Below are 144,179 nucleotides of genomic sequence, written 5' to 3' on the forward strand. Positions count from 1 at the left end.
GAGATCTCAGGACATACTCGTCATCACCCACTTCATTTTGAAAGTTAGACTGGTAATCCAAATGTTCTTATACAAACATATGGCTGTAAGACTCTAAAATGGTTTGTCTGTCTACCAACCTGCAAAAAGCATGGTTTCTGAGAGTGCATGTATGAAGGGGCACAGGAATACCCACACATACACACTCACACTCACACACACACACACACACACACACACACACACACACCCCCCTACCTGAAACACAGGGCTTTACTACTTAGTTGCTCTTGAGAATTGATGGACCTAGTTCTGTTCCTATTAAGTCATGAAAAAGGTAAGCAAGTAACTCAGTCTTTAGTGGTGCCACCTTATGTGTATTTAAGACCATTTTACTTTAGTGGAAACAGGTATTTAGAATTTGGGGATCAGTCTTTCTAAGGCCCACATTTGCTTCTGTGGTAGGCCATGCTCTCTGATTTGGTCCAGCCTGTAATTACAGAGACATCTAGTGGTTGGATCCAGGAGTATGAAACCTGGAAGAAAAATGCAAAAATGGACTCTTTTCCCCAAAGGGGTCATTGATTCTGTGCCAGAAAGGGTGGTAACCAGTGGGGAAAGTTAGGCTAAGCTGGTACATTATGCATAAATGTGTATAACTTGCTATATTTGGGGTCTGGAAAATTTTGAGATGAAAATAAAGGAGATAGTAAATAATAATTCCAAAATCAAAACCAAAACCAAAGTGAATTAACTAAATCACAATCTACAGTAAGATTTCAGGATTCCTGCTTTATTCAAAAAGGGACCACCTACTTCGCCAATTTTATCACATCAGAAATGCCTTATTAGGCAGTGAAAACATGATTATAAAGTTTTATTTCTATATCAAAATCCAAGTTTCCCCGAGTGAGGAGATATAATGGTCTGTATCAGTCATTTACACTTTAGTGTGAATCAGTTGGTCAACGTCTAGGAATGAGTGAGAAGAGAAGTTGACAAGTCTAATGAGAGAAGAATTAAACTAATGTTTTCCTGAAGGCATAGGGACACTGTTGTCATCAGACTACAACAACACCAGAAATGACCTGATTTTAATAACTGAAAGAATGTTGTAGGTATCAGCCTTTTAGAAAACCAAGTGATTTAGAGTTTATTTTATAATTTTGAAAGTGGGAGAATTAGAGAAAAAGTAAATAAACATTATGTAAAGAGGTAGTGTGAAAATGAATTAAAAGCAATTTAACATGCTCACACACACATGAAGCTTCCCTATAGTACCATCCTCATGATCCATGCTCTCTGGAAGAGTTCTAAAATTCAACCCTTTCACTTCATCAGAATCTAAACCCACTGTAATGACATAAAAATCAAGCCTGGCATTATTTTATTTCAATGGCAAAAGAGAGGGAAACATTATGATCAAGTCAGACTAATTTTATAAGCATTACCCAAACTATGTTCTAACCCATGGAAAGTTGTCCATCTCTACCTGAAACTCCTTGAGACTGCAAATCAGTAACAATGGCGGAATAACATGTATATACTTCAATTGCTCTAAGAGATGCATAGAGAGGATGGGCAGTGTATAAGGATGAAGAGGGATTTCACAGGACATTACATGATGTCCTCTCAAAGTCCCCATAAAACATTCCTACGTCCCCAGCCAACAGCCCAACATCTCAGAAGGGGAAAATAATGTAAACTTCCAGAAAATACTAGAACTTGAAAGTTCATGAAATTCTTATTGTGAAACCTATAGTCTTGTTTTTCCTGCTCATCCACAGTATGCATTTTGTTTTTGTTTTAAAAAAACAACCACATCAATTCCACTGCATCTAGCATTTCATTTCTCTTTCCCTTGATAATTCTAGTCATGCCTGCCACTCATGATTTCTATGTAATCTTTATGACAGTTTAAACCAAACCCAGCAATCTTGAGAGAAGAAAACTAATGTATGTTCTAAATCAGGTTTCCTTCTAAGTAGCTATTATTTTCTTTTCTGAATGTTGCCTCTAATTACTGATAATTCTACATTTCTAATATCCTTCCTGGCCTAAAAAGCATGCCAGATTCAAGTGTTGGTTCAATGACTGAACTTACTAAATAATTGGGAGGTAGAGAAATCTTTGACATAATTTTTATGCACGTATGGATCCAGGTCCATTCCCACCAGAAACAGCTGGTGCCAAGTTACTGGAATAATAAATAGTCCATAGCTCTGCAGGATTGGCCACCATCTCCTAGGATCTTCCTATATATGCACACTCTCAGGCCAATCCTAAAGGAAATCAGTCCTGAATATTCATTGGAAGGACTGATGCTGAAGCTCCAATATTTTGGCCACCTGATGAGAAGAACTGACTCACTTTAAAAGACCCTGATGTTGGGAAAAATTGTAGACAAGAAGAGAAAGGGACAACAGAGGATGAGATGGTTGGATGGCATCACTGATTCAATGAACATGAGTTTGAGCAAGCTCCGGGAGACAGTGAAGGATAAGGAAGTCTGGCATGCTACAGTCCATGGGGTCACAAAGAGTTGGACACAACTGAGCAACTGAACTGAACTGAACTGAGGCCCCTCTCTAGATCCTTCAGTTATTTGTAAACATATTAAAATTTTAAAAGCATTGACATAAGATACTTTATAAGCTTCCATATTATTTGATAACACCCTATGCCCAAAACTGCAGAATCTCCATTTTTAGTAAGGATGGGGGTGAGGGAATATAGGCCTAGAAATCTGTTGAATAGATTGCCCAAATGTTTTGTAAAGGATATAGTTTGAAAGACTTTCATTGCCTTTCATTTGTTTATCTGGGACTTTGAGTTTGACGATGCATGGTCAACACTTTGGTCAAGTCACTTGGTTTCCCTGAGCCTGACTTTCGTATCTGCAAAATCATCTTCATCCGGTAGTCTCAGCCCCAGATGATACAATGCACAGGGAAGTGGTTGCTGCAAACAGAAGAATACATTACTATTCTGATGTGCCTAAGGATACTCCTACCATCTGCGTCCTAGGAGCTTCCACTCTTTGGAGATTAGAAAGGAGAGCATCCTCGTCTTGGACACAGCTTGGGGAAGTCAGACTTCCTGCTTAGAAAGTATGCAGGGATTTTCTCCCATCAGTATTAAGAGGAGGATGTGGGTCAGCTTGAAGTCTGCAGATCCGCTCAGCTGCGGCTTCGTGAGCAGCTGGTAATACCGCATTCATAGCATGCTGGCTCGGCTAAGAATACACTTTCTATTCTTGACTGCTTTTTGTTTTATTTTGTTTTCAGGCTGAGGTGTTGGGGAAAGAAACAGTATCTGGATGCAGTTCCAAGTTATCCTGCATTTAAGATGCCAGTGGATCCTCTTTGTCTTCTGCCACAGAGAGCTGACCCCTTCTTCTAGGGAGGCAGCCAACATCCAAGAGACTGGGTGGAAATAAAAGAGTCCACAAGGTCTCTGCTACTGGATTGCCACTTAGATAGGATAATGATCAAGCCCATTGTTGCATTCAAAATCACCAAAAGTATTACCTATTTTGAAGGACTGAAGATAATGCTATAATTCTTTGTGGCTATTATTGTATACAGTATGTTGTGCATGCAAGAAACATTAATATTAGAATGTATTAGAATGCGATTCCAGTAATATTTTACAAAGATACTACTATTTCTATGGATAAGTTTAGTAATATATTAAAGAGAATTGATAGATACAGATTCAGGATCACTGCCCTCTCAGACTTTGACACCAATTATTACACTCTAGCAGACTTTATATTTCATTGCAAAAGAGAATTGGTTCATCTATACTAGTATAATTAGATATCCATTTCTCAATATGAATTTTCTGATTTAATAGTGATTAACTTTTACTAAGTACTACTAAGAATCAAGCTTCAACCAGTTGCTCTACATGTATTGTTTAAAATGACTGGTATTATGACAGCCAAGACATGGAAGGAACCTAAATGTCCATCAACAGAGGAATGGATAAAGAAGATATGGTACACATATACAATGGAATAGTACTCGGCAATTAAAAGGAAGGACACAATGCCATTTGCAGCACCAAGGATGGACCTAGAGATTATTATACTGAGTGACGTAGGTAACACAGAGAAAGAGAAATATCATAAGGTACTAATTATATACAGAATTTAAAAATAAATGATACAAATGAACTTATTTATAAAACAGAAACAGAGAACAAACTTATGACTACCAAGGGGGAAGGGTCCAGGGAAGGGATATTTAGGGAATGTGGGGTTGACATGTATATACTGCTATATTTAAGATGGATAACCAACCAACAGGATCTAATGTATGAAACAGGGAACTCTGTTCAATATTAGGTAACAACATAAATAGGAAGCTAATTTGAAAAAAAAAAAAGATGCTTGTATAACTGAATCACTTTGCTGTATACCTGAAACTATCACAATATTGTTAATCAACTGTACTCCAATATAAAATAAAAATTAAAAAATATAAACAAATTAAATGACTAGGTATCTATACCTTATGCTCCTCAGAAATTTATGCTGTAAGATGTTTTATCTTCACATGTTCACCTGAGAGTCACATGGGTATTTGCCAATAAATACATTTTCATTCATAAGACAATTATTATGTAGGCATCATTTCCCAAATGGCTTTCATAGAGCACTAATAATTTGCTAAATGTTAACAGATGTTTCATAAAAATAGTGTTCTATAGTCAAATAGATTTTTAAAACACTGAATTAAATAAAATTAAACATGGTTGTTTAATACAAGCCTTTTTAACTTCTTCAAATGTTAATTTCATATCTCTTTGTAAAAGAAAAATAGCTTGAAGTGTTTCCCAACGATAGAAGACCTAAGAACACTTCTTTCTCTAAATATGCAGTAATATCTTGCTTTTTGAAAATAGACACATCTCATGGCAACTGTATAAATTGGTCATGCACATGTGTGTGTACATGCTTAGTCATGTCCAACTCGTTGTGACCCCATGAATTGTAGCCCTCAAGCTTCTCTGTCCATGGAATTTTCTAGGCTAGAATACTGGAGTCGGTTTCCTTGCCCTCCTCCCAGGGATCTCCCCAATCCAGGGATCCAACCCACATTCTCCTGCATCACCTGCTTTGGCAGGCAGATTCTTTACCACTGTGCCCCCGGGAAGCTGTGAAGTGGACATGTCCACACTAAAAGAATCCCAAAGCAGCAGAACTGTGTTATTTGTCACAGTATTTGTCAGAATTAATTTATTCTCCTTGGTTTTTCTGTTATTTTGATAGGCATTCAGGACAAAACTGGGATTTCCAGCAAGATGAAGGACAACCAGTGAAGAAAATTAATGCTTAAGAGGTTGCTGCTGCTGCTGCTAAGTCGCTTTAGTCGTGTCCGACTCTGTGTGACCCCATGGACGGCAGCCCACGAGGCTCCCCCGTCCCTGGGATTCTCCAGGCAAGAACACTGGAGTGGGTTGTCATTTCCTTCTCCAATGCATGAAAGGGAAAAGTGAAAGTGAAGTCGCTGAGTCTTGGCCGACTCAGCAACCCCATGGACTGCAGCCCACCAGGCTCCTCCGTCCATGGGATTTTCCAGGCAAGAGTGCTGGAGTGGGGTGCCATTGCCTTCTCTGGCTTAAGAGGCAGAAGTCCAAAAATATCCTTGGAAATCCCTGCCTCCCTAAGACACCCTGGCATTTGCCCCTGAAGGTAAGGCTATAACACAGAAGAAAGTTACACTACCCATTTTTTGAGCAGTCACTCCCACCCCCAGACTAAGAATACACATATTCTCACTAATTTTTGATTTCTTATACAACCAATTCAATACCGTATGGTCAGTTTCATTTATAGAGAGGTAGATCCACCCCTGGAGAAACTGTTTGAAGCAACAAATCCTTGTTTGTCCAAGTCCCAAAGTGGTTGTAATTTCTATGAACTTGACCAGAAAAAGCAGAGAATCTCTTACAGAAATAAGTCCATTGCCTGATATTGTACAGAAATCTTCTAAGTGATCATAATCACCATAGAGAATATATTGTACAACCCTAACCCCTACTTGTAAAAGCAAAGCTAACAACATTCAGGTTCTAAATTCCACTTCTCCATACCATCTCTCCTTGCAGACCATAGACCATTTCCAAATGACCTATGCCAGTGTTTCCCATAAGCTGAATAGACAACTACTCATCCTTCAGGAGTCCCTAAAACTACTTTTAACCTTCAAATTAAAGTTTCAATATCTGGCATTTAAAAAGGGAGAAGAAACATGGCCAATTGTTCTATAACAGGTTTTAGTTTTATAATCCAATAAATCTCAAAATCTGATACATGACTAAATGAAAGGCACCATGCCATATGTAAAGTTAGCCTGTCTATACTGACCTAAGATACTCAATTCTTTCCAATTTTTAATAGAAAAAATACTATTCCAAAATGCAAGAGGACAAGCTGTAAGCACTAGCTGAGCTTCCAGAAATGGACATTATTAGAGATTGGATCTTATGAGACTTGACACAAATTTTTGCCCCCAACACTACTCCAGCATCCTGAGTTAACTCATCTCTGCCAGTATAATAAAAATGTTCAAAGGCCACCCACTGCTGACAAGATAAGTCTCAAACTAATCAGTTGTTCAGTCTAGGCCCTTTGAACTATAATTTACCTTTTCCACATAATCTCCAAACTTTCACTGTCTTTCTTTCCAACCACACACTCAGCTTCTTTCCATGTTTGTCTCTCTCTCTCATATACACACACATGTTCCAGGAACTGCCCTTTGTACCAGGGATTCAATAGGAATTCAAGGGGAGAAAAGTGAAAAGTGAAGTTGCGCAGTCGTGTCCGACTCTTTGCGACCCCATGGACTAGGTAGCCTGCCAGGCTCCATGGTCCATGGCATTTTCCAGGCAAGAATACTGGAGTGGGCTGCCATTTCCTTCTCCAGGGGATCTTCCCAACCCAGGGATCGAACCTGGGTCTCCTGCATTGCAGACAGATGCTGTACCGTCTGAGCCACTAGGGAAGCCCCTAAGGGGAGCAAAGGTGGATACAATTCATATCCTCATAGATCCTGCAAGCCTTCTGTGAACTCATCTCTAGAACTTTGTTGACAATTCTAACCCTTATTCCTGTAAAATGTCTTTTGTCCTTGTCAAATGTCTATTTATTTGTTTATAAGAGTCTCTTCATTCATTCCATCATTTAGTCTTCTTCCTTTTTTAAAACAAAATCCCCTGACTTCTTTGTGCCAGAGAATATATAAGACATGGGGATGAAAGATCAGCATAATATGATACCTGCCTTAGAGGAGTTCACAGCCTTATGAAACAAAGTAGGGGAACCATATAAAAAAAGAAAGAGAGCAACAATTTTCAAGCAAATAACATTAGCAGGCACTGTACCTGCTGCTTGCTACTGCTGCTGCTGCTGCTGCTCAGTCACTTCAGTCGTGTCCGACTCTGTGCAACCCCATAGATGGCAGCCCACCAGGCTCCCCCGTCCCTGGGATTCTCTAGGCAAGAACACTGGAGTGGGTTGCCATTTCCTTCTCCAATGCATGAAAGTGAGAAGTGAAAGGGAAGTTGCTCAGTCGTGTCCGACTCTTCGCGACCCCATGGACTGCAGCCTACCAGGCTCCTCCGTCCATGGGATTTTCCAGGCAAGAGTACTGGAGTGGGGTGCCATTGCTTTCTCCGACCTGCTGCTTAGATTCATTTTATTATTTGGTGTCTAGACCACAATAATTCACTTAAATGATTAAATGGATATTTATAGTAAATCAATTGTATTTCAACCTGACAAGACACATAGTGAAGAAGGTTCCTGATCTCACAGATCTTGCATCCTAACGGTACAGACAGAGCAAACGCAGGACAACTGAGGGATACATAAAGTAATACGATTTCTCAAAAATAACAGAGCTGAGATGGAAGATCAGTCAGAAGGCTGTATGGAGAGTTCTAGCTTAATTAACTAGATGGGGAAAGCTTCTCCCAGAAGGTGCTAAATTGAGATCTAACATTGGCAAAGAAACAATGAAAAGAGTACCAAGGTAAAAGCCTGTAGGGGCTCTCAGAATACTAGCAACGCTAGAGCTCTGTGAAGAAAGAAAGAATGGCAAGAGATGAAGTGGAGAAAAACAAGTAGATTTCAAGTCAATTAACATACCACTCAAGGCTTTTTAATTTCTGGCTCTGACTCAATTTTTCCAGCCTTCTGTGTATGTACAAGTTGCTTCAGTCATGTCCAACTCTCCGTGACTCTATGGACTAGAGCCTGCCAGGCTCCTCTGTCCATGGGGGTTCTCCAAGCAAGAATATTGGAATGGACTGCCATGCCCTCCTCCAGACTCAATTTTTCCAGCCTTAGCACTAACCTTTTACACTCTTCCTAGCCACCAGAACTACTTTTACCCATTATTTAATCATTCCTTAATTTGATAAACACTTGACATTTGAACTACAGGGTTTGAACTGGGTAGATCACTTTATAGGAGAATTTTTTCACTATGTACTACACAGTGACACAATCCATAATTGGTTGAAACAGTGGATACAGAGGGCCAACTATAAAATTATATGTGGGTTCTCAACTCTGCAAGGGTTGGTGCCTCTAACCACCATGTTGTTCGAGAGTCAACTGTATACCATCAGTCTCCCTATCCAGGGATTCCACATCTGTAAATTCATCCTACCATGGAACAATAATACTTTTTACAAATTCAAAAGTACATGACTTCCCTGGTGGCTCAGACGGTAAAAGCGTCTGCCTACATAGCGGAAGACCCAGGTTCGATCCCTGGGTCGAAGGAAACTGCACCCAACTCCAGTTCTCTGCCTGGAAAATCCCATGGATGGAGGAGCCTGGTAGGCAACAGTCCATGGGGTCACAAAGAGTTGGACACGACTGAGTGACTTCACTTTCACTTTCAGCAACTATTCTCATAGCCTTGATATAATATTTACAAATTGGGAAAGGAGTTTGTCAAGGCTGTATATTGTCACCCCGCTTATTTAACTTATATGCAGAGTATATTATGTGAAATGCTAGGCTGGATGAAGCACAAGCTGAAATCAAGATTGCCGGGAGAAATATCAATAATCTCACATATGCAGATAACACCACTCTTAAGGCAGAAAGCAAAGAGAAACTAAAGAGCCTCTTAATTAAAGTGAAAGAGAAGAGTGAAAAGTTGGTTTAAAACTCAACATTGAAAAAACTAAGAACCTGGCATCTGGTCCCATTACTTCATAGTAAATACATGAGGAATCAATGGAAACAGTGAGAAACTTTATTTTGGGGGGCTCCAAAATCACTGTAGATGGTGACTGTAGCCATGAAATTAAAAGATGCTTGCACCTTGGAAGAAAAGTTATGACCAACCTAGACATCATATTAAAAGCAGAGACATTACTTTGCCAACAAAGTTCCATCTAGTCAAAGCTATGGTTTTCCAGTAGTCATGGATGGATATGAAAGTTGGACCATAAAGAAAGCTGAGGGCCAAAGGATTGATGCTTTTGAACTGTGGTGTTGGAGAAGATTCTTGAGAGTCCTTTGGCCTGCAAGGAGATCCAACCAATCAATCCTAAAGGAAATTAGTCCTGAATATTTATCAGAAGGACTGATGCTGAAGCTGAAACTCCAATACTTTGCCCACCTGATATGAAGAACTGACTCATTGGAAAAGACCCTGATCCTGGGAAAGACTGAAGGTGGAAGGAGAGGGGGACAACAAAGGATGAGATGGTTGGATGGCATCACTGACTCGATGCACATGAGTTTGGGCAAGCTCCAGGAGTTGGTGATGGGCAGGGAAGTCTGGTGTGCTTCAGTCCACAGGGTCACAAAGAGTCAGACATGACTGACAGACTGAACTGAACTGATGTATGAATGTGAGATTTGGACCATAAAGAAAGCTGAGTGCCAAAGAACTGATGCTTTTGAACTATGATGTTGGAGAAGACTCTTGAGAATCCCTTGGACTTCAAGGAAATCAAAACAGTCAAACCTAAAGGAAATCAGTCCTGAATTGTCATTGGAAGGACTTTGAAACACTTGAGTGAAATACTTTGGCCACCTGATGTGAAGAACTGACTCATTAGAAAAGACCCTGATCCTGGGAAACATTGAAGGTAGGAGGAAAAGGGGATGACAGATGATGAGATGGTTGGATGGCATCACTGTCTTGATGGACATGAGTTTGGGCAAGCTCCAGGAGTTGGTGATGGACAGAAAAGCCTGGTGTGCTGCTGTTCATGGGGTCAGAAAGAATCGGACACAACTGAGTGACTGAATTGAATGGAAATATAGCATTTGTATGTTATAGATTATCTAGCAATGATTTAAAGTATATGGAAGGATGTTGCATAGGTTAGGCAAATATGGTGCTATTTTATGGGGCTCCCAGGTGGCTCAGTGGCAAAGAATCTGCCTGCGATACAGGAGACGTGGATTTGATCCCTGGGTTGGGAAGATCCCCTGGAGGAGTAAATGACACCCCACTCCAGTATTCTTGCCGGAAAAATCCCATTGATTTCCCAATGAGAGAGCAGCCAGGTGGGCCACAATCCATGGGATCACAAAGAGTCAGACACAAGCAAGCAGGCACGAACCCCCACCATGCTATTTTATATTAAGGACTCAAGCATCCAGGGATTTTGGTACAGAGGAGGGTGTTCTAGAGACAATTCCCCAAGGATAGTGAGGGACGACCAACTCCAGGCTGAATAAACACCTGAGAATCATGGGTAAGGGCCCCATTTTCATTATAAATGCTAAGAGGTGCTTTTAATTAATTGGCATTTTTAATTTTGGTCTGTTGAAGCAGTGATTGACATTTTTGAAAAAAAAATATATATATATATTTCTGTTTAATCTGTAGAGAATTGATTAAAGGAAATAGGAGTGAAAGGGAGAAGAAATATTATTGACATGGTGTAAGCCAACAATGATGTAAGCCAACCTGGGGCCAGTGATGAATAAGAAAGCAACCGATTTCAGATATATTTTAGAGGTCTAATTTATGGTTTCCTTCCCATTTTCCTTTTTCCTTTTTCATCATCAAAAGAACTATGTAAAACTTCCATCAGAAATCAAATGACAGCAACTGGAAAGCAACACCCTACACCTAAAAAATATGCAGACTTAAAAAACTTTATCCCTAAACCAAAGATGTTATCTAATTACAGTGGGGGTGGTACTAGTTAACTCTTTGTGACAATAATGTTGAGATACTAAATGAGTCATAAACATCCAGCCTTCTCAGGGGCAAAGATTTCAAGACTACTTGATATGTGTGACTAGAGAAACTCAACATAGGAGCTGCACAGGAATTGAGACACACATCAGATGTATTTATTGCTAAAACATTCTCAGGGAATCTGTGTGTTTTAAGCAGAGTCAAGTATGCTGGAGAAGACTCTTGAGAGTCCCTTAGACATCAAGGAGATCAAACCAGTCAATCATAAAGGAAATCAACCCTGAATATTCACTGGGAGGCCTGATGCTGAAGCTGAAACTCCAATACTTTGGCCACCTGATGCGAAGAAATGACTCATTGGAAAAGACCCTAATGCTGGGAAAGATTGAAGGCAAAGGAGAAGATGGTAGCAGAAGATGAGATGGTTGGATGGCATCACCGACTCAATGGACATGAATCTGAGCAAACTCCAGGAGACACTGAAGGACAGGGAAGCCTGGAGTGCTGCAGGGCATGGGGTCACAAGGAGTCAGACAGGACTTGGTGATCAAACAACAAGTATTTTGGATAAAGGATAGAGGCTCAAACTCCTTTCCTTTTCCAGCTCTTCCATTTTCTTTGTGTTAGTCTTACAGACTGAGGCGGAAGGTGAGGTAGGGTGGAAAAACAAAAGTAGTGTTCTATAGAAGGCAAGGTGGCCGAGACAGAGACACACAGAGAGCTGGGACTTCCTCTAGAGATGAGGCCCATGGAAGTCTTCATCCTGGGACCACTCTTTCCCAGCCTCCACTTAGGGATGACCATCTGCGCTGTATCCTCAATCAGAGACTTAAACTAGGGGTTTTCTTTATCTTGAGCTAAAAAAGAGATCGATGTAGCTGACTTGTATCTTCTCCCTTCTGCATTCTTCCTGCCTTGAATGTAGACTAGAGGATAAGAACTTCAGTAATCATCCAGTGAACAAATGATAAATGCCAACAGAATCCCTGGCCCTGATGATATTAAGTCATGGAACCACGGCCTAGAATTGCTGGACTTCCCGTTAAGTGGCAAATTTAAATTACAATTAATTTAGGCTTCTAGAGTCAGATTACTGTTATTTGCAGCCAAGGGTTATATTAGCAGGTCCAAACATCTTCTGCTTTCAGAAATAAAACCACTTAGGAAAGTGAAGAAAAACAGAAACACAATACAAGCACTATTAGTATGTCAGTATACTGTATTCAGTCTTTCACATTTACATATGCATGCCTACTTTCTTTATATAGTTGCTATTATACAAAGTCTTCCAGGTTATAAATTTTAATAGCTGCCTTATATCCATGTATAATTATTTTTACCCATATCTTTTTGTATGGCATGTGGCTCTATTATATTTTATTATGTAATGAACAATTTATGAGCATATTTGTGCATATCACATTTTCCATATTTCCTTAGGATAGAGTTCCAGAAAGGAATCAAGGTAAAGGAACAATTCTATGACCTGTGTGGTTTGCTGTGCTAAGTCGCTTCAATTGTGTCCAACTCTGTGTGACCGCATGGACTGCAGCCAACCAGGCTCCTTTGTCCATGGGATTCTCCAGGCAAGACATACTGGAGTGGGTTGCCAATTCCTGCTCCAATTCTATGACCTACAATACATACACTGTTTTCTAAAAGTGTTATAGAAATGTATACTGCTATCAACAATGATGGTACCTGATTATTTACATTTTTTTTCTACAGAGTATTAACATTTAAAAAATTGCTAATTTAATAAAAATAAGAATTTTTTATTTTTTTAAGAATTTTTTTATGTGATGATTTTAATTTATAACATTCTTGGGCATTTTTCTCTCTTTTTGCTGCCTCTTTCATATATGTAATAAGCCATGAGATTTCTATACTGTATAATCTGTAAGAGTCAATCTATCTTCAAAATGCTACCTAACAATTATATGACCTTATATATGCAGAATCTTCTACGTTGAAGAAAATGCTTTTGAAGCAGGTATGATCCCTATTCAATGAAGGGATGAAGCTGATTTCAGAAAGGGCAAATGCATGCCCTAAGTTGTAGAGCTATAGAATGGAAGAAGTTCCATTTTTATTTCAAGTCAAGGACTCTTTTTAGTTCAACATATTACTTTTTTGCTTCAACAATGGTGCTAAGCAATCCTCACAGTTTCAACCCTCACTTGGATAACTGATCTGAAAATCAATTAACAAAGGCCTAGAAGAAACCAACCAGTGAAAAGAAACAACTTTAACAGAATGAGTCTCTATTATTTATCACTATTTCCTTTGTTCTTTGAATATATATTATGAGCACTTGTAACTAAAATGTGAAATAAAGCATAGGAGAACTAAGGAAAACCTCAGAGCAGAGTCTGTCATGAGCAGGGCAAAAGCAAATTTTATAGATAAAAGTTTGTAAACCCTAATGCTATGGAACATACTATGGGACTTCTCTGGTGGCTCAGACAGTGAAGAATCTGCCGGCAATGCAGGAGACCTGGGTTCGATCCCTGGGTCAGGAAGATCCCTTGGAGAAGAGAATGGCAACCCACTCGAGTACTCTTACCTGGAGAATCCCATGGACAGAGGAGCCTGGCTGGGTACAGCCCTTGGGGTCGGAAAAATTGTTAAGCTTGTCCACGTTCCAATTAACCACAGCTGTGTAAAAAACCATGCCAGGACATAGAAACATAAAGATTTCTTGTATCTAACTATTCTACGTATTGGATGAGCAGCTGTTTTGCTCCGTTCACCTTAATTCATTCATGCAGCTAACATTTAGCTGAGAAGAGGCTGAGATGGAAAGACCAAGGTGGCCTTACTCACATTCCCGGCAGTTGGAGCCGGCTTCAGATAACACGATAGGAGGAGAAAGGGTGCAGGCCAGCTTTCCTGTCTGTGACCTCCACCAGGCTAGATGCACTGTCTTTCTTGGTAGTCTCAGGACAACTCTCCAAAGGAGAAAAATAAGGCTTCCTAAGGCCTATCCTTGTAGGTTATATAATATCATTTCTCCCACATTTGAGTAAAAGCAATTCACAAGGCTATTCAGATTCAAAGGGTGAGAAGATAGATTCCACATTTTTCTGGGAGTTATTTGGCATAGATGTAGCAGGATATATGGAATTTGTGGCCATATTTTTCTTTTCACTAGAGAGTATCAGTGATAAGTGTGGTCCTTTGCCACCCACCAAAAAGGCAACAAGTACATTTTTGCTGGACTATGTGCATGAAAACTATTTTAAATTTAACAAGCAAAGTCATTAGGTATAGAATAAAGTAAAAAGGAATTCTGAAGCTACAAAACTTAAAAGTCAAGCAAAAATACTATGTTGAATATCCAATTACAGTCCTGTAATGAGTTTAGATGTATTACAGAAAAAAAAATTTAAAACATAAAAAGCAGGTGATCAGAGTAAGCCATCATGTTAATTATGCTGATCTGGGCTTGGAAGCCATAATTTTAGCACTAACTTGCTATGAATGTGACTCCTTGGTAGAGTATAATATCCTTTGAAACAGGATCTGTGTTTTCTCAAATCCCAGCTCCCAGCTCTGATAATAGCTGTAGTATTATCTGTAAGACACTTAAGTTCTCTAAGCTTCAGTTTCCTCATCTGCAAATTAAACATAACAGTAATATTACTTGCTTATATTTATACTGAGAATTGAACAAATCTAAGTTTACCTCTATTACTGACATAGAATTATCAGTAACTAATAAAAACAAATGGGATATGTAACTAGCAAGTGCCTGGTTTCCAATTACAAATTCTCCTAAGCCCATTCTGAAACTGTTAAAGCACTGTGGAAAACATATACTTAATTATTTAAACTGTGCATTGTTCTCTGAGATCTCAAAGGATGAGATTTTTCAATCACAAGAAAGCTGGGTGGGTAAACTTGCTTTTTATTTTGTCCCCCAAATAGGTTTATTGAGAGAATTTGGGAAGCAAGGGGCCTGAGAATATATGAAGAATGACTTCTAAGAAAACCTTAGTAGATGAAAGGACTTTAAGTGACAAGATTCCAAGGTAATAATACCTACTGAAGTGCTCAGGATGGTAGGGTATACCTCAAAGCATATAATAAAAGTTAACTAGATGTAGCACTACAATTTACCACATAACAATGTTCCAATTGTAAACCACATTCTGATTCAGTTAAAACAAAATAGTTTTCTTGGAACCATAAAACAATGAACTTCCATTGATTGCTTTTTCCTGAGAGAGAGAAAGAAACTGAACTATTTCTATGTACACAGAGATCCATTTTGTACAAATACTTGTATATTTCATGATCAACTTCACCTACTGCAGAGGGATGTGTGGTTGTACGTGTGTGTGTCTGTGTGTGTGTGTGCACAAATGAGCATGCCTGTGTGGTGTGTGTTATTAACACCTTTTAGGCTTACTTGCAGTTTTGTCTTCTTGCCATACCAGCTTTGCTTCCCTAGCAGTCTTTTTTCTCTACATTGCTCCTTTACTAATTGGGCAAATGTGATAATTTGTAATGGGTCTCCAACTCATTAGTGTAATTTAGTCAGGTTCTACTGTATTTCACCAGACATACCAACCAGGCTGCCACACACATCTGCTTTTGGAGCGCTATTTCATAAGCATCCACAAAATTTCGGCTTTAAAATTGAGAAATGATTGCCCCTTAATCAGCTATTTGTTATTCTGAGCTACATAAATATATGCAGTGTCATCCATAAATAATCTTAGGGTAGAACATAGCAACAATTAACATTTGCATAGAGCTTTAAAGTTTACAAAGCTTTTTCTTACATATCCAAACAAAATCTCAGGTATTCTCCTGTAAGGGAAACTATTACATAATTTTTTAAATAACTTAGAAGGCAAATACCATATTTCCAAACATAAGTGTCTGATTCAACCAGGCCTCTTTTATGTGATCTTGGCCATTTATTTAACCTAAGGTTGTCTTTATCTTTAACATTTGTATAATTTTTTTTTCAGGTCATACATTTTTGATAATAAATATAAGGCCCTAGACACACAGCAAATGCTAAACTAATGCTAGTTGTAACATGATCCAAATTTTGCAGACAGGAATATTATCCTTATTAAAAGATGTTTACATCAAATGATAGAGAAATAAAATAGTTGTAACGTTTATAACTAGGGTTGCAAGTTGGAAAGACTTGGAGTTATTATGAAAGGTAGTTCCCACCCTCCACTCTTGGCAAGAAAGCAGGAGACTTGAGTATTACAGCTTCACACTACAAGGCAGGAGACAGCAGAGACAATGAAGTCCTTCATGGCTTATCATAAAACCATGTGTCTGGACCCGAGACTGGAACAAAAGGTGCAGATTTGAAAGCAGTTGGATATGTCACCAAAGAAGAAGGTAGACCCAGGACAGGTATCAGAAAACTTGCAGTAGAGGGTGACACTAAGGGTATAAAGAGCCAGAGGGGGGAAGCAGGCAATCGGGAAGTTCTAGCAAGCTAGCTGGTGATATGGCGATCTGAATAAACATCAGCGACAGGAGCCGTGCCCAACACTGACTTTTTTGCATCTTCTGTGACCTCCAGTTGGTAAAAGGGCAAAGGGAAAAGATGACAGGAACAGGGAAATATTTCCTTATATCCTGGACCCTGAAATCAATAACCACTCCTGGAGATGGTGTATGTGTGTGCTCAGTAACTCAGTTGTCTGACTCTCTGACTCTTTTGTGACCCCAAGAACTGTAGTGTGCCAGGCTCCTCTGTTCACAGGATTGTCCAGGCAAGAATACTGGAGCGGTACATGTAAATTTTTCTGGAACCATACTCAGCCCCAAAAAGGAAGAGGAAATTATACCTTTTTTTTTTCTGTTTCTGAATCTCACATCTCTGTTCTCATCAGGGGACAGAATAAAGGTGTAATTTAAACAGCAACCTGGCAGGTCACTCTGTACTTGCACATCTCCTCACCCACCCCAGAGAGGGACAGTAATTACTAAAGAGTCAATTTGATTGAACGGCTCCCTCTTGATGAGCAGAAACCTCTGTGGCTTCTTCAAGTAGATGACATGCTCAGAATTAAAGCTGACCATCTTCAAAGAGTAGGTTCCCCCATGGCTTAGAGGTGAAGAATCTGTCTCTAACGCAGGAGACTCAGGTTCAATCCCTTGGTTGGGAAGATCCCCAGAGAAGGAAATGGCAACCCTCTCCAGTATTCTAACCTGGAGAATCCCATGGACACAGGAGCCTGATGGGTTACAGTCCATGGGTTTGCAAAGAGTCAGGCATGACTTAGTGACTAAACAACAACAGCATCTTCAAAGAGTATCGCTTCTGTTTCTCCTGGATTCCCACCTTGGATCCAATTTGAAAGTCAAGAAAAAATGACATTCCATAAAAGTAACTGGCAAATGTCTAAATGTATTGTTGTGGAACTATCATCCCTCTGGCTTGTGAGGAAGCGAAACCGTCATCTACTTACAGCAGAAAAAGTGCCCCTCAAATCTCCAAGAACTCCAAATTAAAGAACTGGGAAGGTCACAGAGCAGCCTTCCTAGCAACTCTTGATGGCTGCACCAAGTGCCACTCCATCCTGAGCTGGCAGCTCATAGGCATGCTTCTCTCTAGAACACACCATTAGAGAGGTTTGGACCATCTGTCTGCCCGACAGACCATCTGTAGAAAGCACTAGCTCCTCTTCCAGAAAAGAGAAAAGGGACATATTCAGATCTTGATGAGGATGAGAAAGTGAGGACACTAGAGAGATGAGGCTTCATGCCTTTGTTTCCAAGCCCTCTTTACAGGGATCACTTGGCAGACAAGGAAAGAAGTCCAGGAAAACGATTGAAGGTAGAACATATTATAGCAAAACAGAAAACAATATTCACCCACAAGAGCATAGACTCCTTTAAAACAGAGAAAAACAGAAAGCACTGTATATGGCTTTAAGTGCTTGGCAGGATTAAGTTCAGGATGGGAGGAATCCAGGCACTCAGGCTCAGAGCCAGAAGCACCTAGACAAGTGTCAAGTACTGCAGGTAACGACTCACTTCCTAGGGCACATCAGAGTCCTCCGAGTCTCAGTTTCCTCCTCTGTATCCTGAAAATAATGCTAGTCCCTTGTCACAACTCTGACGCTCCCGGCAGACCTCTGCGACAGCATGCTGATCAGTTCATGATGCTCTTGTGCTAATTTTGGGATTTTCTTTCAAGGCCTTTCAGGGGGCTTATCCCATAGCTTTTTTCTTACCAACTGCGAGTTCGAAGGGAAAAAAATCACATTGTGTACAACTTTGTTTTCCACATTGTAACTGTAATATAATAGTAAACTTACTAGGTGTTCAGTAAACACATTGGACAAATGACGCTACTGAAATGACCACAGAAGCAAAGGATGTATAATCCACAAAAGCATCCACTGAGAACTCTGATTTGTTTAGGCAAGAGGGATCTTGCCCTAGATCCAAGACTCAGTTCTTCGGTTCAGGAGTAGATACACACACACACACACACGCACGCACGCACGCACGCACGCACGCACGACGCTATGCTGTTTAGTCACTCAGTTGTGTCCAACTCTTGTGACCCCATAGACTGCAGCGCACCAAGCTCCTCTGTCCATGGGATTTCCCAAGCAAGAATACTGGAGTGGGTTGCCATTTCCTTCTCCAGAGGATCTTCCTTGCCCAGGGATCAAACCTGTATCTCCTGTATTCGCAGGTGGATTCTTTACCACTGAGCCACTAGGGAAGCCCATATATACAATATATACACATACACACTCATATATATGTGTATGTGTGTGTGTGTGTACATATATATAGATACATATGTGTGTATAAATCTCTGGTATTTATGTACATGTGTACATATGTGTTTGTGTATTTTTCCCCTCAGTCAAATGAGTCTTGGGAGAAAAACGTATACCAGATAGGGAGAACAGAATTCCATTTAGTCTAAACTTGGGAAAAGTGTACCAGTGCCTATAGTGATGGGAGAGATGAGATGAAAATCAGACTTGAGACTGAAAATCAACAGATCAAGGAAGCAAAAAGAGATAAAGGAAGTAGAATCGATCTGATGAACACAGGAAGAACTCAGCCACTTGTTCTTGAGAGACTCCAGGTCATGAGAATGACTGCAGTCCAGACACATACAAAAAAAAAAAAAAAATTAACCTGCATGCATATATGCCGATGGGCACTGCAATAAGAACAGGTTGGTTGATAAAATGTTTAATGTGTAATAACAGCTCAGGTTTCCTGGCAGATGAAAGATCTTGAGCAAAAGTCACATATTAAACATGGCTTTCCTTCTGAAGAAGGGCAAGTAGAGTTTTATCCTTGTGTGTATTCATATTCAATATGTTTGTTTTCACTATACATAGTGAATGTCTCCAATAGGAAAAAAAATAGCAAACCCACCATTCTTTGTGTTACTAATTATTTGCCTGTTTTCAGGTTTTCAGGAAAGAATTTGCCTTTACTAACATGATTGTTCCAAATGCTTGCACTTCACACATTTCTTGCTTTGCTATCCAAACATTTGTCTCAGTCTGTAAGGAAAACTTTTCTCTAATGAAACACTTGTTTCATATCAGGTATCTGCAAGATTCCAGGTATATACAAAGATTTTCATTCAAATCACTTTTCAAAAGAAGTACACCCGGAATCATTGTGTATTTACTTGGTCCTTCCTTTTGTGACTTGTTACCTACAACATGAATATAGTGCTAAAAATCTAAAGCACCTACAAAAAGGATTTAAATCTCCCATACTGGATGGTTCACTGTCAAACACTTAAAAATGCAGACGTTTTTGCTCATATATATTAAAAAAAGGAATAGCCAGAAAACCATAAACTGAAAAAAATAATCCCTGAAATACCTACATTAAATATAAAAGCTAGAGAAATTTTACAGGGATGAAAGAAAAGGCAGAGTTGAAATTTTCTGTTCTCTTTGTCAGGATAAAGTCAAAGGAAGATGGTCTTCTTTTTATCAAAAAATCTTTCAAAATGTGACCCTTTTTCCTGTTTATAGCCAAGCATTGAACTGTATCCCCAAGCCCACAACATTTTAGGATCTGACTCAAGAAAGAATTCCTCAGCTCATGAAATTCTGACTTGGTCCTCTTTCTTTCTCTAGTCTCTGCAACAAATCACTCTTTTTCCATCAATATGTTCCCCACTGACATCAGTGCTGCTGAAAGATAATTTTCCTCCTCTCTTTCATATTTTTATGGCCAGACAGACACGCATATTCGCTTTTCTGTTCATTGATGTGAGGTGGCAATTTGTATAACCTCTGGTACTGTGGAGTGCAGGAAGGTTTATGTGCAAAGTGAGGTTGCTAAACTACTACCATAAACAATACTATTAGTACTACTAATTATTATGTGGATGAATATAACTATTGTTATTATGAGATATCTTTTATTGAGCACTGACTAAACTCTAATCTCTGTTCTAGGTCCTTTATAAATAGTATTTTTCCTTACTCTTTTTATAATAATCCTACAAGGTGAGAAAAGAAAATATGGATATAATGGTAATCCGCACAAAGTTACATAATTAATGAGTAGAGAAACATGTTGAGAGATACTTCTCAAAAAGTACCTTCTGTAAATACAGCCCAATGCTACTTACTATTTAACGTTGCAGTGGAGACTTGCAGTTCTTTTGTTCCTTGTCCTGTAACTTCAGTGGTTTAAGACCATTGCCATTACTTCCCATGCCATCAAATATTCCAATATGACTTTGGCAATGGTCAAAGTTTAATGGAGATTTACCTCAAACTATGCACGCCTCCCAGAGAAGGCGATGGCATCCCACTCCAGTACTCTTGCCTGGAAAATCCCATGGACAGAGGAGCCTGGTAGGCTGCCGTCTATGGGGTTACACAGATTCGGACACGACCAAGTGACTTCCCTTTTCACTTTCATGCATTGGAGGAAATGGCAACCCACTCCAGTGTTCTTGCCTGGAGAATCCCAGGGACGGGGGAGCCTGGTGGGCTGCCGTCTATGGGGTCACACAGAGTCGGACATGACTGAAGTGACTTAGCAGTATGCATGCCTCCAGAGGCCTCCCAAAATGTGGCCCTGAATATACTTTATCAGGGACCCACTGGTTCAGGGAATTGGCCCTTCAGAGGTCCCTTGGAGACACTGAGACCACATATTTCTGTGGAAAGAGTGAGTTTTGTTATGGAAACAAGATTATTTGATTTGTATTTAGAGAAAGCTTGCTCTACACTGTCTGTATCTGGGGATTTATGTAAAGAAGCATTGGGTTTGCAACCTAAACAGCAACAAAACATGGGAGAGAAGAAAACACATGGGCTATGAAGTAAACTGGTATTTGGAGCAAAGAAATGGATCACTTTTCACATCATCTGTAATATAAGAACAAGAACACCATTTTATTGATTTTTGAGAAATATCAGTAAAAATCTAATCTACTTAGCATACTGCCTGACACCTAGACTATATTCATTGAATATATGACAGAAGTGACTATAATTTAGTGTATTTTCTAGATGTGTGCTGGCAATACAATCTGTGATATATCACACAAGAAATTTCCTTATTTCCTTGCAGTACTCTAACCATGAAACCTGATGCTTGAGGTTTTGGTAAAGGCCAGTGAACTTGTGTTTGTCATTTTGACCAATTGTCTTCCCTCTTTTCCTTCTCACTCTAATGAGATCTCAATTGTAAGGAACACAGCCTCAAAATACAGGAAGCCTGGATGCTGCCTTCCCTTTCAGCAAGCCATAAAATAGACTTCATCCATTCATTATAAGGATAGAAAGAACCCACAATCTGAAGGACAAAACCTTGCTCCCTTCATGCACAGGGAAAGGCTGACTTTGCAGAACAGAAATACCTGGGTCAAGTGGTACCAGCCGTGCAGAGTTAGCAAAGCCGAATCGGACTCGTCACTGACAGCTCAGCTCAGCTACATTAATAGGAACAAGGATTTTCACATCTTTTGCAATATGTTCTTGAACTAAATAAAGGTCATACACAATGACAGAGCCCCACATAGGTCAGACTCCAGCAGAGGACTCCTGATACTGTTTAACCATCAAGTCCAAACTCCAGGAGGCAGCCGTGAAGACTGCAGCATGCCCTGTCCAAATGCAGGAATTGCAGCCGAGAGAGAGAGCAGGCGAGTCCTTCTACATCCCCCGCAGCAATGACTGCCGTGCTTGTACCTGTTAGGTGTTTAATAAATACACGGCCTTTCACTGACTGTGAACAAAATGAGATGTTAGATGAAGAGCAACGTTAACACCACTTGCTGACATGTGAACTGTGTTTCTGCAACCACGTATGGATGGGTGCACATGCTTCTTGCTACTTATATTCAGTATCATTTCAGAAGTTGTAAGCGTAAGTGAGGTGACACCTGGGAAGGGCACTCTGCTTGCTCTGAGAAAGAACCTGATGAAACCATGGTATATGAAATTAGGTAATTTACAGAAAACTAGCTTTCTTTCTCCGGTTTTGCTTACATCTCAGATTATATTTGGGACTTTTACCTCTGTGTCAATTAGATAAATACACTGAATTAGGAAGGCCTTTCTAATTTTTAAGCCAGACAAAAAGGAAAGAAACTTTATATACAAACTACCTGTAGAGTTCCAATTTTGTGTCAAGCATTTGACCAAGAATTGTGTATGGACAGAGGAGCCTGGAGGACTAGAGTCCATGGGGTCACAAAGAGTTGGATATAACTTAGTGACTAAAGAACAACAACAGTTTATAAAATCATTTATTCATTCATCACAAATGCCCTCTGAACGACTGGTCATTTCTGTTTTATAGATTGGATGGCTGAATATCTAGGAGATTAGGTGAAAACAAAGTGAAAGTGAAGTCACTCAGTCGTGTCCGACTCTGTGTGACCCCTAGACGGCAGCCCACCAGACTTCCCCGTCCCTGGGATTCTCCAGGCAAGAACACTGGAGTGGGTTGCCATTGCCTTCTCCAATGCGTGAAACTGAAGTCGCTCAGTTGTCTCTGACTCTTTGCGAACCTGTGGACTATAGCCCACCAGGCTCCTCAGTCCATGGGATTCTCCAGGCAAGAGTACTGGAGTGGGGTGCCATTTCCTTCTCCAAGGAGATTAGGTATCTGACCCCAAATCTCTCCATGTCAAAAGCCAGTTCCCATCACTGCCACATTCTCCTGCCATCATGATTCAACTCCGCCTTTTAGTCCTGGTCTATCTACCCACCAAATGTAACTCAGTGTGACAATCATCACGATCTATGCTGCCACTACAAATAAATACCCTACTGATACAACTTTCAAGCTTAACTCAAATTCTAGTCAGTAGCATCATTGCGACTAGCGACTTCACTTTCACTTTTCACTTTCCTGCATCGGAGAAGGAAATGGCAACCCACTCCAGTGTTCTTGCCTGGAGAATCCCAGGGACGGGGGAGCCTGGTGGGCTGCCGTCTATGGGGTCGCACAGAGTCGGACACGATTGAAGTAATTTAGCAGCAGCAGCAGCAGCATCATTGTGGACTAGAGTTTTCTGAATCCTGCAAACTTTATAAGGACCTGTCTATTGCCACAGGAAAGGCTATTTAAGTTTTTATTGTCCTTTCTGGATACACAATGCCTATGGATTCCGGTCATTACACATTTCCTAATTTTTTTATGAATTTAAAATTACATCTCCTATAAATCGGTCATTTACCTATACATGTATGCATGCACATATGCACACACATGTACACACAAATACACAAAAAAACTAAGAATATACCACAAAAACTACTAAGAAGAGGTATATTCAACACACATGAGAAACACCCAAATTACAATAATGCAAATATTGATCATCATGAAAAAAAAGATGAGCACTGCTTAATCAATTTAACTTAAAATTATACTGTTCACTCTGTTTTGCAGAGTTTTGAACCATACATGAACTTATTGTTACTATAGTACCTTATATTTTTCTATAGCAATGTATAATTACAGGTCATTTTCTTCTGTAATATTTCATCATAATCTTCACATCAGCGAGTTAAGAATGCTTTTTTCTTAACTATATAGAAGGAAATTGGGGTTCTTTGAGTGACTTACGTACCATTAAGCAGCACTGTCAAGGCTTTAGTGACACCTTCGTTTTCTCAATCTGGGGTTTCCTTTCTCCTGATTCTAACTCCAGTTTCCACTCTTGCCCTCAACTTAGCCGTGGTTACTGAGTCCTGAACAGCAATGCAGATAAGTGAGAGAATTGACATGGACATTTGCAAAGCGCTTGTCCTTTTCACACTTCACTGAATCCATTTCTTCTTTTGTACCTTACTAGCAGACCCTAAGCAGTTGTTTTTAAGTATCAAAACAACAGAAGAACACATAAACACGTCTGTCATCAGAGGGTGCATCTCCTTCATCCCAAGAGTCAGCATCTTCTGTGAGCTGATGCTCTCTCCCATCAGCATTAGCCCCCATAACAGCATCAGTTCATGGAGCCAACATACAGCTCCAGACTGTTGTAATGACTCAGCAATCAAAGCTTCAAGTTTCGGAAGCTGGGTCCTCAACCACCTCCAGGGCCAGAGCTCCAAGAGCTCCTTTCTGTTCCTCAACTTACTGGGTGATCTTTCTGGCTTCCTTTAAAGGTTCTCAGTAGCTGACTTTCCAGCTGTCAGCTCTGTTTGTTGTGGAAGGAAAGAGCCATTCATGTGTTAAGTGCCCTGGGTTTCAAAAACACAGAAGCACTCTGGAGAATGCTGGGCCTGGCTGGTTCACTTGAGCAAAGACCCACAGAAAGGCTGGCCAACTGACTCCAACTAAATAGAGAAGGAACTGGAATTAACTCAAGGCAACCCTTTCCCAATTCATTCTTTTCAAAGTAGGACCCTGCATCTATTTCCTCTAGGGGACTTCAGCCTTTTCTTTGGCAACTCTGACATGCTACTTTGACTGAGATGGAAAGCTTCTTTGCTTTTCCTTTCTTTTCTTTTTCCTTTCTTTTCTGAACTCACTAAGCAAGAAAACCCACCCCATTACACTGTGAAACACAACACAAAGCCAGAAAAGACAAAAGAAAGCCAGTGGATCTGGAGCCAGTTCTGAATGCAAGTTGTCACCACCGTTGCTTGGACTGGAGCTGAAAATGAAGACACAGTTACGGTTGCCCAGGTAGGATCAGGAAAACTTAAGTTCCGGGGAGCCGCTTTGCTCACCGCTTGAGCTGTGATCAGAAACTCCTGAGTTGGCACATACCCCACTTCTATTATTAGCCTAAAATCAGTGATAATGAAAGTGTTGCTATGGCTAGAAGTTTCCCTCATTACAATGATTAAATCTCACATACACAAAAGCCAAGATGTTATCCTTATTATTATTATTTTTTTTGGAAAGATGGTGTTGAGAATAATCTATGCAATTAATTTTTACCAACACCACAAGTCTAAATATACCCAAACTGGGTGAGAATGTGAATAGGAGGAGGAACAGTCAAAATGAAATACCCTCAATAAAAAGAGGCACGAATTTGCGAACTTCCAGAATGGCATTTTCAGAGGGCTTCTCTTTATGCAGAACTGCCCTGACACAAAATAGATGACGTCAAACACTGGCCTCTGTACCTGGCACTGGCCATGTTAAGAGCTGCAGGCTAACGGAGAGCTGACCAACACGAAGAATGGTGATGGTCCCGGCAGACCTGGACAAGCTCCAACCCCCTGACACAACCCACAGGCACTTGCGGCATCAGGGCTTTGCTCTCTCCCTAGAATAGTAAACTTTGTGTTTCTTGTTTATATATGAAACTCGCCTTCAGGCTTCATGAGTCCAGGGCTATTCCTAGGCTATTTTCTCCACAAAGAAAATGAAATTTTATTCAGGATTTGTCCTATATCCAAGTCATTTAAAAATGATAAAAAGCCCCATCTCTTGATAAGGAAAATGTACCTCGAGTCTATGAGTAACAGAAGAAAATACCCTGAGCAGAAATAGTTGGCAAGAAAGACGCATCATAAACTACACTGACAAGAGTTTACCCACAGGCTTTTTTTTTTTTAAACCCAGAGTACAGTGTGGAGTAAGTATCAGTTACATGATGAAAAAGGGGAGGAATCTTTTAACAGCTGCCCTTCTTTAACTGGTTCACAAATATTTTTATGCAAAAAACATCAAATAGATGACAGCCTATGGCAATACCTGATTCCAATCTCATATTTAAGTATATTTTTAAAATTTTTTTAGCTTCCGGATTTTCAAAAAACTTCTTTTAGGAAAAAGAAATAATATTGCTTTGAATATGATCTTTCACATCTCCCAACTTGGCTCTCATAAATCTTTGATCATCTCTGTCAATCGTCTCTGAATAAAATTTCTTATGTTACAATTTGCGGCATATCTCTGTCCACAGACATCCTCAGAAACCCTTATGCCTGCCCACCCTGCCTGGCTGACATTCCTTGTCATCTCTTCTATAAATAAGCTCACAGTAAGAGTTCAAGCTGGCTAACATTCCATAAAATATTACTACTCCTTTTAGAAGGAACCATCCATAGGCTTTGACTAAAGCTGTATTGCTTTCACTTCGGGTCTCGGCAATTTAGAAATATATTTATGAGGGATTCTAACTTCTTGAGAAAAGCTAAGTGATACCAGTGCAGAGATAAAAATACTCACAGATACAGGAACACAGAGGCTATCACAGTGAAATGGTGTTTTGCTTTAATTAAATAACCTCAGAATGGAAACAGGTAGAATACTATCTATGTTTTGCTTTGAAGGAAAGGAAAAAGAAAAGAAAAAATGCTAACCATGGGGAAACACTAAAGGGACTGAGTTGGCAAGATGTTTGACTAAAGTCACCTGAATTCTTGATGCTGCCTGTTTGCTTTTACAGCCAAGAGTAGACAATTAAGAGCAATTTGCAGCCACACTCCCTTCTCTAGGGACCACGTAGGTAAAGGGATGTTCCAAAATGAGAGACACTAGTCTTAAACAGGGGACACTGCATATGGAAAGGTTAATGAAATGCAGGAGCAAGAGAATCAGTGCAAAAAAGAGAGGCTCAAAATACTAAACAATTTCCACTTTGTTCTCATTTGCTCCAATTAAGAGCTCTCGAAACAGCTTTCTTTAGTCCACACATTCCTTACTCCTAGATCAGCTTTAACTATTTAAGGAAAAAAAATGCCATGGGGAAAAAAGTCCTCTATTAAGTTATTGTAAAAGTCCGGATTGTACCCCCAACCCCCATCCTCTAAGCAGACACACTTTTACGTTTAACTCAGAGCCCCTGCCAGTAGCTTTTCTAATTTTTCCCCTCAAATTTAAAGAGGATGTCAAAGAGGGAGAAGCCTAGAATTACTTTTTCTTTCCAGATTTCCTAAATGCAGAATTCACTGAAAATACTAGATAAATAAAAGGTGTAAACAACGCAAGAAGGATGGGGGGGAGGTGGTTATACAAACTGAAATAATCCCCCTGGCATGACAACAGCTCCCAAATGTCACACACTGAGTTCTTCTCTGGGCATTACCACCTCTAAAAATGCACTTCTAAACTGCCTCCGGATTTCCAAAAACAAACAGGGAAACACAGACATTGCAGGAAGGCAAGGACCAGGACCCAAGCAGCCCCATGACTTACCTTCTTTATAGATCCTCAAAGTTCACCATGAAAATTTAAAATCCTCTAGTTGATCTTGCACTACTCTCTTTCCTTTTCTTCTTCTTTTTCAAGTCACACAGGAGAAAAACAATCAGTTTTCAAAGGTTCCATTGATGAGATCTTCCAGCACCAGCCAAAATACGTGTCCAAGAGACTCCGCCAAAAAGTAAGCCCCAAACTCATCAAAGGCAACAAGAAGAAGGGGAGAGGGGAAGGAGAGGGACGCTGAAAGCTGCGGGGCGGGGGAGGGCTTGGGTCCCACGTACCCAGAGAATATATTCACGCTGGTGAAATCTACAGTACGATACACCTGCTTTGGCTGTTACACACACACACACACGCACACACACTCGCGGACACTCACACGTTCTCCTTTCACGCAGAAGCAGGCACCCACACTCCCAAACACACACACACACTCTCACAAATCCCGTGTGATGAAACTGTCAGTAGTAACCTCCAATCGCTGCTCTGTGCTGCAGATGGTATGGCTCACGGGTTACCTTCCCCAGATCGGTGGAGGATCAAAAGAACATCCAAAAATCAAGGGGCAGCGGAGGGGGGCGGCCAGGACCAGGTCGATTCCGGATCCCTCTCCCCCAGGCAGATTCCGCCAGCCGGGAGCCAGTCAATCAGCAGGGGTGTCTGCTCGCAGGGTGCCCCGGATTATGGCAAGGTTATTCATCTTGATGCGCTACCTCCCCCGCCCCCAACACTCGGCAGCCTGCATTGAGATGATTACCAGAGCTGTGTCTGTCCCCGCTCTACTGCATTTTGCTCAGCCCCGTGCTGCTGCAAGTGAGGCACGGTGGAGGCGAGAATACTAATAAGGTGGTTAGCTACAGTTTCTTCAAGGCAGTCAGCGTGCAATTCAGCGTGTAGACTTCCCAGGGCTCTGTGTGTGTGCCTGCGTATCTGTATCTGCGGTGAGAGCCGGGAATCCATCTCCGGCCAGAAGGCAAGATGGTTAGTGTCCTGCCTGGGAGGACCGTATCATCGGAATCATCACTGTCCGGCCATGGCATTGTCTAGGACAGTATTTCGTTTGCGATTAAAAAAAAAAAAAAAAAAGGAGGGGGCGTTCATGATTTGGAAGCCTAGAGCTAGCGTTTGAATGAGAGAGAGCAAAAATAATGTCCAGAGAGAAAAATTAGCTTTATAAATAAGCTCCAAGGAGACCAAGGCAAAATTTTAACATGCTGCTGCCCTGGCTGTTAAGTGGAAATACAAAGCAATTTCAAAAACCAGCTCCAACCTATCAATCTCGGAGCTGGCAACAAGTATCTGAATTTGACTGATGGGACCCAGGATAAATGGATTCCTGGTAATAGAAAAAGTTTGCTCATGCATTCTGCTTCCTACCCATGTACCCAGTGTATGCAGGGATCTAGGTACAGTTCATTCACTTTGAATATGGATTTAGACTCTCTTCTTTTATGGTCTTCCTCTAATACACAGCTTTTATCACCTAAGTATCAAATCGTAGGGGATGTCTGAGTGGCATTATATCACTATGGGGATTGTTTGACAATTGACAACAGTATTACCATACATAACACTCTTCCATGGAATGAGTTTGGAATTTTCCGGGAAAGAAAAATCTTATATCTCTTTTATTACTAAGCCTTGAAAGAAAATATATGCAAATAGGCTAAGTGAACAATTCCTCAGCCTCCAAAAGGTTAACTTTTCCTCTTCTATAATTGAGTCTCATATTAAATTACCTCTCTTCTTTTGATAAGGATACTCACTGAGCTCCCTAAGGTGAATTAAAGGTAGTATCTGAATAAGTAAGCCTTGGACAGTTGGAGAAGGCAGGGAAGTGTGAATTATGGAGCACTGTAATACCAGGTGTTACCAGCAGATGTCACAAAAGCAGATGAAGGTAAAAGAATTCTACCAGTATTTACAAGCATTTAATTTAGTAAACACAGATTGTAATAAAATGTGCAACATTAATCTGAAGTATGATATTTTTATAAAATGCTAAGGTGCAAATAATAAATTGAAACACAGCTTGCCTTTTATTCTTTGCCAAATGTCCCTCTCAAACCACTCTTTTACATAACTCTATACTAACACCACCACCATTAGATTTCCATCTAAGAATATTTCTAGGATATATGACTTTTTTTTCTATAAAATACAGTATTTAAATATTTTCTAGCTTATAAGAGAGCAACTACTTCATTAAACCACAAAACAGATAAATGAGAGGAAGTATACTGGGTGACTAAAATTCAAACATAAGTGTTTATATAAAGTTTCTATTTTAAAGTAATAATTCCATTTCATCTTTATTACATATAAAAATAAGTTTAAAGGGATTATTCATGTTTGGGAGTTGAACATTATTACTAAATAATTTCACATAGGTAAAATATATAAAGAAATTTGATTATCTTCATTCATTCCACTTATGTTAATTTGTGAAAGATTTTTAAAATCTAGCATATCATCTTGGCCTTTACTTATCTAATGCAATTAATCAGTATCCACCAAATCCCAGCTCTAATTGTCCCAAATACCAGTGCTGCTGCTGCTGCTGCTAAGTCGCTTCAATCGTGTCCAACTCTGTGCGACCCCATAGACGGCAGCCCACCAGGCTCCACCGTCCCTGGGATTCTCCAGGCAAGAAACAGTTTTAAAAATGTGAGCATTATAATCCAGACAGACCTGGGTTCAGATATCAATTCTGCCTTATATCAGGTACTTATCGGAGAAGGCAATGGCACCCCACTCCAGTACTCTTGCCTGGAAAATCCCATGGATGGAGGAGCCTGGTGGGCTACAATCCATGGGGTCGCTAAGAGTCGGACACGACTGAGCAACTTCACTTTCACTTTTCACTTTCATGCATTGGAGAAGGAAATGGCAACCCACTCCAGTGTTCTTGCCTGGAGAATCCCAGGGACGGGGGAGCCTGGTGGGCTGCCGTCTATGGGGTCGCACAGAGTCGGACATGACTGAAGTGACTTAGCAGCAGCCTGAGTGAGAACTGTACGGGAATTTACGTACTTAGGTCTGTCTAGGGCAGCTGCAAGAGTAGATTTTTGCAGAGATGGTAGAATCTTGAAAATTTATATAGAGTTTATATAACTGGGTTCAATCACGTATCTGGTCCAGATTCTCTCAACAACAGCTTACTCTCTCAAGGCTCCATCCTCAGAATGAACAGTCACAGGACAGGCGCCAGGGTAAGGGGCTTCCAAATCCCCAGGTAAACTATCATGATCTTTCAATAACCTTCTCTGACAACCAAAGGGAATCAGTTACATATCCATTCCCCCTGGGTGTCTTGAAGAAATGTGTTAAATAAAAATGAGATATACAGATACACAGATCACCAGAGTGCCCATGACACTTCCTCCAGCAGCCTAACACTCTACAGTAAGATGAATAATATTTTTAGAGGGTTTCCCTGATAGCTCAGATGGTAAAGAATCAGCCTGAAATACAGGAGACAAGGGTTCCATCCCTGGGTCAAGAACATCCACGGAGAAGGAAATGGCAACCCACTCCAGTATTCTTGCCTGGGAAGTCCTACGGACAGAGAAGCCTGGTGGCTACAGTCCCCAGGGTTGCAAAGAGTCAGACAGGCTTCAGAGACAAAACACAGCACAACATTGCAAAACAGTTTCTTTGAACTCCAATTTTGGTTTAGAATTAAATACGTCTCTTCCCTCATGCAGGGAAAGCTGAGTATCTGTAATAGTCCCTAGTTCTAACCTGAAAAATAGTGTCTTACAGAGAACAGACCCTTAGGATCGATATACATGAATTCCAGAAGAGCAGGGCACTTGTGAGCACTTCCCTTCCTAGGACTAGAAAAGGCTTCTCTAGTAGTAGCCGACAGCATTAGAATACCTCAATACAGGAGATGCAGGAGATTTGGATTCAATCCTTGGGTCAAGAAGATCCCTTAGAGGAGGAAATGGCAACCCACTCCAGTGATTCTTGCCTGGGAAGTCCCATGGATGGAGGAGCCTGGTGGACTAGGATCCATGGGGTTGCAAAGAGTCAGATGTGAATGAACATGAGCATGCGTGCATGAAAGGATCTCACCAGCATTACTGAGCAAATCCCTCTTAGAATTCGTATGTGAAAACGTCGCTGTTCCTGCTTCATTTAAGCACAGATTACTTACGGCTGGTCACCGGGTTTTGTTTGCTCCCTACATCGTATGCTATGACATAAGCATAAGAACAGGAACTTAGTTTAGGATTTGTTCCCTCCTTGGTAAAATTGGTTTGCTTGCAATCCAGATGTTCTGAATTAGCTTATGTGCCTAATACATTATGTTCTATTATTTGATTACATTCTATTATTTCATCTCTTGACATATTTACTGAGTTGGACATGACCAAAGCAACTTAGCGCGTACACACAAGAATTGGACATAATTTTATTTCTCAAACTATTTAAACTTCTTTTTTATATCTAGAAATTGCAAGCTTATAGAAACGTAACATAAAAGCTGCTCAATTGGGATCAATTTCTCCCAGAGGTTTGCCAGGACATTTATAATTACTCCATCTCCTCAATCCAGCAAATAGGTAATTGACCAATGTCACTTAATACTTTACTATTTTATTTACATAGTATACAACTTCAAAGGAAATCTTTCTTGTCATTTTGTTCCCTAAAGAGAGCCTAACCCAGCTCCCTCCGAACTTGAGGTACTAGATAATATTTTGCTGTCATTTCTGATTCTAGACATAACGATTCAGGAACTTAACATAAAATTGATCCTTGCTCTTCCTTTCAATAAATAAACTAAAGATAGCCTATGTATAGATTACTTGCTATTTGTGGTACAATTAAATTATTGCTTATTAGTTCTTCATTAATTTGTAATAATTCCTTATTATCCTTTTTAACATCTATATGAGCTATAGTGACCCTCCCCTCTCTCAGGGCTTCCCTGGTGGCTCAACATGGTAAAGAATTTGCCTGCAATGTGGGAAACCCAGGTTCTATCCCTGGGTCATGAAGATCCCCTGGAGGAGGGTATGGCAACCCACTCCAATATTCTTGCCTGGAGAATTCCATGGACAGAGCAGCCTGGCAGGTTACAGTCTATGGGGTCTCACACATTTCTGATACTTAAAATGTGTATATTCACTCTTTTTTTAAATCAGTCTGGCTGGAGGTCTACCAATTTTATTTTATTTTATTTTATTTTTAATTTAATTTTATTTTTTTTTAATTTTATTTTATTTTTAAACTTTACATAATTGTATTAGTTTGGTCTACCAATTTTATTGATCTTCTCAAAGAACCAGCTTTTTATTCAACTGATTTTTTACTTTACTGATTTCTGCTCTTTATTATATCTGTGTGTGTGTGTGTGTGTGTGTGTGTGTGTATGTATGTATATATATATTTTGGTTTCCATTGGGTCCTTTCTACTTTATTAAAATACAAGCATAGGCCATGGATTTAATATCATTCTTTTCTACTGCAAGCATTTACTGCAATAAATTGGCCTCTAAAATCACCTTAGGCTGCATTTCACAAATTCTAATGTGTGTTTTTTCATTCTGTTAAAAATAGCTTTTAATTTTGCTTTTGGTTTCTTCTTTAATGTTGGTTTATTTGTGTGCTATTTAGTTTGCTATTATTTGAGGAATTTTCATATATCTTTCTGTTATCAATTTCTATTATTAACTCTACTGTGATCAGAAAACATTCTTTGTTTAGTTTGCATTCTGTTACATTTGTAAACTTGTTTTATGGCCTAATTTGGCAAATGTTTTGTGTGCTCTTAAAAATACTGCAGGTTCTACTGTTGCTGAATGAATTAGGAATAATCAGTGTGATGATGGTGTTCAGTTTATTTATACTTATACACATTTTGTTTACTTATTTTATTTTGTGTCTACTTATTCCATGATTTTAATTCTTCATTTTAAGTATGGGTTTATTTAAAAAGTGAATCAGTTTTTACTTTGTGTATTTTGAAACTTCATTACTAGGTACATAGATATTGAAGATTTAATAAGTCCTCTGATGTTTTAACCCTTTATACTTATGAAATGATCCCTTTGTTCCTGGTAATAGTCTCTCTCTCTCTTTTAATAGAATCTACTTTAGCTGACATTAAGATATCCACTACAGCTTTCTCTGGGTTAGTGTTAGTACCATTATCTCTTTTTGCCTCCTTTTACATTTGACCTATTTGTGTCTTTATACTTAATGCAGTTTTCTTTTAGAGGCAAGATGTAGCTAAGCCTTGCTTTTGTTCACCCAATCTTACAATATCTGACCTTTAATCAGGCATTATTGAACTATTAAAGTTATTGGGATTATGAATAAAATCTAATTAAAATCAACTATGTTTTGCCACTTCTGCTCTTCATGTTTCTTCTATTGTTTCCATTTACTTCTTTTTTTTTAACTTCTTTTGGATTAAATACTTTTAATAATTTCAGTTTTGTACCATTTGTTGTTTAACTTTCTATATTTTGTTTCATTGTCTCTTTTGAGGGTGGCACAGTGCTATAGATTTTATAGTACTGCTGCTGCTAAGTCGCTTCAGTCGTGTCCAACTCTGTGCGACTCCATAGACGGCAGCCCACCAGGCTCCCCTGTCCCTGGGATTCTCCAGGCAAGAACACTGGAGTGGGTTGCCATTTCCTTCTCCAATGCAGGAAAGTGAAAAGTGAACGTGAAGTCACTCAGTCATGTCTGACTCCTAGCAACCCCATAGACTGCAGCCTACCAGGCTCCTCCATCCATGGGATTTTCCAGGCAAGAGTACTGGAGTGGGGTGCCATTGCCTTCTCCAGGTTTTATAGTATATACCTTTAATTATCAGAGCCTGCCATCAAGTAATATTATCACACTTCAGATATACCATAAATATGTAACATTTTATATAACTTCCTCTCTCCTGGACTTTATAGTATTATATCATAGTTTTTGCTCTTACATTTGCTATAAACTCAACAATACAGTGATATTATTATTTCAAAAGAGTCAAATGATCTTTTAATAGAACTTAAAAATAAGAGAAACATTTATATTTCCCTCCATGCAATTACCATTCCCAGTGCTCTTCATTCATGTGTGTGCTTACAGATTTCCATCTGCGATTATTTTCCTCCTGCTGGAAGAACTTCCTTTAACATATTTGGGAGCTGCTGGGGATAAAGTTTTTCAGCTTTTGTAGATCTGATGAAGAATTTGGCCCACTGTTATCTTGCCTTCATGGTTTCAAAAAAAAAAAAAACTATTGTTATCCCTCTATACAGATATAAACATCTGAATGCAGAGTTCCAAAGAATAGCAAGAAGAGATAAGAAAGACTTCTTCAGTGATCAGTGCAAAGAAATAGAGGAAAACAACAGAATGGGAAAGACTAGAGATCTCTTCAAGAAAATCAGAGATACCAAAGCAACATTTCATGCAAAGATGGGCAGGATAAAGGACAGAAATGGTATGGACCTAACAGAAGCAGAAGATATTAAGAAGAAATGGCAAGAATACACAGAAGAACTGTACAAAAAAGTCTTCATGACCCAGATAATCATGATGGTGTGATCACTCACCTAGAGCCAGACATCCTGGAACGTGAAGTCAAGTGGGCCTTAGAAAGCATCACTACGAACAAAGCTAGTGGAGGTGATGGAATTCCAGTTGAGCTATTCCAAAGCCTAAAAGATGATGCTGTGAAAGTGCTGCACTCAATATGCCAGCACATTTGGAAAACTCAGCAGTGGCCACAGGACTGGAAAAGGGCAGTTTTCATTCCAATCCCAAAGAAAGGCAATGCCAAAGAATGCTCAAACTACCGCACAATTGCACTCATCTCACACGCTAGTAAAGTAATCCTCAAAATTCCCCAGGCCAGGCTTCACCAATATGTGAACCGTGAACTTCCTGATGTTCAAGCTGGTTTTAGAAAAGGCAGAGGAACCAGAGATCAAATTGCCAACATCCTCTGGATCATGGAAAAAGCAAGAGAGTTCCAGAAAAACATCTATTTCTGCTTTATTGACTATGCCAAAGCCTTTGACTGTGTGGATCACAATTAACTGAGGAAAATTCTATGAGAGATGGGAATACCAGACCACCTGATCTGCCTCTTGAGAAATTTGTATGCAGGTCAGGAAGCAACAGTTAGAACTGGACATGGAACAACAGACTGGTTCCAAATAGGAAAAGGAGTATGTCAAGGCTGTATATTGTCACCTTGCTTATTTAACTTCTATGCAGAGTACATCATGAGAAACGCTGGACTGGAAGAAACACAAACTGGAATCAAGATTGCCGGGAGAAATATAACCTCAGATATGCAGATGACACCACCCTTATGGCAGAAAGTGAAGAGGAACTCAAAAGCCTCTTGATGAAAGTGAAAGTGGAGAGTGAAAAAGTTGGCTTAAAGCTCAACATTCAGAAAACGAAGACATTGGCATCCGGTCCCATCACTTCATGGGAAATAGATGGGGAAACAGTGGAAACAGTGTCAGACTTTATTTTTCTGGGCTCCAAAATCACTGCAGATGGTGACTGCAGCCATGAAATGAAAAGACGCCTACTCCTTGGAAGGAAAGTTATGACCAACCTAGATAGCGTATTCAAAAGCAGAGACATTAGTTTGCCAACAAAGGTTCGTCTAGTCAAAGGCTATGGTTTTTCCTGTGGTCATGTATGGATGAGAGAGTTGGACTGTGAAGAAGGCTGAACGCTGAAGAATTTATGCTTTTGAACTGTGGTGTTGGAGAAGACTCTTAAGAGTCCCTTGGACTGCAAGGAGATCCAACCAGTCCATTCTGAAGGAGATCAATCCTGGATGTTCTTTGGAAGGAATGATGCTAAAGCTGAAACTCCAGTACTTTGGCCACCTCATGTGAAGAGTTGACTCATTGGAAAAGACTCTGATGCTGGGAGGGATTGGGGGCAAGAGGAGAAGGGGACGACAGAGGATGAGATGGCTGGATGGCATCACTGACTCGATGGACTTGAGTCTGAGTGAACTCCGGGAGTTGGTGATGGACAGGCAGGCCTGGCGTGCTGCAATTCATGGGGTTGCAAAGAGTCAGACACGACTGAGGGACTGATCTGATCTGATCTGATCCCTCTATACATAATGGTTCCTTTTACTCTGGATACATTAAGGTGTTTTTTTTTGTTTTTGTTTTTGTTTTAATTTTTCAGATTTCTATGACTTAGGTTTCATTAGACTTCTTGAATTTTGAATTAATTATTTTCATCAAAATGGAAAAAACTTATCATTTTTTACATTTCTTTACACATTTTTTTGTCCCCAACCCCTGCATTTTGGTACCCTCAATTTACATGATTATTAGGCAGCTTGCCTAATGAAATTAAAAGATACTTACTCCTTGGAAGGAAAGTTATGACCAACCTAGGCAGCATATTAAAAATCAGAGACATTACTTTGCCAACAAAGGTTCGTCTAGTCAAGGCTATGGTTTTTTCAGTGGTCATGTATGGATGTGAGATTTGGACTATAAAGAAAGCTGAGCACTGAAGAATTGATGCTTTTAAACTATGGTGTTGGAGAAGACTCTTGAGAGTCCCTTGGACTACAAGGAGATCCAATCAGTCCATCCTAAAAAGATCAGTCCTTGGTGTTCATTGGAAAGACTGATGTTGAAGCTGAAACTCCATTACTTTGGCCACCTGATGCAAAGAGTTGACTCATTGGAAAAGACCCTGATGCTGGGAAAGATTGAAGGCAGGAGGAGAAGGGGACAACAGAGGATGAGATGGTTGGATGGCATCACCGACTTGATGGACATGGGTTTGGGTAAATTCCAGGAGTTGGTGATGGACAGGGAGACCTGGTGTGCTGCGGTTCTTGGGGTTGCAAAGAGTCAGAAACGACTGAGCGACTGAACTGAACTGATCTAGGCTGCTTGCCACTTTAATGTTGTCTTGCATCTCACTGATATCTTTTGTCTTTCCAGCCTTTTTCTGTTTCATTTAGATTATTTCTATTGCTAAGTCTCCAAGTACAATCTGCCCTCAATATTCACAAGTTACACACCTGCAGATGCAACCAAGTGCTGACCCAGGGTTTCCACAGTGGGTTGAATCTGTGAATGCGAAACACTTGAATACCAAAGGCCAACTGTATTCATCGTAGATTTCACTTCAAATAAGGGGCTTGAGCACTGCAGAGTGTATCTGTGGGGGCTCCTGGAAACAGTTCCCTGCAGGAACTGAGGGATGACTACATTAATATTTTCTTCTGTAGCATCACATGTGCTATTAAATCCCATGTAGTATATTCTTTTATCTCAGATACTATAATTTTCACCCATGGAAGTTCATTTTGAGTCCTTTTTTTTTTTGTATATCCCTTAGCACTCCCTATCATGCTTATGTTTTTATGAACTTTCTTGAAAATATAAAATATGTATTTTAATACTGTCTACTATGTCTTTCATCTTCATTATTTCTATATTGGTTTTAATTGATTGTTTTTCCTCTCGCTGTGTGTTGTAGATTAATGCTTCTGTGTGACTGGCAATTTTGATTGTATGTCAGGAATTTTTAGCTGTTATCTTGTTGGATGTGTTTTTTTAAATATTCTTGACATTTGTTCTGGAACACAGTTATTTGGAAGAAGTTTGAGCTTTTTTGGTTCCTTGCTTTTAAGCTTTCTTAGAATCAGAAGAATCTTTAGTCTAAGGATCATTTTCCCCCATACATTTTTTGCAGGTTGGCAAAAGGGCATAACACTGTAATAATCAGGATCCCAGCTCCCAAAAACTTCACCTTGATTTCAAATGATTAAGAAATTGTCACAAGTAATGCACTGTCTTCAAAAGATTCCACCAAGAAGTGACCCATATTACTTCTCATGCTAAGTCATTCAGTCATGTCCAATTCTTTGTGGCCCCATGGTCTATAGCCCACCAGGCTTCTCTGACCATGGGATTTCCCAGCCAAGAATACTGGAGTGGGTACCCATTCCCTTCTCCAGGGGATCTTTCCAATCCAGGGATTGAACCTGGGTCTCCTGCATTGCAGATAGGTTCTTTACCATTTGAGTCTATAAATAATGCATATTCTATTTATAAAAAAACAAGGTACATTTCCTCACCTAAGTTTAAAGAGATGGAAAGGCACTCTCCTAAATGTTCATAAAAAGCAGAAAACCAGAAATATTTGGCTACTCTGTTAATGACGACCACACCCTCTACAAAGGAATGTGTATACAATATCTCTATTGAAACTAGAAATTTGCCTTTGCTTTATCAGATTCAGCTTGAATCCACCATTCACCGAGTAAAAGACCAGGCATTAAGCATTTACTTATGTATACTCTGAATTTCCTCTACTCCCTTCAAATTCTAATTGCTAAATTGTTTTAATAGTTTTCTTCCTATAAGAAAGAAAGAGGGTATAAAGGTGATGGTTTACTCTAAGAAGAGTTCCAGAAGCTTTGAGAACACATTTCTACTTTTAAAAAGCTGTTTTCAAATTCTAAGATTAAGAAAAATCAAACAAACAAACAAAAACCCAGGTTTCTTTGGGAGGCAACAGTTGTAAGCAAGTAAATTAAAGTATTTCAGGATTCTCAGTTCAGTTCAGTCGCTCAGTTGTGTCCGACTCTGTGACCCCTTGAATCACAGCTTGCCAGGCCTCCCTGTCCTTCACCAACTCCCAGAGTCCACCCAAATCCATGTCCATTGAGTTGGTGATGCCATCCAACCATCTCATCCTCTGTCGTCCCCTTCTCCTCCCACCCTCAATCATTCCCAGCATCAGGGTCTTTTCAAATGAGTCAGCTCTTCGCGTGAGGTGGCCAAAGTATTGGAGTTTCAGCTTCAACATGAGACCTTCCAATGAACACCCAGGACTGATTTCCTTTAGGATGGACTGGTTGGCTCTCCTTGCAGTCCAAGGGACTCTCAAGAGCCTTCTTCAACACCACAGTTCAAAAGCATCAATTCTTTGGCGCTCAGCTTTCTTTATAGTCCAACTCTCACATCCATTCATGACTACGGGAAAAACCATAGCCTTGACTAGACAGACCTTCAGGATTCTATTGTAAATTAAATTTCTTCAATGAGAGTACACACTTAAAAACAAAGAGACACACTGGCTCTAGGGAATAATTAAGTATTGAAGTAGAAAAAAATACTAAATAATAATAATAAAAATGTCTCTAACTACTAGTGTCCAGGGTGTCTTTGCTGTTATTTCTCAAGAGAAAAAAATATATGTGTACCTGAATCTAGGAAACTAGGGATTGAGCTTTTAAACAATACAGAATACTTCTTAAAATTTCTGGTCTTTACATTCCTTTTCCTTTTTAGATTTTCTTTTGGAGTCAAGTTTATTTCTCACTTGATTTTTTTAAATTAATTTATTTATTTTAATTGGAGGCTAATTATTTTACAATATCGTAGTGGTTTTGCCATACATTGACATGAATAAGCCATGGGTGTATATTTCTCACTTGATGATGGGTGTCTTTCTCCTCAGTTGATTGTCTTAAGTTAGCTCTTTCAAGGCCTTAGGGATAAATGCTTGCTTTTTCTTGATACTTTTTTTTATGGAGGTTTTTGTTTTGTTTTGTTTTGTTTTTAGCTTCTCCTCATCATAAAGAAGGGGGAAAGTAAACCACTTAACTTTATTTAATTTAGGCCTTTGGCCAAAGGAAGAGCAGTAGATAATGAGGCTGATGCATATTCATTGGAGGGACTAATCCTGAAACTAAAATCAATACTTTGGCCGCCTGATGTGAAGAGCCAACTCATTGGAAAAGACCCTGATGGTGGGAAAGATTGAAGGCAAAAGGAGAAGGGGACGGCAGATAGATAGCACCACTGACTCAATGAACCCGAATTTGAGCAAACTCTGGGAGATATGAAGGTTAGGGAAGCCTGGCAAGCTGCAGTCTTTGGGATCACAAAGAGTCAGACATGACTTAGTGACTGAACAACAGCAAAAATTCATGGTCTCACCCTTCCAGTCATACTTACCAAACCTTAAGAGTTTTCCCCACAGGGTTTGGCATCAAAAACTAAAAATTATAGCCAAGCTTTTGGAGATTCTCCTAAACTTACTTCTGACTCAGCATAAGCTGGTATTGTGGCAAACAAGCTAAGTGGCAAGATTCTTGGTCTTTAGTATTATGAATAATATTTTAACTGTTTCAGTATGTTTCCATAAAAAATACATCTTACAATTTACATATGCTTCTGACTCTCTTCTTAATAATTTAAATAGCATGGTCCTACTGACTGATAAAAATACAAATGCTAATACTTAACTTTAGGAGAAACTTTAGGAAGGAAATACTTTTCTCAAATGTAAGAAGGTTGAATTATGTCTCTGCACACATATACACAAAGTCTTGCACTCACCTATATAAATATAGACTTGTGTAAAAACGGCGACCACCCGTTTTGGGTGATCACCCAGGATCTTCATTATTTTTGTCATTTTTATTCACTAACCCTCCTTTAACAGCAGTTTCCAGAACAGGTATATTATATTATTCTGTCCATTCTTTTCAGCTTAAAAACTAGTGCTTGCGAAAAGACATTGATGGCTTGAATGGCTCAAAGTCTATACTCAGTTACCTCAAAAGAAGTGCATTTTGGTCATGATGGGGCCAAAAGTCCTTCCGCATTGGTCTCCTTGTGCATCCTGTGGCTGTGGAGAAGAGTTTGGAACATCCTTTACCTGCCTATCTTTTGTCCACATAATTAGCTAGGCAACTGTTTGTCCTCAGCTTATTCTGAAAGATCCATCTAACTACTAAATCCGCTAAAGCTGATTATTGCCAAAATATTTTCTTCCAATATCTATCTTTGGTGCTATGGTTGTCACTTTCTTATTATTCTTAAGAGCCAGAGGGTAGATTTTTCTCATCAACATTTTATTCCATATTGCCCACTAAGAGTATAAGGCATTTTGAATTGTCCCTAATACAGCAGACCAAGAAATTCTAAGGGCATTATTGTTTCTGGGAACATTTTAGACTGATGAGGAATAAGAAAAAGTGTCACAGGTTAGAATATGAGATTTTCACACAGTTTGGGTTTTAATTTTTAGAAAATATGAGGGAAGACTCACCACACGCCCCACTCTCATCAGGTATAGATAACTAAGCCTCTGTTTCTTATTAATAACATCATATGTTTAAGTTATGGTATATTTTTTATGCCAGAACAATCTGCAACTGACTTGTTAATTATATAGTTTTTTAAAAGTACAACTAGAAGCCACCTGGGTCATTATATTGATATAATCATTGAACTAGAAGTCAAGTCTCCTAGAGTTCCTCCGATCCTAGTGAGGCATTAGACTCACTTTCTCTCTCTCTCATTTTCTTATCAAGACCCAAATGAACTATTTGCATCACAGGCTTATGATAGGAATTAAAAACGATGATGTATGTAAAAGTTTTGTGACTACAATTATAAATACTACCAAATACCATTAAAATATTACTATTAATATTACATCAAAGAATGAAATACAAATTATTTTACTGGGTCATTTTCACATTGAAGTAAGCTGTAAAGATAAAGCTAAAGGAAGTCCAATTCAGAAATCTGAAAGAAACAGTCAATAAATACCATAGTGTATGAGCTTCTCGGTTGGTAAATGGTAAAAAAATTCTCCCTGCCAATGCAGTAGCCACAGGAGACAGAGGTTCGATCCCTAGGTTGGGAAGATCCCCTGGAGGATAAAATGGCTGCCTACTCCAGTATTCTTGCCTGGAAAATCCCATGGGCACAGAAGCCTGCTGGGCTACAGTCCATACACTGCAAAGAGGCAGACGCGACTGAAGAGAGTGCGCATGCGTGCGCCGTAGTGTATAGCTAGGATAAGGACCAGGGTTAGATATAACCGGAGGAGGCACTGGCACCCCACTCCAGTACTCTTGCCTGGAAAATCCCATGGATGGAGGAGCCTGGTAGGCTGCAGTCCATGGGGTCGCTGAGGGTTGGACACAACTGAGCGATTTCACTTTCAATTTTTACTTTCATGCTTTGAAGAAGGAAATGGCAAACCCACTCCAGTGTTCTTGCCTAGAGAATCCCAGGGATGGGGGAGCCTAGTGGGCTGCCGTCTATGGGGTCGCATAGAGTCGGACACGACTGAAGTGACTTAGCAGTAGCAGCAGCAGCAGATGTAATCAGGCCATTCCACTGAACTGAGAAAACTAAGAAGGTTATTTGAACAATTAGTTGAACATTTTTTTCAACTAATGCGATAAACATGAAAAAAAAACCCTCAATATTTTAATAGTTCTATATTATTTAAGTTAGCTGAATCCTTTTTCTGGATTCTGTTCTGATTCAGTGTACAAAGATTTGTCTATATGGGAATAGCTGAGATCGATAGTTCAATTCAGTTTAATTTCCATGTATGTTTTTGTGTCTTATATGGTTTATAACACAGTTTAAAGTATAAATCTTGATCCCATATTGCAAGTCATTGCAAGCTTTATTGGGGATTATAATAAATATATATATATATAGTATCAGACTTTTTTAATCACACTTAGATCACATCAACTGAAATTAACTCTTATTTCCTATTTCAAAAAGAAAGGTAGTTTCACAGAGTTTTATTTTTCCTGTTTGGGATTGACATGTACACTGCTATATTTAAAAATAAGGACCTGCTATATAGCACAGGGAATTCTACTCCATATTCTGTAATAATCTAAACAGGAAAAGAATTTGAAGAGGAACAGATACATGTATATGTATAACTGGGTCACTTTGCTATACACCTGCAACTAATATAATTGTTAATCAATTATACCCCAGTATAAATTTTTAATTAAACATTTAATTGGATATCTACTATGTCTCTGGTATTATGTAAAGTGATGAAGATGCAAAGCAGAATATGATAGAATGTCTGCGTTTAATGGGATTCAAATCAAGGAGGAAATAGTAGTTATACCAAATAATTATTGACAGGAAGATAGGTGATTAAACTTCCAAGTTAGTCAATGATTTCTGGTTTTCATTAGTGACGATGATATATTTTTTACATTTTCCATCCTCAAGAGTGATTAAATGCAGGTCTTGCAGAAAGTAAAAAGGAACCAAAGAGTCTCTTGATGAGGGTGAAAGGGGAGGGATGATTTGAGAGAATAGCATTGAAACATGTATATTACCATATGTGAACTAGATGACCAGTCCCAGTTCTATGCACGCAACAGGGCACTCAAAGCCACTGCATGGGGACAACCCAAAGGGATGGGATGGGGAGGGAGGGGGAAGGGGGGTTTGGGATGGGGGGACACATGTACACCGGTGGCTGATTCATGTCAATGTATGGCAGAAACCACAATATTGTAAGTAATTAGCCTCCAATTAAAATAAATAAAACCTCAACATTCAAAGACCTTAGATCATGGCATCCAGTCCCATCACTTCATGGCAAATAGATGGGTAAAAAAATGGAAAGAGTAACAGACTTCATTTTCTTGGGCTCCAAAATCACAGAGGATGGTGACTGCAGCCATGAAATTAAAAGACACTTGCTCCTTGGAATAAAAGCTATGACAAACCTAAACAATGTATTAAAAAGCAGAGACATCACTTTGCCAACAAAAGTATGTCTAGTCAAAGCTATGGTTTTACCAGTAGTCATGTATGGATATGAGAGATGGACCATAAAGAAGGCTGGGTGCAGAAGCATTGATGCTTTCAAACTTTGGTGCTGGAGAAGACTCTTGAGAGTCCCTTGGATAGCACAGAGATCAAACCAGTCAATCCTAAAGGAAAAACTCTGAATATTCATTGGAAGGACTGATGCTGGAGCTGAAGTTCCAGTACTTTTTTGGCCACCCAATGCAAAGAGCCAGCTCATTGGGAAAGACCCTGATGTTGGGAAAGATAGAAGGCAGGAGGAGAAGGGACCCACGGAGGAAGAGATGGTTGGATGGCACCACTGACTCACTGGACGTGGGTTTGAGAAAACTCTGAGAGATGGTGAAGGACAGGGAAACCTGGCCCACAGACCATGGGGTCGCAAAGAGTCAGACGTGACTTAGCAACTGAAGAACAACAACTAAAATGATAAAAAAAAATTTCTGGGGGTGATTCGATCATTGGAAAAGAACTGTCTGAGGACTTTTCCCCATTGTGTCTAAGGGAAGGCTGGAACAATGCACAACTCCAAGAACAGAGAAAGGGAAACATTTACTATCTTTTTTCCTCTTTACTTTTATGTATTCATTTTTCTGCCTCACTCTTTCTTTGGCTGTTTATGATTTACGCTCTCCTCTTTCATTTATCCGTCCACCAAACTTGTACTATTCTGTGGGGAAACAGTGATGGACTAGGTAGAAAGGCCTTCGACCTTGTGGTAAACTCTAGTGTAATGTAGAAGCAGCTACTAGCTGGGATCATAACCTCTAGGGTGAGACTTCACTTCTAGCTCTTAGCAGCGATGTAAATTTGGGCAAGTTACTTGGCCTCTCTCTGTGCTTCAGTTTCCTTGTCTAGAATGTGGGGTTATCATAGGATTTTCTTAAAAGAGCTGGAACAATGTTGAAGTTCACCTGAGCCCTGCACTTCTGGAAAGCAGCGATTGTTAAGAACCCCTGCACCCCCATCCCATTCTTTCATGTTCTGGGGCAATGGCTAATTTCAAAGGACCACTCCACCAACCACATTCTGAGTGAGATAAGGCTCAACACTATTCTTCCTCGTGATTCCCATAAATTTCCTGGATGGTTTTCCTTTCTATTTGTTCTGACCATCTACTGATCACTATAAACGGATTGATGGTTTATAGACATCTTGTCTCTGTTGGGTAAAAGAGGACAGAGAATCTTGTATATTTTTCTTTTCTGTTTCTGTATCTTGAGCTCAAGTAAAGTGAGAAAGCACACCCACTGAGAGGAGATCAGGTATTTTAAATGGACCTGTGGACTTTGCTTATGCTTAACTTATGACTGAATTTTAGAATTAAAACTACAGTATAAGCTCTTTGTCTGTTTGCTTACATGTCTATAATTCAGAAAAGTCTTTCCCTCTATTTATGTAAATATGTAATATTTTCATACCTCTGGATAATACCAGTCAATTAGATTTTAAATCCCTTATATTAAAGAAGCTCTATTGTAATTGGCTTAGAGATAAATATTCATATAATTGATCATTCCCCATGTTTCAGAAATTAGAGAAATTGAATCTCAATTTCAATGTGGAAAAAGAGATATTCTTAGAGGAACTAATTTAGAAACATTTTAAGAATCCATGCTTGCCTACTTTGTCAAATAAAACTAGTTTAGTGATTTTGGTTTAATACAAAAAATTGTTTCATCTGAGTTAATAGTGTTATCAGTAAAATGCAAGTACACAGTTTTATTCCACTTGAGCATGTTCTTTCTAAACAAAGATTTACTAATCAAAATGAGCTAGCATTATTTCTACTTACTGTTTAAGATTACAAAAATTTAAATTTGGACTTAACCAAATTGAATCATTATTCTGGTGAACTTTATTTCAACAGTAATTATATTTTGTAGTATGTAATTTTGAAGATAATTTTCAAGATCTTTAAGTAATTTAAAATCTTGAACTGCTACTAAATTGAGCTACTTAATGGATATTCATTAGATAACTGGATAATTTTGAAATAAGAAAGAACACTGTAACATTAGTTACAGAGCATAAATTTACATTTATGTACATTTAGTCTCCTGTATTTATATGGTACAGAGGGGCTGTATATGTTTGCATTTGCTAATGAATATGTTCATTTTTGCCATTCTGAGAGATTGTACTATAAGATATGTGTCTTTGTTAAAGTGAAAAAGAAAGGAGCATTGTCTTAAAGTTAAAAGACTGATTCTTCCACAATGAAAAGAAGGAATGTTTAAGAAAAAAACTGAATGGATATAGAAAGTTGTAGAAGGTGCATGAAAGGGAAATGTTGTTTTTATAATGAGTTTAGCTAAGGTTTATTTATATGATTTTCTAAAAAGTCTGTGTTTACATTTTCTTAAGAGTTTTTGCCTAAGAGGTTATAAAAGGTTTTCCTTTACTTTCTGAGCAGTCTGCCTTGGCGGCAAAACTTCTGTATAAATAAAAGTCCCTGTTCTTTATGCTGACTATCATTCCCTTTATTTTTGAAGATAATTAAGACGTCTCAATTTTAAGAGTACTAAGATTGCTTACGGAGAAGGCAATGGCACCCCACTCCAGTACTCTTGCCTGGAGAATCCCATGGATGGAGGAGTCTGGTAGGCTGCGGTCCATGGGGTCACTAAGAGTCGGACACGACTGAGGTAATTCACTTTCTCTTTTCACTGTCATGCATTGGAGAAGGAAATGGCAACCCACTCCAGTGTTCTTGCCTGGAGAATCCCAGAGACGTGGGAGCCTTGTGGGCTGCTGTCTATGGGGTCGCACAGAGTCGGACACTACTGAAGTGACTTAGCAGCAGTAGCAAGATTGCTTACAATCATGTTACCTCTTATGTTTACCTTTAAAATCTTCTATTGCCACTTTAATTAAAAAGGAAGTCAAATATCATTTCTCAGTAACCCAAATTCCCACCTTTATCAAATCTGACAATTTTTGATATTTCCCCTTTTCCAAATATCAAATTTCAAAATGGCATCCTTTGCACTTAAAACTTGGTTAAAATTTGTTTTGACGTGTACACACTGCTATATTTACTTATCCGTTTATTTTTGGCTACACAGTCTTCTGTGGCCACATATGGGCTTTCCCTAGTTGTGGACAGTGGAGGCTAATTTCTAGTTGCTGTGCTTGGGCTTCTCATTGCGGTGGCTTCTCTTGTTGCAGAGCGCAGGCGCTAGGGTGAGTGGGCTTCAGCAGTTGCAGCACAGGAGCTCATTAATTGCGGCTCTCAGGCCCTAGAGACTGTAGGCTTCAGAAGCTGCAACACGCAGGCTCAGCAGTTGTGGCATACGGGCTTAGTTGCTCCACAGCGTGTGGAATCTCCGCAAATGTTCCTGCACCTGGCTCTTCCCTCCATCCCACCAAATCCGTATGTTGAAATACTAAGCACTGACATAATAGTATTTGAAGGTGAGGCCTCTGGGAGGTCATTAGATCATGAAGGTGAAGCTGTCATGAGTAGAGTTAGTTCCCTGATGAAAAATGCCCCTCAGAGCTCTCTGACCACTTCTACTATGTGAGGACACAGAAGATAGCCATCCAGTAACCAAGAAGTGGCTCTCACCAGACACTGAATCTACCAGGGCCTTGATCTTAGACTTCCCAGCCTAAAGAACTGTGACAAATAAACATTTTTAGTTTATAAGCATAAAGGGAAAAATACTCATGTATTTCTCTTATACTACTTACACAGAACTTTTCACTTCTGACTCTTCTGTCACCTACACAGGAGATTTCCGCACATCAATTCCACAACAACAGCTGGATGTCCTACATTTTAACACAGCTCTACACTGTCAAGCTGAAGATAGCATCAGATTCCACAAGTTAAGGGTTCAGTTCTACAAAACTGCCTTCCACCCTCACATACAAAGACACACATGCCTCAGGCAACAATTCTAAGTCCATGTTGTTATCTGGACTTAAATTGGAAAACTTCCTGGAGTTTAATTGATTGATTGATCTGCTTGAGTGGCTCACAAAACTCAGGAAAACATCTTACTAGATTATCAATTTATGATAAAAAGTTGAAAGTCAGAAACAGCAAGATGGAAAAGATGTGCAGGTCAAGGTATGTGAGAAGGGGTGCCGGGCTTTGTACGGGGGCTGGCCGTTCTTCTAGCACTTCCATGTGTTCACCAAATTGCTGCTGCTGCCGCTGCTAAGTTGCTTCAGTTGTGTCCGTCGTGACCCCATAGACGGCAGCCCACCAGGCTCCGCCGTCCCTGGGATTCTCCAGGCAAGAACACTGGAGTGGGTTGCCATTTCCTTCTCCGGTGCATGAAAGTGAAAAGTGAAAGTGAAGTCGCTCAGTTGTGCCCGACTCTTAGCGACCCCATGGACTGGAGCCTGCCAGGCTCCTCCATCCATGGGATTTTCCAGGCAAGGGTACTGGAGTGGGGTGCCATTGCCTTCTCTGTCACCAACTTGGGAGCTGTCCAAATCCCAGGCTATTGCGCTTTTAGGAGGTTTCACCCAGGCAATAGTACTGGAGTGGATTGCCATTTCCTTCTCCAGAGGATCTTTCCGACCCAGGGATCGAACCCAGGTCTCACACATTGTAGACAGACGCTTTACCATCTAAGCCACCAGGGAAGTCCCTTCACTTCATTTCTTCACCACATTGACTGTTACTCTATTTCCAGTCACTCTCCCCTTTCTGTAGAATGGCAGTGGGGCTGAAAGTTCCAAGCTCCTAGTCATGGCTTAGCTCTCTGGTTATCAACCCACTAAGAGTTCCCTCATTAGAACAAAAGACACTCCTATTACCCAGGAATCCCAAAGCATTTAGAAGCCTTGTAGAGAAACAGGGTCAAAGACCAAATACGAGGGTAACTGATGCTCCTAGTATTCTCATTGGGGGGAGGGGGGTGGGTGGGAGGTCCAACAGGGAGGGAATATATGTATACACAACAGCTCATTCACTTTGTTGTTCAGCAGAAACTAACACGATGATGTAAAGCAATTATACTCCAATAAAAAGAAAATTACAAGGGTTTTAGGATCTCTAAGCCGGGAATGCCTAGTAGAGACTATATATGTAATATATATATATTTCTATTATTTTACAATACTCCACTCGATCTATGGTATTTTTACAGCAGTCCAATTGGATAAGACACTTTCATTTGCTTGTTAAATATTTCCTACGTAGACACCACTTTGCTAAGCTTTGGGGGAGTGGGGTGGGAGAGGATGAAATCTACCCTTGATGATTTCATGGAATAGTGAGAGAAACAGAAAGAAGGTGAGTATTTATAATTTAGTGATAAGAACTCTAATAGACTGTAACAAAGACTGCATTTTACTATCGTAACAATGCCCTCCTGAAGGAGAGCCTGACTTCAGGAAATTGTCTTGAGAAGATGCCCAGGGTAGAAGGGAAGATGGTGAGGACTTGGGTAACGGCAAGAACCAAGAAAACAAAATTAATGGACAAGGTGCTTTTTTTTTTTTTTTTAATGAGATCAGAAAAGAAACTGATTATATTCCTGAGAGACGTGTTGGAAGAGAGAAAAGAGCATGGGCTTTGAGAGTACAGAAGAGATAGCAGCCAGATTTGTGGGTGGCTGTATTTCACCTCTGATATGGGCCATCGAAGCATCTAACTATGTGAATGAATAGCATCCAATTTGCAATATGAGTATTTCTTCCTTCCCACTTGACTTAGAGATGCTTCATGTGGGTGCGTATGACTGAGAAACAAACAGTAGGTCACCTGAAGAGGGGTTCGACTTTATATCTCAGGACGGGACTTCGTATCTCAGGCTGGTGATAGGAGCTTGGTGAACACAAGGATATAACCTTGTCCTGGAAAATGACAAGGTTTAGGACTGTCATGGGACTTAAAAGTAGGATGGAGAACTTAAATCAATTTCAAGGACAGAGAAGTCACCAGTCGATTTCTAGGTTACAAGAGATGTTCAGGTATTGTGACAGGAAGTCTGGAAGGCCAAACAAGACTCGATTTAGGCCTACAACACAACAGCAAGAAACACACGGCAGAATGTAACTGAGGCACAGCAGGAATGTCCTAATAAAAGCAGTTTACCAAGTTTCCAGGAGTGGAGGTAGGGGAGAGGATCAAGCACTCTAAAGAAAGAAAAACTGGTCTAAACAGGTTGGAAATCCAAGGAAGAGGGAATGTATGTGTATGTGTGGCTGATTCACTCCTGTACAGCAGAAACTTAATATTGCAAAACAACTATATATCAACTTTAAAAACTGTAAATATTTTAAATTAGAAAAAAACAATAAGAGTGCAAGCACTTTAGGCATGAGAGAAGACGACAAGAACTAACATTATGTCCCAAACACCGCCATGCATGATAATAGGCATCAGGTTGCTATTTTATTTGTTGAATTGTCTTCATTTACATATGGCCAGCTTCAGTATTTTTCTGTACAGTTCTCCAAAGTTTGCCACGGGGTAACCACTGCCACAATCAAGATATACACCCACTTGATGACACCAACATTACCTTGTGCCCCACTGTGGTCCACCCCTCCCACCACCTGCAACCCATACAAACACTGACTTGATTTCTACTGTTATTTCTCAAACTTCCCCTCCCACCACCTGCAACCCATACAAACACTGATTTGATTTGTACTGTTATTTCTCAAACTTCATCTCTCTAGAATCTCATAGTAATGGGGTCATGCAGTATGCTATCTTTGGAATCTGTTATCTTTCATTTAGCATAATGCATATGAGTCTCATCTGCATTGCTGTGTATATCAAAAGTTCACTCCTTTTTACCTCTGAATAATAGTCCATTGTATAGTTCTGGGCTCCAAAATCACTGCAGATGGTGGTTGCAGCCATGAAATTAAAAGATGCTCACTCTCTGGAAGGAAAGTTATGACCAACCCAGACAGCATACTGAAAAGCAGAGATACTAATTTTCAAACAAAGGTCCATCTAGTCAAGGCCATGGTTTTTCCCGTGGTCATGTATGGATGTGAGAGTTGGACTGTGAAGAAAGCTGAGTGCCGAAGAATTGATGCTTTTGAACTGTGGTGTTGAAGAAGACTCTTGAGAGTCCCTTGGACTGCAAAGAGATCCAACTAGTCCATCCTAAAGGAGATCAGTCCTGTGTTCATTGGTAGCACTGATGTTGAAGCTGAGACTCCAATACTTTGGCCACCAGATGCGAAGAGCTGACTCACTGGAAAAGACCCTGATGCTGGGAAAGGTTGAGGGCAGGAGGAGAAGGGGACGACAGAGGATGAGGTGGTTGGATGGCATTACAACTCAATGGACATGGGTTTGGGTGGACTCTGGGAGTTGGTGATGGACAGGGAGGCCTGGCATGCTGCGGTTCATGGGGTCACAAAGAGTCGGACACGACTGAGCAACTGAATTGAACTGAATAGTCAGTCCATCATATAGATACAACATAGTTTGTTTATCCACCAGTCACTAGAAGCACAGTTGGGTTGTTTCTGCTTTGGGACAGTTATGAATAATGTTCATTTGCAAATAATGTTCATTTGTGTAGAGATTTTTGTATGAACATAAATTTTCATTTTTCTTGGGTAAATATGCAGGAGTGAGATAGACAGGTAAATATACGTTCATCTATATGAAATGCTGTCAGATTACTTTCCACATGGCTGTATCATTTGTATCATCATCAATCCAGCCAATGTACAGGAGTGTGAGTATTTCTGTATCCTCACTGAAACTTGGTACTATCAGTGTTAAAAAGGTGACGATGATGATGTCACAGCTAAGGATTTCCAGCAGTCATAAGAAGGTAGGAGAGTCAATGAAAGATTCTTCCCTAGCACCTTCAATGGGAGCAAGGTTCTGCTGATACTTGGATTTTGTCCTTAAAGCCTCCAGGACTGGGACAATAAATTTCTGTTGTTTTAAGCCACTATGCTGCTGCTGTTTAGTTGCTAAATCATGTCCAACTCTTTGCGAACACATGGACTGTAGCTTGCCAGGCTCCTCTGTCCATGGGATTTCCCAGGCAAGAACACTGGAGTGGGTTGCCATTTCCTTCTCCGGAGGAGCTTTCTGACTCAGGGATCTTATGTGTCTTATGCTTGGCAGGTGGATTCTTTACCACTGAATGACCTGGGAAGCCCTCTTTAAGCCACCCAGAATTTGTGTGAATTCACTCTGGCAGCCCTAGGAAATGAAAACATCTACTAATGATGCTGAGTATCTTTGAACTTGCTCATTTACCAAAAAATATCTTCTTGGGTGAAGTACTCAAATAGTTTCTCTGCCTATTTTGTAAACTTGTGTTGTTGTTTTCTTATTATTGGATTTTGAGTATTCTGTATATGTTTTAGATACAATTTTATTTTTAAGATATGCAGTTTCAAAACATTTTCTCCTAGTCTACAGCTTGGCTTTTCATTCTCTTCATTCACAGAGCACACATTTTAATTTTAATACAGTTGTATTATCTTTTGTTCTTTAATAGGCAATGATATTGGTGACCTAAGAACCATGGCTAATTTGCATTCAGAGGTCAGGACTAGCATGGATTCAAACACACATTAGGGGGTATCATTCTCCATATTCCTTCTCACTGATAAACACCCATATTCTTCAGGTTTTAGGAACTCCTTGTCTTGTGCCTTTGGCAAAAAAAAAAAAAAAAAAAAAAAAAAAGGAGACTTTTTCCCAAAGTTTTACTGCTTTCATCACTACTACCATAACCCCAATTGAGAAAAAAAAATTGGGAAAAACATGAGGGAAGTTCACCCACTTTCAGAGTGTTTCTTCAATTTTTGACCTTCTTCCCCAATCTGCCTTCCTGTTTAATTTTCAGAGTATGCACTTTTTTTTTTTAAGTTTTATTTTTGTTTTGTCCAGAATTTGGGTTATAATCAGCAAGAAAAGATGACTGGCGAGGGTTTTCACCATATTGATCAGAACATCTGATTTTTTATTTATTTCACATATTTGTTTTTATTTTTACTTAGGGAAATGCTAAACCCACTTTGGCAAAAATATGATGTGCTCATGAAGGTTGCTGTGAGAATGTAAAAGGTAATTCGGTGCTAGATTGAACAGAGGCTGACATGCCAACCTAAAAATTCTGTATTTCTATTTAGTAGGTCATAGAAAGCTATAGAGGAATTTTCATTCAAATGCCTCAATGTGGTTGGCAGTCCTTGAAAATAGTCTTGCTGCCTTTTCCCTTTTTTTTTTTTTTTGTCAACCATTCTGAAATAGCAGTGAAATAATTTCAAGTTTGCTTCCATATTCTAGTCCTGGCACCAGTCTTATTTCCCCAGAAGGCGTTTCTATTACTGCAAGTGGCATTCAGGCACTGACGACCACACATTCCCTCATTATACATTGCATAACGCAAGAGGAAAGACCAATAACATCATGGGCTCTACTTATAGTGAGCCAACAGCATTTGGGGCAGGGCTGGCTTTCTGCTACATGCATATGTATCATATATCGTGGATAAGACCGCTAAAGATGAATTGATGAGGCAAGACATACAGGCGACTATGTATACCAAGCGTTAAGCATCCCCATAAGAAGGCAACACCTTAACATTTCTTTTTTTTTCCTTTTGCTTAATTGACTGTGTAGAATAATCCATGTTGTCTCTGGTAAATAACTGTCATATCAAACACTTAACTGACACTCTCTTCTGGGTGCCTGCCTTTGACTAGGGTCTCCAGAAACACACCACGAGACACAGATTTGTATGAATGTTTACTGACCAGTACTCTTGATCAATACCCATGCTGGGAATGGAAACAAGATTGGGCAAAGGGAGGAGTTAAACAGTACAGTGATGACAACAAAGGCCCTTCTAATCCCTTGGGGAATTTTGGAGCCAAAGCAGCCTTTCAGTGATGCCCCAAATCTGCTGGGGGAGGAGCAGATCATTGTAGTCTCCCAGCAACTAGTCAGAGAAAGATGGCTGATCTGTGGGAATGTGGTATAAACTGTGGCCACAAAGCTTTCTTCGGGGGAGGGACTTCAGGAGGCTCCCAGTGGCGCAGCCACACCATTTGTCTCAGTGAAGTAAAGCCGTGTCAGTTTTCTCATCTGCGAAATGGAGGTAATAACCCATCTGAGCCTTACAGCAGGTAGAGTGGTTTATGATTTTTGAGGGTTGCTTGCATGCTCAGTTGCTCAGTCATGTCCAGTTCTTTGTGACCCCATGGACTGTATGTAGCCCACCAGGCACTTCTGTCCATGGGATTTTCCAAGCAAGAATACTGGAGGGGGTTGCCAAGTACCCACTAAATTAATCCACTTTGAGTTTGGACTGGGAGTTGTACATGTCTGTATTCATATTCTAAGCATATTGTCTCATACGAAAGTAAATGTTACTGTCATTATTTTTCACGCAGTATATATTGCATGTAAGTATCAATAATTGAGAAACCCGTTTTTTTTTTTTTTTTTTTTGTCATACCACATGGCATGTGGGATCTTAGTTCCCCAACCTGGGATCAAACCTGTGTCCCTTGCATTGGAGGTGCAGAGTGTTAACCGCTGGACCACAAGGGAAGTCCTGAGAAACCATTTTAATATCTTCCAGGAAACTGATGTAAAGGGAATCTGATGCTTTGCCTAATAATTTCCAGATAAGAAGATTCTATTTCTTGTCGTAATTCCTTTGTGCTACAGCCCTTCATATGAAATCTCTAGAGATTTCAACTCAAATAAATTCAGCCAGACTTCTACATGTTTTATTTTTTTGTTGTTTTTGCTTGTTTGCTTAATTATTTGTTTGTTTCCCTACAGGCTGGCTTTTACCTCTGAAGATCTCGGGTCTGTATATTCCCCTTTCTGTAGGAAGGGGGAAAAAAGACTGCATGTTCTATCAAGTCTTTTTAAATTAAAAAGAGCGAGTTTAAAATAGAAAATGTAATTTTAACACATGCAGATATCCCCATGCTGAGGAGACAATTCTATTGTATTTTTCAAACATTAAAAAAAGAGAGAGAGCCAGAGACAGTGAGGAAAATAAAATTAGGCCATATTGGCATGAACACAAGCGGGCCCTTGGCAAAGCTGTAACAGCCGTTCCTGCCAGTGTGCAGCAGAGCAGAAAGGGTCCGCTTTTGCTGATCATCACGTATTACGGACACCTCTAAATATGATATTTCAAATCAGAATGAGTAATATGGCAATTTTTCTTTCACAAGGGAGTCAATACAATCTGACACATACCATTAAGTGGAAATTTTGGAGGTATTTTCATTTCTGTTGGATGGAAGCTGGCATATTTATTTTTTGTTTCATCAGTTGTATAATGATTTGGCCTATTTAAGAGAGAAAAAGAGTGTGTGTGTGTGTGTGTGTGTGTGTGTGTGTGTGTGTGTATGAGAGAGAGAGAAAGAATGACTCCAGGAGAAAGAAGAGTAGAAAAATTCATAGCTTCGTGCACCCTCCTCTCATATGACCACAGAGCCTGGGGTGACTCTTTCATTTACTTCCTGACTCATTTCCAACAGTGGCAAAGAGATTTCCCAATTCACCTATTTCAAGAAAGTCTGATTTCTAGGCTAACGAAAAATAAGTATAGTCACATGGCTGGTTGTAATAGACTCATGGAACAGTCTAATTTAACAATAAGCATAATGGAGAAAAGACTATTTTACCGAGACTCAGGATCGCCATTGCTGCTAAACAACCTGTCTACCTTGGTTCATCTCTCCACTCACCTATGGAACAATGCATGTGTGGAGACATTCTGTTTCTGTCTGCTCTGTGTAGATGGTGTTCTTTCTGAAACATCCCTCACACATCTTAGTCGTTCCTTTAACCTGGGCTTTGACCCAGTTCTGACAGTGGTGGAGGGGTGTGCATGATCATGTCTAGACAAAAAAGTACGTATTTATTTTACTTCCCTGGTCTATATTATCCAATGGCATTCAGTCCAAGCCTTTCACTAGAATTATTGGGAAAGCGAAGCTCTCTTTTCATCAGGATAGCTGAGCTTCTCAGATAGTTACGAGATGCTGATGGCCATCTTAATATCAGACCACAAACAAGGAAAGATCCTGCCTGAGACTGGAATTGAGAGAGAGGAAAGCAGAGATGAAGACAGACCCAGTGCTATGGCACCAAGTATCTAGATTCAGCTGCATGCAGAGACAATTCCATCCATGTTTTTCATTTGTGTAAGCTACTCAGTTCTATTCTGTGGCTATGGAGGTGCTTTTTTCCTTTCCACTTAAGGTTGAAAAACTCCTGAGGAATTCACCTCACAGTTGACATATATTCATTATTCACTTAAAAATATGCCCAGTATGGAGGAGCTCCACTTTCAAGCCACCCCTTGCCTCTCTCTGCTGTCACTAACTCCCCTACTGGAGAGCAAGAGCCCCTCAACCTGTTGCAGTTTGCAGGGGGAGAATGGGGCTCTGTCCTTTCTCTTCTCATTGGGGCGTTAGCCTGCCACAGGAGAGCGGGTGTTCTCTATCTGGCCATAAGATGAACGTGTGATGAAGCTTCAGTTTTCTCAAACTGTCTTTGATTGGAAGACTGTATAAGTCTGTCTATTTGAGAGTTTAGGGAGGACCACTTGCCTGACAGAATAAACTGCATATTCTAATAAATAAACATCGTCAGGGTGAAGGTGACATTTGCTCCCTACCTATCTTACTTTGTGCTTATCCCTATGTTGAAGCTGAACTCTGGCAGGCAAGAAGAATGTAATTTATTGGGTCTCCTCACCAAATTCCAAAAAGATGATACATGCAAAGACACTTAGATAAGCAAAGCCACTGCATGACTAGGGAATACTAAAGTGTTTGCTGTATCTGGAATATAGGATACAAGTGAGAAAGTGAAGAAATTAAGGCTAGACATATAGGCAGGGATCAAGTTACAAAGGACCTTCAGAGACATCAACGGTGTTAGGATTCTACTGTATATGCAATGTGGTGCCACTGAAGAACAAAAATTTGCCATTTGCAGCCACATCTAACTCCTTTCTTACCTTGGAAGCATTCAGTAACTGAGAAATAGTGGAGCTAATCACATAATAATCTCTGTGCCTCATTTTCCTTATTTGTTAAATGAGGTCCTAATAGGGCTACCTCACAAGTGAAGGTAGTTCTGGTGGTAAATAACCCGCCTGCCAATGCAAGAGACATAAGAGATGAGGGTTTGATCCCTGGGTCAAGAAGATCCCATGGAGGAGGGCATGGCAACCCACTCCAGTATTCTTGCCTGGAAAATCCCATGGACAGAGGAGCCTGGTAGGCTACAGTCCATAAGAACACAAAGAATCAGACATGACTGAAATGACTCAGCACGCACACAAGTGAACAGGTGATTGTAAAGATTAAGTTAATGTGTGTAAAACATTTAGAGCACCACCCGGTTGCAATAAGTAGTCTGAATGTTCACTGGAAGGACTGATGCTGAAGCTGAAACTCCAACACTTTAGCCACCTAATGCAAAGAACTGACTCATTGGAAAAGACCCTGATGCTGGGAAAGATTGAAGGCAGGAGGAGAAGGGGATGACAGAGGATGAGATGATTGGATTGCATCACTGACTCAGTGCACTTGAGTCTGAGCAAGCTCTGGGAGTTGGTGATGGACAGGGAAGACTGGCGTGCTGCAGTCCATGGGGTCGCAGAGTCGGACACAACTGAGTAAATGAACTGAACTGACTGAATTGAAGTATTAACTACTGATATTGTTATTTAAAATCATTGTGATGGTAATGCACAGATGCTTTCCTAGGATTAATGAATAATTTCCATTTCCAAAGTTCTCAACCATATTGCTTATATTTTATATTTTATTTGTTACAAATGATAGAAGGATACATTTTATAAAAAAACTGAGGTGCTTTGACATAGACTCATCATTTTTTAAAGAATATAATTACATTTGAGAATGATATTATTTTTTAAAATGCATAATATTTAGAGAAATTTTTAGTCTTAATACAGGAAGGTAGAATTATATAATAAGCCAGAACATACATAATTAATATAGGGCCTTTTATAGTGTACCCTAAGCATTATAGATTCTAACTATAAAAACCTGTAATTTTCCCATTTTACATTTCATTAATTCAGAGAATGACAGATTGAGGGGGTAGAGCACATAATGGATCTGACATGAATCTAATTGATGTGTTAGTATTTGGAGGAATCAGAAGAAATATTATACAAATTATTTTAAATGATTTCTGTTGGCAGTGCATTCTTAGTTAGCAAGCCCCATCTCTGCAACCAACTAGCTCTGTGACCTTGAGAAAGTTACATGTTTTCTTTGGATTTATTAGGAAGTTTGAGACCTTATTGGATCATCAAATCTCCTTCAGGAGTCCATTAAGAAAAGAAAAGAAAAAAAAAAGAAACGGTAATAACAGGTGCTCATTACCAGTCCACTGACAATATCAGATATATTCTGTCTGCAGACCAGGGACAAAAATCACACCAGGTGGCATTTGATCCAGTTGAAACATACACAGGAGCTCAGCCCATGCTCAATGTTGAAAGATTTTAGTAATTCCAAAAGCTTCCAACAAAAACCTCCTACGTCTTTTGAAAGCTGATCTCTCCTTAATTTTATCTTTACTGAGCGTATGTATGAATAATGAATCTCAGAGATTATTCCTTAACCTTGAACTGAGCATCCTGCCTTTGGCAGTCTACATGGACACATATGGATACAGTACCTTGTAAACACCTACAACTACTTGGCAACCCTGGTGGAAGGGTTGAAACACAGAGCCTGGGACTTAACAGGATCTCCTTAAATGCATGTTTAAAGGGTGAATACCTCTAGACATGGCATGATACAGAGACAAGGAAGATCACAGGATTTTAAGCTATTCCAGCCTCAGATCAAATAACCAGCTCAAACTAATCTAAGTAGACTGTTTTGGGAAAATTGGTTCCACGCTCTGGGGCTGTGGGCTCAAGATGGGAATGATAATACCGCTTTTGGATACGTTGTGAAAATAAGAGATAACATGTTCTTGCGGATGTAGGTATGCCTGTACAAACTTTATTTATGCCATATAATAGCCAAGATCCTAAATTCTAACTTTCAAAAACCAATTCTAGTTAGCTTAAGCAAAGAGGATAGCCTTAGAATTCAGGGGTTTGAAACTCGGTTTTAAATAAAAACAGATACTGGGGATAAACATCAAAGCTTTACTTTTGATCTGTTTGCCCTTTTCTGAACTTGATTCACATTCCTTTCCCTTTTTCTAGAGAGTCACAATTCTGGAGTTGGCATGTTACTCTTCTAGTTACCAACAGAGACTTATTAACAGTCTTAACTTCATTTACAAAGTCATGGGAGCAAAAATCAAAATGCTCCCATTTCAGTAAGATGTCCACACTGGCTCAATTTTCAGTGACCAGAAGACAGGCTCTTGGGCTTCTGTTTTATAAAGTGACTGCTGAGGAGACTGTAGATCTGGCGGGGATGGCTTTTCCAGACAGAGAGTCATTGCTTCTAGTCAATCTCTAAGTTTTTCTCCAAAAGGTATACAAGACAGAAATAAGGTATGTAAAACACCTCATGCAAAGCCGGGAAAACACCAAGCATTAGATCAGAGGTTATAATAATTATGAAGATGAAATATAAAGATAGCCTAGCATGGGGCAGGGGGAAAAGGAAAGTACAATCTGTTCGTAGGACTTAACCTTAAAAATGCATTCCAATATATATTGCTGCTGCTGCTGCTGCTAAGTCGCTTCAGTCGTGTCTGACTCTGTGGGACCCCATAGACGGCAGCCCATCAGGCTCCCCGTCCCTGGGATTCTTCAGGCAAGAACACTGGAGTGGGTTGCCATTTCCTTCTCCAATGCGTGAAAGTGAAAAGTGAAAGTGAAGTTGCTCAGTCATGTCCGACTCTTCCCGACCCCATGGACTGCAGCCCACCAGGCTCCTCTGTCCATGGGATTTTCCAGGCAAGAGTACTGGAGTGGGGTGCCATTGCCTTCTCCACCAATATACATTAGGTGTAGACAAATACTATTTGATTACACTTATATGAAGGACATAGAATAATCAAATTCTATGATCAGAAAGCACACTGGTCGATGGCAGGGGCCAGGGGGTTGGGGTGGGGGGGGAGGGGGAATGAAGAGTTCGTACTTAATGGGGACAGAGTTTCAGTTCAGGAAGGTGAAAAATTCAGCAGATGGATGATGGTGAGAGCTGCACAATGTGAATGTACTTAGTGCCACTGAACTGTGCAGTTAAATATGGTTAAAATAGAATGTTTATATTATGTGACTTTTATCACAACGAAAAAATATTTTTTTAATTAAAAAAAAATGATAACCTACATCTACACCTTCACTGAATCAGCTTTCACTGAGCTCCATATTACAATTTAAATGTTAGCCTTGTACTGTGAAGAACAAAATGACTCTGGCCCCAACCATTGGGAGGCTAATTAACACAAAGAAGAGGAGGACCTTCTTGTTCCTCTCCCCTTAACTCCCCCAAACTTAGCCCTTTACAAAAAGATTTCTCTCTCCAAGAAATGGTAATTCTGATACATTTTGCAACTCAAAAGAGATGGTCTTTCTTTGTAATTCACAAAGCAAATTAAACTCATCTTTCCAAGCAAGTAACCATCCTGATTTGAAGCAATTCCATGCTCATGGTTCTTTTCATAAACTTATTTCAAAATGCTTTTCAAAGGGGCATTAGTGTTTTGCGTTTACATCCCACAACTGGGAAAATTGAATCAAAGAGGGACTCAAAAGTTGCCCTAACTGACAAGACAAAGAGACTGGGTTAGCTGATACTGTATTCCCTTCTTGACCTAAAAAGGACTCTCATGCTACGTCCAAAATAACTGGAAATTTCCATGTAGTGACTGAACTGAACTAGCCATAAAGTAAAAACCAAGCACACTTTATAATTTTAACAAGTTGTCACACATAAAATACAAATACCCAAGATGAAAGGGGAAAATCCCTCATCTTAAAGTCTCATAAATACTGATTTCTGGACTGGCTTCATTATCTTCTAAGCGTATGACCTTGTATAAGCCTCTTCACCCTCCCTTGTCCTCAGTTTTCTCATATGAAGAAATAAGAAAATTTAAACATTCTACTATTCCTTTGAATTCTAAATCAGACATTGTAATTACCCTGGCTATAGAATGATTTTGTGGGTATAAACTTCTAGGTTTTTTTGGATAAATTATATATATGTATTGTGGAGAATTCAGAAAGCACAGGTATATGAACATAATATGAATTAAAAAAAAAAAACCAAAACACATCAAATTCTATTTGCCAGAGTCTCCCACATCCAATATTATTATCATGAATTTTATTCTTTAGTCTATTTCTCTGCATGCATATATAATTTGCTTTGCAAAAAGGGATTTCATAATGCATATAAAGCTTTGCACACATTGTGTATTTATAACGTAAGCATGTTGGGAATGTATGTCATATTTACTGCCAGTCGGCACCTTCTCAACATCTTAACTATAGTTGAGGCAATCCCCACATCACGAGTCCTACCAGTCCAAGCCAAGGTAGAAGTCACCTCAATTTTCCAGCCTAGGTCATGTCCTAGGTGTTCCAGGCTGCATCAACAACCCGTACCTACAGCGTCAGGCTTCTCAGATGGTAAAGAATCTGCCTGCAATGTGAGAGACCAGGGTTCGATCCCTGGGTGAGGAAGATCCCCTGGAGAAGGGCATGGCTACCCACTCCAGTCTTCTTGCCTGGAGAATTCCATGGACACAGGAGCCTGGCAGGCTACAGTCCATGGGGTCACAAACATGACTGAGTGACTAACACTTTCGCAGCTTCAGGCTTCCATTGCGAATAAGATGGCATAAGGAAAGAGACTCCACAGGGAAATCATTTTTGGCCCAGTCTGACCTAGAGGCATGGTGCTTTCAGAAGCTCCCACCGGTGGTTGCTCAGGGCTAGCAAAATTGCAGAAAGGCCTCTTGAGAGCTCTGAGGAGATGCGGCTCTTTCTGTTTTAGCACAGGTAGAATTCAGTCAGAGGCTAAGTGACAGATAAGAAGTGATTTATTAGAATAGGACCCTTGTGAGGCTTACACATGGGTGGGCAAGAAGATGCCAGGTGAAGACCTTAGTTGGCTACAGTTTTATAATCAAAGGAAAAGTGAGGAGGAGGAGGAGGAACCCACCTTCCTTCTCTTTCTTGAGTAGATATCAAGCTTCCATCATCAGTTCCTCCTCCATATCAGGTGGGGGAGTTTTCTTGTCCCAGTCGTCGCACAAAAGAAATAAGCATAAAGGTGGTAATATATGCTAAAAATAGTAACTCATCTCGGGTTTTAGTATAACATCATCTTTTCCTTATATTTTTGCTTTATTGCATGCAGAGAACTGTGTCCTACCCTGGAGAAGGAAATGGCAATCCATTCCAGTATTCTTGCCTGGGAAATGGCATGGACAGAGGAGCCTGGTGGGCTACAGTCCATGGGGTCTCAAAGAGTCACACACAATGGAGCATCTGAGCATATTCTTATGAATAGCAATGTGTTTTAATGAGTAAGTAATGTTTCTTGCTGTAAAATCTTTTAGTTGTTTTGGGTTGGGATAATCTAAGAAACATAAATTCTCAACATTAATAACTCAGGATTGGCTGGAAAATAAGAGTCTGAATTGTCACTCTTCAACTCTGCTGCTGCTACTGCTAAGTCACTTCAGTCATGTCTGACTCTGTGCGACCCCATAGATGGCAGCCCACCAGGCTCCCCCGTCCCTGGGATTCTCCAGGCAAGAACACTGGAGTGGGTTGCCATTTCCTTCTCCAATGCATGAAGTGAACAGTGAAAGTGAAGTCGCTCTGTTGTGTCCTACTCTTAGTGACCCATGGACTGCAGCCCACCAGGCTCCTCCGTCCATGTTATTTTCCAGGCAAGAGTACTGGAGTGGGGTGCCATTACCTTCAACTCTGGGGACCCCTGAATTATACAACCTAAGATGAAAATATACAAACTGCAGCTGACATCCAAATGCTTGGCTGCTCTCATCTTCAGTTATTTGCTCCTCTTTTCTCTTCATGCCAACTGGGCTTTCCCTCCCATGTTCCTTTCATTCTGTTTGCTAATCTTTTCCAACCACAGGAAGCCCTGAGACGCGTGAGACTGCCCTCAGCACTGGGTCTTTCAGCCAGTTGATCCCGGCTGACTGTGACCCTCCCTGTCACAGCACGCTGTCCTCTGGCTGCCTTGTATTGACCAACAAAAACCTCTGTTTTCATGTTGCATTTTAACAGGAAATCTTTTGCCAAGTCATGACACTTCTGGCTGGGTGTAAGATTGTACCGATAACTTCAAACACTGCCTTTCAAACGCACAGCAAACTGGTACTCAACCCACGTCACGTTTGAAAATCAAAATGGCATTTCCCTACCTTTAAAAAAATATGCTTTTATTTATTTTTTGAAGATAGGGGTAAAATGAGTTCAAATCAATACAGCCTCTAATAGAAGTGAGAGTTCTAGCCTCAGGCTTTTTCTATAATCAAAGGTTCTCACATCCCCAGGGTTCTACTTTAAACATCTGATTGATTATCTCAGGAATTATAATGACCTCAGATTTTAGTCTCAGCAATCATTTGTGGCACCATTTAATTATTTATTTTGTAGTTGTGACATGTAGAACTGGCACTAGAAGAATAGGATTGAATAAAATAACAGAAGGAAATCCCCATCTCAAAAGCAAGCTGTTGAAAAAAACTCTCAAAGGTTCTGATAACTCCCATCTTTTTACAGAACTTTACAGATATGACTTTCTCATCTAGAACTGAGAGAAGTGGTAAACTCTGTGTGTCCACTAAAAATAAAATTTAAAAATGCACTCTCTAGTTTATATTGTTACGTGAATTTCTTGGAGAAGCCAGAAGAGGGCAGAAGATGCTGTGTGTAGAACTACATTTGCATTTAAAAAGTTCCTTTAAACAAAGATCCCAAAATCTATTCAAAAGAATGTGAAGACATTCTGGGGTAACCAGCTTGAAGAGGGCCCATCTTGGTGAGAATGAGGCACTTTACACAAAAGGGTGGTTGTGTTTTATTTTCACTTCAGCCAGACCTCCTGAATTCTTTCCTTCTGAACATCCTAGTTTAAATGAAAAGAATAAGAACTCAACATGAAAAATAAGTCAGTCACTATACCTGCTACTTTACACTGGTAATTTGCTCAAGTCTACACAGTAGAGAGTCCACTATTGATTCCATTTTATACATGCAGAAACTGAGGCTTGGAGAGATTAAGGTCATGGGCACAAAGTCAGGTAAATTGTGTCTGACTGTTTCTGTGACTCCACGGACTGTAGCCCATCACGTTCCTCCGTCCATGGAATTCTTCAGGCAAGAATACTGGAGTGGATTACCATTTCGTTCTCCAGGGGATCTTCTAGACCTAGGAATCAAACCTGAGTCTCCCTTGATTTTAAATATAAGGAATTAAACTCTGTGATGGTCTGAATGTTTGTGTTCCTTGTAAAATTCATGCATTGAAATCCTAACCCCTTACTATGGTACCAGGAGGTGGGATCTTTGGTGGTGATTAGTCTTTGAGAGTAAAACTCTCATGAATGGGATTAGTGATCTTGTAAAAGACAGGGAGCTTCTTTGCCCCTTCTACCATGTGAGAAGGTGCTGGCTTGGAAGCAGGGAGAAGGCTCTCACCAAACCAAGCTGGCACCCTCATCTCAGATGTCTAGGCTCCAGAACTGTCAGAAATATGTTACCAGTTTTGATAAGCTACCCAGTCTGTGGAATTTTGTCCTGACAACCCAAAAAGACTAAGACATCTTTCTACATAATGATAACCACATGGTCACCCCAACACTACCAGTAAAAATGATCTACAAGAAACTCTGGAAAATTCTTAGCGAGATGGGAATACCAGACCACCTGATCTGCCTCCTGAGAAATCTGTACACAGGTCAAGAAGCAACAGTTAGAACTGGACATGGAACAACAGACTGGTCCCAAATAGGGAAAGGAATACGTCAAGGCTGTATACAGTCACCCTGCTTATTTAACTTATATGCAGAGTACTTCATGAGAAATGCTGGGCTGGAAGAAGCACAAACTGGAATCAAGATTTCCAGGAGAAATATCAATAACCTCAGATTTGCAGATGACACCACCCTTATGGCAGAAAGTGAAGAGGAAGCCTCTTGATGAAAGTGAAAGAGGAGAGTGAAAAAGTTGGCCTAAAACTCAACATTCAGAAAACTAAGGTCATCTGGTCCCATCCCTTCATGGCAAATAGATGCGGAAACAGTGTCAGACTTTATTTTTCTGGGCTCCAAAATCACTGCAGATGGTGACTGCAGCCATGAAATTAAAAGGCGCTTGCACCTTGGAAGAAAAGCTATGACCAACCTAGACACCATATTAAAAAGCAGAGACATTACTTTGCCAACACAGGTCTGTCTAGTCAAAGCTATGGTTTTTCCAGTAGTCATGGGTGGATGTGAGAGTTGGACTATAAAGAAAGCTGAGAGCCAAAGAATTGATGCTTTTGAACTGAGGGATTGGAGAAGACTCTAGAAAGTCCCTTGGACTGCAAGGAGATTCAACCAGTCCATCCTAAAGGAAATCTGTTCTGAATATTCATTGGAAGGACTGACGTTGAAGCTGAAACTCCAGTACTTTGGCCACCTGATGTACAAAACTGACTCATTTGAAAAGACCCTGATGCTGGGAAAGATTGAAGGCAGGAGGAGAAGGGGACAACAGAGGATGAGATGGTTGGATGGCATCACCGACACGATGGACATGAGTCTGTGTAAACTCCGCGAGTTGGTGATGGACAGGGAGGCCTGGCGTGCTGCAGTCCATGGGGTCGCAAAGAGTCAGACACAACTGAGCAACTGAAATGAACTGACTGAACTTTCAGGGCTTCAATCTTAGACCTACAAGTAAATTAATCCCCTCTTTTCTAGGTCTGATGTGATTCTTTGGGGAAAAAAAAAAATTGTTAAAAAGCAAATAAAAACCCAACTTCAAGTAACCCTGGACACAGAGCCTGTTGTGATCACATGGGACATTTGCTGACTCCCTGGAGAGCTTCATCTTCATCTCAGCAATGCTGTGTTACCACCTTGGAGCTGGCATCACACCATGTCTCCTGTTCTCCCCCTACTTACTTGTCTTGGAAATGACTCTCAGTTAGCACTGAGCCAACTTGCCTGGGCTTGATGTATTAATTCTCAGTTTTTGATGTCATTCATCTCTGGCATATTTGTATTTGATGAAAGGCCAATCTCTATACAGCCAAGGGCAAACAAACTTATCTGATGGTAGAATTTTAGTTGGGGATGGCATGGGGGCCAATATTCTAATCAATGTTGATTTTACTTAAAAAAAAAAAATGAAGTGTATAGTTGCCTTATAATGTTGTGTTAGTTTCTGCTGTACAATGAAGCAAGTCAGCCATATGTTTACATATATCCCCTCTCTCTTGAACCTCCCTCCCCATTTCCCCTTCTCACCTCTCTAGGTCATCACAGATCACCAAGCTGTGCTATACAGCAGCTTCCCACTAGCTATCTCTTTTACACATGGGAGTATGTATTTGTCAATCCCAATCTCCCCATATACCCCCATGCCCTGTGTCCATTCTCGACGTCTACGTGTCCATTCCTGCTCTGCAAATAGGTTCATCTGTACCATTTTTCTATATTCCACATATATGCATTAATATATGATGCTTGCTTTTCTCTTTCTGATCATTGTAAGTCTGGTCCTGATGAAACTATGTGTTCAGATCAGAGCCTTATTTTCACTGTCCTAGGACAGAGAAGAAGATCTTTTCGAGAGGATGTAGGATTGGGACCAAAAGGTGAGAAACCATCTATTTGCTATCAGTTACTTGTAAGAAGATAAAATTTGACTTGGATATCACAGGTTGAACATGAAAAGTCAAGGTTGTTCATGAAACTCTGCCAGATTGGACTCTGCATTTGTGTTCTGTATCCAAAATAGCTCCAGTCATCTTCAGTCAATACCCTGAGACTGCAGCATTACTTTATCTAATGCTCTGTGTGATAAGCATTATAGAAAGACCTGTTGAGTGATCCATAAAGCACTGTGGTTACTCCGAGAGGTCAAACCAGCAATGGTGAGAATGGGACAGAGAGAGTGAAGAGAAGAACAAAGAGAAGTAGTATTAGTAGTGACAGAAGAGGAAGGAGAGAGGACCAGAGACAGAAAGAAGGAGAGAAAGGGGAATAAACAAACAGAAACCCTCCTGGGGGTTCATTGGCACTTTGCTGTTGTTGAGTTGTGTGCAGCTCTTTACGACCCCACGGACTGTAGCCCGCCAGGCTCCTCTGTCCATGGAATTTTCCAGGCAAGAACACTGGAGTGGGGCTGCCATTTCCTTCCCCAGGAGATCATTCTGACTCAGGGATCGAACCCAAATCTTTGTGTCTCTTGCATTGGCAGGTGGATTCTTTATCCGTGAGCCACCAGGGAAGCCCTATATATGGTGAAAGTCAAAGGCACTTAAGTGGGCTATTGATTTCCTTTCATTTTGAACGGTGCTTTTTAAATATTTCACTATAACTATCCATTTAATTAGTTCACCATAAATAGTCATGTTGTTATCGTTCATCTTAATTGAGGAAGAGGAGAGAAAGAAGAAACTCTTTGAACAGAGAGGGAGAGAGGGGAGGGAGAATGAGGCAGTGGGAGACAAAGTGGAGGAGGAATAAGAGGCGGAGGAGGAAGGAAAGCATAAAGCAGAAACAGTCCTCTGACATCATGAAATAAAGCAACCCGGGGAGCCTGGTGGGCTGCCGTCTATGGGGTCACACAGAGTTGGACACAACTGAAGCGACTTAGCAGCAGCAGCAGACTGGAAGCTGAGCTCATGGATTTGAGTTTCCTCTTCTTTAAAATGGGGATTGGAATGTATCTACCTCTCACAGTGGCTGAAAAAATTACATGAGAAAACGTATGCAAGACAATTATCAAAAAATCCTTGGAATAACTACTGGCACACACATTAATGAATGGTAGTGACATTACCACTATTCTTATTAGCTCCTATAAACCTTAATAATAGTCAGAACTCTATGGAAATCTACTTCCCAAAAAAAAAAAAAAAAAAAATCTACTTCCCTTTGTACCACAATAGAAAAACCAAGTAATTTTGCTGAACTGTAAATGCACCAAATTAAATGCCCAGGCATATGAATTAGCATAAGCAATATCTCTCCACAAAATTGGCACTCAATATCTCTCAGCACATAATCTTTACCATCAAAGGAATGAGCTATCTAAAATAAGCACATTAGTCAGCTACCAGACACAAGCAATGTTAATATCTACAGCGAGCTACAAATTATCCAACAACCACAACACATGTTTTTAGAGGAAAATATCAGAGTACAGAAAATCAGACTTTGGTAGTACAAGGCTCACGATGCAATCAGCTTCCAGGGAGGAAATCAGGAAAAGAATGAGCTTAGCTCTGGGAAAGGAGCTGGAAATGGGGAGACATGTGTTCTTCCTACCTGTGTGTGTGTGCATGCTAAGTCACGTACTTCAGTTGTGTTCGACTCTATGAGACCTCATGGACTGTAGCCTGCCAGGCTCTTCTGTTCATGGGATTAATCAGCAAGAATGCTGGAGTGGGATGCCAAGCCCTTCTCCAGGGGATCTTCCTGACCCAGGGATCAAATCCATATCTCTTAAGTCCCCTGCATTTGCAGGTGGGTTCTTTACCACCAGCACCACTGGGAAGCCCCTTCCTACCTGTAATTATATGTAAAGTGATAAAGATTACTTAATAAGTGTAACATATTTTAAGTCTGATACTTTCTCAGGTCTCATACCCACTTAATAAAAATCTAAAATATCAGCCAACATTTTTCAGGACCAATCGACCATCCTCATCTAGGTCATTATTACCCACTTTCTCCATAACCAGGGTAAAATATTTGCTAGAAAATCTTATAACCTTAGAAAGTTGAAGCTGAGAAATAATACAGAGCACATAGCTTCTAATATTCTCATTTTGAACATGGGAAAACCTGAAGTTAAACAACTTCCACAAAACACTACTTTTGGTAACCAGCCAAATCAGAATTTGAAATTACAATAGGCATTGGGTCCCACAGTAATTCTAGTTCCATTTTTCACTCTTCTGCTCTGTTCACACTGCCCATGGCCCAGTTTTTCTCTTATTTCCTCTTGCCCAAATCTTGCAGCCCAGTCATATCTTAACTTTCTGCAAGCCATTGAACTCTTTCTCCAGTTTCCACCCAAGGGTCCATAAACACTGCCTTAAGTGCACATCTAATCTTGACTTTGGCTGGTGGCAGAGTGACCTCCCCCAAAGCACTCAGTATAGAATCGGAATCATTTCACGTGACTTTCAAGGCCTTGTGCATTACATATCTGCTAACTTTACATATGGGCATTACATATCTGCCACCTAACTACATATCTCACCAGCACTCTCCCTTTTCTCTCACCCTCTGGGTTTTCTAACCTACCTGTGGTTCCCCCAGGGTCAGACCACATGCTCCGAACCCCTTCACCTGGGACCTTTCTCCATCTGCCTGGGTACCTCCTCCCCATTAAGCCCAAGTCTTCATTTGCAAGGTCATAAGTCCCTTCTTTCTCACCCAGCATTAGACAGGTTCTTCCTTTGTGCTCCCATGTATTTCTTTCATAATAATAATGACAACTGGATGCAAAAGCCTCTTTGATTCTCTTTCCCTCTCAATTTTCAGCTCCTTGAAGGTGGACACTGTGTCTCATTCATGGTATTCTCAAGGCCTAGCACAAAGCCTGGGACCCAGTGAAAGTTCAATAACCCTCCTTAATTAAATGCCTTAACTCCCAAGCCTGATATATTTTTGGTATTCTACCATATCTCCCTAGCACTTAATTATCTACTATTTGCTTCACATGGATTAGTCATGGCTCATAAATTGTATGAAAAGCAACTTGAGGGCAGAGATAGTGTGTGTTACTCATTATTCTTATCTCCTTTAGGACCAAGTCTATAGGGCACCTTGTTGTGGCTAAAGGAGTTATTTATTTTCATGTTTTATATCTAAGGAACACTTTATATAAAATTGTATGTAGAACAGAATAAAATATTTTTTTAAAAATCCACAGAGAGAGAGACAGGAAGAGAGCTACTTAGCAAGCTGCTCTGGTTTAAACGGGGGTCTGTGGAAGCCCACCTACAAGCCCTGAGGCTGTATCTCTAAAGGTGTCTGTTTCAAAATGTGAGTCATGGTCCATTACTGGTGAGTGACATTAATTTATTGAGAAACAATTTGCATTTACAAAATGCAAAAATAAAAGATTAGCTTTCATCATATGTAGTAAAGACAAGCAGTGTTATGGCAAATGCCTATTCTATTATTATTAACTTATATAAGGATCTTAACTTCTTATCATGTTTGTCAAAGAATTAATTCAGGAGATCTGCTGTACAACACTGTGTCTATGGTTAACAGTGCTTATTATAGACTTAAACCTTTGTGAAGAGGGTAGAATCTCAGGTTAGGTATTCTTACTACAAAAAGAAAAAAAGTTTTAAACATTTGAAATCCACCGCTTAATCACAGGTGAAAAGACCTGGAGGAGTAATTTGTTCTCAACTTTGGTTCACACCGGGAAGGCCTCCATATTTGATGAAAATACAGAGGCCCAGCCACCCCTGCAGCAGACTGTACGTCATGTGGTGTAGGTGGGGCCAGGCATTGCTTTTAAAAAACATTTATTGTAATTTAGTGCTGTCCTACTTTCTACTGTACAGCAAAGTGAATCAGCTAAACATAAGCCTTCCTCAGCGATCAATGCAAAGAAATAGAGGAAAACAATAGAATGGGAAAGACAAGAGATTTCTTCAAGAAAATTAGAGATACCAAGGGAACATTTCAGGCAAAGATGGGCACAAATAAAGGAGAGAAATGGTATGGACCTAACAGAAGCAGAAGATATTAAGAACAGGTGGCAAGGATACACAGAAGAACCATACAAAAAAGATCTTCACGACCCAGATAACCACCATGGTATGATCACTCCCCTAGAGCCAGACATCCTGGAATACAAAGTCGAGTGGGCCTTAGGAAGCATCACTACGAACAAAGCTAGTGGAGGTGATGGAATTCCAGTTGAGCTATTTCAAATCCTTAAAGATGATGCTGTGAAAGTGCTATACTCAGTATGCCAGCAAATTGGGAAAACTCAGCAGTGGCCACAGGACTGGAAAAGGTCAGTTTTCATTCCAATCCCAAACAAAGGGAATGCCAAAGAATGCTCAAACTACCTTACAAGTGTACTCATCTCACACGCTAGTAAAGTCATGCTCAAAATTCTCCAAGCCAGGCTTCAACAGTATGTGAACCATGAACTTCCAGATGTTCAAGCTGGTTTTAAAAAGGCTGAGGAACCAGAGATCAAATTGCCAACATCCCTTGAATCAATGAAACAGCAAGAGAGTTCCAGAAAAACATCTTCTGATTTATTGACTATGCCAAGCCTTTGACTGTGTGTACTACATCAAACTCTGGAAAATTCTTAAAGAGATGGAAATGCCAGACCACCTGACCTGTCTCCTGAAAAATCTATATGCAGGTCAGGAACTGGACATGGAACAACAGACTGGTTCCAAATCATGAAAGGAGTACGTCAAGGCTGTATATTGTCACTCTGCTTATTTAACTTATATGCAGAGTACATCATGAGAAACACTGGGCTGGATGCAGCACAAGCTGGAATCAAGATTGCTGGGAGAAATAACAATAACCTCAGATATGCAGATGACACCAGCCTTATGGCAAAAAAGTGAAGAAGAACTAAAGAGCCTCTTGATGAAAGTGAAAGAGGAGAGTGAAAAAGTTGGCTTAAAGCTCAACATTCAGAAAACTAAGATCATGGCACCTGGTCCCATCCCTTCATGGCAAATAGATGGGGAAACAGTGGAAACAGTGACAGACTTTATTTTTCTGGGCTCCAAAAGCACTGCAGATGGTGACTGAAGCCATGAAAGTAAAAGACGCTTACTCCTTGGAAGAAAAGTTATGACCAATCCAGACAGCATATTAAAAAGCAGAGACATTACTTTGCCAACACAGATTTGTCTAGTCAAAGCTATCGTTTTTCCAATAGTCATGGGTGGACGTGAGAGTTGGGCTATAAAGAAAGCTGAGCACCAAAGAATTGATGCTTTTAAACTGTAGTATTGGAGAAGACTCCTGAAAGTCACTTGGACTGTAAGAAGATCCAACCAGTCCATCCTAAAGGAAATCAGTCCTGAATATTCATTGGAAGTACTGATCCTGAAGCTGAAACTCCAATACTTTGGCCACCTGATGCCAAGAACTGACTCCTTTGAAAAGACCCTGATGCTAGGAAAGATTGAAGGCAGGAGAAGAAGGGGACGATAGAGGGTGAGATGCTTAGATGGCATCATCTACTCAATGGACATGAGTTTGAGTAAACTCCAGGAGTTGGTGATGGACAGGGAGGCCCGGCATGCTGCAGTCCATGGGTTCGCAAAGTCGACACAACTGAGCGACTGAACTGAACACATATAATCCCTCTTTTCTGGATTTCCTTCCCATTTAGGTCACCACAGAGCACTGAGTAGAGAGTTTTTGAAGGTCCTCATTAGTTACCTATTTATTGGTGTTTAGTTGCTAAGTCGTGTCAGACTCTTTGCAACCCCACAGACTAACCTGCCAGGCTTCTTTGTCCATGGGATTTTCCAGGCAAGATTATTGGAGTGTGTTGCAATTTTCTCCTCCAGCGGATATTCTGACCCAGGGATCAAACCCAGCTCTCCTGTTTGGCAGACTAATTCTTTAACACTGTGTCACTTGGGAAGCTCTGGATATTTTATACATAGTATCAATAGTATACATATGTCAATCCTAATTTCCCAATTCATCTCATTGCCTCCCTTTCCCCTTCGGTATCTAAACATTTGTTCTCTACATCTGTGCCTCTATTTCTGGTTTGTAAATTTGTCTACATCATTTTTTTCAGATTCCACATATGTGTTAGGTCCATAAAATCAAAGCCATATTTTATCCAGTAGTCATGTGCAGATGTGAGAGTTGGATCATAAAGAAGGCTGAGTGCCAAAGAATTGATGCTTTCCAAATGTGGTGCTGGAGAAGACTCTTGAGAGTCTTTTGGACAACAAAGAGACCAAACTAGTCAATCCTAAATGAAAGTGAAAGTCACTCAGTCATGTCTGACTCTTTGCAACCCCATGGATTATACAGTCCATGGAATTCTCCAGGTAAGAATACTAGAGTGGGTAGCCTTTCGTTTCTCCAGGGGATCTTCCCAACCCAGGGATCAAACCCAGGTCTCCCACATTACAGGCAGATTCTTTACCAGCTGTGCCACAAGGAAGCCCAGCAATACTGGGATGGGTAGCCTATCCCTTTTCCAGTGGATCTTCTTGACCCAGGAATTCAACTAGGGTCTCCTGCATTGTAGGTGGATTCTTTTTATTTATTGCACACATCACCTCAATTTTCTCATCTCTCAGGGTGCTTGAGAGAGGTTCACAAAATACCAAGATCAGACATAAATGAATAAACATAAAACGTAAGCTATAATGTCATGAACAATTTATCACTATTGTAGGAGTTCAGGAGTATTTTTTCATTAGCTGAGAGCTGATTAAGATTTGTGCGTCTTACATTCCAAGCTAAGCACTGTCCTCCTTTTTCCTTCTAAATTAACTACTCGATTAAGGCTTGAAAAACAAGAATCCTCGGGACCTCCCTGGTGGTCCAGTGGTTAAGACTTCACCTTCCAATGCAGGGGATGTGGGTTCGATCTCTGGTCAGGGAACTAAGATTGCACGTGACTTATGGCCAAAAAAACTAAAACATAAAAAACAGAAGTAATATTGTAACAATGTCAATAAAGACTTAAAAAAAAAAACAGTCCACATTAAAAAAAAATTAAAAAACAAAACAAAAACAGGGACTGTTTTGTTCTCTGAATAGCCTTGGTGCTCAGCACAGTGCCTGCCATTAAGAAAATGTCTGTAGATTGAATGAACCCACAAAGTAGAATCAAAATTCCTCTAAATGTGGTATATGTAGATGAACTCTGTCTCCATAGACCTTTCTTGGTTTCTCAGCCCAGTGTTCACTCCTTTAGGCTTGTATTCCAGTTACTTTCCTCAGAAGGTACACATATCTTGGAGGCAGCAATTGTAAGATGGATGGAGCTCTGAAGTTTTTCACAAGTCTGCAACTTCCCAGCAATTTTTAATGGTTGCAATAGAAATGACATGAAATGGCTTTCTTATTCACAATTGTCCAAGCAGCTCTAAAAATAAACTAAATGGCTCAACTGAATCCTGAGACAAGCAAAGGCATTTATGTGCACACACTTCTCCCAAATACTGGTTAAATCTGGAGATTCCAGCCTGATTTTATTGGTGGTATAAAAAAACATTGAGATAAACATGCTCTTTAAACAAATAATCAAATCAAGGTCAATTTCCAGCCTATGCTCTTACACAGATTATCATGTAAATCATTATTGCAGGAATCATTACTACTGCGGGAATATTTATTTTGAAAACCTATTAAGTATTTTAGTCCATTTTGCTGACCGTGATGCAATAGTGAGAAAATGCAAAAGTTAAATATCACAGCTTTGACTTATCCTCTTTATAAAAATTTGGTCTATTTGGTGATACTGGTCAGAGAAATTGACAGAGAAAGACTTGTTCATCTGTCAGTGATCTTGAAGAGTTCTGTTGCACTTGCTACTGCTGCTGCTAAGTCACATCAGTCATGTCCAACTCGGTGCGACCCTATAGACAGCAGCCCACTAGGCTCCTCTGTCCCTGGGATTCACCAGGCAAGAATATTGCAGTGGGTTGCCATTGAAGACCCCATTATTATAGGTATTGCTATCCATTTTGCAACCAAATATACTTTAGCAGCACTTAAGCAACTTTTTAAAGATTCTGCAGCTTAGTTGAGAATCATGATGTCAGGAGAGCAAATGCTGTATATGTATGGGTTTGTGTGGACCTGCCTGTGAGTTCAGTTCAGCTCAGTAGCTCAGTTGTGTCCGACTCTTTGCGACCCCATGAACCACAGCACGCCAGGCCTGCCTGTCCATCACCAACGCCCAGAGTTTACTCAAAGACATATCCATTAAGTCGGTGATGCCATCCAACCATCTCATCCTCTGTCGTCCCCTTCTCCTCCTGCCTTCAATCTTTCCCAGGACCAGGGTCTTTTTAAATGAGTCAGTTCTTCACATCAGGTGGCCAAAGCACTGGAGTTTCAGCTTCAGCATCAGTCTTTCTAATGAATATTCAGGACGAATTTCCTTTAGGATGGACTGGTTGGATCTGCTTGTTGTCCAAGCGACTCTCAAGAGTCTTCTCCAACACCACAGTTCAAAAGCATTAATTCTTCAGGGCTCAGCTTTCTTTATAGTCCAACTCTCACATCCATACATTACTACTGGAAAAAAGATATCTTTGACTAGACAGACCTTTGTTGGCAAAGTAATATCTCTGCTTTTTAATATGCTGTCTATGTTGCTCATAACTTTTCTTCCAAGGAGCAAGTGTCTTTTAATTTCATGGCTGCAATCACTATCTGCAGTGATTTTGGAGCCCCCTAAAATAAAGTCTGTCACTGTTTCCCCATCTATTTGCCATGAAGGGATGGGACCAGATGCCGTGATCTTAGTTTTCTGAATGTTGAGCTTTAAACCAACTTTTTCACTCTCCTCTTTCACTTTCATCAAGATGCTCTTTAGTTCTTCTTCACTTTCTGCCATAAGGGTGGTGTCATCTGCATATCTGAGGTTATTGATATTTCTCCCAGCAATCTTGATTCCAGCTTGTGCTTCCTCTAGCCCAGCGTTTCTCATGAGGTACTCTGCACAGAAGTTAAATAAGCAGAGTGACAATATACAGCCTTGACGTACTCCTCTTCCGATTTGGAACCAGTCTGTTGTTCCATGTCCCATTCTAACTGTTGCTTCTTGGCCTGCATACAGATTCCTCAGGCAGCAGGTAAGGTGGTCTGGTACTCCCACCTCTTGAATTCTCCAGTTTGTTGTGATCCACACAGTCTCAGGCTTTAGTGTAGTCAATAAAGCAAAAGTAGATGTTTTTCCTGGAACTCTCTTTTTTTTTCTATCATCCCATAGATGTTGGCAATTTGATCACTGGTTCCTCTGTCTTTTCTAAATCCAGCTTGAACATCTGGAGGTTCATGGTTCATGTACCGTTGAAGCCTGGCTTGGAGAATTTTGAGTATGACTTTATTAGCGTGTGAGATGAGTGCACTTGTGTGGTACTTTGAACATTTTTTGGCATTCCCTTTCTTTGGGATTGGAATGAAAACTGACCTTTTCCAATCCTGTGACCACTGCTGAGTCTTCCAAATTTGCTGCCATATTGAGTGCAGCACTTTCAGAGCATCATCTTTTAGGATTTGCAATAGCTCAACTGGAATTCCATCACCTCCACTAACTTTGATCTTAGTGATGCTTCCTAAGGCCCACTTGACTTCACATTTCAGGATGTCTGGCTCTAGGTGAGTGATCACACCATCCTGATTATCTGGGTCATGAAGATCTTTTTCATATAGTTCTTCTGTGTATTCTTGTCACCTCTTCTTTATATCTTCTGCTTCAGTTAGGTCCATACCATTCCTGTCCTTTATTGTGCCCATCTTTGCCTGAAATGTTCCCTTGGTATCTCTAATTTTCTTGAAGATATCTATATTTCCTTTTTTATTGTTTTCCTCTATTTATTTGCACTGATCACTGAGGAAGGCTTTCTTAGCTCTCCATGCTCAGTTCAGTTCAGTCACTCAGTTGTGTTTGACTCTTCGCGACCCCATGAATCGCAGCACGCCAGGCCTCCCTGTCCATCACCAACTCCCGGAGTTCACTGAGACTCACGCCCATTGAGTCAGTGATGCCATCCAGCCATCTCATCCTCTGTCGTTCCCTTCTCCTCCTGCCCCCAATCCCTCCCAGCATCAGAGTCTTTTCCAATGAGTCAACTCTTCGCATGAGGTGGCCAAAGTACTGGAGTTTCAGCTTTAGCATCATTCCTTCCAAAGAAATCCCAGGGCTGATCTCCTTCAGAATGGACTGGTTGGATCTCCTTGCAGTCCAAGGGACTCTCAAGAGTCTTCTCCAACACCACAGTTCAAAAGCATCAATTCTTCGGCACTCAGCTCTCTTCACAGTCCAACTCTCACATCCATACATGACCACTGGAAAAACCATAGCCTGGACTAGATGGAACTTTGTTGGCAAAGTAATGTCTCTGCTTTTCAATATGCTGTCTAGGTTGGTCATAACTTTTCTTCCAAGGAGTGTCTTTTAATTTCATGGCTGCAGTCACCATCTGCAGTGATTTTGGAGCCCAAAAAAATAAAGTCTGACACTATTTCCACTGTTTCCTCATCTATTTCCCATGAAGTGATCGGACCAGATGCCATGATTTCCATGCTCAGTAAATCTTTAATTTAATTTTCTGTGATGGGTGAGGCTGTGTTCCCTCCCTGTTATTTGACCTGAGGCCAAACTATGGTGGAGGTAATGAAGATAATGCCTGGAGTATCATATGATAAAGCAGAAGCCAGAGTTATCATGCTTCTAGATAAGGCTGCTGCTTGCCCTCTGCCAACTTCCCATTAAAATACTTATATCAGATCCAGGACCAACTATACAATCTGATGGGATCCAGTAAAAAATGATAATATGGAGCCGGCTGTCCAAATTATATTAATAATTTCAAACTGGTGGCTTTAGAGCATTAAACCAAGAGGCCATTTGTGACTGCATAGATCACACATCCAAAAAGTTGGCCCAGAATGCAGGGCAGATTTAGTGTGGGGCAGTGACCGAGTTTGTAAAAGAGTACAGGGATTTGACTTGACATATTAATCAGATTGCGCTGCATCAGCAAACAACCCTCAAATCTCAATGCCCTTCCAACAATAGTCATTCCTCACTCCCCAGTCAAGGAGCCCGCAAAGGTGTCCTGAGCTTGGGTTCACGTCGGCTCTCTGTGTCTTTTGTTCTGAAACCAAGCCTGAAACAGCAGCAGCTACCCGGGGCATAGTTGCTGGCAAGAGTACAGGTCAGCCACAGAAGTGCATCAAAGCCTCTGCTCAGCCACCTCTGTTCACCTCCTATTGGCACAATAAAATGACATGACCAAGCTTCAGGCTGGTGTGGTGAGGATGAGAAAGCACCTTCCATGGAGGTAGGAAGGAAGAGTATTTGCTGAGCAATCATGTCGTCTGCCATGGTTGAGAGGGTGCTCTCCTGAGCACCTAATTCAAGCAGTATTTGGAGTAGGTTTGCCTCGGCTGCAAAGGCATCAAACAGGTTTGTCTGCACGTTCTTTCTTTATAGGCATCCACCGTGGTGCTGGTGGTGAAGGAGCCACCTGCCAATGCAGGAGATGCAGGTTTCATTCCTCGGTTGGGAAGATCCCCTGGAGAAGGAAATGGCAACCCACTGCAGTATTCATGCCTGGAAAATTCCATGGAGGCGAGCCTGGTGGGCTACAGTCCACAGGGTCACAAAGAGTTGGCCACAACCGAGTGACTGAACACACACACATAGCTTATTTACAAGGTTGTGTTGTTCCCCATGTACAGCAAAGTGAGTCTGCTGTACATATAGCCACTCTTTTTTAGATTCCCTTCCCATAGCAGGCATTACAGCGTATTGAGGAGACTCCCCTGTGCTATACAGTAGGTTCTTATTAGCTATCTATTTTGTATATTAGTGTTTATATGCCAACTCCAATCTCCAAATTTATCCCTCCCTATATATTTGTTTTCTACATTTGTGGCTCTTTTTCTATTTTGTATATAGGTTCATGTGTACCATTCTTTATAGATTCTACCTATAAGTGATATCATATGATATCTGTCATTCTGTCTGACTGACTTCACTCAGTATGACAATCTCTAGGTCCATTCATTTGTCTGTATGTTCTAAGGACAGTTAAAAAGTGCTATCAGGGAGCCAAGAAAATTGACTCGTGAAGGTAAGTGTAATCCTAAGACATACAGCTTGTTTCTCCTCTCTGAAGTTGAGGAGAGGAGGATATTAAGAGATAGATGAGTTAAGTATGGGGCATCTTAAAGGAAGGAAAACCTGGGATTTCATTCACTGACACAATGCCCATTAAACCATTGTGGACCTTCCACATACAACGGGAGCAGACAGAAATGCACGAATGGGACATGACAAAAGAAAAAGTCAGAAAGACTGCTTTAGAAGCAACCTGCATTTCCGCCACTTATGGGGACAAGTGACCACTAGCTGCAGCTAGCTAGGACATGCCCTGCATTGCCCACACTTAGGGGCATCTTCTGGACTAGAAAGCTATAACAATAAAACAGTTGAGGAACTACAAACTGGAATTAAGGCTGACAATTAGTGATGAAGAAGCTGAGTCCCAGTCAAGTACTTCATGCCAGGAGACTAAGTAGGAGGGGACCCAAGAACCATTCAAAAGAATGCAAAACTAATACAATTATGTAAAGTTTAAAAATAAAATAAAATTAAAAAACAAAACAAAACAAACAAAAAAAGAATCAACAAATATGTATCCAAGACGGAACCAGAAGTTGAGCCTTATTTTGCACAAAAGCAAAGTAAGGTAGCCATTTGCAACAGACTTCAAAGAGCAAACAGTCACAGAGGTGATTTGCAATTACAACTGAGAAAGGAGACAACTAACCTGCCACAACTTAAGGCCATCTTTTCCTCTCCCTCTTCCTTATTCTGATGTCAGAGAAGTAAACGGAGTAATGAAGGTCAAGTCATGGATGGCAGAAAGAACAAATGGGATGTATATAGCTGTTCCCCACTAAGTCCTGGACAAGAACCATAAATCTAATCTATACCCGGAGGAATATAGGAGCTTTAGGCAACATATGAAGAGAAAAGTTTTAAATGGACCAGACTGTCAGTTGTGATCATTAAAATGAGTCTGTTTTAATACCTGGAAGTGTTTGCAACATTGTAATATTGGTACGAGATGGTACAAAAAGTTCACTGTCCAGCAGGAAAGGGGATCTGACGGCAGTTAGTGTGAGTTCCCAGAGAAGGCAATGGCACCCAACTCCAGTGTTCTTGCCTGGAGAATCCCAGGGATGGGGGAGCCTGGTGAGCTGCCGTCTATGGGGTCTCACAGAGTCAGACATGACTGAAGCGACTTAGCAGCAGTGGGAGTTTCGCATGTTTTCCTTTACAAAAATCCAAAAAGTCATGAGAGCATACAAAAGATAGTTTCAGGGGTCAAAAATCAGTGCTTTTCACTAAAATGTAGAAAGAGAGAAGTTATAATGCCTTTATCTTTAGAAGACCGCTAAAAATAGTGATTGGAATTACTGAGTGTATACTATCTATGCTCGGTACAGTTGAGATATAATACGTGGTTTCAACTCTTGAGGTAGAAATAATAGGTTTGCATAAAATGAGAGAGGAACAATGTTTCTACGTATTCCTTTAGTATAGTTCTCTGCTATATCGGCACATGCGTGTGTGCTAAAGTCGCTTCAGTTGGTCCGACTCTATGCGACCCTATGGACTATAGCCCAGCCCACAAGGCTCCTCTGTCCAGGGGGATTCTCCAGGTAAGAATACTAGAGTGGGTTGCCATGCCCTCTTCCAGGGAATCTTCCAGATCCAGGGATTGAACCCACATCCCTTATGTTTCCTGCATTGGCAAGGGTGCTCTTTACCCCTGGTGCCACCTGTGAAGCCCCTTGACACATAGTTCTGTCATATTAGCTGTTAGGCAAATGAATATTGAAATGCTGATGTTCAGGACAATTATTTTTGGATACATCTTAAAGGAGATTCAATAGTATCTCTGTAAAAAACATCACTCTCACTTTTACCTCTATGACAAGATGCTGTCTTGAATTAGAGAAAAAAAAAAGGACTGGGAAAGTTACAGCCAGCTTGTCAAGCATTCCCAGAGATCCTCAGGGAAATGCGACATTCCTATAAACACCATCCATCACGCATTTCTCATGGAAGACAGCTGGGAAGTGCTGAGCATGTAACCACCTCCTTGCTCCACCACGTAACAGACCACGGCTCGCTCGCTCTTTCTGCAGCACAAGGCAGTTGGAAATAGCAACAGAGAGAAGGGATTGTTGCAGGCTCCCTACAGAAGGCATTTTCCCTAGTGGCTTTTCAAACAAGATTGGGAGTAATTTCTAAGAGTCAGCCACACAATAATGCTGCATAACAAATCACCATAAAACCTGAGTGGCTCACGATGAGCACTTAATTCTCTCCCTCAAAAAGATTGTGCATTGCCTCATTGCTCGAGATGCCTTTGCTTCAGGCTGCAGGGGAGTTGGTGCTGAATGATACTCTATTATCTACCACAGATAGTACAGTGGTTTGGTAAGTAAAAGAAAGCCTGCTCTCTGGTATGAAACTTGAGGGAAAACACCTTAGAATAACTTGACAAAGAAGAATTAAATGAATCGGGAACTGAATAAGTAAACTGAGGGTTTTTTTATGTTGTTCATTTGTAGAGTTGAGATAAATTATTATTATTTAAAATGATTAGTAGCTTCTACTGTACCAAGAGAATAAGACAGCAGCAGTCTATGAAATATTAAGCATTTAGTGTCTCATTCAATTATTGATTTCCCATTAAATATTATTCACATATTTAGATCAATGCATACTGACTAGAGGCCATATAGTTTAGAGAATGGTTATTTATGCTAGATGTGAATGTTATGATTATTATATAAATATTAGATAACATCATTACATTCTTAATGGTGGTCATCAAGATGAAAAAACAAAACAAAACTGAACACTGGAATAAAAAGTAAACCACAATTTAAATTTGGGTTGGACACTTTCTATAAACGTAACCTGGAGAAAGATACTTAAATACACTGACTCTTACTCTCATCTACAGGGACTGGTTAAGAATTTGCCTGAGGGAAAGAAAAGAAATAATAGTTTTTTCTTCCTCATCCACAATTTAGATTAAAAGATTAACTATATTTGGAGAACATAATGCTAAGTAAAATTAGCCAGTCTCAAAAAGACAAATACTGTATGATTGCACATATGAACGTCACTCAGTCGTGTCTGACTCTTTGTGACCCCATAGACTGCAGCCCATGGAATTCTCTAGGCCAGGATACTTCAGTGGGTAGCCTTTCCCTTCTCCAGGGGATTGCACTTATCAGTTCAGTCAGTTCAGTTGTTCAGTCATGGCTGACTCTTTGCGACCCCATGAATTGCAGCACGCCAGGCCTCACTGTCCATCACCAACTCCCTGAGTTCACTCAAACTCAAGTCCATCCAGTCGGTGATGCCATCCAGCCATCTCATTCTCTGTCTTCCCCTTTTCCTCCTGCCCCCAATCCCTCCCAGCATCAGGCTTTTCCAATGAGCCAACTCTTTGCATGAAGTGGCCAAAGTACTAGAGTTTCAGCTTTAGCATCAGTCCTTCCAAAGAACACCCAGGGCTGATCTTCTTCAGAATGGACTGGTTGGATCTCCGTGCAGTCCAAGGGACTCTCAAGAGTCTTCTCCAACATCACAGTTCAAAAACATCAATTCTTCAGCACTCAGCCTTCTTCACAGTCCAACTCTCACATCCATACATGACTATTGGAAAAACCGTAGCCTTGACTAGACAGACCTTTGTTGGCAAAGTAATGTCTCTGCTTTTGAATATGCTATCTAGGTCAGTCATAACTTTCCTTCCAAGGAGTAAGCGTCTTTTAATTTCATGGCTGCAGTCACCATCTGCAGTGATTTAGGAGACATCTAAAAGGGTCATTCTCATAGAAGTCAAGACTAAAATGGTGGATGCCAAGGACCAGGGAGAGGGGGATATAGGCAGATGATTTTCAGTGAATATAAAGTTTCAGTTATGCAAATTAAGTAAGTTCTAGAGCTCTGCTGTACAACACTGTAGTTAACAAAACAGCATGCACACTTAGAATTTTGCTAGAAGGATAGATCTTATGTTAAATGTAGTTATCACAGCAAAAAAAAAAAGGAGGGAGCGCAAGAAAACTTTGGAGGTGATGGGTATATTTAATAGCTTGACTATACTGAGAAGTATCACGGGCATATGTCCAAACTCATCACATTGTCCATATTTAACATATGTAGTTTTTTGCATATAGATTATACTCTAATAACCCTGGGATTTCTTTGGAAGGAATGATGCTAAAGCTGAAACTCCAGTACTTTGGCCACCTCATGCGAAGAGTTGACTCATTGGAAAAGACTCTGATGCTGGGAGGGATTGGGGGCAGGAGGAGAAGGGGATGACAGAGGATGAGATGGCTGGATAGCATCCCTCACTCGATGGACTTGAGTGAACTCTCAGTGAACTCCGGGAGTTGGTGATGGACAGGGAGGCATGGCGTGCTGCGATTCATGGGGTCGCAAAGAGTTGGACACAACTGAGTGACTGATCTGATCTGAAACCTGTTTTAAGAAATGAAAGAATATAAAATTTTGAAGGTGAAGACAAAAATATTGCTTTACTATTGATAAAGCTGAGTGGAGGATGTCACTTTAATAAGAAGCAATAATTCACCTGTTCACCTCCAATGAGACAGACTTACCTCCTTGTGATGTCAAACCATTTTAAATTTCTCCTAATAACAACTACTGTACCTCTAGTGAGTCTCCTGGCATCACCAGTAGGCAATGGTTTGTCCCTGCCTGCCAATGAAAAGCTCAGAAATGTTTCAGAACAGCACATTAACTCCAAGGTACTGCTGTAGACTAGGCTGAAAATTAATACTTGAGATTCCACTTCTCATTTCAGAATATCCACAGGTAAGCTGTCTAATATATTGTGCTAGACGTTAGATAATGATTTTAAGTGACAGTATAAGCTCCAGTAACACAATGCCTGCAAAACAAAAATTCCCCCAATTTAACATAACCTCCCTCCCTCATCAGCTTTCTGTGCTAAGTCGTTCAGTCATGTTCAACTCTCTGTGACCACATGGACTGTACCCCACCAGGCTCCTCTGTCCATGAGAATTCTCCAGGCAAGAATACTGGAGTGGCTTGCCATTCCCTTCGCCAGAGAATCTTCCCAACCCAGGGATCAAACCCAGGTCTCCCACAATTCAGGTGGATTCTTTACCGTCTGAACCATCAGGGAAACCCTATCATATTTCTAGTGGAGATTAAAACAAAAACAAAACAAAACAAAATCACAAGTATATGGTAAGATCCAAATAAATTAAATCTCACGTCTTATGGTGGTGAGTTAGTTGCTAAGTTGTGTATGACTCTTGCAACCCCATGAACTATAGACTGCCAGGCTCCTCTGTCCTTCCCAATTTCCATTTTGCCCAGTCAGGTAGGATGCTGACTCAAATTTCTAGATAGAAAGATGTCCCCCACTTTTTTTTTAATTGTGATAGATGCAAGTCCTTTAAAACTGTCAAACTCTTGATTCCTTTTGCATACCTTACTTTTTAAAAACTTTTTCTTTTGAAAGAATTGTGGATTTACAAGAAGGCTGTAAAAATGGCACAAAGAAATGCTATGGTAAGGTTGTCAGAAAACACACTGGCCATACAATTAAATTTGAATTTCATGTAAATAATTATTTTAATATAAATATGCTCCAAATATTGACAATAAAAGATATTCAGATATGTTAGAATTTTAAAAACAGCAATTTTAAATATAAATCTATCCCATGCGCTAGTTGGATAAATCTCTAACAAAAATACCCCTTAGTTATCTGAAATTCAAATCTAACCAGGTGTTCTGTTTGCAAAATCTGGCAATGCTACCTGTATACCCTTCACTCAGATTCTCCAAATGTTAACATTTTATCACACTTCTTTTCTGATTCCCTCTTTCTCAAGGGAAAAAAAAGTTTAAGTTGAAAATATAATATGATGTCTCTATACTTGTATAAATAGAATATCCTCTTACATAACCATGGTATAATTTTTCCAATCAGGATATTTATGGTGATTCAAAGTGTTATCTAATCTAGGACCTTATTCAGACTTCACCAATTAAATATCCTTTTTCCCGGATGGCATCCAGCAGCAGGCACTTGCTTTCCCTGTCTTGTGTCTTTCATCTCCTTCAGCCTAATAGAGTTTCTTTTTGTCCTTCATGTTGTTTTGACTTTAATGTGTTTTTTTCTTTCAATGTTTTTTCTTGTCTTTCATAACCTTGGTAGTTTTGAAGATTACAAGCCAGTGATTTTGCAGACTCTCCCTCAATTTGGGTTTGTCTGACATTTCCCCATGATTAGATTCAGATTATACATTTTTGGCAGAAATCCTGCAAAAGTGAGGTCAAATGTGTCTAGGTGCCTCATATCAGGGTGCTTACTTAAAAGTACAAAATGATAAAAGCAAACACTAGTTTATCACAGCACAGTCTATCCTTATCATATTTAGAAACATAACCTGGTACCTGTCCCCTGGTACAGCTCTTCAAACAAAATGATATATTATTTGTATAATTCAGACCCAACTTTTGCTCGAAACCCAGAAAAGATTCCTTTCAATCTGAGGCAAGTTGGGCAGATGAAGTAAACTTTGATTTCTCTCTAGGATGATAATCAAGCTGTGTCATCCATCCCCAATTTGTGAGTTTAAACTTAATTTTCAGAGACTTCTATTCAAGAGATCCATGGTGTTTCTACATGTGGTCTAGGTCAAGTCAAGGTCTAGATCATAGTCAAGATGATGGTCTTCCCAGATTCACATACGGTTGTGAGAGCTGGACTGTGCAGAAGGCAGAATGCTAAAGAATTGATCGCTTTTGAACTGTGGTGCTGGAGAAGACTCCTAAGAGTCCCTTGTATAGCAAGATCAAAACAGTCAATCTTAAAGGAAGTCAACACTGAAACTCCAGGATTTTGGTCATCTGATGCAAACAGCTGACTCTTTGGAAAAGTCTCTGATGTTGGGAAAGATTGAGGGCATAAGGAGAAGAGGATGTCAGAGGATGAGATGGCTAGATGGCATCACCAATGCAATGGATATGAACTTGGCAAACTTCAGGAGATGGTGAGGGACAGAGGGGCCTGGTGTGCTGCAGTCTATGGGGTCTCAAAGAGTTGGACACACCTGGGTGACTGAACAACAGCAATAACACATGTGGTCTATAAGGGAAAAACCACACACAAAACTGCATTCTACTTTTATACTTGGTCCATTGTCTCCTTACACATTTTAAAGACTTCTAATGGTGGCATTCACAACTTGATCTTCTTAGAGTTTCCTGTCTTTTTTAATCTAGGACACCCAAAACCCTTAGATATCCCTTTCACCTGCTAGCCTTAAGTTTCTGATACATGAGTGCTGAATAGGAGGATCGTGGCTTATAATTTTTAAGCAGGTGATTCTAGTCTGATGCTAAAGTAACTATTGCAGCTATTTCCTGCCACAGCATCACCTGAGATTATAAAATCTCCATCACAGGAAAAGTTTCCACTTCATTCTTAATTTATATTTTGCCAAAGGATCACCCTCAACAGATTCTGTTAATGCTTCTGATATTAAACTCCTAGGGGTATCACCAGAATCAATATCTTTGCCATGTTTTCTTTATTGACACCTCACCCTTCCCTGACTTCTAAAATTTATAGACTTGAATAACTTATGTTACTTCAATGGCTGCTAAAATATTTTCAACAATTTAGTTCATGGTAGTAGAATATAGATATGTTTCTAATACTCTCTTCTGTTAATCCTCTGTCACTTTGGGGAAACTTTTGTTGAGATTCTCACATATTATCCTGTCCCTTTCCTTCTTTCCTGGTTGGAGCTGGAGAAATTGCTGGATAGGAGGACTTCTGTTCTCTCTGAGTTTTATATTGCCTTCTGGCCCCTGTTTTAAAGTCATTTTTATTTTGGGGAGCTTCAGTTCAGTTGCTCAGTCGTGTCCGACTCTTTGTGACCCCATGAATTGCAGCACGCCAGGCCTCCCTGTCCATCACCAACTCCTGCAGTTCACTCAAGCTTATTTTACTGTATTTTGTACTGTTTCATCCTCTCTTTTGAAGAGATGGGATAACGATCATCTGAGGTCTCCTAAAAGGATTCATGTTTAAGCAAATATCATCCACACTCACCTTTCTGAGGTGGAGAAACTCAGACAGGAATTTACTTTTCCCTGTGGAAGAACCCAAACCTCAGCTTGCTTTATTCTCGTCTGGCCTGGCTCCCCTGCCATGTTTTATTTTTGAAGTTAATTTGTGTTGGCATATAGTTGCTTTACAATGTTGTACATTGTAAAGAACAGCAAAGTAATCAGTTGTATGTATACACATCTATCCTCCCCTTTTCGGATTTCTTTCACATTTAGGTAACCACTGCCGCTAAGCTGCTAAGTCACTTCAGTTGTGTCCGACTCTGTGCGACCCTATAGACGGCAGCCCACCAGGCTCCCCCGTCCCTGGGATTCTCCAGGCAAGAACACTGGAGTGGGTTGCCATTTCCTTCTCCAATGCATGAAAGAGAAAAGTGAAAGTGAAGTCACTCAGTCGTGTCCGACTCTTCGTGACTCCATGGACTGCAGCCCACCAGGCTCCTCCGTCCATGGGATTTTCCAGGAAAGAGTACTGGAGTGGGGTGCCATCGCCTTCTCCACGGAGGACTATATTTTATTCTTCTTCCTTTCCATGGAGTCCCAACTCCATAAATTACTTCAACTTGTTCCCTCAGGGCACAGAGAGTATCTTTATCTTTTTCTTTGGTAGCTATGTCAATGTGGTGGTCATCTCCCAGAGCTTAAGATCATCCACAAGAAACGTTTTCAGCTGTTTTTTCGCCTCTATCTACAACTTGAAGAGGGACCTCTGAATGGTTTCTCTAGGACTCTTGGGAGTCTTGGGGGGATAACACTTCAGTCTCTCATTGACATAATCATTTTTTGTGCTAGACTAATTTAAATCCTAGATATCCTTCCCATCTAATAACAATTAAAGTGCCTGCCCTTTTCCAAGTCCCTCTGTTAAAAGCAGTTCTACCTGGGTACAACTCTTTTCCCTTTTGAATGTATCTAGCCTGATTTCCAGTATCTAATTTCCTGTATATATCTAATCTACTTGTCAATCTTTCTCAATGAAATTTGTCTCTTTCAGCTTAATCATGTCATGTGTCTTTATTTTTCTTTATTACCTCTTTGCTCTGATTCTTGTACTTAGAGTAAAAAAAAAATTTTTTTCTAAGTAATACAGTTCCTCCTGAGCAAAATTGGTTCTTTGTGAGAGTGTTCCAGCTACAGACTTTTCTGACCTTCGTTATTGACTTCTTAATCATTGGGGTTGAAATAAAAATATAGGAAGTTGCTTTTCTAGGTTATAAAAAAAAATGTGTAGCCTGTGTATAATAAGGGCACTCATTCCTTTTTATAAAAATTTTCCCCTTCCATTAAATAAAAGCACAGTCATGGACTTCAATATTTTCAGTAGTATTCAAAGACCATGTAATTAAACTATCTGGAGCCAACTTGGACCATTTGGTAAGGGTTTAAACGTTTAGCCGTGACAAAGCCCATGAGGCAAAGAGCCTTGCCCCAGTCTAGTTCTTCCTGTTGGCTCTAAACGCTGCTCAAAATAACACAGAAAGGAACAGAGCTTGGACGTTGGATCTAGTTTTGTCTACTAGGCCTGGCAGGCGCCACACACTTGGTTTTGTGGAAGCCAGCTGTCTTTGGAGTGTCATGTCCCACATTGCAGACACAGCTGAACCACCAAATAAAAGCAGTCAGATACTGCTTTTCGAGATCCCCATAGCAAGACTCCAACCCAGGAGGCTAGATACTAAAATTCTACTAGTTTGAAATAATTCTTGACTAGTAATAAAAGCCTTGCTCTTCATCCCAACATCGAGCTTTGTTTGCTCAGGTAAAATGTGTTTCTCAAGTCAGCCAGCATTACCTGCAACAGCTGAGCCTTGAACGCCCAAGGAAGGCCCAAGAAGCCTGGCTTCCTATTAAATATTCTCTCTGCATCCAAGAAGCTAGACACAAGGAACAGCTCTTACCTGTCAAAGTGGGCGGTCGTGGGTCTTCATGCCCAAATCCCAAGTCTGAAGTCATCATTTTCAGTTATATCAGCAGCCTTAAATCTGTGCCAACTTGCTCCCGAAATGCCAGCGTTTCAAAACTGCAGGCTAAAGTCCAAGATTTTGGTAGGTTCAGGGAACCAAGAAACAGTGCTCTCTTTTTCTCCTCCTGCATTAGAATCGACTAAGAGCTAAGCACTCCAGTTAGAGTGATACAAAAATGCTAACCCTGCTAGCTTAATTCTGGACAAAGCTGAATGGACATGCACTTAGCTCTGTGGTCACAAGAGGCTTTTGAAAGTTCACCCCTGGATTGCTGAGCCCAACCTACCAAGTTCTGAGCAGAGAAGGAAGCCTCAGGCCTTCTCAAAGAGCATATATACTCATTTGTTTTCAAGACAAACACCTCCGAACACCTGCTGACCCAGATGAAAAAGCCAGAGGAGGTGAAACCAAGCTTGTTCCGTTCTCGCTCTTAAATATACCAATTAGATAGGTCACCTGTCTTCCTTTGGGGAAGAACTGGGGAGCTAGAGGGAGTAAGAAAAGCCATAAATATTCTAATAATTTTCTCTCCCAGAGCATGAGGTAGAAAAATCTCTTCCATGTATGGAAATGTAGATCTTGGAAAATATACATTTTTGCCTCCAACAGACATTTCACGATGATTGTTAACAGTGAAATAGAGGAAAATCTTAGCAGGGAATGATTTTTCCTTACTCTTCACGTTTCCATGGGGAAGGCCTTCCAATAGGGCACCTCCACTGATTCTTTTCTTATTTTCCCCACCTGAGAATCGTTCTTCTGATATAAGATTCAGCTGTGCTTGAAGAGTCTTTCCTCTCTCTCTCTCTCCTCTGAATATTCACAGTCCTATTCCATTCCTCCATGGAAGGGCCTGCAGTTTGGAGTAAGTTGTGCTATATTTGCAGGTATACGTGGTTGCATCTGAATCACATTCTCCAACACCTTCAAAAGTCATAAAGCTGATGTTTTCATCTCCATCTGCCAATACCCTTCGTTTGCCTCTCAACTGCTTCTGAATGTAAGTGAAAAGAAGGGGTATTGTTTATCAGGTTTCCTTAGCCCCAATAAGAATGTAGAGAAAATATGTAATAGTGCCTAGCATGAGACAAGCAGTTAATAAATCTAAGTTTTCTTCCCTTTGAAGCTTGCATACGATTTAAAGACTATTCAATTGGATAAAATTCAAACTATTCTCCACTCCTTCTATTATATTTTACTTCATTGGGCTAAAATAACACATCAATTATCTTCCGGCAAAATCCTTGAATGTTCTTTTTCATTTCTCTCTATTCATCTACATACTCTGGGCCCAAGTGATGATCAGCTTTTTGTCAACTCTCACCACTCTAAACAGGCCTTGCTGAAAAAGAAGGTTAGGAATAATCAGGCAGTACGGTGCAGTTAATATCTGTGAGCCCAAAGACAGCTAATGGGACCACAGAAGCTCTGAGGGGAGTGGTTCTTTGTTGTAAAATGGGTCAGATTTGTTTTCCATTATGAGTCTGCATTGTGCAAGTCGGCGCTATTGTATTTCTCTATTCTGTTCAGAAAGCTCCTCTCATTCCTGCTGTGATGAAACAGGAATGTCTGTTTTCCCTGAAAACAGCCCGGCTTCTCAGCCTAGAGATGGAACACAATGCACATCCCAATTGCGGGTGTCCCAATTTGCAGCTTCCATCCTTCTCTGGACAATCCCCAGGGCCATTCTTGAATAACCACCTTCACATGTAAGAAGAGTTATTGTATGGCAAATCTACTTCTGAAGAGGGCTGAACAAGAGGAAATAGCTTGAAATTATACCAACTCTATGCAAGTTGAACATTAGTAAGAACTCTCAAATAATAAAGCTCCTGTTGAACGTGGGTAAAGGTTACAACAGTATAAGATTATCCAGGTCATCCTTAGGAATACATTGACAGAAAGTCACGATGTAGAAAGCTGTAGGCCTGAGCCGGGTAACTAGCTGGCCCAGGTGCCACTGTTTCCCAGTTCCCTCATCACGACAGACTTCACTAATTGATCTTCGAACTCACATTGAGCCCAGATATGGCCATAGAATTACTCTCTATATTGTGTTTCAATGGGCTATTATCGATAGATCAAAGGAGGCACACGAGATAAAAATGTTGCCATTACTATTTTAGGCATGCAAAGAGGTCTCTGAAGTCTTGGATATCAATACTGGCTTTCAGGATTTCATTTTCAAACATGCTTTCCTTTGACATAGCAAAGTGCGTTCGTGAAAATCCATTGTCCTTTTAGTATATTATATTCTAAGGAAACTGGACTAATAATAATGAAGTTTCTGAAGATGCTGAGCCCAAAGATCTCTAGCCTAATCCTGCCACATATTATATGCCAGATGGAGTGAAAACAAAACAAAACAAAACAGCATGGATACTTAAAGAAAGATACTCTCAGGAGATGGAAAAATCACTATATAATGCATGAAAATATTCTTATGTGCTGTTCTTTTAAGTATTTAGTAAAAAAGTGCTGCAACCATTTTTTTTAATTTAAATTTATTAACTTCAATTGAAGGCTAATTACTTTACAATATTGTATTGGTTTTGCCATACATCAACATGAATCCACCACGGGTGTACACGTGTTCCCCATCCTAAACCACCCCCCACCTCCTGCAACCATTTTAAAAGGAGATGTTAGATAAAAATGCAAACCAATAAACACAAGGTAACTTCAAGCAGACATATACCAATCATTAATTTTCATGGTTGAGAAGTCACCATGAATTTAAGAAAACTTAAGAGAAAATGTAAAATCCACCAACGTAATTTTCATATATTTTAAATTTTATATTAGAGTATATCCAATTCACAGTATTGTGAGAGTTTCAGGTGAACAGTAAAGGGACTCAACCATACATACATATGTATCCAATCTCCCTCAAACTCCCCTTCCATCAGGGTTACACAACAGTGAGCAGAGTTCCCTGGGCTATTCAATAGGACCTTGTTGGTTATCCATGTTAAATACAGCAGTGTGTACACGTCCATCCTGAGAGATGCTCCAGTCTGGACAGATAAGAGACTGCCCCAGAAGGGATATTGGAATTGTTTTTTTTGTTTTTGTTGTTTTTAATATAAATTTATTTATTTTCATTGGAGGTTAATTACAATATTGTATTGGTTTTGCCATACATCAACATGAATCTGCCACAGGTATACATGTGTTCCCCATCCTGAACCCTCCTTCTTCCTCCCTCCCCATACCATCCCTCTGGGTCGTCCCAGTGCACCAGCTCCAAGAAACCAGTATCATGCATCGAACTTGGACCGGCGATTCGTTTCATATATGATATTATACATGTTTCAATGCCATTCTCCTAAATCATCCCACCCTTTCCCTCTCCCACAGAGTCCAAAAGACTGTTCTATACATCTATGTCTCTTTTGCTGTCTCGCATACAGGGTTATCGTTACCATCTTTCTAAATTCCATATATATGCATTAGTATACTGTATTGGTGTTTTTCTTTTTACAGGCATACCTCAAGAAACAAGAAAAAAAGTCAAATAAATAACCTAACTCTACACCTAAAGCAACTAGGAATTGTGCTATTTTGTGACTCTCCATTCCATTCTCTTCAAAAGTAATCACAGCATAAACAGGATTCATGACGTAATATAACCCAGCAATAGTCACAGGATAGCCACTTCCTCATTACTGTCAGGTTCCTGGGAATATAAGCCACAGGAATGCAGAAGTGCTCATTAATAAGAACACATAAATATTTTTGCACATGGAATACACGGGACAAGAAGGTACTCACAATGGCCACCCTTCATGTTGTGATTGCCCTGCAGCTTTAAAGCTGAAAGTGAAGTCACTCAATCATGTTTGACTCTTTGCAACCCCATGAACTGTAGCCTGCCACATTCCTCTGTCCGTGGGATTTTCCAGGCAAGAATACTGGAGTGGGTTGCCATTTCCTTCTCCAAGGGATCTTCCCAACCCAGGGATTGAACCCAGGTCTCCCAGCACTCCAGGCAGACTCTCTACTGTCTGAGCCACCAGGGAAGCCCATTGCCTTAAAGCTGAAGCAGTCATGAAAAAGAATACTGAAAGAAGAAAAATATTTGTTGTGCTCTTATGGTGTTCAGTTCAGTTCAGTCGCTCAGTCGTGTCTGACTCTTTGCAACCCCATAAATCGCAGCACACCAGGCCTCCCTGTCCATCACCAACTCCCAGAGTTTACTCAGACTGACGTCCATCGAGTCAGTGATGCCATCCAGCCATCTCATCCTCTGTCGTCCCCTTCTCCTCCTGCTCCCAATCCCTCCCATCATCAGGGTCTTTTCCAATGAGTCAACTCTTCACATGAGGTGGCCAAAGTATTGGAGTTTCAGCTTTAGCATCAATCCTTCCAAAGAACACCCAGGATTGATCTCCTTTAGGATGGACTGGTTGGATCTCCTTGCAGTCCAAAGGACTCTCAAGAGTCTTCTCCAACACCACAGTTCAAAAGCATCAATTCTTTGGTGCTCAGCTTTCTTCACAGTCCAACTCTCACATCCATACATGACCACTGGAAAAACCATGGCCTTGACTAGATGAACCTTTGTTGGCAAAGTAACGTCTCTGCTTTTTAATATGCTATCTAGATTGGTCATAACTTTCCTTCCAAGGAGTAAGCGTCTTTTAATTTCATGGCTGCAGTCACCATCTGCAGTGATTTTGGAGCCCCCAGAAATAAAGTCAGGCATAGTTTCCCCATCTATTCCCCATGAAGTAATGGGACCAGATGCCATGATCTTCGTTTTCTGAATGTTGAGCTTTAAGCCAACTTTTTCACTCTCCGCTTTTACTTTCATCAAGAGGCTTTTTAGTTTCTCTTCACTTTCTGCCATAAGGGTGGTATCATCTGCATATCTGAGGTTATTGATATTTCTCCTGGCAATCTTGATTCCAGCTTGTGCTTCTTCCAGCCCTGTGTTTCTCATGATGTACTCTACATATAAGTTAAATAAGCAGGGTGACAATATACAGCCTTGACGTACTCCTTTTCCTATTTGGAACTAGTCTATTGTTCCATGTCCAGTTCTAACTGTTGCTTCCTGACCTGCATACAGGTTTCTCAAGAGGCAGGTCAGGTGGTCTGGTATTCCCATCTCTTTCAGAATTTTCCACAGTTTATTGTGATCCACACAGTCAAAGGCTTTGGCATAGTCAGTAAACCAGAAATAGAGACAGCCCACATCTGAGTTACATAAACTTCAGTATTACATTGTATTACATGTTACCCCATGTTTTAGCATTCATTACATAAACATCCTCATGCACACATATGTAGCTTTGTGTAGTTTTCTACTTATAGCATCACATATTGTAAGTAATACAACCTTGGGGTCAAAAGACATGGTTTTGATTCTCATTTCTGTAGTTTATTTGGTGTGTGACTTTGGGAAAGTTAAACTTGATGTATGTTACTTTGAAATCTTTTATGACCAAAAAAAAAAAAAGAATCCACCTGCAATGCAGGGGACACAGGCGACCTGTGTTCGATCCCTGGGTCAGGAATATCCTCTGGAGAAGGAAATGACAACCCACTGCAGTGTTCCTGCCTGGAAAATCCCATGGGCAGGGGATCCTGGTGGGCTACAGTCCATGGGGTCACACAGAGAGTCAGACACGACTGAGCGACCAAGCACACATGACCATTCTACTTAACACTCTTATGAAGTTATTAAGCAGAGTGTCTGACCTAGAGTAGTGACTTAGCAAAATTATTCCCACTGCTTTATCATAAACAAACAAACTCAAACCAAGTAGACTGACTTAAATTTCCTTAGTAGTTCATTTCCCTGAGAAACCTAGGAGGGATCACACTAATGGGTTGCTGCCCGCCACTCCAAGCTTTACCTGGTACAAACCCCTGAGGCCTAAGGTCTCCTTAAAGGCATCCTGGTATCTACTGGGCTGACCTTTGGACAGCAGTTAGGAATTTATCTGCCAGTATCCTTTTATGTCATAAGTAATACAGCACAGTGAATGGGAGACAGACCGCCTGAGTTCAAATCCCAGCTCTGTGTCTTACTAGATGTACACCCTTGGCCAAGTTTCTTCACTACTTGGTACCACTGTTTCTTTCATCTGTAAATCAGAAATAATGATAAGTCTCTACCTATTAGGGTTGTCCAGAGGATTAAATGATTTAATGAATGAAAGTACTTAAACATTCTCTGATATGCAGTTTTGTGTGTGTGACATTATATGTTGTTGTTGTTTAGTCACTAAGTTGCGTCTAACACTTCTGAGACCTTATAGACTGTAGCCCACCAGGCTCTTCTGTCCATGGGATTTTCTGGGCAAGAATACTGGAGTGGATTGCCATTTCCTTCTCCAGGGTATTTTCCCAACCCAGGGATTGAACCTGTGCTTACTGCATTGGAAGGTGTGTTCTTTACCACTGAGCCAACAAGGAAGCCTGATATTGCATAAATGCCAGATACTGAAGAATTGATGCTTTTGAACTCTGGTGTTGGAGAAGACTCTTGAGAGTGCCTTGGACTGCAAGGAGATCCAACCAGTCCATTCTGAAGGAGATCAGCCCTGGGATTTCTTTGGAAGGAATGATGCTAAAGCTGAAACTCCACTACTTTGGCCATCTCACGCGAAGAGTTGACTCATTGGAAAAGACTCTGATGCTGGGGGGGATTGGGGGCAGGAGGAGAAGGGGACGACAGAGGATGAGATGGCTGGATGGCATCACTGACTCAATAGACGTGAGTCTCAGTGAACTCCGGGAGTTGGTGATGGACAGGGAGGCCTGGCGTGCTGCGATTCATGGGGTCGCAAAGAGTCGGACACGACTGAGCGACTGAACTGAACTGAATGTTATGTCTACCAGGCTTGCTCATCTGATGCCCATAAAATCCATTCATGGTAAATGCATCCCATTCCTTACAATACAGTGTATGTACAACTCCTTAGCAGTGGATTTACTCAGCAGATGAGGATGTGTAAAGGGTTAAGTTCCCTGACATTTATTTCCTCTGAATACAAGTACCTATACTGAGAAGCAGACACAACATTTTTTTCCCACTCCAAAGAGGAGGCTGAATTTCAGTGTATTGGAAAAAAGAAAAAAAATTAAAAGAAAAAAAAAAAAAAAAGAAAGGGAAAATAATCCTGGCAAATGGACCTGAAATGAAAATTCTGTCTTATTTAAGAATCCTATTCACAAGTACAAAGATGTGGCCTTGTTTTCCATTGCCTGGCCCCTGTTTTTTTTCCGACTCTTCATTCAATTATGAAGAGCACGTTTCCAAGTAGCCTACATATAAAAGGAATGTTTTTCTGATTAAATATTGAACATTAAGATGGTCAGGCCTATGTACAAACAAGGGAGGCCTGAGTCAGTGGGAAATCTCCGCGACAAGGAAGGGTCCCAAGGAGGCTATCCATCCCAGAAAAGTGACAAAGACATTTATAAAACTGTCTGAAGATTATAAATCAGATTGAGAGCCCAAAGAAATTACTGTATATTGGATATATAAATATATATAATCACGTATACACAATAATGATTCATGGCACTGAGGGATGCAGAAAAGCAAAGTTTAAGGCATAAATAATTCTGAGTTTCTCAGACGTGCTTTTGCCAGGAGACAGGGAGCAAGGATGGAGCTCACTGCTCATTGGTCAAACAAGCATAAAATAAATGAGTGGAACCTGAGAATTTCAGGTTTTAGGCTATGCAAAATTATGGCCTGGCGCTAAGCAGCACCCTACTTAGCAAACTTGACCGATAAATCTCTCTAATAGCCCCTAGGAGGCAGATTGTGGCATTATCCCATTTTATGGATAAGGACTCTATAAAATGTAGGCTTGTGAGTCTGCCCAAGGCTAGAGGAAAATTTGTTTTGGTTCTCCTTGTGAGGCTTAAGCAGCAGAGCTGTAGTAGAAAGTAGGGTAGACTTGGAGCCCATTTAGGTTCTGGACTTGGTCAAATATCTTATTTCAGCCTTAATATCCTCAGTTTTTAACTTAAAATTGGATTTAATATTTTAGCTATGCCTTTAGAGAGCACTTCACTATGGAGAAAAGAGTGCGTGTGTGAATGCTAAGTCACTTCAGTCATGTCCAGCTCTTTGCTACCCCATGGACTGTAGCCCGCCAGGCTCCTCAGTCCATGGGGATTCTCCAGACAAGAATACTGGAGTGGGTTGCCATGCCCTCCTCCAGGGGATCTTCTGGACTCAGGGATCAAACCTGCATCTCTTTATGTCTCCTGAATTGGCAGGTGGGTTCTTTACCACTAGTGCCACCTGGGAAGTCATATAATTGAGGGAATGACTTATTGGGAAAGACCCTGATTCTGGGAAAGATTGAGGGCAGGGGGGAGAAGGGAGCGACAGAGGATGAGATGGTTGGATGGCATTACTGACTCAATGGATATCAATTTGAACAAACTCTGGGAGATAGTGAAGGACAGAGAAGGCTGGCATGCTGCAGTCCATGGGGTCACAAAGAGTTGGACACGACTGAGAGAAGGCAGTGGCACCCCACTCCAGGACTCTTGCCTGGAAAATCCCATGGACGGAGGAGCCTGGTAGGCTGCAGTCCATGGGGTTGCTGAGAGTCGACCACGACTGAGCGACTTCACTTTCCCTTTTCACTTTCATGCATTGGAGAAGGAAATGGCAACCCACTCCAGTGTTCTTGCCTGGAGAATCCCAGGGACGGGGGAGCCTGGTGGGCTGTCATCTATGGGGTCGCACAGAGTCAGATACGACTGAAGCAACGCAGCAGCAGCAGAGAGACTGAACAACAAATGTCTAAAATTGTAGCTAGCTTTTCCCATGGTCATTTCAGTTCTCTGTTTCCTACATTATACCAGTATCCCCTCACCTCCCTTACCTGCCATTCTGGCTACTTTCAGCTCCTTTCCCCCAGCTACTGTGCCTGGGCTATCAAAACGATCTAGAGATCTATTAAGACCTTTAGAGGCTCGCAGAAATAATACATTCAATGAGCAAATACTTATGTTCTCTGCTGTGTAGTATAGAAAGGTTATAGCAACAAAGTGAACATCAATTCATTGACTGACTTATTCATTCATTTAAGCAACAATTATTTACTGAATGCTCACTATATGCTAGGCACTTTCTGGGCACCAAGGATACAACAGTGAACAAAGCAGGCACAGAGTTACTACTCATGGAGCTATGTTCTAGTGGAGTAGACAGATAATATACAGATAAAGATGTAAAATATATAATGTGTTACACTGTGAAAGGACTAATGAGAAACGACAAAGTAGAAAAGGAAGATATACAGTCATGAGAGGACGGCTAAAATTTTAGATAAGTCAGCCAGGGCCAACTTCAAGAAAAAGATAACATCTAAAGCAAAGACCTAAGGGTGAATAGCTATTTTGTACGGTTCTCTTTGGGCTTCCCAGGTGGCACTAATGGTAAAGAACCCACCTGCCAATGCAGGAAACATAAGTGATATGGGTTTGATCCCTGGGTCAGGAAGATCCCCTGGAGAAGGGCATGGCAACCCACTCTGGTATTCTTGCCTGGAGAATCTCATGGACAGAGTAGCCTGGTGGGCTACAGTCCACAAGGTTGCACACAGTCAGATAGGACTGAAGCTACTTAGCATGCACACACTGTTTTCTTTATGCAAACAACCCTGTAAAGTCAGTGTTTTCCCGATTTACAGATGAGGAAGCTGAGTCTGGTTAAATCTAGGATTTCCAGAATTATCAAGTAACAATACAGAACTCCCAGTTAAATTTAAATTTCAGACAGGTAAATTCCATGCAACATTTTGGATTCTTAAACTAAAACAGTGTTGTTTAGCTGAAGTTTCTGGCCTGGTAAATGACTGTGAATTGCCTAAGGAGATTCTCAGTAGTACTAATACTAATATTAAAGACTTATATAGCATCCACTATATATATTTATTACATTTTCTACATTAACATATTTAATATTCACATATTCACATAATTCTTTGAAGTAAGTACTATTTTTGTTTCCAACTTAAGAATGAAAAAAAAAAAAAAACCACACACAGAGTAGTTAACCTGTGATTATGAATCCAGGAACTGAGTCTTGGATTGAAAAAAGATTTTATCACTTTCCTAAGATCTAATATTAATGATAGATATTGTTTTGGAAAAGATTTTTATTCTCTTTCTACATTGTCTCTTAACTTATGTACCAGCTAAAGAGAATTTTGTATTTTATGTTTATTTTGTGCATTTGAGCAGTTGCCAATTATTGAGCTATTACAGTCCAGATTTCTTATAGCCTTATCTTTAGTCCTTTAAAAAAAATTTGTAAAAAATATTATTTTTCTCAGTTCAGGAGGTGGCTGAGCTCAGCTGGGTAGCTTTGTTTGAGGCTCTTAGCGTAGTTGCAGTTGATGACAACTGAAGCGATCATCTGAGGGCCTCTTCATTCGCATCTGGCACCTGGACTGAACGGCAAGAGCTGTTGGATTATGGTCAGGCATCTCTCTCCACCCGGCTTCTAACTGTGACTAGCTTGAGCTTCCTTACAACCTGGCAGTCTAGGAGAAACCAGTTGCTTTCAAGAGAGTCTGACTTCCCTCAATGCTAGCATTCCAAGTACAGAATCTATTATTTACAAGAATAAAGGAAGATGATTAAAATACTGGCCCTAGATAAGAAGGAATTTGAACTTGAATTCATCTTACCCAAAAGCTGATCATCTTCTTATTCTTCCATAAAGCCTCAAGCTAGTGACAGAGGAATTTATTCTACAGACAAATTTCCCACCTCAGTATATCTTATTTAAATATATATATAAATATATATCAAGTTTTCATGTGAATATGGAAGATTTTTACCATGTCTTTAATTACAGCACAACATGCTATATTACATTTTTTAACAAAATTCAAAATACAACTAACTTATTAGGAGGAAACGGACTTTGCCTATAAATCAACCTCAATCACAAAGCATTCCTGCCAGATTTCTTCGTTTGTCTCTCCATTACAGTGTTTATCTCTAGATAAAAACTCAAGAGAAGAGTTCAGATGTAGCAACTTTTTCAAGGAGAGTATTAGCTGACAAAGAAGGAAAAATGTTTTAGATTCTCACTTTACAATCTCAGTTAACTTTCCTTTGAATAAAGATCCCTAGGTAGAAGGAATATTCTTCTTGATCCTTTACAACAGCAGAATTGTAGTGAAAAATAAAAAGGAAAACTTTTTAGTTACTTTCTTGCTTGGATTCTAATTCTCCTTCATTTAAAATTTAGTTTAGGCATTTGCAAGGTATGGCTAGAAATACAAGATAATTTGCATTCAAAATCCATCTTAAAAATAGAATTTAAACGTTTTTTAAACTTGCAGGATCTGTCCTTGTGGCCATGGAACTCTGAGTCCTTGTGGATGCTACTGACTATCCAGGAGGTAGAGACCAAAAGCACAGAGGTGTAGATGAGAAGTTGTAAGAGACTCAAACAGCAACAGCACAGATGCAGTTCGAACAGACACGAAGAGGCTGCTGCTGCTGCTGCTAAGTCGCTTCGGTCGTGTTTGACCAGATCTGTGTGACCCCATAGACAGCAACCCACTAGGCTCCTCTGTCCCTGGGATTCTTCAGGCAAGAATACTGGAGTGGGTTGCCATTTCCTTCTCCAAACACAAAGAGGCACATGAGCTCAAACTGGAGTCTTTGAACGCCCTACCTAATAGGGAACATTATTTCACCCTGTGGGAAACTTATAATCACTGAAGTCTTTGAGTGGAGAAATGTCCTCATTTTTTCCTATTTTTATGATTTAGAATAACTGAACCACCTGTTTAAGGATGGATTGGACAGGTAAGTCACAAGATCACTTTTGGTGTTAGTTTTCCTTACTGTAAGGTAAGAGAAATCACCCTAACTTCCTCTTGGTGTGATCTGTATATATATGAACCATGACCTCTTTTTCAAAAAAAATTATGTATTTCTTTCTTTATTTTTGGCTGTGCTGGGTCTTTATTGCTGTTTGGGGGCTGTTGTGACCAGCGGGGGCTACTCTCTCGGTGTGGTGTGCAGGCCTCTCATTGCTGTGGCTTCTCTCGTGGCAGAGCACAGGCTCTAGAGCACACAGGCTTCTGCTCTTGTGCTCACAGACTTAGCTGCCTCAGAGCATGCGGTATCTTCCCAGAGCAGGGATCGAACCCATGGCAGCCCAATTCATATCCACTGGACCACCAGGGAAGCGCCCATGACCTCTTTTTAAATGCCCTACCTTCTCTGTGTCATCTCCAAAAACAAACTTTCATATAATTAAGTATTCAAATGTCTCCTTTCCTAAAGAATCACAGGCACGAGTCAATGGCATGACATGATTAAGCATATGTTTCACTGGATGTTTTACTTCATGTCTTTCCTTAATTCAGGATAAAATTTTTTTTTTTATTTTGAATCAAAATTGAATATTTGAAAGATTCAGTAGGTTCTTTCTATCTTTCTCAATCAAGAAAGAGTAAGCAACATTCAAAACAGACTTAAACAATAGCAAGGAACATTCTTTTTTTTCAGTAGGGACATTTTGAAATTCATATTCCATGTGTAAGACTCTCACTGAAGTACTAAATTAAACAGGAGTTATAATTTCCCAGGTGCTTCATTTCTGGGAACACCTCCTTTTCTGCAAGATATCCTAGTACTCCCTTGGCACTAAATAGAGCTTGATTCATGTTTTAACTCTTCAAAATGCCAAGTCAAATGTTCTAGCAAGTAAGAGTAAAATGAGTACTCCTAGGTAGACAATCTCACATTTTGGGTTGCTGTCTATGAAATCAAATAACTTCAGATAACTAGGGGATTTGATGTGCAAATATATGCAGATACCATTTTTAAAAAACAGTCTAATTACAAAATAGGAAAATGTATACAAAGAGACTGTTCTTGAAAAGGAAGATCCCAAATAAGCAGACAAAACGATTTCAGCATCATTAGCCATTAGAGGAAAGCGTGTTAAAATCACAGTGAGATATTGACACACACCTATAAGAATGGCTAACATTTTTTAAAAGTAGTGACAACACAATATTTTGGCAAAGCTATGGGTGAAAAGGAAGTGAAAGTGTTAGTTGCTCAGTCATGTCAGACTCTTGCGAGTCCATGGACTGTAGCCTGCCAGGCTCCTCTGTTCATGGAATTCTCCTGGGTAGCCAGGCCCTCTCCAAGGGATCTTCCCTACACGAGGATCGAACCTGGATCTCCTGCATTGTAGATGGATTCTTTACTCTCTGAGCCACCAGGGAAGCCCTGAGGCTAAAAACAAACATTGTATATTGTTGATGGGAATGTGACAAGGTGCAGCCACTTTGGAAAACAGCTTTAGAGTTTTAAAACTAAACATGTAATTACCTTATGATCAAGCAATCATATTTCTGAACGTTTATCCCAGACACACAATAAATTATATTCACACAAAAACTTATGCATGCGTGTTTGCAGCAGTTTATCCATTAATTGTCAAAAACTAGAAAGAGATGCCCTTCAACAGATGGTTAAACAAACGTTGGTATATCCATACCATGGAATACTATTCAGTGATAAAACAGAACAAATTCTTGATATACCCAACCACCTAGGCACATTGTATCTTCCCTGAACTCCCTTCCCATCCAGGCTGCCATGTAACTTTGATCTATACAGTAGGTCCTTGTTGATTATCCATTTTAAATACAACAGGGGAAAAGGATCAGAGGAAGGGATAGTTAGGGAGTTTGGGATTGACATGTACACTGTAACACTTCTAAAGACCTGGATTCTAGTCTAGCTATGCCCCATGTCCTTATGAGAATAATTTCCTTCTCCTTTTAATCTTTAACATGGATGTTTCATGACCAATACTTAAGGAGTTCATCCAAACTCAAGAGCACTTTTCCTTTTTAGTCATTTTTTTTCTTTGTTCCTGTTTCAGAAGTCAGTGTTAGCATCCCCACCTCTTTTACGATGCACCAGGAAAGAAAGCATGAGGGAAACAGAGCGTGCTGGACTAGATGTCCAGGGAGGCTGGCACCAACCCGGTCTCTCAATGTGACATTGGAGCAGATAGTTAAAACTGCTGATATTCAATGTCCTCACCTAACAATGGTGAGTAAAAAAATAAGATCCCATTCTCATATATTATGTTTCTATGAAAGAATGTATTTCTTCCTTTTTTAATTCCTTTTTTTTTTTTTTTACAATTTTTCTACACTTTTGTTCTAGGGACACACTTCTTAATTAATTTTGTTCTATGTAGACAATCATTTTTCACCAAAATGTCTTTGTCAGACTCAGAGAAGTAAACATATATAAATCTCTATCAAGTTCTCATTTCATTTGTAATTTGTGTACGCACATGGGTATAAACAAAATATAGGACTTGACATTTTTTATTCATATAATTTTCTGAAAAAAATCTTACCATCACTGTTATGTATTTTTCAACTGATCTCTGAATTAGATTTTTTTTTTTTTTAAGAGAGCCTTGAGAAGCAACGCTGTTTCTGTTGTTTGAAATCCCACCAGGGTCCCTCCATTTGGCTCATCTTCCATTTCGAAAGTGTTGCCCCATCAACCTGGAGCATTTATTAATACTTCTGTCCATCCCATCCCACCTCAAAAGACAAATACTTTCTGTTTACAGGAGCTGCTTTATGTTCTTTGTATGGTGACAACCTACTTAAAAGAACTCATGTCCTGTGTAGGAGTATTTTGCTCTTGGCTTTAAAGGGCTTGTACTCAACCTGTCTGGAGAAGGCAATGGCACCCCACTCCAGTACTCTTGCCTGGAAAATCCCATGGATGGAGGAGCCTGGTAGGCTGCAGTCCATGGGGTTGCTAAGAGTCAGACATGACTGAGCGACTTCACTTCTACTTTTCACTTTCATGCATTGGAGAAGGAAATGGCAACCCACTCCAGTGTTCTTGCCTGGAGAATCCCAGGGACGGGGGAGCCTGGTGGGCCGCCATCTATGGGGTCGCACAGAGTCGGACACGACTGAAGCGACTTAGCAGCAGCAGCAGCAGCAAAGGAAACCCAATCTCATTTTCACTGAATACACACAGCAGGAACATTACTCTGATATGAAGCAGAGCTTGAAAATGGAGAAACAATTGTTATTGCTAATCAGACACAAATTTCATGTAGAGACAATTGCTTTTTTTTTTTCTGCACAAATAATATACTCACTCATTAAATTCAGTCACACTCTCAACACAATCTGATCGGAAGCCATTCTTAGCCCAAGATGCCTCAGAAATGCTGGCTTATGTTACACAAGAACACACTTCCTATCTACTTCTCTCTGAAGCAAGAGAGAGATGAAGGAAACAAAGCAGCTCCTATTCACAAAGCGTGCAGTAATAGCCGAAACTTATTGAGCATTCATTGTGTACCAGGTATTGTGATCGATAGGTGTTTGCTTTATTTCTTTTTTCCTCCTAGAACAAGCCTAAGAAGTGTACACTGAGGCCAGTGTCATTGATAAAGTTAAATAACTGATCCAAGCTCACACTGTTAAAAATAGCAGTAGAGGGTTCAAATTTAGTCCATTTGGCTATATATTCTCTCTATATATCAGATGGCTTACAAAAAAGGTACGAATTGCCTGCTCATCATCCATGTGAATAATCCACATCCATGTAACTTCAAAAATAAAATATATAGCATATTAGAAAGTGATGCAGGCTATAAGGGATGAAAGGAGCAGAGGAAACAGGAGGGGTATATGTAGTGGGTGAAAGCTGGACACAATTTTAAACTGAGTGATCAGGATGTGAGAAATTGTAAAGGTAACATTTAAACACATATTGGAAGAAGACAAGGGAGTTTGATAGGTAGAAATCAGAGGAAAAGTGCTTGGAAGAAGGGGAGAGCAACTCACGCCAAGACAATGAGGCAGGAGGGTGGCTTGTATGTATGGAGCAGGTAGGTGTGGAGGAGAATGGTCGACCAGGTGAACAGATGGAGCTGAGCTTGGAGAAGTAACATATAAGATGGGAGCCATTGAAAAGTCTGGGGCTATTAAAAGACATTATCTGACTTTGAAAAAGAATCACTCTGGCTGCTATGTTGAGAATTGAATATATTGGGAGCGAAATGAACATAGAGAGACGTGTGAGAATGCTCATCCAGGGTGATAACAAGTGGTAAAAGGCTGGGTATAGTGTGCAGGTGGGACAAATAGGGTTTTCACTGAGATCTGATGTGTGAGAGTGAAATCCAGGATCGTCCAAGATTTGTGGTCTCAAAAAATTGAAGGCTAGAACTTTCATAACACAATGATAAAGCCTGCAGATGGAACAAGATTCCCTCATGGCTCAAATGGTATAGGGGAGTTTGGGGGAGAATGGATACATGTTTTTGTATGGCTGAGTCCATTTGCTGTCCACCTAAAACTAACACAACATTGTTAATTGGCTATGCGTGCTCAGTCACTTCTTTGTGACCCTACAGACTGTAGCCCACGGGGCTCCTCTGTCCCTGGGATTCTCCAGGCAAGAATACAAGAGATTGCCATATAGGTTGCCATGCCCTCCTCCAGGGGATCTTCTTGACTCCAAGAGTAAACCTGGGTCTCCTGTGTCTCAGGCACTGAAGGCAGATTCTTTACTGCCAAGCCTCTGTGGACGCCTGATATTCAGCTATACCCCAATGCAAAGTGAAAAGTGAAAAAAAAAGTTTGGATTAGAAGTTCAGTTCTGAACACATTAAGATGTCAGTTGTACATCCAATTGGTGGTGCTGCACAAGCATTTGTACTTATCAGCCTGGAGTTCAGGATTTTGGTCTGGTCTTGAGGTGTAGATCTGGTAGATGGTGGTACAAGCAGAGAGACCAGATCATCAAGAGGGTGAGTGTAGATGGAAAAAACAATAGGACCAAGGACCTCTGTAAGATGTCTAGGAAAAGACGAAGGATCAACAAGAGAAGGCTGAGAAGGACTGTTGAGAGAGAGAAGATGAAAGTGAAGAAAACAATGTCCTAAAAGCCAAATAGTGAGAGTATGTCCAAAAGTAGGGAGTGATGGCCGTGGGCAAGTGTTACTTAAGGCTAAAGTGATATACCCTGGTGGCTCCGATGACAAAGAATTCGCCTGCAATGCGGGAGAGCTGGGTTCAATTCCTGGGTTGGGAAGACCCCCCAGAGAAGGAAATGGCAATCCATCCCAGTATTCTTGCCTGGAGAATCCCTGTGGACAGAGGGGCCTTGCCGGGAGCTGGCATATTGTATATTGAGTGCATATTGCATATTGAGTGCAGCACTTTCCACAGCATCATCTTTCAGGATCTGGAATCGCTCAACTGGAATTCTATCACTGCCGGGAGCCAGCGTGAGGAACTCCGCCCATGACAAAGGTCATGAGGAAGGAGGCTCGGCATACGCAAAGGCGGGATCGAGCCTCAGGAGTCCCCCTGGAAATTCTCGAGCATCTACCCCCAAAACCAGAGTCTGCCTACTTTCTGCTTTGTGCTTTCACCTACACCTCTGACTTTACGGGGGGCTGTCCCCCACTACCTCTCTCTGAAAAAAGAGTTAGCTTACAGCTCCAGTTAATAATTCCTGGGTGTGACAGTGTTTCAACCAAAAAACTCCTTTGGAAATCCTCTAGCCTGCCTGAATAGGTTTTTCTGACCACATGTGATTATTCAGAGCCTCCCAACTGTGAGAGGCAGGAGATGTTCTAAACTGCCTAAACACAGATTCCTTTGAGTAGTTAAAAGATTGATTAGAAATTGTATTGGTGAAGGGTTTTTCACTTGTTGGGCCAATGTTTGCTGCTAAGTCTCCATACTCCTTACCTACTGTGTCCTTGGCAGTGTATTGATTGATATAATGGGTGTATAGAAATGTAAAATGCAGCTTTGTCCAATGCTTTTTTGGAGGCTGGTGCCTGACTTTGGAATAATCACCTTTAGAGAAAAATAAGTTTCTTAAAATGTTAACAGGCCTTCGGGCCAGAAGATGATGTCAATCACCTGAACTTTTGCATATGATAAGTTTGAAAGCCTGGCTTAGATTAGAACCAGGAACTGCTGTCCTTGCATGACTCCACCCCTTCCCCCATTATCCTCTATGCATAACTTAAGGTATAAAAACTACTTTGGAAAATAAAGTGCGGGCATTGTTCACTGAAACTTGGTCTCCCCATGTCGCTCTCTCTTTCAAATTCTGGCTGAGTCTCCATCTGGAGCGCGGAACCCACCATGCTTGCTAATTATGCCTGGGCTTCTAAGATCCGACCTGGGAGGCCTCAGTGTCTCCTCTCCTTCGGGAGAACGGAAGGACGCCTGCAGCCTACGTAAGTGGTGCAAACTTCTTGTCTTGAAGTTTTATTGGTCTCCGGCGTAAACCAAGCTACTCAGCCTCTTTTCTCCACTGAATTTTCCTACTGAGCTATCCTTATTTCAGCCGCTTTTCTCCACTGAATTTCCTCACTGAGCTATCCTTATTCTATTACTCTTTGTATCCTTAATTAAAGTGTAATTAAGCAGTTGTTTCCTGACCCTAGCCTATGCCGTCTCTCCTTCGAATACCCTGGATCAGCCGGGGCTGGACCCCGGCAGGGCCTGGCAGGCTACAGTCCCATGGGGTTGCAAAGAGTCGGACATGACTGAGCAACGATTAAGCACTATTTATATCAATGTAAAGTTCTAAGAATTAAGATGAGTCATGTTGAAAATGAAGAAAGCAATGGCACCCCACTCCAGTACCCTTGTCTGGAAAATCCCATGGATGGAGGAGCCTGGAGGGCTGCAGTCCCTGGGGTCGCAAAGAGTCGGACATGACTGAGGGACTTCACTTTCACTTTTCACTTTCATGCATTGGAGAAGGAAATGGCAACCCACTCCAGTGTTCTTGCCTGGAGAATCCCAGGGACGGGGGAGCCTGGTGGGCTGCCGTCTATGGGGTCGCACAGAGTCGGACATGACTGAAGCAACTTAGCAGCAGCAGCATGTTGAAAAAGCAACATTCAAACGGGATCTAAAATCATTTCCTTACCAAGAGAAGTAGCTCAAATATTGGTTAGTAAGAACATTAGTGAGGGATAGTGAGTAGATTATGTAATGTGATGACATGAGATATCAGTCTGGGGCTTTTAAGGAAAGATCTGGAAACCTAAGTGGGGCAGGAAGATAAATGTCCCACCACCCTGACTAGTGGTTTGATAGTGACAGGAGAGAAGATAGCCACATTTTACTGGATGTTAGGGGATGAATGTTCTCAGAGTGCATCCAGGTTTCCTTCAGAGCAAAAAGATACAGGAACATCCATAGAGCAACCTGAGGATACAAGGAATTCTGCCGATGACAGACTATTAATTCAAGAAGGCACATTGGGAAGCTTTTGGAAATTGGAAGTCATCAAGTAATGGAGAATGTGCAAAGTTTATGAAGATTTAAAAATACAAGAGACAAAGAAAGACTGCAACTTCTTTCTAGTTATTCTGAGAGCCCAGAACTCCTCTTTCCTCCTGATATGTAAACTGGCATAGAGGGGATGATATATTCATACTGTTTACAGAGTGAAGTAAGCCAGAAAGAAAAACACCAATACAGTATACTAACGCATATATATGGAATTTAGAAAGATGGTAACAATAACCCTGTGTACGAGACAGCAAAAGAGACACTGATGTATCGATCAGTCTCATGGACTCTGTGGGAGAGGGAGAGGATGGGGAGATTTGGGAGAATGGCATTGAAACATGTATAATATCATGTATGAAACGAGTCGCCAGTCCAGGTTCGATGCACGATACTGGATGCTTGGGGCTGGTGCACTGGGACGACCCAGAGGAAGGGTATGGGGAGGGAGGAGGGGGGAGGGTTCAGGATGGGGAACACAGGTATACCTGTGGCAGATTCATTTCGATATTTGGCAAAACTAATACAATATTGTAAAGTTTAAAAATAAAATAAAATTTAAAAATAAATAAATAAAATGGGTTAAGCTCATAATTCCAAAGAGAACCTTTTTATGCACTGTTCACAGTTCTAATAAACCTAAGGTTTGAGGAGTATGGAAGTTTTTCTCCCCAACCCCCACCCCCACCTACAATCCAGATTACTGAGAGGGTGGCGGTGGGGGGAGGTCTAAGGATTGGAAATTCTCCCTCTGAAAATAGGAGGGAGTCTACAGATATCTCTGTGAGCAAGGAAAGGGTGTGTGTGTGTGTGTGTGTGTGTTTTGTGTGTGTGTTGTGTGTGTGTGTTATTTGTGTGTGCATTCACTGAGAATGGAAAACCAGAGAATATGTTCTCTAAAGACTATTACTGTATTTCCCAGGTAATGTGGAATTGTGTGAAAGGAGAGACTTTCTCCCAATAAGACTAAAAGCTAACAGTTTTTAGCCTTCTAGCTCCAAATAGCTGATAATAATGAATCTTCCTCCTACCCCACGCCTGCCTCTGATACTCCACAGAGCCCCCCAGGATGCACAGAATACAGAAAGCAATGGCTTATCTCCCTGTAAACCACTTTTTATCCTTCCTCTCACTCAGACACGGTGTGAGAGAACAGCCTTCAAGCAGATTCACTACTCATTTCCTCTGTGCGAGAATCTGTCATTTACCAAATCATTACCCCATGCTAAATATCAAAATAATATTTTTAATTCCACACTTTAATATATTGGAGACTTTAATCACAGACATTTGATCCCTTTATCTGACCCTTATTAATATTAATACATATATTACATTTAACCCATTGTCAATTTTCTTCACAAGAACACCAAAGGATAGCCTCTACTTTCTCCATTTGTGTCCAACTGCTGCTTTTTCACCCTTTTTCATAATCTCCGTGGACACTCAGTCCATTTTCATCTCTTGACCATCACTAGAACATTCTTTAAACTTCTGTAACTTGATTTTGCCATACAACAACCTCAATAATTATCTGAATTCTCTTAGACAATAACCACCCCACCCTGCCCTTCCCGGAAGCCTACGTTAATGCATGAGGCAGAACAAAGTGCTTCTAGAATTTTGGCCTCTTAAAAGACAGTAGCCAATGGTGGGTACTTACAATTCAGAGAATCAGGACAGTGGAGAAAGTGCTTGAGTTCCCAAGATGTGAATATGAAACCCACTTCTTTGGGTTCAAAAGGAGAGAGGTAGTGGGATGTAAGAAGTGCTGTACAAATTTTAACATGTTGTATAAAAGTTAAATCATCTTTTCTTTTTGAGTCAGAAGCTGTAATATACAGAGAAGCAGCCCACTTAACCTCCCACAATTTCTACCCAGCTGCCAATACTGAAACGCTTCTTGTCCTTTCTGTCCTTACCTTTGGCAAGTTTGCTAATTTCTCTAAGGCTCATTTTTCTGAACAGTAAAACTGATTAGTATAAACACAATGTGTGTGTGGGGTGTGTGTGTGTGAGAGAGAGAGAGAGAGAGAGGAAGGGAGACAGAGTTAAACATGCATGTTATTTGCATGCCACTCACCCAGGTAAGCAGGGGACCAGGAGCTTTGTCCAGGCTGGATTTCAAGGTGCCTTGCTAGGCATGGACATGTGTAAGTTGGTGAGTATCTGTGAATGTCTGAAGGTCACGGATCAGAACAAGATTCCAAGTTTGGGATGAAAGAAGGCCCAGAATACAAGGTTTAGTTGAAATACAGATAAGTAGCAAAGACTAATAATTGGATTCAGAGGAAAGGGCTGGCTCTACAAAATAGATCTGATGAAATAAACAGATTCAGGGAGCAAACCAAGAAACAATGCTGGGAAGCACACACGGGATTATAAAGACACTCAAAGTAAAAGTGGGAGGGATGCTAAGCTTGTTTAGCCAAGAAGGAAAAAGCACCCCACGCTGAGTCCAGTTACACAAGGATTCCTGATCTAACCAGATGTGTCCCAGACACTTTCGCACCTCCAAAAGGATACTTGTCACAAGTGTAGAAACACCAGATCCTTTTGATGACTGGTGAGGAATAACAAGCCTGCCTTCCTAGCCCTAGGAGAGAAACAAAATGATCTTTTTCTATCATTTGGAATAATGTGAAAACTGACTTAAAAGATTTTTCTTTTAAACATTACCACTGGTGTGATATAAATACATATGGTGTTTCATGGCACAGTCAAAATGCGAAAGGATGTTGCAGAGAATGCTCGTTTTCTGAAACGCGCTCTGCAGAAAGCTGTCACTCATGTGGCAAAGGAGAATTCCGGGCAGCTTTCCTAAGCAGGACTCCTGGTAGGTCTCTTTGTGCCATTGATCTTGCGTCCTCAGTTCTCCTGTGGTGGAGTGAAGCCCAAAGGAAGTGACAGGACCAGAAGTAGTGAAAGGCTTTGATTTAATGTCTTTCCTCTATTTCAGAATTGTCACAAGGGTACCAAGGTCCGAGGTGTTCATAGATATGCATTTCATCAGCTCAGGCAGGGCTGAAGGGAGCCAGGGGCAGCCTCATCTGGTTTTCTCAGCACGCCTGACAAAAAGCACCCTAATTTTGGGGGCCCATGAGATGAAAAAAGATGTGACATGCAGAGATAATTAGTAAGAGGGAATCTGGAATATACATCTATTCATAAAGGATGAATCTCAGCATATAATAAGGGGTGGTATGACCGCGTGGAAAGAAGAAAAAATCTCTAACAAATGAAGTTAGCTTGACATCCAGATTGTCTACCAGCTATGGGAAGTTTGCTTTATTTAACCCTCCTAAGTTTCTTGTCTGTGAAGTAGAGACAGTAACCACCCTTTCTGGAAACTTCTGACAGGCTGAAAAACAAACTGCTTGGCCAAGTACTCCGTGTGCATACATGCTCAACAAACTTTAGCTTCATTCCCTGCCCTTTGCTCATCATGACTGTGACTGTATGTGACTACAATTTACTCAATTATAAGGCCCAAAGCCCCTTTGAGTGAGAAAAGGATTTAGGAAACCCTAAACTCAGGGTTTTCCGTATAAGAAAAGGAGTTTTAACAGTGCCTCCATCTTTGCATAGAATGTCAACTGTTGCTCCCTCCTATTTAAATATGACTCAGCTCCTCTTCTATGAAATATTCCTCACTTCCATCCTCAACTTCCAGTGAATCATTTCTTCCTCTGCAGACCCTGCTGCTTGCTTATGTACCTTTGGTTTCTGATTCCAATTGCCCTGCATTAGAGTTATCTCATTGGTTTTCAGTAGGGCATCCCAGCTTCCTGAAATGATCTTTTGTGATGACTCTTTGAACTACTGCTCCTCTTAAATCTAATTCTAATGACAATTATTATTAAAGCGGACTCTGTGCGTGTGCTAACAGCTAAGTCGCTTCAGTCACGTTCTACTCTTTGTGATCCCATGGACTGTAGCCCACCAGGCTCCTCTGTCCATGGGGTTCTCCAGACAAGAATACTGGAGTGGACTACATGCCCTCTTCCAGGGGATCTTCCCAACCCAGGGATCAAACCTGAGTCTCTTCCATCTCCTGTATTGGCAGGCAGTTTCTTCATCACTCGTGCCACCTGGGAAGCCACAGCTGATTCACATTTTGTAGGAAATAAACCCACACAACAATGTCAAGCAATTATCCTCCAATTAAAAATACACACACACACACACACACACACACACACAGACTGACTATATTCTAAGAAGGGTTTTAAGTGTTTTAATTGAAAGAGAGCATTTAATCCTCACAATGACTCAAGCAGGTGGGGGAGTATTCTGGGTTATCCCAATTTTCCAGATGAGGAAACCGAGGTTCTCAGAGGTTAGGTCAGTTATCCACGGCCATGTGGCAGAAACATGGTGGAGTCAGCTTTCAAGCTCAGACTGACTGCTTCCAGAAGCCAAGTTGGTAACTGCTATCTGGTGACATAGCTTGTTGATTTAGAACACAGGCCATCTCTTCCCCTCTCTGTCAGGCTGCAGCTGAGATTCCCAGGCAGAGTGACAGCATGGGAACATGAGCGCAGAGCAGACAACGTGTCTTTCAGAACCGAGCGCATCAGCAGAGGTATTTAAATTAAATTGTCATGTTCCCTCCCACGCACAGTGCAAGGATTTGAGTCATCTTTCAGGAGCAGCAGCGCGAGGCTGAGGGTAAACTGCCTCCTGCAGCACCAATTTGGATGGCAGTCCCCAGCCCAAATCCACATCCCGCCACAAATCAAGGTGGGTACCGTCTGTGCTGGGAGACAAATGATGTCAAACATCTGCTGAAAAACAGATTGTAGCAAGCCAAGCTTACAAACAAGCTCAGGCACAGATAGCTCAGTTACCTTGGTGGTGGGAGCCTCATGGGTCTCAACTGGGCTCTTTCAAATAACAAGAAAGTTCTTCTGCAAGAGATCACCTAGGCAAGGTGAGTGGAATGCAGAGAGAAAGAAGGGCCAAAAAGAGCAGACCTGGAAGTTAGCTTTATTGAGTTTCAGCAACTATGCACTGTCAAGCCGTTTACACATGTTATTATTTTTAACTCTTTCTCCTTCTGTGTCGTACATCTGTGTATGTTTGTATATGTGTTCAAAACGCATATATACTGCATATATATGCACATATTGAAATATATAATTTCCCTGGATATATTCAATTATCAAGGCAAGAGATTATTTTGTATGAAACATAATTTCCCCACTGCTTCAAAGAAATCCAATAAGTAAATTTACAGTGAAGATTCTTGATAAAAATTATGAGTGAACACTAGACCCTGGGGAACTCAACCCACAATCCCCAGTGCAATTTTATCTCTGTGTGTGTGTGTGTGTGTGTGTATCAATTTTCCATTGAGATAAATAAGACTCGTAAACGTTTGGGGCTTCCTAGGTGGCACTAGTGGTAAAGAACCTGTCTGCCAATGCAGGAGACAAGAGACACGGGTTCGATCCCGGGGTTGGGAAGATCCCCTGGAGGAGGACATGGGAACCCACTGTAGTATTCTTGCCTGGAGAATCCCATGGACAGAGGAGCCTGGTAGGCTACAGTCTGTAGGGTCACAAACATTCGGACACAAATGAAGTGACTTAACATGCCATAAAAGATTAAAAAGTTGCCCAAGGTAAGGTGGGCAGAACCACAGAAGGATTCAGACTCAAGTTCAAGTTCTCCTGATCCTCTAGCTTGCTCTCTTCCTGCTCTCTTCCTTCAACCTCAAGCAATGGCTTTCATAAAGTCTTATTATATTTTATTCATTCATTGGGCAAAAATGATTGTGTACCTAATAAGCTCCAGTACTGTTCTATGAACTAGGGATCAAACAGAACACAAAACAGACATAGTCCTTAGATTCATGGAGAGGGTGGAAAACAAACAAAGAAACAACAACAACAAAAACAAAAAAATTGGTGTATCTGGTGGTGATAACTGCCATGAAGAAAAATAAAGCATAATTTAGTAGAGAGCAATGAGACATCCTATTTTCAAAGAGGTCGTCATGGAAAGTCTCTGATAGCACGGTGCTGAGCATGGAGTGGAAGGATGCATTTCTAGAAGTATATGTGAGCCACACTAATTTGAGCATGATAAGAGCATTTTAGCCACAAGAAGCAAAGACTCTAAGAGTGGATATGTTTCATATGTTTGAGCTAGCTCTTTCATAGGAAGAACAAAGGGGCTATTGAACCTGGAGCACAGTGAGAGAGGGAGGAGCAATAAAATTTAGGATAAATTGATATTTGAGGTCAAATAAAGTAGGGCCTTATAAACCATGAGTTGGAAATTACTTTCAGTACAATGGGAGGCTACTGGTTTTGCATAGAAAAGTTGCACAATATGACTTAAGTTTACCCCTACTGTATAGAAAATAAACTATTGTCGGGGGTGTGGGGTGAAGGTGAAAGCAGAAACACCAGTTGGGAGACATCTGAAATAATCTAGGTTAAGAGATTGTGGTAGAATGTTCCAGAGTTAGAGAAGTTGGGTGATGTGAAGTGCTTAAAACCAGGATGTGTTTAAAGATGAGAATCTAAGAATTGGGGATTCCTTGATGGCTCAGTGGTAAAGAATCTGCCTGCCAATGCAGGAGACGTGGGTTTGATTCCTAATTTGGGAAGATCTCACCTGCTGTGCAGCAACTAAGCCTCTTGTACCACGACTATTGAGCCTGTGTTCTAGAGCCCAGGAGATGCAACTACGGAAGCCTGCATGCCCTAGAGCCTGTCCTCCACGACAAGAGAAGCCATCGCAATGAGACGTCTGGCCACCACAATTAGAGAGTACCCCCCGCGTGTCACAACTACAGAAAAGCCCACACAGGCAAGAGGCCCAGTAGAGCCGAAAGTAAATAAAGAAAGAAAATTTTAAAAAAGAGTAAGAATTTATGTGGGGAGGGAGGAGGGAGGAGGGTTCAGGATGGGGAACACATGTATACCTGTGGCGGATTTATTTTGATATTTGGCAAAACTAATACAATTATGTAAAATTTAAAAATAAAATTAAAAATAAAAAGAATTTATGGGCAAACTGTTTGCATGACGTGAGAGAAAGAGAGGAGCAAGTAAAAAAAAAAATTATTTAGGCTACTAAAACAAAGGACCCTCCATTACTGAGATGGGGAAACTGTAGGAGTAGCAGTTATGTGGGCAGAATCAAGAGTCTGAAGGGTTACTAACCTTCTCTTCTGCTTCTGTTAGGTCCTTGCTATTTCTCTCCTTTATTCTACCCATCTTTGTGTGAAATGTTCCGCTTGGTATCTCCAATTTTCTTCAAGAGATCTCTAGTCTTTCCCATTCTATTGTTTTCCTCTATGTCTGCATCGTTCACTTAAGAAGGCTTTCTTATCTCTCCTTGCTGTGCTATGGAACTCTGAACTCAGTTGGGTATATCTTTCCCTTTCTCCTTTGCCTTTCACTTTTTTTCTTTTCTCAGCTATTTGCAAGGCCTCCTCAGACAACCATTTGGCCTTCTTGCATTTTTTCCTTTGGGATGGTTTTGGTTACCTCCTCGTGTACAGTGCTACCTCTGTCCACAGTTCTTAAGGCACTCTGTCTACCAGTCTAATCCCTTGAATCTATTTGTAACTTATAATGGTAAGGGATTTGATTTAGGTCATACTGGATGGCCTGATGGTTTTCCTTACTTTCTTCAATTCAAGCCTGAATTTTGCAATAATGTTCTGTTAGAGGCACAGTCAGCTGTCCATCTTGTTTTGCTGACTGTATAGAGCTTCTCCATCTTTGGCTGCAAAGAATATAATCAATCTGATTTTGGTGTTGACCATCTGGTGATGTCCATGTGTAGAGTCTTCTCTTGTGTTGTTGGAAGAGGGTGTTTGCTATGACCAGTGCATTCTCTTGGCAAAACTCTTTTTGCCTTTGCCCTGCTTTATTTTGTACTCTGAGGCCAAATCTGCCTGTTATGTACTATTATGTATTTCCCCATAATACTTTCTTAATTAAAAGTGTCCTTTACATTTAGTTTCCAAATACATGAAATTTTAAAAGTATTTTTATATTAATTTCTCATTTTGATATTAATTTCTCACTTTAATGCTTTCTTCTCTGCAATCACCTGATGTGTTTTTTCAGTCTTCTAATTTTATTGAGATTTTTCAATGGCTAAGTCAAAGATCTCCCTTGGTAAATGTCACATTGCACTTGAAAATATGTGGCTTATTTTCAAATATCTTTTGATATTAATTTCTAACATAATTCCATAGGGATAAGAGAACAGATTCAGTAGGACTTCAATACCTTTAAACTATGAAGTTTTTGAAACTTTTTTTATTACCCTGGCTATGTTCGAATGTCTTCTAGTTTATAGTCTATGGGAACTTTGAATCGAATTTGTATCATACTATTGTGTGAAAATTGTATAAATCTGAATTATGTTGAATTGGCTCATGGTATTTTTTTTTTTTTAAATTTTATTTTATTTTTAAACTTTACATAACTGTATTAGATTTGCCAAATATCAAAATGAATCCACCACAGGTATACATGTGTTCCCCATCCTGAACCCTCCTCCCTCCTCCCTCCCCATTCCATCCCTCTGGGTCGTCCCAGTGCACCAGCCCCAAGCATGGCTCATGGTATTTTTAGGTCTGCTCTATCCTTATACTTTTCTGTATATTCATTCTATTAATTTTGAGGATTTGATACTGAAATTCCATCTAAATATCCCAATTTATCTACTTAAAAATAATTGTAATATATGTTGGGATTCCCTGGTGGCTCAGAGGGTAAAGAGTCTGCCTGCAATGTGGGAGACATGAGTTTGATCCCTAGGTTGGGAAGATCCCCTGGAGAAGAAAACGGCAACCCAGTCCAGTAGTCTTGCCTGGAAAATACCATGGACGGAGAAGCCTGGTGGGCTACAGTCACAAAGAGTCAAACACGACTGAGCAACTTCACTTTTACTTCATGTGCAACTTTGTTCTGTATTTTCCAAGTCTCCTGTAAATGTGTTACTGTACTTTCATAATTTAAAAGATAGAAAAGGAAGAGGAAAAAAAAAGTCTCCTTTAGTTCATTCACCAGAGATGTTACAAAGGGAATACATTTAACAAAATGAAAAACCCAGAGTTGGTAATTATGTAATCAGGGAGATTACAGGGGACAGTTAAACCACATTGCTTTCTCAATTTCCTCTCAAAATATATAGTCTGTGAGGAGTAAATTCTCCTTACACAATTGCTAATCAAACTCTTCCAGATTCTTTAAGTAAATCAGTCAATGTTCTAAAAAGTCAAAGAATTATTGATTAAATATCTCAAGAAGAAACTGGAAGGATGAAACAGTTGCAGGAAACTTGAACATATTTTTTTTTTTTGATTGAACATATTTTGATTAATTTCTTCTTGTAAGGAATATTGTTGAGCCTTGTATTATGCAAAAAGACATATTTTGGTACAGAAAATACAGTAATGAAAAAATCATAAACATCTTCCTTCATGAAGCACTTTGCTTCCTTAAAGGGGAAAGGTAAAATACTTATAATTTGGAAGCAAATAAGATAATCTCAGATAGTAGTAAGTGATATAGAAAATAGGTTATGGGATAGAGAATGTCTGGCGTAGGTGGTGGGGGTTACAGATGATGGAAGAGACATTTGAGCTGTAACATGAATAAACAGGAAAATCTGGACACGTGTTAATCAAAAGATGCAATGACGTGTGTACCAACCAATTAATCAGCTCTCTTTAGTATATGGGAAGAAGCAGCAAAATTATGTTAAACGATGAAATATTTTCTCATGAGAATTATGCTACTATTTCCACATGGGAAATAATGTGAGAAAAATGAATCTTTATAAAAAACATTGGTCTTGTATATCTTTAAATATTCTCCAAGATAATGTGTTTTATACTTTACTAGACTACACCCATAATCTACATACTGTGTACATTTTCAAATAGACTAGAATCTCCTATTACAACTGTTTTCATTTGATGAAAACATCCAACATCTGGCCAGATGATGCATGTCCTATCACATTTGAGACCAGATCTAAACAAATATTCATTAAGCTTTTAAAAATCCACAAAGAAGCTATTAAAAAGCAATTGGATTTTTATAGCTGGTATTCAAAGTTAACAGATAAGCAGTTGGAAAGAGAAAGTGCTGTTGAAAAATGGAAAACAATTGTAGAGAAATAAGATGGTCTGGACTTGGTTTTGTCCCTCACTGGTTGTACAGACTTGAAAACATCTTGAACTTCTCTGATTGTCTATGTCCTCATCTCTTAAAGGAAAATAATGGACTGATATCTCTAAAATTCTACATTTAAAATTTTATGAAAATATAATTTGTTTAACACAAACTCAGAGCCAATCCTTTCCCTTTTTTTCTTACCCACAGTCTTCAACTCACCTATTCCTGCTGTTTTTCTATTTTCATTACAAGGGCCTATTACTTTTTGAATAGCTTCTTTGAAATGAATAAATAAAGTCAATTCAAATCACAAGGCTAGCGTCTTGAAAATGTTCTTCTCTCTAGTAAATTGAATGTATGGTTTTTATGCACCAGACACATTTCCCTCCTCATACTTAGAAATCCTTTTATGTTTTGTGGGCTCTCAAGCATTTTCAAAAACCATCCATTCAAACTGGGACTGTTCTGGCTTGTCTTGTGTTTCCAAGAATATACAGTTATTCTAGAAGGCTTTGATTTAATTCGCAGGGATTTCCAGATCTATTCAGGAAAACTCAATAATGTCTTTGCCTTAGAGAATATTTAGAAAAGATGTAAAGACCAGCATCTCTCATAAAGATTCATTTCTCTGAGATTATTTTCCACATGGGAATAATAGTATCAGTCTCACAAGAAAATATTCCATCTTTTAATATAACTTTGCTGCTTCTCCTCAAGCACTAAAAAAAGACAATTAATTGAGATGCATAGTAGAGGAGAAAAGTGGTGGAATTCTGTACTCAGAGTCAAAAGAAATAGTCTTACTCTTTTACATACCTCATGTGAGCATCTGAAAGACTTGGTTTATTTAACTTTCAAATGCAGAGGATGAAAAAAATAATAATGCCAAGCATATCTGAGTTCTTACCACATAGTTGGACAGTGCAGTAGACCTGGGTTTGATCCCTGGATTGGGAAGATTCTCTGGAGAAGGGCCTGGCAGCCCACTCCAGTATTCTTGCCTGGAGAATCCCATGGACAGAGGAGCCTGGTGGGCTACAGTCCATGTTGTCACAAAGAGTCAGACACGACTGAGCGACTAACACTTTCACTTTCACCAAATGGGCTTGGTGACAAGTGTGTCATGTATAACATCTCATTTAGTTATTCATAATTCTGCTATGTAGGTGTTCTCTTTTCAAAAGCAAAAAGTCTAAAGTTTGAAAAGAAAGAGAGCTCAAGGTCTCAGGGACTATTGATCTTTACACAGCTGTTGGATCTTGATCTTTACACAACTGTTGGATCTTGTCTTAATATCACTATATTATGAACGCTGATTTCTATCCTTACAACATGCTTAATGTACAGCGTGCTGTGCTGAGCTTAGTCGCTCAGTCGTGTCCGACTCTTTGCAACCCCGTGGACTGTAGCCCGCCAGGCTCCTCTGTCCATGGGGAATCTCCAGGCAAGAGTACTGGTCTGGGTTGCCATGCCCTCCTCCAGGGGATCTTCCCAACTCAGGGATCAAGCCCAGGTCTCCCGCATAGCAGGCAGATTCTTTGCCAACTGAGTCACCAGGGAAGCCCCATGGTACAATAAATTGTTTAAAATAATTATGCCTATTCAGATAAAAATGATGGAGATGATAAAGATAGATATGATTTAAATGATGCTACTAAATCTGTCAGCCTCGGAATTAACCCTGTGGGGGGAGACGATGTTTACAGAATGTGGTGATCTGTTCAGTTTGTAGTAATATCTGCTGCCCCCATGTGGTACGCTGTGTGACTATCCTCTTCTCACTGTTGATTTCCCTCTTGCAATTAGTTCCTGTCTTATTACCCCTGTTGGGACTTCCCAGGTGGTGCAGTGGTAAAGAACCTACCTGCCAAAGCAGAAGATCCAAGAGACTTGGGTTCGATCCCTGGGTTGGCAACTTCCCCTGGAGTAGGAAAAGGCAACCCGCTCCAGTTTTCCTGCATGGAAAATTTCATGGACAGAGGAGCCTGGCAGGCTACGGTCTGTGGGGTTGTAAAGAGTCGGACATGACTGAGCACACACACACACATTATATGTGTTACATGATTCTTTCTGCTTGCTCTGGAAATGAAATAGGTCATAAGGAATCATGATTATGGTTGGACGAAGCTTAATGACTGATAATGTGTTCTTGTGTGTATCCAAGCATGTTGGTTGGCTCTTTAATTCACCAGAAACAAAGAGAATCTGTTGAAAAGATACAAGGACTTTCCATCATAGACGAGAAACCATGAAACAAATTCCAGTGGAAAACTCTAGACAGTCTTAGTAACAGGAACTATTCTCTCTATCTCAACAATACCAGAATAAATAAACTCCAACCATTAACTCTATTTTTGCCTTGTTGAGGTCAGTCATCAGAGTCCTGGAAGACAGCATTCAATTGATGAAACTGAGGTTAAGGTTCAATCTTTTCAAAGTGCTAACTGGAGAAAGGACTGATATAATAGAAGGGACCTCCAGGATAGCTGTTGACTTTTGTAGTGATAGCACAGGACATCTTGGTTTTCTATAAAGTAAATAAGCAGAGTTAGATGACCATAAAGTAAGTAAACATAGTTAGATGACTTCAGCGTGGAAAATTGAATATTGGGCAACCAAAACCCACAAATGCTCATTATGTTACTAGTTCTTGTTTAGTCACAAAATCATGTCCAACTCTTCACAACCCCACGGGCTGTAGCACACTGGGCTTCTCTGCCCCTCACCATTCCCCGGAGGTTGCCCAAGTTCATGTCTGTGAATCAGTGATGCCATCCAACCATTTCATCCTCTATTGCCCTCCTCTCCTTCAGCCTTCAATATTTTCCAGCATCAGGGTCTTTTCCAATGAATCAGCTGTTCACATCAGGTGGCCAAAGTATTAGAGCTTCAGCTTCAGCGTCAGTTCTCCCAAAGAGTATTCAGGGTTGATTTTCTTTAAGATTGACTGATTTGATCTCCTTGCTTTCCAAGGGACTCTCAAGAGTCTTCTCTAGCACCACAGTGTTACTAGTCAATTGTATTTAATTTAAAATAGTGAAAAGTGAAAGTGTTAGTTGATTAGTCGTCTCTGACTCCATGTGACCCCAGGGACTATAGCCCACCAGTCCTATTTTCTTCAAGGAAATATAGATAGACTGCCACACAATATGATCAAATATCTTTTTTGATAAATGCTACAGAAGGAAAGACTTCTACTTATGTATGGTAATTGGTATCAGACAAATGCACACACCTATAGACCAAAGGAAAGTTGAACAAAATACAGAGATCATCTGTTTGGGTGTGATGAAGAGGCAGCAACATAAAAAAAGATGGACCTAGATTCAGTAGAGGAAGAACTTCAGAAAGATAAACTGACCTTCTGAAACTATTTTTATCCTGGGAAATTTAATGATTCTGACTATTAGCTGGAGACCAAGAATCTAGGAGTCAGAACCCAGAACACCTTTGCTGAGTGACAGAGAGAAATAATAGAGTTTTGGCTGATATTGAAGTAATTGGAAGCACATGGACAGTCATCCTCTAAGTAAAATTGCTAAGTTCTAGTTTTGTTATGGAGGAAGGCCATATAACCTAAGCAGAAAAATATAGGAGAGAAAGGTTCTTAGCAAAATCATGTAAGGCAAAAATCCTAGAAAGACAGGGGCAAAGCCAAGTTGACTCAGTCTTAAGAGGACTTCAACCTAGCCTTGACTCAGCACCACTCAAGATTTGATTGACATAAGCAATCACTACCGTATATGCCCAGTGTGGGAATGGGTGAACTCACTCTTGAGAGAGAGAAGATAATCGGCAACCATGGACAGCTTTTAAACTACTGTCTGGCATTCAACTTACAAAAAAATCACTAGGCCCACCAACAGACAGAAATTCAGAACTGAAGCCACAGCAGAAAACAAAAAGCTATAAATGTAGACCCATAAGTGACTAAGTTATTGAAGTTAATTGACAAGGACTTTAAAATCATGTTTAAGAAATTGAGGGAAAGACAGGAAATAGATGAAATGACGAATTCCACCAGAGAGATGTCATCCTTAAGAATGAAACAGAAAATCTAGAAGTGATGAATACTATAGAAAATTTTGACCTGCCTCTTGAGAAACCTGTATGCAGGTCAGGAAGCAACAGTTAGAACTGGACATGGAACAACAGACTGGTTCCAAATAGGAAAAGGAGTTCGTCAAGGCTGTATATTGTCACCCTGTTTATTTAACTTCTATGCAGAGTACATCATGAGAAACGCTGGGCTGGAAGAAGCACAAGCTGGAATCAAGATTGCCCGGAAAAATATCAATCACCTCAGATATGCAGATGACACCACCCTTATGGCAAAAAGTGAAGAGGAACTAAAAAGCCTCTTGATGAAAGTGAAAGAGGAGAGTGAAAAAGTTGGCTTAAAGTTCAGCATTCGGAAAACAAAGATCATGGCATCTGGTCCCATCACTTCATGAGAAATAGATGGGGAAACAGTGGAAACAGTGTCAGACTTTATTTTTGGGGGGCTCCAAAATCACTGCAGATGGTGACTGCAGCCATGAAATTAAAAGACGGTTACTCCTTGGAAGGAAAATTATGACCAACCTAGACAGCATATTCAAAAGCAGAGACATTACTTTGCCAACAAAGGTCCGTCTAGTCAAGGCTTTGGTTTTTCCTGTGGTCATGTATGGATGTGAGAGTCCAACTGTGAAGAAAGCTGAGCACCAAAGAATTGATGCTTTTGAACTGTGGTGTTGGAGAAGGCTCTTGAGAGTGCCTTGGACTGCAAGGAGATCCAACCAGTCCATTCTGAAGGAGATCAGCCCTGGGATTTCTTTGGAAGGAATGATGCTAAAGCTGAAACTCCAGTACTTTGGCCACCTCATGCGAAGAGTTGACTCATTGGAAAAGAATGATGCTGGAGGGATTGGGGGCAGGAGGAAAAGGGGATGACAGAGGATGAGATGGCTGGATGGCATCACTGACTGGATGGACTTGAGTTTAAGTGAACTCCGGGAGTTGGTGATGGACAGGGAGGCCTGGCGTACTGTAACTCATGGGGTTGCAAAGAGTCAGACACGACTGAGCGACTGAACTGAATTGAACTGTGATTAATTAGTTCCAGAATAATTGACTTGAAAGACAGGTTTAGATTATATAATCCAGACAGGATATAAAATGAAAACAAAACAAAACAAAAAAATTAGAGACCCATGGAATTTAAAGAATACATCTAATATACATGTAATTGGAGTCCTTGGAGGACAGAAAAGAATAGGTCAGAAATAGTGTCTGTAGAGATAATGGCCAATAATTTTTCAAAAATTATTATGTACATCAATGTATAAATTCATGAAGCTTTGAAAACCCCAAAATAAGTGAATATAAAAATAACAAACAAAACCCCAAAGTTAAACAAAAAGTAAATCATAGGTTTATCATACAGGTCTGCTAAAAATTTAAGAATAAATCTTCAAAGCATCAAAAAAAAATTACCATCAAAGGAACAAGAATGAGACCGACACTTAACTTCTCAAGAGAGATGATAGAGGCCCTACAAAAATAAAAAGAAACACACAATAAATTAATCTTAAAAAAGAGGCATATTTTGTTAAGGTTTGTAGATGTGGTTTTTTTAATATAGAGTTGACTTAATTGTAAAACCCACAAAGATTTAAAAAATTTTGGAAAAGCACCCCTAGATTGGGTCAAAGAGACTAAAAACATCCAAATTCAAACAACACCTCTGGCCTAAAAATTTCTATAGCTAGGAAACAGCCTAAGAAATCATCTTAATCTCTAAGACTTAAATTATTCTATAATGTCTTTTTACTGCCTAAGCCACTAGGGAAGCCCAAGAACATATATTAAGGTGCCTGCATGCATGCTAAATCACTTCAGTCTTGTCTGACTCTTTGCAACCCCATGGATGCAAAGTCTGCCCCATGAACACAAAATCACTGTGGATGTTGACTGCAGCCATGAAATCAGAAAACAACTACTTCTTGGCAGGAAAGTGATGACAAAGCTAGATAGTGTGTTGAAAAGCAGAGATATTACTCTGCCAATACATAGTATAGTCAAGGCTATGGTCTTCCTAGTGGTCACCTATGGTTGTGAGAGCTGGACCGTAAAGAAGGCAGAATGCCAAAGAATTGATGTCTTAGACCATGGTGCTGGAGAAGACTGCTGAAAGTCCTTTGGACAGCAAGAAGATCAAACCAGTCAATCTTAAGGGAGATCAGCCCTGGATATTCACTGGAAGGACTGATGCTGAAGCTGAAGCTCCAGTATTTTGATCATCTGGTGAACAGACAACCCATTGAAAAAGTCCCTGATCCTGGGAAAGACTGAGAGCAGAATTAGAAGAGGGAGTCAGAGGAAGAGATGGTGGGACAGCATCACTGATGCAATAAACATGAACTTGGGCAAACTTTGGGAGATGGCGTGGGACAGGGCGGCCTGGCGTGCTGCAGTCCATGGGGTCGCGAAGAGTTGGACACGACTGGGCGACTGAACAACAACATATACTGTCTCTTTAGAAATCACCAACAAAAAAAAACTGGGAAAAAAAATGTATCCAAGAGTCATGGAGTCCTATGGACTTGGGACCATGCCAATGAAACAGATCAAGATCTCAATTAAGGAAGATTCCATGTCTCAAGAAAAGCCAAATGAAGCAAAATTTGTCCATTGAGATTTCAGAATTTCCAAGGAACAGTGATTGCTATATGCTCTGTATTCATTGCTCTTCTAAATGAGTGTTTGTTAATTTATTTGGCCCCTGAGTTAGGCATGTAGGATTGACTTGTCTTTTTTTTTTTTTTTTCTCCCCTCTAAAGACTGCAAACAGGAGGAGGAAAATACTTACCTGACATAAAGCATAAAATTCTGGTCTCTGAGCCTCCTACCATGATCAGATAAAACTTTGAGAGTGTCTTGGGAAATTCTGTGTATTAGATAAATTTTGTGTATTAGAGGGATATAAATAAATGGCATCAAGAAAGCAAACTGTGAAAGGCTGTATTGTCATTCCCAATGTTTCACTATTCCCTGCATCCAGACATTTAAGTGATTTTGCAGCAGTGATATTGGACTTGGTCATATGACTTGATTTCACCAATAAAATATGGACAGAAGTGACATTATGCTAGTTTTCAACCAAGGGTGGAAGAAGGATATATGTTTCCACCTATTTCTCTTGCATTTCTTCCATTGCCATAAGGATAAAGTGTCCTAGGTGGCCCACGGATCCAATTAGGATGAAGAATACATATAACTAGTCTTCAGCAACAGGATACTAAAAACTCATGTTGAGAATATAAGTTATTCAACCACTATTGAGTGGCAGTATCTACTAAAATGTACCATTTGTTTATCGAGCATTTCTATTTCTTGGTTTAAATTCTAAAGAAATGTATATGCCTGCATATTCAAAATCACTGATGAATCTCATAAGCATAATGTTGAAAAAAATCAAGCCATACCTAAGACAATCAATGATTCCAAAAAGCTCAGAAGAGGACAAACTAGTCTAAGTTCATAGAAATCAGGGGAGTGATTACTCTTGGGGAGAAGTGACCTTAGTAGAAATAAGGGGCTATCTGTTTGATGCTAATACACCATTTCTTGATCTGGGATCTGATTCCTGGGTGTTCATTTTGTGAAAATTCATTGAGTTTCAGACTCATGATTTATGTCTTTTCTGTACGTATGCTGTTCATAAACAAAACACAATAAAAATACCGCGGGAAGATTAATGGAGGATGTTCTAGTCTTCTTTCACCGGTTACCTCTCCTTTTGTTGCCAAAAAACTGTTAGTAACTTATAATTTAAAAATAAAATTAATCAGAAGGTCTGATTTATTTATTCCTGGGTGAACCAAAGATATTGATTAAAATACACATAGGCTGCACTTATATTAAGGTTTGTAAATAAAAAGGTATGTAGCTGGTATTGAGAAGATAATAGAATTTTTAAAAAATTTCAGAAAGGGGAAATGTTAGGGAAGGTAGAAAAACTGCAAAATATAAATTACAGTGAGTACACTCACTATGTTTTGCTGCAGCTAGCAGCTAGGGTTAGGCCCAGGCCGAACATATCAGAGAAATTAATAGTTTCACAAATAGGTTAACCCAAAGCATGTACAAAAGAAGTGTCAAAAATGTTGGGCCAGTTTGGATTTTCTCCTTACTCAAATAGACAATGAGATTTCTCCGCAGTTTTTAAACTGATCACAACCTTGCTTCAGAAAGCTACATCTTCCAGGAAGTAGAGATCAGAGTCACAAGTCATACCCATTTGAAAAGTTGTAAATTTTCAAGGCAAGAATAATCAAAGCCTAAACTTGGCCCATGAAAAGTAATTTCAATAGGAGTTCTTTTGTAACACTCCTAAAATGATGCAATGCAATCACTTGGCCAATTTCACTTCACAGGAACAAATTCTACTGATACCTCATTAGAAAATAGAAACAAGAAATAAAGTCCCTCTTTACCTAGCAAAGTCATCACCGTGTTGTGTAATGACCAGACAGACTCAGAGCCTCCATATGGAGCCACAAATGCCTTCTTAACATTGTCAGCCTCTACAGTTTCTGCTACTATACTCCTCAGAGTAGAGTTCCCTCTACCACGCAATACATGTCCTACCACTGGGACTGTGGGTCAGAAAAGCCTGTGCAGATGACTCACAGCAATAAAATCCCAGTTTTATCCCATTTATGAAGTGCCCCTTTGAAACAGTATCTTTTTTCCAAGTAGAAAACAGATTATATCTTATCTCCCCCCAAATGCAGCTTCAAGTTATTCTAGCAGGTTACGGATATTCTTTCTATAGTGCATGAACATTTCTGGAAAGGTTAATTTTCTCTCTTTACTTCCCTAATGGTATAAGGCGGGCAACCAAGAGAGGGGAATGTAGCTACATCTCTGGAATCTTTTTGGCGTCAGAAAAGTTTTTGAATATAATTTTACTAGACACTTAATGTTCTCCTATTTTTTGACATACTGCATCAGTTCAGTTCAGTTCAGTTCAGCAGAGACATTACTGTGCCTACAGAGGTCCGTCTAGTCAAGGCTATGGTTTTTCCTGTGGTCATGTATGGATGTGAGAGTTGGACTATGAAGAAAGCTGAGCGCCAAAGAATTGATGCTTTTGAACTGTGGTGTTGGAGAAGACTCTTGAGAGTCCCTTGGACTGAAAGGAGATCCAACCAATCCATTCTAAAGGAGATCAGCCCTGGGATTTCTTTGGAAGGAATGATGCTAAAGCTGAGACTCCAGTGCTTTGGCCACCTCATGCAAAGAGTTGACTCATGGGAAAAGACTCTGATGCTGGGAGGAATTGGGGACAGGAGGAGAAGGGGACAACAGGGAATGAGATGGCTGGATGCCATCACCGACTCGATGGACATGAGTTTGAGTGAACTCCGGGAGTTGGTGATGGACAGGGAGGCCTGGAGTGCTGCGATTCATGGGGTTGCAAAGAGTCAGACACGACTGAGTGACTGAACTGAACTGAACCTTGTGGTATCTTATCTACCCTGACCAGAGACTGAACCCATGCCCACAGTAGTGAGAGCACTAAGTTCTAATCACTGGACTGCCAGGAAACTCACTCCTACTCTTATATACAAATATCTAAAATATGACTTTCTTACCTATCTATCATCTATCTATTTCTTTGTATGTAGCCTATCTCTTATAGATAGACAGATGGGAATAACTACATCACCTTTGTGTAACATTAATTATGTTGGCATGTACTTTTTGGGGGATTTGGCATGACAACACTTGTGAAAAATGAAATAAATACTGGTGTTTATAAATATCCATATATATATATATATATATATATATATATATATGCAGGAGAAGGGCATGGCAACCCACTCCTCCAGTATTCTTGCCTGGAGAATCCCATGGACAGAGAAGCCTGGAGGGCTACACTCCATGGGGTTGCAAAGAGTTGGACACAACTGAGCGACTAACACATATACCTATATGCAAATGAATATCACATTCAGTAATGTAAAGCAGCTGAGGTATGTATTCAGTCAATTTAATATTTAGTTAATTAGAAACTCTCTTATTAAAACTCACACCTGGTGGAAAACATATAATTTCTGGGGATCTGCCAAGGGTCTGAAGGCCACTAAAAAGTGATAGAAATATTAGAGGTCAAATATGTTTCTCCAAAGTAAAATAGTTTTAAAGTATCCCAAAGGAATCAAAGTAATTGTTAGGACAGTGGAAGATGTGAAAAATTTTTGAGAGATCCATGCATTATGAATATCCATTGAATGTCCAAAACGGTTGCAAGGCCAGGAAGGTATGTTCTTACAAAATGGTCTCCAATGTTTTTGGCACTCGTGACCAGTTTTACGGAAGACAATTTTTTCATGGACCACAAGGTGGGGGAATGTTATTGGGATGATTCAAGGTCATTACATTTATTGTGCATTTTATTTCTATTATTATTACATCAGCTCCACCTCAGATCATCAGGCATTAGATCCCGGAGGTTGGGGATCCCTGTTTCTACAGGCAAGTGCTGAGAGGCTGTTTGGCATACGACATGCTTGCTTCCTGTCTTTACTGCAGATTCCATGAATGCAAAGAGAACTCTGCTAGGATATAAGAGAGGAAATAATGAACAGCATGGTTACGGACTGCATGCTCATAAACTCCTAAAATGTAGCTGTTGAAACTCTAACGTTCTGTTTGGCTGTATTTGGAGGCAGAGCCTCAGTGGAGGTAGTTAAGGCTAAATGAGGTCATAAAGGTGGGGCCCAGACCAGATAGGATTTGTGTCATATAATTAGAGAAACCAGGAGCTTGCTCTCTCCACTCACACATTACAAGAAAGGACCGTGTGAGGATAGACCAGGAAGGCGGTCACCACCTACAAGTCAAGAAGAGAGCCTGTACCAGAAGCTGGCCCTCCCCGAAACCTGAGCTAGGACTTAGAGCCTCCAGAATGGTGAGAAATGCTGGTTTAGCCACAGTCTATGATATTTTGTTATAGCAGCCCAAAAGACTAATACAGACATAAAGGAGAGCTTTTTCAACCGTCCCATGTATTCCAGTAGCTGCGTGAGCTTAAGAGACTTGAAAGGAAGGGCGGAAGCAAGTTAAAAACAAGAAAATTAACAGAAAGATCCCAAAGGGGCAGAGAAGATATACAATCTTTGTAAAATATTTGGGTAGTGAATTATGTGGCAGTGGAGTGTGAAGGTGTGAGAGAAAAATGATGTCTGCTTCATTAGATTTACACAGTAAGTCTAAAGCACTTCCCTTCCAGGACTGAATTACAAAGTTATGCATAGGATCACCTACACAGTATCACTTAGTAGCTTCAAAACACATGTTTTCAAGTCTTGCTCAAATTAGAGAGCCTGATGTTGAACTGGGAATCTGTGGTATTAGCAAGATTTTGTATGAAACTTTTAAATAATACATTTTGATAATTTGCAGTCTTAGAAGGAGAGTAAATGTGACTATTTACTACCTAGTCCTACTCAATCCATTTAAAATATTCTGGAATGAATTAAAAACCATGTACAGAAGAATAAACACATGCTTTGAGTTACACTAAAACATGATGAAGAAGGCTGACTAAAAGTTTAATAAAACAACCCATCTATGTCATCTAATACCTGTAAACATCATGGATTTATAGATTAAAAAAATATTTGAAAATTTCAGAATAAAGAAGAGTCTATTTATTGACTGAGATATTTTTTTACTTATACCAGGACTCTTTTGGTAGCTATGGCCCTGCAAGCAATAGGTATTGTCATAGTGATTTTTTTTTTTTTTCCAAAGGCACCTGATTCAGAAACTCAACCTATAAAACAGGTAAATTTGAGCAGATCTGGTCAGGTGAGGGTGGGGGCAAAGCATAGCTGACCCTGACTCTACCTTACCTGCGCAAACAGCCACTGAAACGCCCCCAGGCATTTGTTCATCGTTCAGTCACCCAGTCATGCCCAACGCTTTGCGACCCCATGGAATGCAGCATGACAGGCCTCCCTGTCCCTCACCATCTCTCGAAGTTTGCCCAAGTTCATATCCATTGCATCAGTGAAGCCATCCAATCATCTCATCCTGTGACACCCTCTTCTCCTTCTGCTCTCAATCTTTCCCAGCATCAGGAAGTTTTCCAGCATCAGCATCAGGGATTTTTCCCCAGACACTTGCATCCTCCTCAAAGCACAGTTTAAAAATGGTTATTGGACAGCCTCATTTTTGAATAGCTGTCTGCTAAACCATTGTAGGTGAAAGCCAACATTTATTTTACTAATCTGACTTTCCTAGGCATTTCAACCATTTACACTTTTCTTGTTCCTATCACACACAACAGGGTGACAAGCAAATGCCTTAGCTAAGTTTTGTGTTCATTGTTGATAATTTCTTCAGTGATATTTCCTAAAAATTGAAAGGATTTTAAACACTTAAGAATATTAGCACATGATACTACATTGTATGCACTCAAAAAAAATGAAAGTTGCTCCAGTGAATTCTCTTCCCAGCTTTATACCACGTACTCAGGTCCGGCTGACATTCATCACAGAACACTGTGTCTCACGATGGAGTCATTTTGTCCTAAATTAGATTCAAATGGAAGAAAACTACTGGCCCTGCAGCAGGCCTAGAATATCCCACCCCAAAGTCAGAGTCTAGTTTCACTAAAAGAAAGTGGGCTTGGATCATTGAGAGGAGACAAAGTAGGAGAGAAAGAGCTCGTGAGTATACAACTCACTGTCCCAGAGGCACTGGATTTGTGTCTCAGGATTACAAAAGATTACCATCAACTAGGTGGCTAAAAACAAGCACCATGCATTGTCTCACAGGCCTGGAGGACACAACTCCAAAATCAAGGTGCTGGCAGGACCACGCTGCCTCTGAGGACCCTAGGGGAGAATCCTCCTCGCCTCTTCCTAGCATCTGATGCTGGTCAGCAATCCTTGGTACTCTTTGGCCTATAGCTACATCATTCTGGTTTCTGCCTCATTCAAACAGCCTACTTCTCTCTGTGTCTTCAAATATCTCTGTCCTTACAAGGACATCAGCCATTGGATTTGGGGCCCACACAATTTTGCATGACCTCATTTTAACTTGATTACACCTGCAAAGACCCTATTTCCAATTAAGATCACATTCACAGATACGAAGAGCTTGGAGTTGAGTGTATTTTGGAAGGAACACAATTTATCCTCTAACAGGCCTTACGTGAATTCTGGAAAAAGGTAGTTCTTAGGCTGGGGGCTGTTCTGAAGAGAAGTCCAGAGGAATACCTAAAATTAACCTGGTCTTCTTTAGCTTCCTACAGTGTGACCTCTCCAAGTGGCATCCTGAATTGAAATCCTTCATGTGCTTATGTATGTGTGTGTGTGAAATGGTGCCACCTGCCATCCACTTTCTGCATCAGAAAGATAAACACACACTTAAAAGAAAACTCTACATTGTCAGAGAAACTAATTGCATCCAGAGATGCAACGGGATTCTGCAGAGTGCTCTTTGCAATTGCGGGGCTATTTCAATCCTTAAGTGACTCAATGCAGAAAGAAGAGTGCTATGTGCCCATTAAGATAAGTGGCACTTTTAATTACAGGCTCAGAAACAAAGGTTTCAGAACATTCTGTGATGGAGCACCCCACATTCCCTACACCTTTCATTACAAATACAGATCCTGAATCAGTTAAGTTAGTCCTTTTACAGCAAAATGACCCTAGATCCTCCATTTCACTAAACTTTCTTTCCTGCATAGGTTATAGTGTGCCTACAGCTGATAAAGTCAGAGAATACCAGATTTTTCTTGAATCAACACATATTTATTGAGCAGCAACTATGTGCTAGGCCCCACTCGGAGTTTCTTGAGATACATCAAGAAAACAAAAAGCAGCTGAAGTCCCCTGCTGTCCTGATGCTTACATTCTACTTACATCTTCACTGACTATTATTTTATATATCTATTTCTGCTGTTAATTTTGGATGCCAAACCTATTTATAGGTAGTTGAATTTTTCAAGATTTTTTTTTTTTTCTTGATGTGGACCATTTTCAAAAGTTGTTACAGAATTTGTTACAATATTGCTTCTGTTTTATGTTCTGGTTTTTGTTTTTGGCCCTGAGGCATAGAATCTTATCTCCCTGACTGGGGATTGAACCCACACGCCCTGCATTGGAAGGCAAAGTCTTAACCACTGGACCACCGGGGAAGTCCCTAAATTTTTGAGTGAGTGAGTGTTAGTTGCTCAGTTGTGTCTGACTCTTTGCAACCCCATGGATTGTAGCCTGCCAGGCTCCTACATCCATGGCATTATCCCAGCAGGAATACTGGAGTGGATTGCCATTTTCTTCTCCAGGGGATCTTCCTGACCCAGGAATCGAACCTGCATCTTCTGCGTCTCCTGCAATGCAGGTGGATTCTTTATCCACTGAACAATTGGGGAACCCTGAATTTTTAACTGGAATCAAAATGTGTAAGGATGAAAATGTTTTGTGTTGGAAAAGTCTAATACCTTTCTTTTCTTCTTTCTTCTGTATTTTCCTTCATATATATATATATATATATTTTTTTTTTTACTTTAGAATTTTGACAGTTGTATGTGTTATAACCAAGATAAACTGACTAAAGTGTTTGTCTTCCTGGTATCTCCAACTAAGCCTTGATGGAATGCTCCCTTCCTGAAGCTCAACTTTCAAGGTATCTCCTCCAACTCGTTTACTGACTCCCAGCTTAAGGTGTTAGCAGTAGTGGAAAATATTCATAGATTTATATTCTTTGATTTTTCCAGTTAGAAAGGAAAAACTGGGGCAGACCAGCATAAATATACCACAATGTGAAAATTATTGAATTTTCTCTTATATGGCACTCTATTCTAATGCTGTTTGTGAGCCCTGTTTCTCTAGCTCTGATAGTAAATTCTGTGAAGGCAAAAAAAAAATGCTTCTTTTGCTATCCCTACACTTCTCACTATAAGACCTGCCTCAGCCATACAGTAGATATCCAAAAAATACTTTTAGAAAGTACTATTTTCCACTTGACAATTCTTAGAATCCTGTAATTATGGATATTTCATCAAATGCATATATTTAGTTTATGGTCATAGTCAACATCATGAAAGAATGAAATTCAATCTAGGACATCAAATGCCTATGAAACATTCTCTTGTCCCATGCTAAACACAGTGTGTCTGACTTTTATAATGCTCACAATTAGCACAAGAATTTTAGACATGAAGAGAACTCCAATTTGCCAAATCTCAGCCTAAATATACTCCATTATATGCTTGTATCTCCTTGTTTCAAGCTTCTGTTTGAGTTGTGCCTGTGTTCATGTTTAGTTCAAATGTGGCTTTAATTGTTAACAATGTTTGCTTGATTCCAAGTCAAAAAGCTGCCTCTTTACAGCTATCATTAATGAATCTTAGGGCTGGTAAGTAGTTTCAACTCATGTGATGGACAGATTCTAAGGTGATTTCTATGATCCCTATTTCCTGGTATTCCTTCCTTCCCTTTAGGCATGGTGGGCCCTGTGATTTGCCTCTAACCAACAGACTATAGCAAAAGTGATGGAATATACATGGTTATATATAGATGATCACATTACAGAAGACTGGAACACTTATGTTGTAAGGAAAGTCCCTTCCTCTTGCTGACTTTAAGGAAATAAGCTACTATGTTGATGATGTCCATATGGCAAAGAACTGATAGCAGCCTCAGGAAAAAAAAAATGTTAGCAAGAAATTGAGGACCTCAGTTAAAAAAATCCAGAAGGACTGGACTGCTGCCAATAACCACTTGAGCATGGAAACGAATCCTTATTCTTCCTTCAAGTCTCTGATGATAACTCATGCTCCACCAACATCTTGATCAAAGCTCTATGAGATCCTAAATCAGAAGATCCAGCTAAATTGTACTCAGGCTTTGGACTTACAGAAAATTGTGAAATAATATATGTTTCTTAAGTCACAAAGCTTGTGGTATTAATAGACAACTTACACATTGCATATCCCAACTCTGAGCATTTTAGTTAAACTTCCTGGATTACTAAGATTAAGAAGGATTTTGAAAACATACTTGCACCCACCAAGAATAACTGCCATAAGGTATTAGCGAGGTTGTAGTGAATATATGTATGAGAAGTATATTTAATGCTTCAGCTCCATTCTACTCTCATTTATACTCTGTGAGATCAGAAAAAACAAATGAAATGTTTCCATGTATCAGCTCCTGTCCTCAAGATCAACGCTGTAGGCTGAAGGATTCAACACCTGTGGTCAGCAAATGGACATGGGTGACACGAGCTATGTGTAAGTGCTTATGCAAAAATTATATGAAGAACTGTGAGAGCAGCAAACTGTCCCAGGCTAAAGGACTCAGCAGTTCCTGGGCTAAAGAAAACGGTGTCTATGGAAGATGCTGGTCCAGTACTTCCATATCTAACCATGTTTCAACAGAAGCTGAACTTCTCAATTTTTATGTAATACGTTTCACTTTTATAAACACTAATTTTTATGCACAACTATTATATTAATTTCCTCACCATATTCACTGCACTATTGTTGAATCACACGCTGCTATGGATGTGCTTTTTTACGAATTCACAGTCTGACCCATTATGTAATATTAGTTACCAATGCCATTTCATTTCCACCCATTTGAAAAGCAACTATGGTATAATTATCCATCAACTAGATTTTTTTTCCAGGCTTATGAATTAAGAGGTAGAGTGAATATCTGAGGATGAAATACATGGAATGCATAATATTGGGTTGATGACATTGAAGGCAAGACTCTGCCCTCAACCAGTTTTGGGCACATACTTGCATTGTTGGTGGGAGCTGCTTACGAACGTTCATCCAAAGAGCTGCTGAAGCAGAAATCATGATATGTTCATGGTAGTTTATAATCTATACCAAAGTCTTACTTTTTTTCCAGTGATGACCAAACTAGTCTAATTTAATGAACTCATTATTATATAGACAGCTCTGAATAATTCATTACATCTCTATAGTTTGTTAGCAATGATGATGAAGTACAAACTCTAGTATGAACTTTGAGGATCAGTAAGAAAAGATAGTATGTTTTGGCCCTCAGAAAGCTTATATTTTAGTGGAGACAATGAATAAAAGTCAAACAACTATAAGTGAGTTACTGATTTTTCATATAAGCTGACCTCAGAAGAATTTTGATAGAAAACAGCTTCATTCTCTCTCATTGTTCCTACAAATTCATTCTGTGGACTAATTGTTATTATTCTAGTGGATGAAATATTTTAGTAGTCCCAAAACCCTTTTCAGTTCAGTTCAGTTCAGTTCAGTTCAGTCACTCTGTCATGTCTGACTCTTTGCGACCACAAGAACTGCAGCACGCCAGGCCTCCCTGTCCATCACCAACTCCTGGAGTCCACCCAAACCCATGTCCATTGAGTTGGTGATGCCATCCAACCATCTCATCCTCTGTTGTCCCCTTCTCCTCCTGCCCTCAACCTTTCCCAGCATCAGGGTCTTTTCAAATGACTCAGCTCTTCACATCAGGTGGCCAAAGTATTGGAGTTTCAGCTTCAACATCAGTCCTTCCAATGAACACCCAGGACTGATCTCCTTTAGGATGGACTGGTTGGATCTCCTTGTAGTCCAAGGGACTCTCAAGAGTCTTCTCCAACACCACAGTTCAAAAGCATCAATTCTTCGGCACTCAGCTTTCTTCACAGTCCAACTCTCACATCCATACATGACCACTGGAAAAACCATGGCCTTGTCTAGATGGACCTTTGTTGGCAAAGTAATATCTCTGCTTTTCAATATGCTGTCTGGGTTGGTCATAACTTTCCTTCCAAGGAGTAAGCGTCTTTTAATTTCATGGGTGCAATCACCATCTGCAGTGATTTTGGAGCCCAGAACTATACAATGGACTATTATTCAGCAGTAAAACAGAGTGAACTTTTGATATACACAGCAATGCAGATGAGACTCATATGTATTATGCTAAATGAAAGATACCAGACTCCAAAGATAGCATACTGCATGACCCCATTACTATGACATTCTGGAGAGATGAAGTTTGAGAAATAACAGTAGAAATCAAGTCAGTGTTTGTATGGGTTGTAGGTGTCTCGGTTAGTCAGAACGTTCCTTCCAAGGAGTAAGCGTCTTTTAATTTCATGGCTGCAATCAACATCTGCAGTGATTTTGGAGGCAAGAAAAATAAAGTCAGCCACTGTTCCCACTGTTTCCCCATCTATTTGCCATAAAGCAATGGGACCGGATGTCATAATTTTAGTTTTATGAATGTTGAGCTTCAAGCCAACTTTTTCACTCCTCTGTTACTTTCATCAAGAGGCTCTTCAGTTCCTCTTCACTTTCTGCCACAAGGGTGGTGTCATTTGCATATCTGAGGTTATTGATATTTCTCCCGGCAATCTTGATTCCAGCTTGTGCTTCTTCCAGCCCAGCATTTCTCATGATGTACCCTGCATAGAAGTTAAATAAACAGGGTAACAATATATAGCCTTGACGTACTCCTTTTCCTATTTGGAACCAGTCTGTTGTTCCATGTCCAGTTCTAACTGTTGCTTCCTGATCTGAATACAGATTTCTCAAGAGGCAGGTCAGGTGGTCTGGTATTCCCTTCTCTTTCAGAATTTTCCACAGTTTATTGTGATCCACACAGTCAAAGGCTTTGGCATAGTCAATCAAGCAGAAATAGATGTTTTTCTGGAACTCTCTTGCTTTTTCCATGATCCAGTGGATGTTGGCAATTTGATATCTGGTTCCTCTGCCTTGTCTAAAACCATCTTGAACATCTGGAAGTTCACAGTTCATGTACAATTGAAGCCTGGCTTGGAGAATTTTGAGCATTACTTTACTAGCGAGTGAGACGAGCGTAATTGTGCAGTAGTTTGAGCATTCTTTGGCATTGCCTTTCTTTGGGATTGGAATGAAAACTGCCCTTTTCCAGTCCTGTGGCCACTGCTGAGTTTTCCAAATTTGCTCGCATATTAAGTGCAGCATTTTCACAGTGTCATCTTTCAGGATTTGAAAGAGCTCAACTGGAATTCCATCACCTCCACTAGCTTTGTTCGTAGTGATGCTTTCTAAGGCCCACTTGACTTCACATTCCAGGGTGTCTGGCTCTAGGTGAGTGATCACACCATCGTGATTATCTGGGTCATGAAGATCTTTTTTGTACAGTTCTTCTGTGTATTCTTGCCACCTCTTCTTGATATCTTCTGCTTCTGTTAGGTCCCTACCATTTCTGTCCTTTATTGAGCCCATCTTTGCATGAAATGTTCCCTTGGTATCTCTAATTTTCTTGAAGAGATCTCTAGAGATCTTTCCCATTCTGTTGTTTTCCTCTATTTCTTTGCATTGATCACTGAGGAAGGCTTTCTTATCTCTCCTTGCTATTCTTTGAAACTCTGCATTCAAATGGCTATAGCTTTCTTTTTCTCCTTTGCTTTTCGCTTCCCTTCTTCTCACAGCTATTTGTAAGGCCTCCCCAGACAGCCATTTTGCTTTTTTGCATTTCTTTTTCTTGGGGATGGTCTTGATTCCTGTCTCTTGTACAACATCACGAACCTCCATCCATAGTTCATCAGACACTCTGTCTATCAGATCTACTCCCTTAAATCTATTTCTCACTTCCACTTTATAGTCATAAGGGATTTGATTTAGGTCATACCTGAATGGTCTAGTGGTTTTCTCCACTTTCTTCAATTTCAGTCTGTATTTGGCAATAAGGAGTTCCTGATCCAAGCCACAGTCAGCTCCTGGTCTGGTTTTTGCTGACTGTATAGAGGGCAGAGGCATTGCCCAAGAAGAGCTACCCTGCATCCCAGGTAAGGAGCAGCAGCTGCACTTTGCTGGAGCCGTGAAGAGAGATCCCATGTCCAAGGTAAGAGAAACCCAAATAAGATGGTAGGCACTGAGAGAGGGGATCAGAGGGCAGACAGAGACTACAATCACAGACAACTAGCCAATCTGATCACATGGACAACGGCCTTGTCTAACTCAATGAAACTAAGCCATGCTCTGTGGGGCCACCCAAGATGGACGGGTCATGGTGGAGAGGTCTGACAGAATGTGGTCCATTGGAGAAGGAAATGGCAAACCACTTCAGTATTCTTGCCTTGAGAACCCCATGAACAGCTTGAAAAGGCAAAAAAATAGGCTACTGAAAGGGGAATTCCCCAGGTCAGTAGGTGCCCAATATGCTACTGGAAATCAGTGGAGAAATAAGTCCAGAAGGAATGAAGGGATGGAGCCAAAGCAAAAACAACACCCAGTTGTGAATGGGACTGGTGATGGAAGCAGGGTTCAATGCTGTAAAGAACAACATTGCATAGGAATCTGGAATGGTAGGTCCATGAATCAAGGCAAATTGGAAGTGGTCAAACAGGAGATGACAAGAGTGAATATCGACATTCTAGGAATCAGTGAACTAAGATGGACTGGGATGGTTGAATTTAACTCAGATGACCATTATATCTACTACTGTGGGCAGAAATCCCTTAGAAGAAATGGAGTAGCCCTCATAGTCAACAAAAGAGTCCGAAATGCAGTACTTGGATGCAATCTCAAAAACGACAGAATGATCTCTGTTCATTTCCAAGGCTGCTGCTGCTAAGTCACGTCAGTCGTGTCCGACTGTGTGTGACCCCATAGATGGCAGCCCACCAGGCTCCCGTCCCTGGGATTCTCCAGGCAACAATACTGGAGTGGGTTGCCATTTTCTTCTCCAGTGCATGAAAGTGAAAAGTGAAAGTGAAGTTGCTCAGTCAAGTCCGACTCTTCACAACCCCATGGACTGTAGCCTACCAGGCTCCTCCATCCATGGGATTTCCCAGGCAAGAGTACTGGAGTGGGTTGCCATTGCCTTCTCCATTTCCAAGGCAAACCATTCAATATCATGGTAATCCAAGTCTATGCCCTGACCAGTAACGCTGAAGAAGCTGAAGTTGAACAGTTCTATGAAGACCTACAAGACCTTTTAGAACTAACACCCAAAAAAAGATGTCCTTTTTATTATAGGGGACTGGAATGCAAAATCCTTTTGGTAGCCAGCTAATGAATAAATTGTTCTTTAACTTTGGCATACACACCGGAAACATACAAGTGCCTAATGCTGGTAGATGTAGTCTTGGCCCATCTTTGCAAGTTCTTAATAGAAGTTCTAGCACAATGCTCTGCTATGCAGGAAAACTTCGTACTTTTGTATTATTGATCTTTGGTATACCTGCTAAAACCACAGGAAAAATTATATTTACCATGCTACTGCCGATGCAATGAAGACAAATGTGAAAATAAGTGAAGTTTTGAAATGAAAAATTATTTAATGCTAGAGGAGAGAGTCTATCTGGATTCATCTAGGCAAATAATGAAATTACACTCAATGGAGCACTTAGAGCACACACTGCATCTCTTAAATCTGACAACAATCCTATGAAATTTTAAAATAGAACTTAAAATAGCTGAGTAAGATTGACTGTGTTTCAACCCCCATCTAGCACAAATTGATGTATAATCTTGGGAAAATGTTGAGCTTCTCTGAGAGTCATCTGTACAATTTCTTCATCTATTTAAATGAAGATAATGATTATATTATCCTCATAATATAATAAAAGATTAATCTATTGATTATAATATGTAATAATTATCACAATAAATGATGAACAAGTATTATCTTCATAATAAATTAATCTTCATAATAAATGATTAATCTATGCCAGGTGTTAGTCCATATATTTTACATGGATTATTTCATTTAAAACTCACCATAACCTTGTAAGATAACCCTACCATCATTATGCTAACTTTATAATAATGCATGTGTGCTCAGTTATACCTGACTCTTTGCAACTCTGTGCACTGTAGCCTACCAGGTCCCTCTGTCTGTAGGATTTTCCAGGGAAAATTACTGGAGTGGGTTGCCATTTCCTCCGCTAGGGGATCTTCCCAACCCAGGTATCAAACCCCACCTCATGAGTCTCCTGCACTGCTGTTAGATTCTTTACCATTAGAGCCATCAAGGACTAGCTCCTTTTGCCAGCTTTGCTAAGGAGGAAAATGAAGATCACTGTGGATAGGTAAGTAGTCACCAAGATCTCACAGGTATTCAGGCCTCAGAAGTTTGTTTCTAAAGCCAAGGATCTTAAATATTTTAGTATATTCATCACCTACTGTATTAACACATATATATAGAATCCAGAAAAATGGTACTGATAAACTTATTTGCAGGACAGGAATGGAGATACAGATGTAAAGCACAGACTTGTGGACACAGCAGGGGAAGGCGGGGGGCAAATGAAGAGAGTAGCATTAGATATACTACCATGTGTAGATGGACAGCTGGAAGGATGCTTCTGTTAGCACAGGATGCTTAGCCCAGTGCTCTGAGATAACCTGGAGGGGTGGGATGGGGGTTGGGGTGGAAGAGACCTTTCAGAGGGAGGGGATATATGTAAACTTATGGCTGGTTTGGGCTTCCCTGTGGCTCAAATGGTAAAGAATGTGCCTGCAATGTGGGAGACATGGGTTCGATTCCTGGGTTGAGAAGATCCCGTGGAAAAGGGAATGGGCACCCATTCTAGTATTCTTGTCTGGAGAATTCCATGGACAGAGGAGCCTGGTGGGCTACAGTGCATGGGGTCACAAAGAGTTTGACAGCTGAGTGACTAACACACGTGGCAGATTCACGTTGCTATATGGCAGAAACCAACACAACATTGTAAAGCAATTATCTTCCATTTAAAAATAAATTTAAAAAATTGAGTAATGCATATAAAGCAACAAGAACATGAAAGGTTTTCAATCCATAGTTGTGCATATGAATCAGGATAATAATATTCAAATAGGAAAATGTAGAGACTGAAGAGTTTTGAAGGAAATGCAACTACTGGTTTATTTCCCATGCCATCTAATTTAAATATGGTGTGTGTGTGTCAGGGTATTTTCTTGTCATCAAAAGACTTCTGTTTTTAGCACTGCATCTTTAGGGCCCTCTATGTGTTGGATGGGCTTCCCTGGTGGCTCAGACAATAAAGAATACACATGCAATGCAGGAGACCTCAGGTTGATTTCTGGGTTGGGAAGATCCCCTGGAGGAGGCCATGGCAACCAACTCTAGTATTCTTGCCTAGAGAATCCCCATGAACAGAGGAGCCTGGTGGGTTACAGTCCATGGCGTCACAAAGAGTCAGACATGACTGAGTGACTAAGCACAGCACATGAGTTCGATATTAATAACCAAAGGAAAGAAAAAGTTCTTCTGCTCCATCCCCTGCCCTGCCCCTCTTGGAATGGGGGAATAGCCCTTGGGACAGCAGAGCCAATGCCATGTGGTTGCTCCTAACAGCCATGCTATTTCCAGCTGGTTTCTTTTGCTTTTAATGAGAGGAAACTTCTTTCCAATGTGAACAGCAATTCTCCATGGATCCTGCCTACAGAACAATGACGCTAGATCTCACTCTGGTTACAAATGGGAATCTAGTTGCCAGTGAAATTTCAGAGGACTCGCGAGGTTATGCTGACCCTGAGATTTAGGTTGCCAGTTGGCCTCCCCATAGAAGAAAAACCCAGCTGGTCCTCTGGGAAAAGCAGAGGTTATGAGCAGGTATTCTCTGCGCAGTTTCTCATCTGTGACATCAGCACCCATACATGCTGACCAGTCAACAGCCAATCCCTGGTTCATTCTTGGTAAATTGTAACAGCCTGGTTTTTAGAACTAAAAATTTGTATTTCTCATGTAAGCTATACAGCTTGGCTATAAAATAAATGTAGAAGAAAATGTGTATGCATCTGTTCAGTAGGTAAAATGAGTGATTTCTTACGTGTATAGTAAACGTAAAATAAGATGAACGGAAATTTAAAAAGTACGGTGATACAACATTGAGCATCATAAAAGAATTTGGTCATGAGGACATTAAGAGTCATGAAGAGTCATGAGGACATTACCAATGTGAATTCAAAACCTGAAACAATTTTATGGTTGTAGAAGTTTGATTGAGGTAATTTTGATTTTGATGTAGTTTTGATTTGATTGTAATTTAGGTACAATAGAGTTACTTCTGAAATATGATGTTTTTTAATCAGTCTGTAGCATGAGTTCTTGTATGTCTATGTATATTCACAGTCATGGACATCCAAGTTTAATGCATAGAGGCTGAGGCAGCTCTGGTGCACTGGGAAAGATCACTGAACTCAAAATTAGCAGACCTTGGTTTGAGAACCAGTTTTACCCCTTGTAATTAGCACTTAGAAAAATCAGTTAAGTATATAGACCTTGTTTTATATCAAATGGAGATTGTAATGCCTACTTTGTTGTTCTGAGAAGCATAATGAGGTGAAAGATATAAAAGTACTTCATGCTGTATCTAGTCCATTGCAATGGTAGTTTTTAAATCATTCCCTTGGAAAATGAGGGCAAAGATAAATTATGAATCAAGCTTATCTTCTGAAAAGATAACAGAGTGTATAGTATGGTATTTAGAATGTTTTCTAGTTAGGCATATTTGAACACTTAACAATGTATAACACTTACACAGCCCTCATTAAATCACAGTGTTCTAAGCACTATAGATATATAAGCCCATTTAATCATCACTGCAATCCTAGAGTAGCTTGATATTGCTTCTCTTTCTTTCAAAGAAAAGGAAACAGAGTCATGAAGAGATAAAATAGTTTTCCCGAGATCCTTTCTATAACCAGTCATTACATTTTTAAAACCTGTTTCCCTGCCTGTGAATTGGTTATAATAATAGTCCAACTTTTAGGTGAAGATTAAATGTGAAACTTAACCCAATTTTGTGACATGTGGTAAGAAGGTAAGAGTGTTAACTCAATAGAAATTCTTAAAGACTATAAAAGTGAGGCTAAATGAGATTATCAATCAAAGTTTGAGTTTAGTGGCTAGAAACAGAGGCTTATAATAAATGTGGCATCAGAGAGGTGCTTTTTTCCCCCCTGTCCTGTAAAGAGGGGACCAGAGATAGGCAGTTTAGAGCTGATATAAAGTAATGCAACTTAGGATCCTGCTTTACCTCTTTAAGACACTGCTTGTCAGCTTGTGGTCACAAGGTGGCTGCCAGGATTCTACCCATCAAGTTCAGATTCCAGACAGGAAGAAAAGAAGGGGAAAAAATCAAAAGGGTGTGATAGTCGAGCATGCCCTGCTTTTTAAGATTTC

General features: G+C 40.2%; 2 long non-coding RNA genes across 3 annotated transcripts; one reads left to right on the forward strand and one right to left on the reverse strand.

Annotated features, from left to right (window-relative positions):
• Positions 1-54,112: 54,112 nt before the first annotated feature.
• On the reverse strand, positions 54,113-90,166 carry LOC129629333 (uncharacterized). Its single transcript, XR_008703171.1, has 2 exons — positions 89,433-90,166; positions 54,113-54,464 (listed from the first exon to the last, which is right to left on the reverse strand). It is a non-coding gene; the product is annotated as an uncharacterized LOC129629333 (long non-coding RNA).
• A 23,269-nt stretch (positions 90,167-113,435) lies between these two features.
• Positions 113,436-115,776, forward strand: LOC129629335 (uncharacterized). Of its 2 annotated transcripts, none has more exons than XR_008703174.1 (3): positions 113,436-113,587; positions 114,276-114,385; positions 115,514-115,776. It is a non-coding gene; the product is annotated as an uncharacterized LOC129629335 (long non-coding RNA). The 2 variants fall into 2 exon arrangements; XR_008703173.1 differs by lacking the exon at positions 113,436-113,587 and adding an exon at positions 113,604-113,777.
• The last annotated feature ends 28,403 nt before the right edge of the window (positions 115,777-144,179 follow it).

Source organism: Bubalus kerabau, chromosome 15 (assembly GCF_029407905.1).
Source record: "Bubalus kerabau isolate K-KA32 ecotype Philippines breed swamp buffalo chromosome 15, PCC_UOA_SB_1v2, whole genome shotgun sequence".
Taxonomy (NCBI): domain Eukaryota; kingdom Metazoa; phylum Chordata; class Mammalia; order Artiodactyla; family Bovidae; genus Bubalus; species Bubalus kerabau.